Source organism: Epinephelus lanceolatus, chromosome 21 (assembly GCF_041903045.1).
Source record: "Epinephelus lanceolatus isolate andai-2023 chromosome 21, ASM4190304v1, whole genome shotgun sequence".
NCBI lineage: Eukaryota > Metazoa > Chordata > Actinopteri > Perciformes > Serranidae > Epinephelus > Epinephelus lanceolatus.
Window position 1 is genome coordinate 29,485,812 of NC_135754.1, and position 144,179 is coordinate 29,629,990.

The 144,179-nt window shown below is 40.8% G+C and overlaps 2 protein-coding genes across 3 annotated transcripts; both read right to left on the reverse strand.

Moving 5' to 3' along the window:
* Positions 1–1,222: 1,222 nt before the first annotated feature.
* ttyh2 (tweety family member 2) lies at positions 1,223–108,878 on the reverse strand. 2 transcript variants are annotated; one of them, XM_033611684.2, is made up of 15 exons: positions 108,424–108,874; positions 80,739–80,911; positions 61,626–61,737; positions 46,194–46,414; positions 38,313–38,408; positions 27,765–27,837; positions 20,093–20,162; positions 19,903–19,958; positions 13,582–13,674; positions 13,388–13,480; positions 12,797–12,939; positions 10,658–10,843; positions 10,492–10,570; positions 6,852–6,878; positions 1,223–2,471 (listed from the first exon to the last, which is right to left on the reverse strand). In XM_033611684.2, exons 1-15 carry the CDS (start codon positions 108,550–108,552, stop codon positions 2,391–2,393), a joined length of 1,632 nt encoding a protein of 543 aa, XP_033467575.1. In that variant the 5' UTR covers positions 108,553–108,874; the 3' UTR covers positions 1,223–2,390. The 2 variants fall into 2 exon arrangements, with proteins under 2 accessions (XP_033467575.1, XP_033467576.1); XM_033611685.2 differs by lacking the exon at positions 6,852–6,878 and having other exon boundaries at positions 108,424–108,878.
* Positions 108,879–110,552: 1,674 nt separating this feature from the next.
* On the reverse strand, positions 110,553–114,447 carry rpl38 (ribosomal protein L38). Its single transcript, XM_033610690.2, has 5 exons — positions 114,384–114,447; positions 114,151–114,177; positions 113,472–113,532; positions 112,208–112,330; positions 110,553–110,619 (listed from the first exon to the last, which is right to left on the reverse strand). The coding sequence occupies exons 2-5, from the start codon at positions 114,151–114,153 to the stop codon at positions 110,594–110,596; spliced, it is 213 nt and encodes a 70-aa protein (XP_033466581.1). The 5' UTR covers positions 114,154–114,177; positions 114,384–114,447; the 3' UTR covers positions 110,553–110,593.
* Positions 114,448–144,179: the final 29,732 nt, after the last annotated feature.

A 144,179-nucleotide genomic window follows, 5' to 3' on the forward strand; every position in this document is an offset into this window, starting at 1 on the left:
TTGCTTGATTGCTATCTTATGTAAACATTTTTATATAAAACCTTATAAACAAACGTGGAGGGAAAAAAATAAAAATAACTGTTTGTAAGCCTTTTTTATATTATTATTTTATTACAATGCAGCTAGAAGGTGACAGGAAAGGGGATGACGTGCAGCAAAGGGCCACAGACTGGACTGGCTGCTCCAAGATGTTTTAACTCATGCACATGCTGGTTACTTAGTTCAAACGGTTTATTTTTTGCCAAATTTCAAATGACACATAGAATAAAATGATTTTGATAAGATATCACTATTTTAAGCTCAGATTTAGGTTTGTTTTGATTTGTCTGATGGGAGACCTTTGTAAATTTGAAAATCCAACCATAATTTCTGTTTTTACACTTTTTGATGATAAATGATGTAATTTTGGTGATTTTTAAAGCAATTTTCCTTAAAAATCAGTGGTAACAGATAACATTCAAATTTGTATGCCCTTCCCCAAAGTTAAAAAAAAAAAAAAAAAAAAAAAAGCTCCTACCCAGTCCTTAAAAATTATTTGACAACATGGCACACTTGGGAAATGAGTACCTCGCCCAGTATGGTGGCGGGGCATTGGGCCGTGGGGCCCGGTCGGGCTCAGCCCCAATGAATAACATGTAGCTGCCACCCTGTGGGCCCACCACTTGCAGGGACTGGCATCAAGGCTGGGTGCATTGTGGGCCAGGGCTGGGACCTGGGCGTGCTGAACCCCTGGTGTCACAGATACAAATTAAAATCACATTATATAAAATATTCTGAGATTATACTTTATTTTTCTGAAATGAGCTATTTGGCATAATAAGTGCTTTTACTTTTTGGTACTTTAAGGTCATTTAAATGCAAGACTGTTACCTGTAACAGTATTTTTACACAGTGGTATTACTGCTTTTACTTTTATATACATTATCACTTTTTGCTGTATATTTATTAGAGTTCTTACCTTCTAAAGTGTGCCATATCAGCCTTAAATATTGTGATATACTGTGCACAGTCAACTCCAATGGCTTTTACTGCAGCAGCAGTTTCCATTGAGCAGCACTTTCTGCTAGACTATGCTGCCATCTGCTGGAGGAATAAGAAAATACTTTACTGTTCCTCCAGTTTTAAACAACTTTTTGGCCATTAGACATTCGGGGCACTTTGGTGTTGATCACAATGGTTTTCCCTGTTATGTACACCCATCAACAAAGAGCAGACACAAAGCTGTACTCAAAACTGATTTATTCAACTCACAATTAGACCCTGAATTTTAGGGGTCACACACAAAATTAAGCACCATTCTGAGTGCCTGTACAATGTAACATGCTCAAAGAAATGACATTTACCAAAAATAATTAATAAACAAAACTGCATGTATTAAATCCCTACAGAAAATCATTGTTAGTCAGTACAAGCATGTACTGTTTGGATGCTTTGAGTTGAAAATTATTACCTGAATATTCTCATTAATCATGGTTAGAGCAGCACAGCTTCCCAACAGAAAGGACAACTTTATTGTATTAGCTGGATTAGATATGCGTCGAGGACATGAATTATCGGCCCTTTAGGAAATACAAAAAAAAAATTCTATGTGACATCGCCACAAGAAACTAGAAAAAATATATAAAATTGGCACATTGTTTAAATCAAAATAAAACCACACCAGAATGAGACAACAGTCTGTTATTGTACAACTTATATACAGAAGCCGTGGTCTCAAGGTAGTCTCCAGGAGATTTAGAAACGTAAAGCTTCACTTGCAGGCATGTCTGTGTGTGAATGTAAATAAATTATACCTCAACAATACCTCCCGTGTGTGCTGCCAGTGCTGGGTTTGTGCTTCACAAATATCAAGCATGAAGCATAATACAAAAGAATACGTTTACATCAGCTGTCATGTTCACATTTTTCTCTTTGGAGACCTGAATGTGAGTTTTGGAGAGATCTCTTTCAACAGGAGAGTTTAAAATTGTCCTTTTATTGTTACTTTAAATGTGAGCACGTTGCTGTTTTACTGCAGTGAAAAATTAATTTCATCAAAGTTATGTTTAGTCGTGTTTTTCCTGAAGAACTCAGGGACATTAAGACAGCCAAATCTTCCCTCGATGCTTCACCAGTAGATGACGAACACAACATATTAAGAGCAGGTTAAGTTCCTCAGCACGTGTCAGAAATATTTAGCAAGTTCCCCCGAAAGAATACCTCAGGGCAGACAGGTGTGATTAATCATTTACGAGCACAGAGAACAGTACCGATATGGTTCAGCTGTCCTGAGTCCTGGACTAGTGAGATGGTACACACTGTCCTCTGTGGTGCTTGGAGTCGCCTCACAGTCTTTGTCTGTTGAGCGTGTTGGTGTGATGCCGTTTCCCTCCTCGGTCAGATAAAGAAGTCTATGCTTGGAAGTCGTTCCCAAAGTGTCTTATCTGTTCCTCGGTCATGGACAGATAGGTGGCCCGCATACTGGGGGAGTACTGTGGAGGAGAGGGTACACATAGAGACACACACACAGGATGTTACAAGCTGATTCTGGGAATTATAGGCAAGGCTTCACAGGTATGGACTGAGCCTAATCATCAGCTACAAATAAAGGAAATGTCATGGGGGATCAAAGGAGTAGTCCGCTGAAAATCCATCTCGTTGAGTATCAATTTCTCACCACATGTAGGATTGGAGGTGGCTCTGTAAAGGCTGAAGTTTAGCAGAGGAAGGCAGCTCAAGTTTCAATGGATTCCAGTCAGGATTCAGGAATCCACCCGCCATCTCTCCTACATACAGCCAAGACATATAGGGTGCGTTCCCAATCGCATCGGTACTGCAGCTGCCTGGGAAGAAGCTATACGTGAATCTGGTGGTTCTGGATTTGATGGACCTGTAACACCTACCAGAGGGTAACAGATTGAACAGGTGGTGGCCGGGATGTGTATTGGCCTTAATGATGTTATTGGCTCTTGAGACAGTGCGGCTGTTTGTTTGATTATTTTGTTCACTTAGACAATTGATATTCCTATTATGACTATTCGAATGGTCATCAGTTACTTGAATGCACTGTCATCCAATCAGCTGTCGTCTGTTTGCGGGTCAGTCAATGCGACGTAGCCTATCGTCCACTGTGCAGAGGATTGTGGGTCAGAATACCCAGAGAAGAATGCTGGCTTGCAAAATCAGACCAGATGTAGTAGAACATAATGGTATTTACTGCATTTGACAGACATACTTAATCCTTTTCTGGCATACATATATATATATAGTATGGTAGTATGGGTACTGGAACACTCAGATAGACTTCGTCTTGGTTTTGCATCTCTCTGAGGTCATTTTGTGTTTCTTTCTGGACATTTGATAGTTTGGAAGTGAAGGCCAAGGGTCAGGCTAGCTGTTTCCCCCTGTTTCTAGTCTTTATGCTAAGCTAAGCTAACAGTCTAGCTCTAGCCCTAGCTGTCTAGATCAGATTTCGGCTATTGGATTGGACGAAACCTCGAAAATGGGTTGTTCAAAAGAAGAAAAAAAAAAGGATTTTGAAATTGGTTTAGATCGTGAAATTCAGTTTTGGATTTGATCCGGATCAAACCTTTGATATGCGTTCTTCAAAACTTTTAGGAAAGGTTGGGATACCTTTGATCCAGAAAATAAGGATTATCCTGATTCCAGCAGATGGCTGGATTCAGGGTGGATGTCAGGAACAAAATGCAACAGAACTTTGGTCAAAATTGGTCAAATATAAACACAGTTAGTTCTATTTTCCATTTAAGTTGTTGAACTACAGTTGAGGTGGATAGACTATCTATTAAGCCTTTTGGTAAAATAAAGGATACTGTTTCCATAAATTAATCCTCAAGCAGCTGTAAATATCAATACAATTTGCTTAATTTTAACTTTATGTTATTTACAACAAAACAGTCAAAAGGAGTTTCTAACAATTGGATCTCCCATGCTGTTTTCTGTTTCTTCAAATGAAAACACTAAGATTGACCACATGTTGACAATTGCACCTGTCCTTTACATTAGCTAGTAGCCTACACTGTGATATGTAGTCCCATTTAGAGCGCTGGTTATCCAGATTTGGTAATCTTGACAATTCTAGACTTGGATCATTTGGATCCAAGTAACACTTTTTACACAGCTTTATGTTAATTTTCTCATTCAACGCTTAGCAAGGAAGCAAAAAAGTCTTCCCAAGATGTTGAACTATGTCTTTAACATTTCCTTTTATTAAGGATTCTACCATTCCCACCAGTTTTTATCACCTTACCTCCACAACCACCTGAACATATGCTCCCAATTCTCTCATCAGCAGTTTTTACGTCCCCTTTACACCCACTGCTACACCATGTTTTGTGTTGTGCCTTCATGATATAGTGTTCTAGCCTTTTTTTGCTTGTTCTCCTGTCTTTCTTTTTGCTTCTTTGCTGCCTTGGTTATGCCCCTATGGGCTTGTTTGCTTGTTCCGAATGGGTGCCTTCTGCTGTCCTTATTTTGTCTGTGAGTCTGGAATCTAAGCCCACACCTTGATTCTTATGAGATCAGTGGCAGAGAGGTGGATGGTGCTGCAGGAGTCGTTTGAGTGGTTTCTATGGGTGTTTTGATGCTCTGTGTCGCCTTTGGAATCTATTATAACTACTGTGAATCTCAGCTGACTACAGTTGCCATCTTCCACAAAGAAGCACAGCACAAACCTTTAAGAGCCACCTTCAAGCCTGCAGATGTCGAGTGTTGTGTTATGTTTAAAAGACAGATTTTCTGTGGAGTATTTCTTTAACTCATATCTACAAAACTGACTCAGGGCATAGATAACAAATCAATCTATTATTTATTAAATGTACAACTAGTAACAGTAATCAGTTACTTTGACATGAAAGGAACACATCACCCACAAAATGATCATTTGTATTTCAATTTTTTGACCCCATGTTACTTTGAATTTGTGAAGAAAACTTTGTTTTTCTCGCATGCCTCCACGGTGAACGAATAATCCAAAAACAAAGAAAATTCACGATGAATTGTATGAAAAGGGGACCACATTTAACATTAAAACTATATCAAAACAGCGCTTTGAACTCCTTGATACCAATAAACTTAAACTAGAAGTGGAAAAACGCCCCACGTCATCTCTTTTCTCGCATTGTCCAATCAGATGATTTAAGAGGCGGGCCTTCTGTGGTGGTCACAACAAGTTTACAGTTGGTAAACAATGGAGGAGAAACTGGTGGTAGTGGTTGCTGGATTCTCAGAGCCATACAGCCCGATGATAGACAGCAGGCTGTCAAACTGCCCCTGAGTCATCCTAAAATATGCCTGGAAACAGCCATCATGGAGGAGAAGCTCCTGGACCAACTGGTGGTACTCCCCATGATCCACCCTCTTTTTTAGGGTCTCATGTACCCACACAGATCTCTGTTTCACTGTGCCCAACAAACTATTTACTGACAGCCTCTCACCCTCAACCAGAGCTACAGCAAGTGCCCTCTGCCTCAACATTTTAGGAACCAGATACTAATTACTGTCAAATAAATAAAACAAATAAATGGTAGATTGATTGCACGGAAAGGTTAGAATAAGGAGGTGAGTCCTTGGTTGCCTGGCAACAATAAAAAGGCGCAGCAAACTTTTTTTCACTAGTTAAAAAAAAAAAAGCAGTGTGGTGCGCAATCGCGTTTTTGCACCTTGCAAAACCTTGCATGAAGTGCAACACACACCACCGCCAGCGCGGCGCTGTGGCCGTCAAGGGCCGCCCTCCAACACACACTGGCAGCGGCGCGCAGCGGCACCGTCAACATGTATTTCCCACCCCAGCCCGCTAGGTGGCTGTACCTACACTAGTTGCCAACGGTTGCCAACTGCTAGTAACAGAAGAAGAAGAGGAAAAACTTTGAGGCAACAACAACTTGAATTTCTTATCGAAGTCGTCTTATTAAAAATTTGAAACAACCGGAGTTGATTCTACGAGATGAGACGTACATAAAAGGCTTTTCTCGCAGCGCCGCCATGAGCGCCGGCTGCGCCGGAAATAGAGCAGTGGGCTGAAGCAGAGCAGCGTGGCGTGTCGGCCGGTGCCAGTGTGGGTTGGTTCATAGAATATAATGGAGGCGGGCGTTTTGACGCACGGCGTACGGCGGCGGTGTGTGTTGCACTTGGGACTGTTGCGCAAAGTGTTTTAAATCATAAGGATCTAGCAAAAATACATGTATTTGGGAAGTACTGAGCATACGACTGGATAAATGAGACTTAGATTATAATGCGTGAGTTGTGTGAGAGCTTGTAAAGAGATGTTTGATATAGTTTTGCAGTTGTTAAACGTGGCCCCCTTTCACTACAGTTCATCAAGAATTTTCTCCAGTTTTTGGATTCTTCGTTCACCGTGGAGGCATGTGAGAAAAACAAATTTTTCTTCACAAATTAAACGTATCATGGGGTGCATAATAGATATACAAATGATCATTTTATGAGTGGAGTACTCCTTTAAAAATAACTGACATTACTCTAAATCTGTCAGTACCCAGATAAAATAAATTCTATAGCAGTATACAGCGCCTGGTGCGTAACACCTTGTGGCAGTACAAGCTATAGAATTGAATGACTGGAGTAGAACTGCATGCACAGGGAGGCTAACTGTGAGGAAATCCAGGGACATAACGACAGTACCACCCTGTGAACACCAGGGGCAGACAAAGCCTCACTAACTAACAGACTGGCTGGAATGAGGACAACAGGTTGTCCGTTAAAAAGCCATGCCAAACAGGAAAACTGCACAGGTACCAAACAAAGTGAGGTGAAGTGAAGGAGAGGTAAAAGACAGAGATGCAACAGAGGGAAAGTGAGGGAGTGAACCCTGAGGAAGAGTTGAAAAGACTTACTCGGTTTCTATACTGCTGAGAGTATATCTCCAAAAGTCGATTAAAAAAAAAGAGGAAATATAGAAATGAAAGATACAAACAAACAAACAAACACATGACAAACGAACAAACAAAAAAATATATAAAAGAAGCTGTTAGCCGCAGACTACTGCATGATGCTGCACAGTTGAAGTCATGAGGGAGAATTTAATTATACATCACTTGCTGGCATTAATTAGGAAAGAAGTCATAAGGCAAAGCTCATCACATTTTTTGGTTAACTCATGTTGGAACTGTAGATGACTGACAGTAAAATCATTCTTCATCTTGAAACTCTACTAACTGTGGTAAAAAACAAGCATGAAAAGTAGAAAATATGTTGATCTTTGCTTCATCTTTTTGTGGAATCTAAACCTCTGAGCATAACAGCACAAAATATGCACTTTATCAAATATAAAATATGTTTTTTGTTTGTATTTTCTGATCTTACCATCACAACATTCTCTCTCTAAATAACACTTTAAAAAGCTTACAAAACACTGATACCTGCAGTGTGCATTTAGTCAACCCGGTCTCACTCCCAACTCATCAACCACAGACGCTTAGTCAGTGGCCCTCTGCGTCAGACACAGACACTCTTTAGCGGCATTATAAGACGCATTGGGCGGCGGCATTTTTTGACACTTCAAGCATCCGCTGTAGTATAAAAAGTGAGAAAGTTTGCATAGGGTGGGCGGGAGAGTCAACAAACTCCGGACTTTGACCCGGGATAACGTTGTAACACGAGTTATTTTAATAATAATGTAGTGCGCTGGTATGTACGATGTGTGTATGTGACATTACATTACGTTAATAAGAAATTGGGGTTTAGCGATACATTGATCTGGATCAGTATATCAGTTCAATGATAAACTATCTAATATCATTGATACAAAGTGAAAACATTGCTACATATCATCATCTTTAAGATATGCCTTTATTTTTAAATTCCCATGGCACGTCTATGCTATAATTTAAATGGTGCTAGCAGCCTAGTACTGAAAATGGTGACGAGGATATTTGCTGATGTCATCTCATATTGATCACAGGCAGGAAATTGTGGCAGACTTTGTGATACCAGCAAATATCTGTTTGATGTCGAAAGAATTGAGTTGAGTCGAATCGCATCGTATCGTATTAGTATCCTATCACATCGTATCATATTGTACTGTATTGTATCCTATCGCGTTGCATCACATCACATTGTATCATATTGTATCGCATCATATCATAGTATATCGTATCATATCATAACAAAACTTGGGATTTACACCCCTGGTAGGAAACATACTTATTTTTAGCAAAACCACGATGTTTCCTGCTGAACATAACGCTAACACTAACCTAACCATGTGATTTTTCTTGCCTAAACCTAAGGAGGTAGACCTCAAAACAAAGTTTTTTACCTGCGTTTTAAGTTTAAAAAACAGACTGCATGCATTTAACTAGGCTGACCAAATGTCCTCTTTTGCCCGGACATGTCCACATTTCACGTCCCGTCTGGGGCATCTGGGGGTCTTTTATAAACTGATGATAATGTCCGGTTTTCCGTGTGTTTGTGTGTGTGTGTTAGAGCGCGGCACGGGCCGCATATTTCTGCCGAACCCGAACCGAGCCCGACATTATTTAATGACCAAAGCACTGAGTTTGTGTCACACAGTTGTTAACGGTTACAGGCTATTTAACAGGCCGAGCGTGCTCAGTGGAGAGGGATACCTCTGTGTTTGAGACAGGAGCGGGAGGTGGGAGGTCCGACGCTTCCAGCGAGAGGAGATGGAGACATAAAACAAAATAAGATAAAATAGGAAAAACCTGTCTCCCTCTTTTATTTTATTTTCAACGTTTAATCAAGGCGGAGGCGGGCAGCTGGAGGTCCGAGACTTCCAGAGAGGGAAGAGGTAGAAACAAACAGCCAATGTGTGTCTGTGTGCGTTATGTTCAGGTGTTGTCACGTAAATAACAGTGCCCGAGCAATAAACAGGACAGACAATAGGATTTTATTTATTTTTACACTACATTTTTACTGAAAGCTGACCGAATCCAACCTGAGCCCGAATACAATTTATATAGCTATAACGGGTCGGGCTGGGTTTGGTCAAAAATGTAGCTCTACATTTTTGACCAAACCCGGCCCGACCCGTCGGGTACCGCCGGGCTTTGATCGCCACACTCTAGTGTGTGTATGTGTCCCCTATAGAGGCCTATCTGAATTTCTGTCTTTGAGAGATATTATTTTGTAATATAACTGAATTTTCTATCCATACATATAAATTTTAAATATATTAAAATGATAAGGCGTCTTTGAGTAAACTGCGAGTATCATTTAAGTAGTCGTGGCCGGCCAAGTGTCCTCTTTTTGGAAATCAAAATATGGTCACCCTAATTTAACAAGCAGAAACTGTACTTTTACTGTGAAAAGTTTTTCTTTAATCTGCGTTTTAAGTTTATTTTGAAAGACACAATGCGAGTAACGAGCGTAAGGGGGGCCCTTTTCATTCCTATGAAAGTTGCTTAGTGGCGCATGAAGCCAAAAATGTTCAACTGCTGTGCATAAAATTACCCAGATGATTGCCGCTGCTTCCGCATCATTGGGCCCATGGAGCAAGGGCACTAGAGACTTCTGGCGTAGTGCTCCACTTAATTAAATGGGGATAAAATGATTTAATGTTGCAGGTCTTCTAGACTTTCCAAATGTTATCAGACTGCATGGATCAAATCCTGATAGTGAAACAAGTCATTTTGTTTAGGTTGCAGACCTCAAAAAAATGTATCCATTGATTTACAGACATCGCTTTCACAATGTAAGTCTATGGGAGAAACTCCTTTTGCGACCAGTGGCATCGTGTGACGAACCTGAAAGTTGTAATTCCACTGTTTGGCCACTATAAAAATTGACTTCAGTGCCTTGCGCTGCTCTGAATTTGACATGCCATCCCTGACTGATGGAGGAGGAGTACTTAGAGCGCCATAGGGCCACTGACCAAGCGTCAGAGTGCTGGGAGTGAGAACGTGTTGCTTTAACTGCTGTATTTCTTCACACACTTGCGTAGCATGTTATTAAGAGGCTGCGCCCAATGAAAATTTAATCCAAAATGTTTCTATATTTATCTCCGTGATGTACAGTAACAGGAGACAAGTGGCCCAGCGGGGAGCAAATTTATTCAATGAGGAAGAAAACCTTCAGTGTCAACAGTGAGCCAGTTTGTGGTTTAAGACCCGGGTCACTCCCTCCTGGGAATTTGGCCTGAGAGAGGCTAAATGATGTTCACTTCATGATTAAATATTAACCACATTACTTCTCCTCGCCTTGCTTTGGTACTGTAAGCCTCAGTAAGTTATGGAGGGCAGAGGAAGGCACAGTGTACGATAAAAGAGTATCTCATTAAATACCTTTTAGGAAATCCTTAAAAAAGTTGATTAAATTAAGGAAAGTTTTTATATATGGATTAACATTTGAGTGACATTTAATGAAGGAAAAGAGCCTCTGAGTGAATCTATGAGTGAAATAATCAGCAGTTATTTATAATACAACAACTTCCTGTGCTTTAAAGGCTAAATCTGTCTGTTAGCTCAGAGGGAAGTGACATCATAGGAAGGACTTGGCCTCTGGGACCCAACGCACCGAGGGGGGTGGAGAGCCTCGTCCTATCAGAGGCACGTTCTCGTACCGCGGGTTTCCCCCGAACAGAGCTGTCTGGTTCCTGAGAAAGAATAAAAAAAGCGACTTATGAGGAATAGTGGAATTTAGAAATCACACTTTGCTCCACGTGTCACATCTGTTGACTCACATGTACTCGGATACGGGGGCGTTGGACAGAGCTGGGGCGGGCGGGTGTAGGCTGTTCTGGCTGCCCATGCTGCTGCTGTAGCTGCAGAAGCTGTGCATGTTGGTGAGGTTGGGGTTCTGGGAGGCTATCCTCCTCGCCCGCGGGTTGAACGGATCCTCTTCATCGATGTCATCATAATCTCGTTCCCTAGAGGACACAGGAAACATCAGAAGAGGAGCCAGATGAATAGCTCGGTCCAGAGGTTTCAAACTGTGAGGGAGACACGTGACGCAAAGACAGTGTGTGAGGTGAAAGAGACTGGTGCATGCCGGTGTTGTAAAAACAAGGGAGGTTAATTATTGTTGTTGGACCTGTTCATTTGACTGCTTATCAGTGTTGTCAGCAGCAGCAGCGGTGGCTGTGACACACGGCTCACCGAGACAATTAAGGTACTTCAGCTACTTCCTCTCTGAATCATAACTAAAATAACTCGAGTCAAATGAACCCACAGACATGATACAGATATTTTTGGATTCAGTGTGACTTATACTGTTACACAGTTGTCTCAGAATAACAAATGAACATCCGTGAATCCAGTTAGAAATCATCGAAAGCAGACACTGCTTATAACTCCAGAACTTAACTGAGAGTCATCACACAAGGCTAATTCTGCATACTTTTAATAATGCCAATTTGCCAAAATGTTAACAAAGACAGGCAAACACTGCAACCTGAAGCATAACTCAGTGAATCCTTGCCAACATTATACTTCCCGTTTAGTTGCCCTTGCCCCAATTTTCTCCTTTAACTAAAGATCCAGACTTTCAGCAGGTTTTTACCATGAGCCGAATTATCCATAGAGGGCTCTTCCTCTTCCAGAAAAACAAACTTGGTGATTTAAACTGGTAAAAACCCTGAATAAAGCAGTTTCACTTTAAAAATCAGTGTTTCTCCAATGCTGCTTGGCTCGTCACAGAAGGGCTGTTAGCCCAGCCTCTGCTAATGTGTGCTCACGTTTTTTCTCCGATAACTAAAGAGCCAGAGTTTAAAGAGGGTTTTACCAGGAGCCGAATTATCCACAGAGGTCTCTTCCTCTTCAAGAAAGTCAGATCTGGTGATTTAATCTGGTAAAAATCCTGTATAAAGCAGTTGCACTTTAAAAATCAGTGTTTCTCCAATGCTATTTGGCTTGTCGCAGAGGTTTTTACCACGAGCCGAATTATTCATAGAGGGCTCTTCCTCTTCCAGAAAAACAAACTTGGTGATTTAAACTGGTAAAAAACCCTGAATAAAGCAGTTTCACTTTAAAAATCAGTGTTTCTCCAATGCTGCTTGGCTTGTCACAGAAGGGCTGCTAGCTCAGCTTCTGCTAATGCGTGCTCACGTTTTTTCACCAATAGCTAAAGAGCCAGAGTTTAAAGAGGGTTTTACCAGGAGCCAAATTATCCACAGAGGTCTCTTCCTCTTCAAGAAAAACAGACCTGGTGATTTAATCTGGTAAAAATCCTGAATAAAGCAGTTGCACTTTAAAAATCAGTGTTTCTCCTATGCTGTTCGGCACAGCAGGTGCTCGAGCCAAGCTGCCGCTAACATTTGCTCAACTTTTTTCTCTGATACTTTAAAGTCCAGATGTCGGATGATTAAAATCTTCATCCAGTTAAAACATATCGTTGAAAACAACCAAAATCTAAAAAGCATATTGGAAAAATGTGGCTTAAACCTGGATAAAAAGTCAGCCTCTGGCAGCCAACCACAATTACAACCTCAATCAAGGACACAGAACATGTCCTTGATTAAAATTACAGATTTCTCCGGGTTTGAACATTGTCGGAAACATTTGGGATAATCAACTCAGCAAAGTATATAACATTGCTCGAGTTGTTTTTAGACATTTCAGTGTGGAAAAGTTACATGTTATATCTTGAAAGATAAACAGTGAGGGTTAAAATGAAAGGTGAGTTTAAAAGGACGCACGCTAAAATTATTAGCTACTTAAAGAAGGTATTTTGAAGTCCAACTATTAAATGTATATTTGTAGCAGAACATCTGGGACACATCTATATTGTTTGGCTCATACAGTGGGTATAACTGCATAAAGATGGCTGCAGGATGAGGAAATGAGGGCGCTCAGGCAGGCAGAGACGTAGAGAACGAACTGACCTGCAGGCAATTTGTCTCCATGCCCTGGGAATGGCACACAGCATGACAGTGAAGGCACAGGCTGCCAGGGTGGAGAAGAGGCAGAGGTAGAGTACACCCTCCACCCCATCGTAGCACACCCCCACCATTGCATCCAGGTAGTCCTGGAGAGATCAAAGACATCATATAACACAGACAAAAAAGGGGAAGATGCTTGTTGAGGCGGATTCTTACTGTCACATTTGAATTCAAAGCAGAGCAAGTGAAGCAAAGATGAAAAAGCACTTAGAGCGCTGGAGTGCGTCGTCTCCAGGAGGCACATACTTCATTCATGTTGTGCACATTCAGTGGGATGTTCGACATTATTTATGTACTGCAGTCATAAGCTACACCGTTCAGGTTTAACGGTGCAGGAGACTCGCACATACGTATGTAAGAAAACACAGTTTAGAAAAGTTCCTCTCATTAAATGTGAAAGTCTTTCAGTTGTGCCTTTCTCTGCTCTGTTCCCAGTTCCACTTTCAGTTTGATGCCGAAATCCTGTGTGGCCACTTACTCTCCTGTTGACCTAGTTGTGCTGCTGCGATGCCAATTAGGATGCAGTGAACGAACCTTGTTGAGCCCCCTGCAGTCCAGCAGGGCGGTCAGCTGGTGCAGACTGGCCTCCGAGGAGTTGAGCAAATGCTGGATACCCAGTAGGTCTCTCTGCGGAGAGGTCACCAGACAGTATCACTGGCAAATTCTTGAGCTGTGCTGTTGTACTACGGCATGAAAGTCATAGCTTTGTGTGTTTGTGTGTGCGATACCTCAGCAGTGGGGAACAGAGGCACGGCAAACTGCAGCAGACCCTGGATCTGGATCTGCATGGTGGTCAGGGACCTCTGGAAGATGGTCAGGGGCTGCAAACAAGAGAATGTGTTTGAATGCACGCAGAGTTAAGAGCATGCAAATGACGAGTAAACACTGGTCCTAATAGAAGTCTTGAGGGAAGCATCACAATGAAAGAGTCGGCAAACAGCAGAGAAACTAAAGGTTCTCAAGGCTGTTTAATGGAGCTATTGTCAAGTGACATAATGTGCTTGATTTTTCTAAAAGAATGTGCAGATGTCTCGTTCTTCCACAAAGTGAAAACACATGGATGAAAAAGCAACAGCGACTATAATGGATCTTATTTTTCTGTAATGTCATTTGTTAGTTTTTTCGAAAGGCAGAATTCAGCTAAATTAAAGTGAAATACCACCTAAATTTTGGAGTTTCAGTATGTCTTTTCCACAGCCTTGGAAAGTTCAGTCAATATGTGTGAGCCAGAAACGAGACAAGTAAGTCTCTCAACCTTGTGATGCCATTAGGTATCAAGTCTGGAGTTGCTCCATAGACTCACTTCAAACACGTTAGGTCAGTCTCTAAAGATGCGCTCTCTTCTGAAGATACAGACTGCAGTATCTTCAAGCAAGGCTACATGTGCCATCTTAACAAATGCTTGGAGGTAAAGAATCCTTCATGTACCCTGCATAGGCTACTGATTGGCTACATATGCACAATTTTGTGGCACTACAAATTATTAGTTTTCAAGATGGACATTCTCATATAGTCCACTGTAAGCTAATTCTTTATCAAGACAATAACTGATGACAATGAGAGGGTGTCAGCTTTGTGGATATTTAACACACTTGGCCAGTTAATTAGTAAAATAATGTTTTTTAGAATTGTTGTCTATTAAAGCCTTTTTGTAATTAAGGTGGTTTTGATATGCCCTGCATTTAGTTTAAAGATGTTTCGAAATGTTTTCAAAGACAGCTGGGCCTTTCTCATTTGTGAGTATGCATGGTCCGAGGCAGTTCTAAGTTTGTTCAGAGTACGAACAAAGTCAGGTAATAAAATACTGTTGAATCCCAGATTTGTGTGAGACAGGGGTGCAACTAACAATTGTTTTCATTTTCAGACTGATTAGTCGATTATTTTCACGATTATTCATTCAGCTGTAATATCTATAAAATGTCAAAAAAATTGTGAAAACTGCTCATCACAATTTTCCAGAAGTCAAAGTGACATCTTCAATTTGCTTTTTTTTTAACCAGCCAACAGTCCAAAACCCAAAGACTCTTCATTTACTATCATAAATGACAAAGAACAGCAATGAATTCTCACATTTAATAAGCTGGAACCAGCAAATGTTGAAATTTTTGCTCAAAAAATTACCTATTAATTAACCTATTAATTAATCTATTATCAAAATAGTTGGCGATTCATTCTATTCTAAATGTTCCTATGCACTGTTTAAGAACAGATTTATGTGCACACACTTTTTGTGAATGAGGCCGAGTGAATGGGAGACTGTTTTTTTGGACCCATTGAATATTTGTTTTTTGAGCTTTATACTATTGTTGTGTTCTCAGTCCGGAAACAGAAAATGTTCCCATAGACTCAGACCATTCATCTAGGTGCTCTCAGTGTCATCTAGAACATCTTTCACCATTCATTGTCTATGGAGCAGCTCCGGACTTTGTACTCAATGACATCACAAATTTTAGCTCTAGAACTCTAGTTTTTGGATTTAGGAGATAGTTGTTCATGTTTATGAATATTTTGGAGTGTCTTGGACCATTGGAACAACATGTATGAATTTTGAAAATGGGCATAGTTCCCCTTTAAGACTTAAATAATCCCATGATTTTATCGGTATTACCCTGAATTAGTTTTGTAGGGACATTCATGGTCCCCAGATGATGTATTCTAATGCCTTGGTGAACTTTCTCTGTAGCTAATTTGCTATTGTTAGCATGTTACCACACTATGAAATGTCCTTTACTTTTACATATAATCTATTTTCTAACACTATTCTTCCTCAACCGCCTCTTCTGGAGTTCCCTCAGCTCACCTATCCATCTTGCATCATATTTAACTAATACTAATTTTATTTTAGACCACAGGAATAACATGTATGAATTTTGAAAATGGACATAGTTTCCCTTTAAGACTTTGATAATCACATGATTTTACCTGTAGTGTTACCCTCGAGTCAAACTTTTCATGTGTTCCCTAGAATATCTCAACACTTACTGGCACAAAATTTTGTAGGGACATTCTTGTTCCCCAGATGATGTATCCTACTGACTTTGGTGAAGTTTTTCTGTAGCTACCTCATGGCATGCTAAACACACTATAGATTTGCAACAACCAGAAATGTCATTTAATTTTACATTTAAGCTATTTTCTTAAACTATTCTTCCCCAACCGCCTTTTCTGCTGTTCCCTCAGCTCACTTGCCCATCTTTTTATCCCATTTAACTAATAATAGTTTAATTTTAAGACCACAGGAGTAACATGTATGAATTTTAAAAAGGGTGTAGTTTTCTTTTTAATAGCAAACCCCCCACAAGTGGGCCAAAGAGAGCTTTGAATGCTCATTAGAAACCCAAAATTCTAATAAAAATGAACACATGTATAAAGGAACAAGATGAAAAACAAGGGCCGAAACAGGAGAGGAAAACCTTTAATTTGTTCTTAACTCAATTTTGACCAAATAAATTAATATATTAAGGCTTTGTAGGTCAGTGAACTGATTTAAACTGATATAATAATATCCAATTATTACATTACAGTCCTCTATAGCTGGAGTCATCATTGTGGTTTTATGTTCCCACCAAAAGGGGGCAAAGTAATCCTCCACACTCAGTACGATGTAAGTGGATAATCACAACCCACCTGAAAGACGGCACCTTCTGCCCAGTGCCTCTTTTTCAATTAACATTGGAGCATAACCATAAATGAATTAATCTGTCACATCTCTAAAGTAAAATTGTATCTTCACAGTCACCCAACCTAACGAGAGCAGCCTGGAAACCCCTGGCCTGTGGTACAATGTTAAACTGAAACAGGATATGGTCAATTACCTCGACCATCCATAAATTTAATTGCTTTCCTCTGATCTGACGTTTTTTCTCTCTGTGGATCTGCACGACTGTTGGCGGTCAAACTGCTCTCTGCAGCACAATCTCACAGCCTGATCAGATTTTTATTTCAGCTTGGGCGAGCTCGTTCTGGGCCAAATAAAGTAAAAATAGGAGGCAGAGAAAGTGGATGGAGGAGGACAGGAAGAAAAGGGAGAGGAGATGACGATGATAAGAATAAAAAAATAGCCGTGGAAAGAAGTAATGCCCCAGAGCGATGAAATACAAGGGCACGGAGGGTAGAAGTACAGGGCAGCGCTGCAGGTTGAGGCTGAGAATACATGAGAGAGCGAGGCAGAGAAGAGGGAGCTTGTATGTTTGCCAATCAGTGTGAATCCCTGTATCTGGCAGCTCGCTTGTGAACTTTGCACCTGTTGGTTATGTGTGTGGCAGAGAAACGAGTGCTGACTTTGTTTACCAGGCGGGGAGACGGCTGTCTGCCCTGTGCTGCTGCGCTCTTGTTATCCTCGGGGCATGTCTACGAGAGCCAGATAATAAGATCTGAGCTCCGCTGGGCCAGAGCTCGCAGAAATTGACTTTACCACTGACTGATATCAGCGGTGAATTCGTTGATGTGACCCGCAGTAGTAACCTCGCAGAACCTCAGAAGATAGGGAAGACGGAGAATCACCAAATTGCTTAATATATTCTGCAATTTCACAGCGTCTGTTTGGGAGTTTTGTAACAGTTTGGCTTGTTTGCTTGATAAATGCCAAAGACTGAAGTAATACAGGAGAAAGAGACGGAGGGAAAAATGATGGTGACAGCCTCGGAGATAGCGTCGGATGCTTTGTAATTTTGTAACGTACAGCCAGGCTTGTGAGGTGAAGTGAGGATGTAAATCAGACAGACAGGGCTGGATGGAGAGAAGGAGCTTGACAAATATGAGGCTTGAGGGGCAGAGCAATGAACTCCCTATCCAGCGCTGATTTCATGAATTACAAGTCAGAGGATGTTTGGACATTTAAGTTTCAAAACGTCTGGGTTACATAAAACCATCTTTTCAATATGTAGAGAGGATCTGCTCCACATTCAGATACAGTCATTTAAATGCAGTTTAAACAATGGGTGCCTGAACACACGGTTGTGGCCAGGATTTTGGATACCTCTTTAATTATTTGGATTTCTTATATTTTATTTAATCAGTTAACAATAATTTATATCCTTTTTTATTAATATTAATTCTGCGAATGTTCCATCTCAAAATAAAGGTTTAAATCAGTGGTTCCCAACTGGTGGGTTGTGGATCCATTCTGAATGGACTGCAAATAATAATAATAAATTTCTGTCAGCTAAATTGTCAGCTACTTAACAAAGACAGCAAACTAGCTCGACGACATGGCCAAACGCAAGTATGACGCTGAATGCATTAAACTGTGTGGACCTTGAACTAATGACTAAGGTGAAATCTGGACCCAGTGGCTGGACCAGTTGGGAACCACTGGTTTAAATGATGTTCCTTCTTCACATTGCCTGGACTAAAATTCTGGTGTAGAAATTCAGTCCTCTTCCAGTTGCCACCAGACGTTGATTTGACATATGTCAGACGGATGTTACATTTTGGTTGAAATAAAATTTGGGTTAACAATATCACATTGTGGATGTTAACATCATGCTGTTTTGCAGACATTAGGGTTTCTTCTCCATTCTTTCCCATACATTGATTTATTTGTGTCAGCCCGCCATAGTAACAACATCTGCCGCCCCGTATTGATTTTTTATTTTTGGAGCTGGACCGTTAATTAGAAGCACTGTGGGTGAATATCTCTACCATTAAGCTATTCATTAAACCACACTCTCGGAGTACAGAGTGTAGTCTGGCTACATATGGAGCAGCAGAACACCAAGGCGCAGTGTGAGGAAAATTTCACCGTCAATTGCATTGGGTCTGAAAGTTTGCTTTCACTCATTTCTGCAGCAGCTGCTCCTCTTATCCATTGATCTGATCTGATCAACTAAAAACCCCTCTCCATAGACTCTAATGCAGTTGTTTCAGATTTCCTTCATTTTCAGGCTGGTTTTGTGGATTTGGAGCTAAATGTTGTGCCTGGGGCACGTCGTGTATTAATGATACCCGTTACCTGGAGAGGTTGGAAAAAGATATACGTTTCTTCCCTGTTCCAAAACCAAAATCAAACCCTGAAAAGTGTAGGGTTAGCTAGCTAGCTACTGAAGATATAGCCTATTGAATGTATACACATGCTGCTTTTGCTTTGTAATGATTATAACAGTGAAACAAAGGCCGACCCTGCTGTACAGGAACCAGTGAAGGGAAGCAGGGAAACTTTGCTGATATTCAACCAGCTCTGTGTCATCACATGAACGTTGTTTGACTTACCAAGGAGATCCCTGCCTGTCCGGTGGCGGAGGTCTGGGTGCTGGCAGCAGCACAGGGGTGGTTCAATATCAGCAAAGTTTCCCTTTATATTCATTGTCTTGTGTGGCGATCAGCAGTGATGTGGTGGTTCACTTTTACACTGTGATCTGTAGCCTATAGTTCGGCTTTAGCTTCTAACTATCTTTGTCTTTTTAACCTGTTGTTGCTGCTGAGTCAGTTTGACATCCTGGATATATCCTTCAAACACAGACTGTAGACCCCTCTGTCTGCTTCTCTCTGGAATCACTCTTTCATTTCTCCAAAAATATTATAATATTCCTTCAGGGAGTGCAGTTAGTTACAGTGTGGGCTCCATGCTTACTCTGACAGCTTATCGAACCATCACAGGGTCCCTTCTCAATACACTACACAGTGTGTACATAAAGTACCACTAACAAATTTGTCCCATAGATCTCAAGAACTCACACTCGACAGTGCCCTTCATTCAGTGAAGCTGATCGTGTGAACGGTTGTCAAGAAAAAATCAAAGGACAGACAAACAGAGACTTGTTCTATTTTAGTTAGACTGAGTCTAAACATATTGCAGTCAGCTTATAAAACACCCACTGTGTGTTTGTTTGTAACTGTAGAATGTTAAAATACCGATGACCAGTAAAAATACCAATGACCTGCCCACAGTGTTAGCTACAGGCCCTGTTTATAGACCTTTACAAAGTGTTTTTCCATCTAAATTAAGCTGTTTAACCTGGACACGTGACGTCTAATAACCTGTAAATCAACAAACCAATGCTGGTATCAGTCAACATTCAGTAGGAGCAGCAAAGCTTCCTGTTTCCTACCTGCTGGAAGGGGTTGGACAGAGTCTGGTTGCAGTAAAGGTAGTAATGAACGATATCTGTGAAACACACAAAAAGGCAGAAGAAGCTGATTAAATAGTAAAACCATTATTTTTTTAACTAAAGCACAGTCATGGCCACAGCTCTACGCTCTTGTAATTACAACTCCATTAATGCAACACTGTTCACTCACCAGTGCCGATGATACCCTTTGTCTGGCTCATGAGATACTTGTCAGGGGACACGCAGAAATCACTCGTTCCCTGAGATAAAAACAGGAGACGTGTGAGAGCAGCGAACAGAAATCACCTGAAAGGAATGAGTGGTTCTTGAAATGAAGAGGTTAAAAACAGAAATTGATAAAGAAGCATTCAGTAGAAGGAAAGAATCGTTGTGTCAAATACTCCACCTGACATTAAAAGCTCATTAGCACTTTGAAAGCATTTTTGACATCATTCTTATCACTTTGTGACACACGAAAAAAAGAAAAAATACAAGCTGCATTTAAAATCCACTCCAACATGTCTAGACAGAAATACTTTTCAATTCTGTCACTCAGAACCACTTTCACTCCAGCGCACAGTGCTAACAAGAAACCTGCCTTGGCAAAATAACACAAGTGAGGAGCGGGGAGTCTCCTCCAAACTGCGCTGTCTGAATGTTAAATGTCCCCCGGGCTCAGGTCAAACACACTGCGCGTAGCTTAACCTTCTCAAGGGGGGGACGCTAATGAGCCCCGCACACAGACGAGTTACAGCGAGCTGAGTTCCTCGGTAAACCCGAGCTAGTTTTCTGCAATTCAGGAGCAAGTTTGTTAGAATTCCTGAAATGAAAACAGTGATTTTGTGAGAGTGCAGATGACCCGCTGTCTGTAATTAACAGCTCTGTGAAGGGGTGCGTTCATTATGCATTCATTTATTGTGTACTAAGGCAGTCATTTCACTGTAGCCTACAAACACACAGTTTAAAGATGCAGACACACAAAACAAAGCCAGTAAAGCACAAAATCATCTGACATGCACACCTGTGACGACAGACTGAAGCCACAAACGAAGATCCTTAGCAAGACAAACAAACACACTGATGCGCCACACTGGCGTGCAGTTTTCCTCTGGACGTGCTGGTTGTCTGACATCGTAACAATGCAGACACAAGACCTGCTCTCATTTTAAGTGGGACAAAGCAGACTGGCTGCACTGGCAAGTACATTTTCACAAGTTCAACCCTGAGCGAGGGTGGAGGAGGTCAGACAAAGTGTTGCAGTGATTTTCAGACACTTTCAGGCAGCAGCAGTGTGTTTGGGCGATGTGAGAGCCAGATCCATACCAGTGTGTTTTCATTTTAAAAGGGCGTTTTAAAGCAAAAAAATATCTCTGTAAACACAAGCTTACTTTTCGTACTCACACGCCTGAAAACGCACATCACTCGACCAATAATGTACACTGGCTTGGGCTTGCTGATGTGAACAGGAAGATTATCTGCTCTGTGGTTAGTGGCTTAGTTATGGAAAATATTATGGAGATGGTGACAACTAAGATGACAAATTTCTTTGCTTGGACCGCCAACGTGTACAATAAAGATGGATAACACGATAGCTCACCAAAAGTGAAGCCAAAACATCTCAGTCACCCCCTGGTGGCTGGCTGCAGTAAGGTCATAAACCCCGTCCCCTCCATGTTAGCAGATGGGACCAGTTCTTATCATGTTGATGTGTGTTCAAGTGCTCATTTTTCTGATAATGTTGGTTTTAATTAGTTATTTGATGCTATAAAATAGGGGGTTTGACATCATGATTGACAGCTGTGTGTGCCAGTTGATGTGCTCGCTGTCATTGGTGCAACTTGCAATGGTCGGATGGGTGTATGCACAGGAGTTTGACACTGCGGAGGTTGTTGCTGCTCAGATTCTGGCTTCAAATGACGTCACCAGCACAAGATGGCCGCAGCCATATCCGGGATATTTTGGTTTAATTTTTGTACAGTGGGAGGAAGTAGAGACGCCATCTTTGTATGCAGAGTGTAGGGCTGCCCCCTAATAGTCCACCAAACGTTAGTTGAACAGAAAGGTCATTAGTTGACACGATTTCATTGGTCGCTTAGTCGCAGGAAAAAACAAAAAGCGTGAAACTCTATAAGGCGCTGCGTCAAAACCTATATGACGGGACCATGAGGGAATTTAATTTGAAAGGACAGACACAGGAAGTGGCCACGCTCAGCAGTCAGACAGGAGTCAGGTTAATTTACATTATTCCACAGGCTAGTTAATAACATGTCGGGCAGGAAATCCAAAGTGTGGGATCATTTTGAGAAGCTGAAGGACGAACCCAAGGTGATATGTAAACTCATCTTCATTGGTCGACTACAAACATGACGTATCATCTGAAACATGGAAGTAGCTACATGCCCATTAGCCCACAGCGTCATTAACAGGCGGCTCGCTCAGTGTGTGACGTGCACTTGTAGATAAAATATAGGCCTATATTAATGAAGGTTCATTAGTATGGTTTTGTATTTCTCTGTAATGTAACACAGTGTTAACGATGTTACTGATACTATTCTTTCTCACACCTTCAACTCAAACCACCAAAATATATCATTTAATAATTACATTAATATTGTAAACATGCGGGCGACTAGTTGACGAATGGTCCTAAATGATGACTATTGGTTGACTAGGAAAATTCTCAGTTGGGGGCAGTCCAAAGCAAATACAGCAACAGTGGCACAGAGAGCATTATCTATCGCCAGAGGAAGGTATAGCAATGGGCAAGGAATGCCCACATGAGAGGCCTAGCTATAAAGTTTTGGCTTGACATGTTGTGATTGATAAGACCGAATTGGGAAGCAAAAATCGATGCCTACGTTTTCAAAACTCAGTTTTTGCCTGTCCAGACCAAAACACAACCCCACAGTTTTCAAACCAAACCACCACCAATTTAGGTGTACCAAAACGCCGGAGTAGTGCGGAAGCAAGGCGGAGACATTACATATTAGTAGGGTTGGGTACTGTTCACATTTGAACTGATTCCAGTAAAGGTGTAAGTACCTCGAATTCTGTAACTTTTTAACAAAAATGTAATTTGTCGCAACTCACAAACATATAGAATAAGTACGTGATTTAATAAATACAATCACAGGCATTTCTAAAACAAAACAGAAAAGAAAATAGAGCAGGTATTTTGGCTTTGCTGGGGAGCCGATGAAGCTCTGTGGCTGGCTTCCCGGCTTCGGGGCACCTCGCAGCACTTCTGCCTCCTTTTGCACCCATCGGCTATGTGGAGCTTTGTTGTCTGTGCCATGAAGCGCCCCAAAGCTGGGAAGCTGGCCACGGAGTTCTGCGGGTGGCTTCCCTGCCTTGGGTCACTCTGCGGTGCTTCCACCTCCTGTCTGAACCTGGCATTCTCATCCAGGTGTGCTTGTAGGTACGGAAATTTGGCACTGATTGATATAACGTGAATCAGAACTTGAGCATTATTCGATCAGTACAGTTTGAAAGTACACAGTCCGTTACCCATCCTTATAAGTGTGGATGTAGCTCAAGTAGTCACCACTGCTGGCATGTTCTCCTTGCTTACACACCGGTTCCCCTCAACAGTCCTAACCCATTAAAGCCAGATCATGTGGAGAGCTGCCCAAAGGTGTGAATGTCAATTTATTTCAGCCCTGCAGTGGACTGATGACCTGCCCAGTGTTTGCTACAGTCTGCAGCCCCTGAAAGCCCCCAGAAATGGATGAGTGGTGTCAACAGTCTGAGTTAAACCATACTGAAAGAAAAAACAGGAAATACAGAGAAGTCCCAAGAAATTTGAGCTTCAACTAAAGCTTCCACACTGATTCACTTTAGGTTTGTGTTTTCTTACACAGTACTAACAGTTAATCATTTAATCAATTACTCCATGAGCAGAAATTTGAAGCAATTAACTGCAATTTTGATAATGGATTAAGCGTTTACGTAATTTAACTAAGCAAATATTCTCATGTTTCAGCTTCTCAAATGTGAAGATTTGTCGCTTTTTACTGCTTTATATCATTTTAACTGAAATATCTTTGAGTTTTAGACTATTATTCAGACAAAAAACATCTATTTTGAAGTATTTTTATGGACTAAATGATTAATCAAATGACAGCCCTACAGAGTATGATGTAGGTAGATGGCTAAGAAATGTGTCATTGGTATTTAGAGCAGTGCAGACTATACTGAGTCACACACACACACACACACACACACACACACAGTGTCTGTCTAACCTTCATGCAAGCAAGTTAACACACACTCCACATATACAGGCCTGTACCACTCACGTTAACACACAGTTAAGAAGACACACGTACACAAACACACAAAATCATTCACACAGATGTGATGTCTGATGATGTATGAAGGAGCCACTGCAGATTGATCATGTAATTGCCTTGTTCACAGCTGGTTTTATCCCTGCCTGAGTCATTATGAGGCCTTTTTAAGCCGCTGTGTTTGCTCTCAGGCAGAGTTGACCATGCAGTCCGGTCAGGGTCAGTCTCGACCAAACACCACGTGACAGGTTACATAACGGGTTGATGTAAATGTCGTTATTTTGTTACAACACTGAGAGGACGACATGTAAGAACGATCTGTCATTTCTTTCATTCATCAAGTGGCCACAACACAACAAACTTTGGTTGAGAGTAAAAATATCTTAATGACAACAGGCCAGATTGCTATGAAATTTGGTTTGCATATTTATGGTCACTAGATGATAATGTCCCATGATTTTGATGACCCTGTGACCATTACTCAACACATCCTGATACCACAACCACAGAATAGGTCATTTACCAATGACTCCTAAAATGACAAATATGATCGTTGGAGAGTACCAGTGACAGGCACATATGCTAACGGTATCAGTTTTAAACACATGGTTGTCGTCATGAAATCTTCGCAGTTAACAAAAGTACGTAGTTGGTTTAAGTCAACAGAACTACTTGGTTAGGTTTTGGAAAAACATCTTGGTTTGGATTAAGATGATAATGTTATATAATTCAAGTGATGTACGTGATTTACCCTAAGTTACGTAAGTTAATGATGTTACAAATGTATTGTACATACTTAAAATAAGTCAGCGTTGACGTTTGGTTTTACACGGGACGTTAACAGCACTCTCTTGGGTGAAAGCCCTGTGTTTGTTTGACCTATCCAACCAACCCGACTTCCTCCCTACGCCAACCCTGCAAGCCCCTTTGAACAGCGCCAGGCTTTTAAGCCAATTTGACATTGTGGTCAAACCATGGAATTACAACTTCCCAATCCGTCATGTGCAGCCATGGGGCCCAAAACATTTTTACCACACACTTACATTTTTTAAAGCAGTGGATACGTTGTTTTTGAGCGTCACATATTCTATGAAATGACTCGTTTCACTATCAGGTTTTGATCCATTTGGTCTGATAACACTGCTAAGTTTACAAAAGCTGTACAATTAGATCAGTTTATTTCCATTTAAGTTAGCGGAGTGCTGAAAGTTAGCTGAAGTCTCAATTGCTCCTGTTCTACTTTTAATTTTACACCTGGAGAGTCGAATGTTTTTGGCTTCCTGTGCCACTGAGCAACATGGGGCCCTGCCTCCAACACTGTATCCAATTCTTTTTATACATACACAGGACTTTGTCGCTCTTTATACTACATCACCTGACTCCCTCATTTGCTCCCGTCATAATGACTACGGCCACAAAAGGTCGCCGCTCAACAATAAATGTAAATATGGGTCGAAATAAGCTGCTTGCCCTGATGACCTATATGGCCTTTTTTTGGTTGAGTGTGTGCTGCCATTATTTGGTCAAGCTAGGTACAAATTTGGTGGTGCAGTGGTTAGCATTGTCACCTCACAGCAAGAGGGCTCCTGGTTTGAGTGGCGAAGCCCTACTGTGCAGAGTTTGCAGGTTAATTGGTGACTCTAAATTGTCTGTAGGTGTGAATGTGAGTGTGAATGGTTGTCTGTCTCTATGTGTCAGCCCTGTGATAGTCTGGTGTCCAGGGTGTACCCCGCCTCTCGCCAAATGTCAGCTGGGATAGGCTCCAGCCCCCCACTCCATGACCCCTGAGAGGATAAGCAGTTACGGAAAATAAATGAATGAATAAGGTCCAAATTTCTCCTTGATGCTGCTCCAGTGTGTGTGTTTTTGCTAACTAGCAAAACATCCTGGTGTAGACTATTTACTGGAGTTTGCCAGCCCGTCGCTCATTCAAGCACAGTGATGACTTTCAATGTCCGATAGCACCACTCACACTTTCGTCATGTCTTGTCTTGTCAACAGAAATGAAACAGATTTTGTCTTGGTTTTTATTTTCATGATCCATTTTTAGCTTGTCATCTTCTCATTTTTGTCATGGAAAACAAATTGTGAAAATGAACCCTGCTTGGATCACTTGGGATTGATGGCTGCAGATATTCATCGTCTTTAAAGGATGGCTCATTATCTGACTTCTCCTGCACTGTTTTCTAGAGGCAACAATGCCCGCCTGTACACAAACAGTATGAAAATCTAATGGGGGGATTACCATGAAATTTATGCAGTGCTTTCATGCTTTTTAAAGGGCCACACTCCGCCCAAACTCTCACATTTTTACAGTAGGTAATTAATGGCTGAGCTGCCACAACATTTGCAGTGAATATTCATCTTCCCCAGAGAAAGAGCCCCCTCTGTATTTTGCAGCATATTAAACATTGCATGCATGCAGGATTTGGATTGTAAGCATTGGTTTCATAGCGCTGATATCACAAGGAATCCACCAGGATTTCAACCATTGATCAGGCACGTGTAGACCACAGAGAGTGGAGACTTGTAAAGCAGACATTATACTGGTAGATGAAAAGGGTAGATGAAACCAGAGACTAATTTGTTGTAACCGATCGCACCTCCTGCTGCGTTCTACCCCCTGCTCATTATCTCCAACTTAAATTCACACATGTTAACAATCCTCTACAGCCCCTGAGTCAAAACACGACATCCAACAACAAACCTGTGAAAAATAGCACACACGCCTGAGGCAGGTGAGTCAAACACCAGCGCTCATATCTGATATTCTCTCAAATGCATCTCTCTATTTCCACACATCACTATAATGCTTACCCTCAAGGTCATTCAAACATTTGTGTGGGGTGCTCTTTTGGGGACCATAATAGAGCAAAACACTGGAATTATTCACCTATTCAGCATGTTATGCTTTAAAAGCTGAAACTGAATTCCTGTTGTCATAATCCTTGACTTTAAATCAAGTTATTCAGGCTCGTATAATGAAGCTGACAATATTTGCGTTTGGGATTTTGCTCTTTTGTCGGTCTACTTTAGGCGATGTGCCGTTTGATGGCAGAGATCAAAAGCGTTTGAGGTGACAGACAAACCAAGATCAAAAGAATTTTGAGATTGGGCAGTGGGAACGCGCTTTTAGATGACACTGCGTGGCTGCAAGGGCTCTTTCTAACTCACACACATTTCAATAGAAGGCTAAAATATTAATTTAAGCAAGAAAGGCTAGAAAGACCCTTGATGAGTAGCTACACACTTAATACATGCAATATTTTGGATAAAAAAAAGTCTTGATGCAAATGCAACCAACTGCAGCTGCACCCTGTGTTAACATTTTGGTCTGTTTAAAATGAATCCATTTACACATGCAGGTTTATTATGCACATGTGCAGCAGTGCATAATGATCTCTCCTCTCTAACCCCCACACATTCAAAGACATTTTTCAAGTGCACTGTGCGTGTAGTTGAAGCAATTTATCACCACTGTCAGGGACGACAAGAATTGATTGCAGACCAGTTTACACTAGTTTATATTGGGAAAAGCCCGTCAGTCAGGGGTGAGGAGGCGAAGCAGCTCACCACAGCAGCGGCCAGGTCAGCTCCCAGGGAAGTCCAGCTCAGGACCAGTGTCAGCACTCCAAACACCATCATCCTGCAGGGACACAAAGCAACAAACATTCCCTCTTAAACTGGGTTTGTCATTTAAACCTACAGTCACTTAATTTTTTTTTTTTTTTGGTCACTTGGTAGCAACAGACACAATTTCTAAACACAACATGGACATATCATCAATTTCTAAGTTCATATGCCAAACCTGCTAGTAAAGAGATGCAAACTGACAGATGCGGAGGAACATTTTCGTTCATGTGAAGCTGTGTTTGTGTCCACTTAATTAATGTCAGTCCTATATTGACTCTCTTTTAGCTCTATTTTGCTGTAAACCAACATTTTAGCTGCTAAATGCTTTACTATATTCACGGGATAGGATCTAACTTTCTCTGAGAGGTAGCAAATAGTACTACTTTAACCACTAACCACATGCCTAAAAATTAATTGGGTATTTTTATTGCAACTACGAGGTCTATATGAATAATCTTGGTATCATAATAACGGTAACATTTGTGAGATTTGATGCAGAGGTGTAAACTTCAGTATAGATGTTACTGGGTCAGATCAAATGAAGAAATGAGACAGAATGAATGCAAGATTTTATCTCCACCTAACAAAATTTTATACATTTGAAGTGAATATCCACCTGGAATTATGCAGTTGCAGCCCACAACCTCCAACAAACCACATCACAACATGTGAACATTACCCATGCAGAGACAGATGCTAATAAAAGGAAGCAGAGCAAATTTAGAGAGGTTTTAGTAGAGGCTTCATTTTCAAGTTTGATTCATAAAAAAACTCTAATAAATGGCCGGATAACCCTAACAGTAATTTATGTACTATTTCAGTCGAATCAGATCTGGCTGTTCATCGTTAATTTTCTGTAACTGCTTATCCTGTTGGGGGTTGCAGTGCGGCTGAAGCCTATCCCAGCTGACATTAGGCGAGAGACAGGGTACACCCTAGACAGGTCACCAGACTATCACAGGGCTGACACATAGAGACAGACAACCATTCACACTCACATTCACACCTATGGACAATTTAGAGTCACCAGTTAACCTGCATGTCTTTGGACTGTGGGAGGAAGCTGGAGCACCTGGAGAAAACCCACACTGACACAGGGAGAACATGCAAACTCCATACAGAAGGGTTCCCCTAGGGTTTGAACCCCTCGACCTGGGTTTGAAGCAGGAACCCTCTTGCTGTGAGGGGACAATGCTAACCACTGCACCATTCATTCATTCCTTTTTTTTCATACAGAGTTTAAGAGCTTGAACATGGTTCAATAGGACGTTCAGGGTAACAGTGACATTTAACAAGCTAACTATGCTAGCGAGAACTAGGAAATGTGCAACAACATATTTGGCGGACACTAGATATCAAACAAAAGCCAGTGACTGTATCGTATTACTTTGCTGTGAGCTGTAAATTCACCACTTCTGAGCAGAGGGCAGAAGATAACATTATCTCAGAGCCTGACCGGGCAAAGCCTCTCTTCCTCCAGGCTGCTGCCTCGGTGTCGGCAGCTGCCTGTGCAAAAGCGTGAAAGTGAGGAGTACTCTCTCTGCAGTTAAATTTGGGGACCAAAACGCCCCCAGAAGTACACTGCACACTAACAGACAAAAAAAGAAAGAAGCAAACAAAATGACTGCTTGACTTGAAGGAAACTCAGTCGACTGAGGGGTCTGTGAGTGAGATTTTGAGGGAGCAACATTATAATTCTCTGTGGGTTTGTCACCACAAGCAACGTGATCCAATTTTAATATAAAAATGTGTATCATAGCCACTTTAAATCAGTCTTTTTATAAGACATGACAAAGAAAAAACATGCTGTGCGATGCAGGTCAGAATGTGTGATACATACAGATGATACATCCATGCACTTAAAAATAATGCACAAAAAAGAGCAATTTTGCAAAGTTCATATGGTTATCAGCATCCTACAGAGGGAGTACAGTGACGCAAATGGAGCTATTTTCATAACAGTCTATGTTATTGAAAGGAAACAGCGTGAGCCCCTAAGGACTGGGAGCAGTGATCTCACTGTCCTGTCATCAGCAGAAGAAGTCAAAGGTCATGTTTTTTTTTTTCCAGTGGGAGTTTATTCTGCAGCCTCAACATGCAGCTGCAGCGCCATGGCTTTATGTACCGAGGAACGAGCACATCCACTCCTCTGGCCTACATTCGATTATGACCCCCCTGGGTGGGTGCCTGTTCTCATGAGGACATAAAAATGTGGTTTAGTTTTACAGTGGGCTCCCTCCGTGATGATGTCAGAAAATGACCTCAGAGACAAGGTCTTGGGTGAGCGTTTCTGCATGCAGGGGAGCGCTGACGTGCCTGTCTGAGCGTATGCAACAGGAGAGAAGACGATCGATACCCATTAAAAAATGAACACTCATGGATCAGCTCTTGTTAGGTGGAATAATCCAATAACCTCCTGTTGATTTGACAACTGTGGCACTTTCCAGATATTCCCCTGACAGCGTGTCACCTGTGTTTATATATAATTTGGGTATGCATGTCAAGGTCCCATCTTTCTACACACTCCAGCTCACTGGCTAATCCAGTTCACAATGTGCTGAGCAGATACTGAACTCCCAACATTGAACTTACAAGCCACCACGTCTGTTCTCATTCTTCCTTTATCTTTTTTTCCATTTCTTTGCTCTCTATATTCCCTCACCCCTCTCCCCCCTATCTTTTCTCTGCCTTCTGCCTCCCCTCTTTATCAGTTTTTCATTCTTGTAGTCTGTCTCCCTCCTTCCATCTGATACAGAGCCCTCCTGAGCCCTGACACTTAACAAGGAAGTAGACGGGAAGGAGAGCAAGGCTTCACAGAGACTGTATCTTGATTTATAATCGAGGAAGCAGAACAGATGCAAAAGTTGCTCAACTGTCTTACTTTTTCAGTGTGGTTTACCGCAGTAACGTCTGTATGTGTCTGCATAGGTTACATATGTCTGTGGCCGTGGTTCCCAGCATAGCCATTATCTGTCAGGGGCTCTGGGATGGATCTGAGGGATCAAAAGATCTTCAAAAGGATAAGGGAAAAAGCAGAAAACAAAATCCTGTTTTTTAATTCATGTGTTTTTCTTGTGAAATATTGAATACTTTCACTTAGAGATGTCAGGTTCAGTTAATGTTGGTTTTGGTAGCCTGACACCCCTTAAATGAAATACAGAAAGCCTTCCCTTTAAGTCTGTTGACTCAGTGAGCTTTAGCAATGTCTTTCAAAGTGCTATCTTATTCAGAGGTGGTGAAATTTGAATGTTTCGTGTTGTAATTGTCTTGCCTTTTATGTTATTTTCTGTTGGTATTGCTGACAGACAGCTGGCTAGCCATGTTAACATGCAGAAACATAGTGCCACTGCCCACAGTCTGGTCCCCACTGGTTAGCTAACGTTAGCAGCCAAGGCTAAAGTTAGCTAACCAGTGGGGACCAGACTGTGGGCGACAATGTGCCGCAACCGGGGCGGCGGTACTGCAGAAGTATTGTGTCCATCCTCTGGTCTTCCCCCAGGTAGCCCTTTTTAGCCGCATATCCCGTAACCATTGTTAACTATGTTAGCACCACTAGCTATGCTAACAAAGCTAACAAGTTAACAATGCTAAAGGAGGTTTTACCGGTCAAAATTGAGCTGATGAAAGTTTAAAAAAGTTTGGTTTAAAATATGCAAAAGCATAACCAAGTTCATAATTTAATAAATACATAAACACATTATTTAGTTCATTAAGGTTAAAATGTAAATCTTGTGATTGAGTTGATGTATTATAATGATATAGTAAAATGTTTAGAAGAAGTTGAAGTTACTAAGGCATTGGTGCAGTGTTTACTCTGTATTTCTGTGGCCAAACTAATGAACTAAATAACGTTGAAATAACATTGTGTGCCGCTACAGCAGAATTTGTTGTGGGACAGTGAATAGCGCAGTGTTAAGAATGTTTCACTAGACTCGACTTTTGTTTTGTAAATGTCTGAGGCTGAAGCAGATGATCAGAAAGACGGTCGGAGAAACATTTGAACGTTTTCATGACAAGCAGCCAACGAGGTATTTTATTCCACTTTGTTTCTCATGTTCGTTCTGACCGCCATTTTGTTTTCTCTTCTGTCATGTCACATTTCACACACTGTATTGATGCATTCTCTGTTGTGTATATTTTTAAAAATAGTTTTCATGGCGTGACAAGAAGGAGATGCTTCAGAGAGAGAGAGAAATGCCTGAATAAACATCCGTTTAAAAGACCTGTGTCTCTGTTGTTGTGAAAAGAACTACAACTGTTTTGGCATTACTAGCTGTTATTGCCGAATAAGCTGCACTGCTTCCTCCCACCAGACCCCTGGTGGTGAGGTGTGCAGTAAACGGATGAGCAGCAAAATTAACCTATAGATGACATGCGTAACCGGTTTTTGGCCGTTAATCATTGACATCCCTACTTTCACCTCATCAGGCTTTCAAAAATCTCTCGAATAAGACAAACCAAGCAGGAAAAATCACTCTTCATCTGAACTGGTTTTAAAAGGTCATAAGCCAAAAGGTTGGGAACATTAGCCCCATGTGTCTGCCAAGCTGTGTCTATCTGACAGTTTGTTGTTGCAGGGTGTGTGATGCTAGACTGCATGAGCCTCTGTAAACTATTATGACACTGGGTGACTGGGCAAAAAGGAGAAGTGCCCTCTGACCGCTGCCTCAGTGTCAGCAGAAACGAAGCAAGACTGTATTCGGTTTTGTGCTCTGGTGAGCCAAGGGGATTCACTGAGCTCCACGGAGTAGCAGGAAATCGGGTGTAAACATGACACAAAGCACATCAAGTGAAAAAGTCACGGAGGCCAATGAGCAGGGCAGATGATGCACTCACCAAGGATGAGGTCAAGTCACTATAAATTAAATCAGTGTGGGAAGCAGCTCTTCCTCTTAACTGAAAAATACAGCTTTTTGCTGCTGTTGTATCGAGTCTATGCAGAAGATATGGATAGTGATGGCTCTTTACATCATTATACAAACCATCGTTATATGTGTCAATTAAACCTAAGTGATATAAAAGTGTTGTGACCCTCAAAGCAGAAACACTAGAGACGTACTGGAAATATGCTGCAAATGCCAATTAGTCATAATTCTCAGATCTTCTCTCATGTTTTAATTTCAGCTTCTGCCTTGTGATTGTAATCTCAGAGACTACTGGTGACTAACTGAGAACGCACCTCATTATATTGTGTTTATGTGTCCTGAGCAAATCATAACAACTTCCTTGCCGATTCTAACTTTGATGTGCAGAATTTCTTAACTATCAAGGTAACACTCTACATGCGGACTTCACTGAATTAATGAGTGTTTGGCTTCTGAGTTTGTTCGCCCTTTCTTAACAGCACAATTATTACTGGTGTGTGTGCTGACTATATATTAGAAGTAATTGCATTGCCTCCGTGTGATATCACTGTAGAGCTTTGTGCCACCTCTTCAAAGTTTGAAGAGCTGCATTTTTTATCAATCATTAATCTGCCTGCCTCTCATCTCTGTATTTTTTCCAAATACCCAACCTGCTGTGACCTGGATTTGACTGGACTGTGGCCCTCCTGCCTACTCAGTGAATATTAAAGAGCTGTGTCATCTCTATACATATGGATTTTGCACGTAGTATACTCCCCTGGAAGGTCATTTATTTTGTAATATATGCAGAACTATAAAGGTCCAAGTACATTTCCCTGTGGCACATCATAAATACATTTGTCTAGTTTGGACAGGCCAATTATGAACCAAGGGGCTGAATCCTTTATTGGCAGGATTAAAACTAGGGATGTCAGTTTTAGTTGATGCAGCTTTTGATAGCCTGACACCCATTAACCGGTGACTAGCAATTTCATTCTCATGACTTACCATTTCATTTTCAAGAAAAAAATATGCAAAATAGGATATTACTTTCAGCCCACGCTCCATTGACTCAGTGAGCTTTAGCGCTGCATTTCAAAGCACTATCCATTTAGAGGTGATAAAATTTCAATGTTTTGTGATGTATATGTCTTGCCTTTATTATATTTTTTGTTGGCGCTGACAGACAATCAGCTAGCCAAGTTAACATGCGGTAACACTGGGTGATTACCGTTGGTAATGCCTTCCTGGTGGCAGGACAGCGTTGCTGTAGAAACATGGTTTACACTCTCCAGTCTCCACCAAAGTGCGATGAATAAGTGCGTTCATTTTGAGCCATGAAACCCCTCTAGTATTGTTAGGCTGCTATGTTAGCATCACTAGCCTTGCTGACACTGCTGACATAGTTAACATTACCAGGGGACTAAGAATGTTGAAGAGGGACCGTTTCTACAGCAACACTGTCGGGATGACATTAGTAGTGGTAATAAAGTGCTCCTGGGATGATGGTTTTTTCTGTAGGCTGACGCTGAAGTTGGTGTCACCCCATTTCACTCAAGCCGATGGGATTTTTGCATTGGACTTTGGATTATTGCAGAAAATAAACTCAATAAATAAACAAAATAAATAAACTCATCCACATGGATTAACATCACTTTTATGAATTTTGAAGCCTAAATGCAATTGCCAGAAGTAAAAAGCTAACAAACTACTATAAACAAACTACACCACGGTTGACACCACAACAAGGCACCACACGAGTGGGGTATTTACTGATGATTTATATGTCGTAGAACATAACGTGACCGCCTCGTGTTAACCACAGACCTTTTTTCAAGCGTTAAACAAAAAAACCCTTTAAGAAAAGACACTGACTTCAAGACACGGAAACAGGGAGTGCTAAAATGCTAACTCATTTCCAGGTTTTAGGACTCATTCCTGGAGCACTCCTTAGCCGAATGAACAGCACCAGTAGCTAACTCTAACCAAACCCTGGTGGTGCGCATTTAACCCATTGATGGTTAACCACGTGTTTCTTCATATGAGAAAGACCTCTGAATAACCGAGTCAAACCTTTATTGTGTTTCTCTCAAACTCTATTTGCTGTTGCAGATGTATCTAAGAGTAATTTCTACAAGCAAAGGTTGCCTCGTGGGATTCTGTCTAGACTAGTCATCTTCTTGACTTTTATTCTAATCAGGTTATTTATCTGCTTTCAAACTAAAAGCAGCATTTTGCATAAATTACAATATTCTTATCAAGAAGGCAGATATTTGATCTGCAAGCTCTGCTGCACAGGTGGAAAACTAGTTGCTGAACTCAGCTTCGATGTCCTCAGGCTTACAGAGTTTTAGTCTATTGGTGCTTTGGGCATTTGAGGTTACCCAAACTTCTCTTGTAAAACTGTTTATTACTTTACACAGAGCTTCGATTACCGATTGCTTCCCCCAGGCACTAAATACTTTTTTTTCCTTCTCCTTTCTTATCAATGCTGCAATTTTGTATCATTGTAATTTCAGCGCATCCCACTCATTTGCTTTGTTTGGTTAAATGACAATTCTTCTCGGTGTACGTCCTTGCTCATGACAGCTCAAATTATTTCTGTCATCCAGGGAAATTAGCTTCCTCTCTCCATTATTTCCTTCTGCATGAGGGGCACACACAATCACGCAATCCATAGCACTAAGCTCGGAAATAGGCCCTGCTCTGTATTTACATGATGACATTTTAAGGTTCAGTTCACCCGATAGATGCCGTGTTGTGTACTCGGGTTTCCAGACGCTAGTTTCAGAGATTTCTGCCGCCACCCCACTATAATGGCGGGGGGGTGGAAGTTTGTTTGCGGTGCTCAAATTGAAAGATACAGCAGCAACATGCAGAAAAGAACAGACCAAAAGAAATCCAGATAAAAAGTGCTGACAGCGAGGTCTATGGATCGCTCTCCCTCTCTCACGGTGGGCGTATCTTCTTGTCTAAGCTGTTACTGTGTGTCATGCTAACACCGAGCAAGCCAGTTATAAGCACCAGGAAGAGTCTGCAGGCCCCCAGAGTGTAATCTGCTCCCACAAGCCTCCAACCACTTCCACTCTACTGGAAGAGAGCATGCCTTGGGAGGGCAGACACTCTTGACACTGACTCATCTTGTGAGTGCAAACGGGCTGAAGAGTGGAGTGGGGGTGGGCTTGTGGTTAGTAGGGCAAGTTTAGCGTGGCTCACACCCTGAACTGACTGATTGAGAGAGACAGAGTGACGCTCGGCTGGATGAATGGAGGCTCGGGTGGATTTCATGCCCCGTGAAAGCTCCTTTACAGCAGTTAGAAAAAAAAATCACATTCCAGTAGAGATGGATACACTTAAGCTATAGATACTGTGAGGAGATTAAGTGAAAGCAGAGGCACTGCAGTAAACTGTTTGTGCTGCACATATCATGGTCTATAATATAATCTGTCAGTGTAACATGTATTATGATGTGTGGGAGTGTTTTTATGCCTTAATTCTGTCAGCATCCTGTTTATATTGAAATTTCTTACAGTACTTTATCCCTCCTTTTTAAGACCCAAGAAACTTTTAAAAAATAAATAAATAAATAAAATTATACTGTATTATTTTTAACTACCTACAGCACATAATACACTTTAACATCAATGATAATAATAATAATAATAATAATAATAATAATAATAATAATAATAATAATAATAATACATGGTATTTTCTATATCATAAAATAATAAAACTAAAATAAATAAATAAATAAATAATAATAAAAACAAAAGTTAAAAAGTGTTGTTATTATTATTATTATTATTGATAATAATGAGAATAATAATATAAAATATAATATAAATAAAAATATTCTCATTATATATTATTATTATTAAAAATAAATATTATTATTTTATAATAAATAAATATTATAAATATGATATAATATAAAATAATATATTAACAATTAATATAATTGTTATTATTGTTGTTATTATTATTATTATTATAAATAATATTAATATGATATTACTGTTATTTTATTACATCACTAATAATATTATATAATACTGTATATAATAATAAAATAATAAAAGTCAAATTAATAAATAATAAAAACGATTAAAAAAATTAAAAATGCTGTTATTATTATTATTAAAATAATATTAACTATTATTATTGTTGTTTTTTAGATTAAATAATAATATTTAATAATATATATATATATATATATATATATATATATATATAATAAACAAAAAATGGTATTATTATTTATATTATTGATAATGATCAAAACAATAACATAAAACATAATATTATATAATAGATATTGTATTATAACTATTAGAATGCTTTATAGTATAATATAGTAATTATTATAATTGTTTTTATTATTATTGGAAGTAGTGGTTTTAATAATAATAAAACAAAAAGAAAAATATTATTAATAGAAAAAAAAATGATTTTTTTTAATAAAAAATACAAACAAAAGCAAATAACAATTATTAATAAAAACATTATTCTTTTGTTTGAGAGGTTAACATACGCTGCAGGTGCTTTTTATTTATTTATCTTGTTTTCTTGTCACTCATAAAAGGTAAAAAAAAAAAATCGATAAAATATTTATCTGGAAAAAAAAAGTCTAAAAATACAAAGTTAAATAATTGATGTGACATCCTGTACAAGGGTCCGGAGAAACCGAACGCTGCGTCTGTTATCGGCTGTAATTCATGTCTGAAGCCATTCAAAGCAGGTCAAGTGTTAAAATGGAATAACATTCATCAGGAAGTTATATTGCTGATAACATCAAATGGCTCCGCTCCCATCTCTCCGCAGCACTCAAATCCAATTTGTACAGCAAAGCTATTGACACGGCAACACTCCGAGCAAGTTCAACCCACCGCTGGCAACGCTGAAAGGCAAATGTTGAAATACAACAGGGCTCGCAGGGCAGTGTTTGTACAAGGACATGATCCAATACTCTGCTGCCTCGTTCACAGGCAATTTCCCATGAGAAGAGAAGCAGCGCCTGCCTCCAGCTCCCTCTGTCTACACCAACTCATACTAATTCATCTCGTTCTTTGTTAAAATATCTGCCGTTACTGTTCGGTACAAAAGATGAATATAAAGTACAGCATGGATTATTTTGCAGCCGTAAATGAAATGATTTTCATCAGGGTAACAAAGATGTGGATGAGAGGGTGTTTAACTGCAGCAGTGTTGGTAGAAACTGCAGTTTGAAGCTTTCAAACTCTTAGATGTAGTTTGTCTTTATACTTGCATAAGTATCTCAGAGGAACTGGAAGAAGTCTGGTGTTAGGGAAAACAATCGATAAGGAATATTGTAGTGTTTAGTTTGAAGGAGTGAGCATCATGTTGTAACATCTGGATAAATGGAGTCTGTAGCAGCTGCTGCAGCACAAATGTGACTTAAACTAAATAAATGTCTCCCGGTTAGTTGTGATTTACTCAGTCAGCTAATCTCCCAATCCACTCTTCCTCTCATCTATCCTGCTCGTGCCTCCTCACTCTCTGCCTTTAGGAAAAATCACACATAAAAAAGCATAGAGCAGATTGCCTCTTCTCTTTGTAAATAATAAAAAAAAAGCTGTTGTCTCTGTAAATAGCTCAGTTATACAAGGCCGATTAGACTCACGTGGTTAGCAGCCAGCGAGACTGCTTGGCCAGCCCCAGACAGGCCAGCAGGCAGATGATCAGGTCCAGGATGAGGAGCAGCAGGTAGGTGAGCCACCTGCAGAGACAGACAGAGACAGAAAATTAAACTGCTGCTGGTGAGAGTGTGTTTTGGCAAAGTGAGAGGAGTTCTGTTAAAGGGAAAATCCACTTGTAACCTGGGTCTTGCTGGTGTAGTTTCTTTACTTCATTCCTATTAGTAATAAAACAACTGTAGCCTGCTGTAGTCCAGTGGCTGTTTGCAGAACCTCTCCTCCAATCTGAGTTAAGCAATTTTAATTACACAGCAATTGATGTTATGGATTTCTCAACACGTTAGAGGTTGGAGGGGTCATTTTTATGAGAGTAGAACTCTCAGACGTTTGATCAGGATCCTCCTGGGCGCCTCCTGTTGGAGGTGTTCTTGGCACGTCCCACTGGTAGGAGGCCCCGGGGCAGACCCAGAACACACTGGAGGGATTACATATCTCATCTGGCCTGGGAACGCCTTGGATTCTGAGGAACAAGGCTGGAAGTATAATGCAAGGAGTCCAAAAATCGCGGAAATCGATAACAGCACTCTCGTGGGGGACTGAGTGCGAACAGTATGAGTTCAAGCACTCTCGTTTGTCCCATCTCCTCCTGCTCGGGTTCGATTCAGTCCATGGTCACTGCAAAGTTGTTCTGCTCCGTTGAAATCGTTTTCAGATGTAAAAAACTTTGTTCGGCTCCCGTCCTCGTTCAGAGTGTCAAAGTGTCCCCCAGCAATGCATAAGGAATCTGCACTTCTCTGAAATACATACCTTTTTCTCCATCCCTACATAGACATCCTTCACCAAATCCCCTCCTTTACTGCCCCTTAATGGATATCCTACATTGGATCATCAGAAAGCATAAAGCTAGTCAATATATTGGCCATAGTCAATGTGTGGAACATCAGGTTCTGTACCCCTACATTCACCTTTGGGGGTACCCCACCTATGAAGTCTAACACCTTACCTCTCCCTTTTTGTTGGTGTTCTCCATGGGAGAGGTAAGTGACATTGCTCTCATAGTCATTTCCATGTTTTAGTGCTGTTAAGCTGTTTATAAGTTCATTTTTCAGCCTAAACTTATTGTATAATATGCTAACATATTCCTGTGTCACTTAGGGGCTCGAGTTATATGGTCGTATTTGACGGAGGATTTTGTTTTTACCTCTTGCTGTCAGAGTTGTCGGGAATAAACAGAGATCGCCTCCAAAGGTATCCATGGTCTGGGCCTCTTCATATCAAGACATTGCAGACAACACTGCTTACATGGACATACATATTTCGTTGATTTAGAATTCAACGTTATAGCTGAAGCCTCAAAGCTTCAAACTACTCTGTATGGCCCTACAATTTACTCAGAATTTCAAGCATCATTATGGTAAACTGCATATGTGCCGTCCGTGCCACGAGAAAAATCCTAACCAACAGCAAAATAAACCCAAGTTGTAATAAACACGAATCTGAAGCCATTAAATCGCTGTGAAAATGACTTTTGGGAATCACAAGAGGAGAGTGTCCCACTTATTTTCACCTCAGCAGACACATGCTGTCATCTGAGGTGTGTGTGTGTGTGAGTGTGTTGATGCTTGAGGGTATAATCCTGTCCGGCATCGCCCTCCTCAGTGTACCCATCTGTTGTGTGAGCGGTGGTCAGTCTGTGACCGTATACACAGAGAGCCTCTCCAGATGGTTAATAATGGATGAACTCGAATCCATAAGGCTGAATGTTCTACGCTGTGAAGAAGACGAGAGGACAGGGACAGTGATGTCACCTTTTCGCTCTGATTTATCAACTTAAACATCTAATTAAAGTAACCTCATCTTCACTTGTTTCATCAGTGCAGCTCTGTTTTCCCATCATCACTCCTACATTCTCACTTTCAGTCTTCTTTCCTTTTTAATTATTTATTTTATTTCCCGCCCATCTGTGTCTCCATCACTCTACAGCATCCTTCCCACATCTCCCTCATCACTCACATTCTCCTCCATCTTTCCTTTTCTCCACTCTCTTTAATCTCCCTCCTCTCCGTCTCTTTCCCTTTTCAGCCCCCTTTTCTCTCCCTTGCCCTCCTCTCCCTCGCCACCACCTCCTTGCTTATTTCTTCCTCGTTTCATCTTTTCCCCCCCCTCTTGGCAGGGTACAGTGCGAGGAGCTGGGACGTCAACACGCGCACGGAGGCTCTCGGCTGACACTGCCACCGTGTTTGTCTGTGTCGTCTTAATCCAATTAGAGTCAAACTGAGTATGGAGACACGTAGGGATGTGAGGGTTACATATATGTGTGTCAGAGAAGAAGATGTCCTCAAGAAATTGAGTCCCAATTGCAAAGACGCAGCTCAGAATGCGCTAGCTTGAGTTTGACGGGTTGTTAATGATAATGGAAATGACATTTTTATTCAGCCTTCCTAACAGAGAGGTCAGAGGTCACGGGTATCTACCAATAGAGGGTTTTATGGGCCAGCTGACCCCGGGCCCACACTCACCAAGGGACCCTGTTAGGAAGCTCATAAAATCACACCCAACTTTCCTTTTTTTATTTGCCATGAATTAAATTTTACAGTTTTTTTAATTGATATGAAAAGAAAATGAATTAAAGGCAGGACATTTTAAAAGACAGATTTAATGTCATGCTCTGGGCCAAGCATCTGTCGTTTTCCTGCACTCCTCTAATTTAATGCCATTACGGTGTTCCTGCAGCTTTGTCTGTCCTTGAAGGGGCCACCTGACCTGCGTCTGGCTTTGCTGTTTTGTTGGACTTTGTCTTTTAAAATTAAAATTGAGTGAAGAGATTTTTCAAAAATGCCTCATTTTATCATATAGTTTCTGAATATATTTGATTTAGATCTGCGTCCCATTCATTTTTTATTATATATTTCATTTGTTTTCAGGTATAATTGGTTCCACTGTGCTACACGCCGCGGGGGCTAAGCTACTGCAAAACAGAAAGAAAATCAAAAGCTGGTGCAGGAGAACATATTAAAGGGAAAGTTCGCCCCAAATTAAAAATACAATTTCTTTTTCTTCTTACCTGTAGTGCTGTTTATCAGTCTAGGTTGTTTTGGTGTGAGTTGCCGAGTGTTGGAGATATCGGCCGTAGAGATGTCTGCTTTCTCTCCAATATAATGGAACTAGATGGCACTCAGCTTGTGGTGATCAAAGCGCCAAAAAAATACATTTGAAAACTCAACATCAATGTCTCTTTCCAGGAATCATGACCCGGTTACTCAAGATAATCCACAGACCTTGTTGTGAGCAGTTTCATGTAGGAACTATCGCTGCGCAGAAGGAAAGGTACATCTACTCATGGATAGTCTCACTCACTAGACCTTTCTCAAGGGCCCACTCTCACTTTGAGATTGGAAAAAAAACGCCCCAGCTGCTTGTATTTCTTTCAACCAATCACAATCGTTCTGGGTGGTGCCACAGCAACGGTGTGCTTGCAAAAATATTGCCGGGGGGAAACAGGTTTTGGTGTAACACGCCCACAAAAATATCGCCTACAGGACGCGAACCATGGCAGAAAAATGGCTACATCCCCGCAAGATCAAACACCGCAAAAGTTAGTAAAGGACGTGTTGAAAACGGTTGAAAACTGCTACACAGCCGGAGGTGGTAGGGCGGGACTTCAGCGGGTGGCTCGTTCCGCTCAATGAGAGGCTGATCTATGCAGCGAACTTCCGCCCACTCAGACTAACTCATGGATGAGAAGCTCATGCTTGTGACAGCGCGTGTTATAAACGTTAATAGCGTCTTCCTCGGCTTAGCTCTAACATTAGTGAGCTCTGTGGTGCTAGGTGAGCTAGCTTTAGATGCATGCTTGTCGTACCATGTGTCTTCTAATTTTCAGGTTTGCCAATATGAAACGGAGATGGATGGACATCATGACAGCAATGTCTCTTTCCGGAAATCACTACCTGGTTACTCAAGATAATCCACAGACCTTGTTGTGAGCAGTTTCATTTAGGAACTATTTTCTTTCCACCAAACTACACCTGCCAACCTTATCACCGCCCAGAAGGAAGCGTGCATCTACTCATGGCTCATGCAAAATGAAACTCATCCAGAGCTGAGACATTAATGTTCATTGACCCAGCTCCAACGTTTTTAGATGATGATATTTAGTTGGAGTTAAAGTTGTGTCGTTAAGTAACTCAAATCCAACGTCTCTCAAACATCTTACGCTAACGTCAACTAGAATAACAATATTCAATCATAAGGTATGAAGAACAAAATCCCAACATCTTGAAAATGCTATAATGTTAATGTCGACAGGACGTCTGTCTGTCCAATGTAAGAATCCAATGTATTTCTGATGTCATACAGATGTCTGGTGCCTGTTGGGTAGTTTGCTTGGCGATAACTGTGTAATTACGTATGAGATAAAATAATACATAAAGATGAATAAAATTGTATAAGGCGACATGGTTGTACAGTGGGGGAGCCCTTCTGTGTGGAGTTTGCATGTTCTCCCCATGTCAGTGTGGGTTTTCTCCGGGTGCTCCAGCTTCCTCCCACAGTCCAAAGACATGCAAGTTGACTGGTGACTCCTCTGCTCACCTTCAAAGGCCTCCACAACCTAGCTCCCACCTATCTCTTTGACCTTCTTCAGGAGTCCCCACCCCCCTTCCACTCCCTGCGCTCTTCCTCTGCTGGTCTCCTGACCATCCCCACCTCACGCCTCAGCACCATGGGTGCCAGGGCTTTTAGCTGCACTGCCCCCAGGCTCTGGAACTTCCTACCCCAATACATCAGACAGTCTGAGCGCATAACATCCCTCACATCCCATCTCTAAACCCACCTGTTCAAGCATTCTAACTGTTTTTATCACAGTGTGTGTGAGCCCAATGTGCATCTCTTGCTCTTTAAGAGGTATAGCAGTATGCCTCAGTTTAAGTGCCAAAACATCAAATGCACATTAACCCTTGGTATCAAATCTGGACGCACGAACTGCAAAAGAAAACACAAACTGTGTCAGAGAATCAAAAACCTGAATAGAGCGCACATTACTTAAAGTAAGTGAGCTCTGCACAGCTGGAGGGTTTCTAGCTAAAAACCAAAAAACTTACTGATGTTGTCAACGTCAGAAACTGAGAGAAAATTAGATTAAAGAGCGAAAAAGAATAGAAAGAATCTTTTTTATTTGGTTTGTGAGTAAAGTAACACAACAAACAGTACGAGCACGCTTCAAGAGGAAACTCAATATTCCAGGCAGGATGAGTGCACTGACGACAGACAGCCAGCTCTGACTCAACAACACTTTGATGAGTCAAACACACACACACACACACACACACACACACACACAACCACAACTATTTGTCGGGGCATGAGGCAGTGATAATGAGTCCATTAACAGCTTACAGTGTCTGGCTGTCTGCTCTCCGTTTGCCTGCTCTGTCAGTGTGGAGATATGTGGGGTATTGAATTATCGGCAGAGGAAAGGAGTCACATTGCAGATCAATACAAACACAGCAGCCTGCCTGTTCCTGCAGACTCCACAGAAATACGATGAAGCCTACACGAGGACGGAAAAACTGGCAACGGGCCCGTTTCTGCTCTGAGATGATAAGAGTGTGAGTTTAATGAGACAAGACCTGGATAATAGTTCTTAACTTACTGTGGCTGTTAAGACTGTTTCCATCATTAGCTTGTGTAAATGTTGATGCAATGATTGCTAATAATTTCATTGGACTCTTTTATTATTAAACACCCCACTGAGCCACAGCCTGGAACGGACTTTACATTCACATAACTGCATGATACATACATGCAACCACCTTATTTCATGCCATCCTCTAAATATCGTGTGATGTATTCGGGTCATAAAGTAAAGAACTACCCACACATGAATTATCTATCTAACTGCATGTTGAGCTGACAAATTGCTCAGTGATTGCAGCCATAATGGAGACATGATACGATGAGTGTATCTTGCATTTCTAAGAAGCAAATACATATTTTAATTTGTAGTGTTTATATGTGATCATACCAATGTGAAACCTGGTTAATCAGAATCTTCCCTCATGCTTCGACATCTTCTCCCAAGTAAACTAGTTTATAAAGATGCAACTTGTACCTAAGATAAAAATAACTATATTTATAAAACTCTTCTCTCCTGATTTGCATTTAGAAACGCATGAGGAAATTTTTGACTCCCACAAAATTGCGGGTGCACTGCCCTTGAAAATATTCATGGCAACTTATCAAATGGTAAACAAGTTTGGAGGAAAATCACCCTCCTGAATTTTGTCCTCTCGGCTCTGGTTGTGTTCCAATTTTTGTGGTTTTCTCTCCCAGTTTAACCTGAACATCTGTTGCATCACCAGCAGTGTGAATAAATAGAGCTCCTTCCTGGCCAGGGTGCACTGGACAAGCCAGACACACTGTGAAACTTTAATCAAAAGCAGAGCCCCACTTAAACGCTGAGTCCCTTTGACTTGTCCAGTTGTGGTTACAAGTTTAGACGAGTAAACGAAAGTCTCAGTTAGATGCCTGGTCTGGTTGCCATTGATGATTAAGGGCAAAGGCGTGGGTGTGGATGGTTTGGACGGTGCGGCCTGTATGGTGGGGGGCCCGGTGTGTTGGGCAGAGAGCAGGCCCTTGTGAATGATGCCACCTTGGATGTAAACCTGTGGTCAATGAACTCTGGAAAACTGTGCCATTTTCTATATAAGCCCTTGAAAAGGCAAAACCATCTCCATCATGGTTTACTTTTGTAACATAGTCAGTAGCAATCTAAAACAAAATTATAAGCTTATTCTGTATTAACTATAAATAAACTAAAAAAAAGTTGATGTTGTCCAGTGTCAAGTCTCAAGACTGGGTTGTTTGCTGCCTCAAATTATGTGTCCATGCCTCGATTACATTGTAAGTTATTCATATTCCTTCAGTCCGTAAGGGTCCTAATATACCAAGCTGATTGGCAACCATTGGTCAATGTCAGGTCGTGGGTGAGCGCCTGTCACCCTTGTTTTTGTGGTGTGTCCTGCACTGGTAGGCCCTTGACACTTTTTTTTCCGTCTGGTTTAGCACATTGAATTGACGTCAGAGACGGGTGGGAGATTGAATCAAACTTGTTATATTAGGTAAGATTATGTTTTGAGTCATTGAGCTCTTCAGCAGAAACGGTTTGTTTGAGCTACTGTTTGCTAGCGCACGGTAAATATTCTTTGTCCCTTCAACATCGTGTTATGTTGTTAAAGTGCTAACTGGCTAACTAGTGTTTTGAATCTGTCACTCTTCTGGTTTCCCCATGTTTAATGATGCATACAAACAAGGGCTGCCCACTAATAGTGGACCAAATGTTAGCCGACCATGAAAGTCATTTGTCGGCAAGATTTCATTGGTCGCTTAGTCGCAGAAAAACAAACAAACCTGAAACTCTGTTAGGAGCTGCGCCTTGTCAAAATAAATCAAAACCTATGTGACTGGACCATGTGGGAATTTAATTTGAAAGGACAGACACAGGAAGTGGCCACGCTCAGCAGTCAGACATGAGTCACGTTACAAACCAATCACAGCCGACAGATATCTTTCCCTTCTTCTGTAAATATTCAGTCTGATAAATATGGAAAAGTTGATCATGTCAGTGCAGGGCTACCCAGAGCAGTTTGGTGTGTCTGGGCCTTACGGTAGGCTACCTGTATTTTGATACAGGGCGGTCTCTCTCCCTCTCAGTGCAAGTAATATTTATACTGGTTTTAAAAAAATGGATAGTAAGTCCCGTCTTTGCTGAGCCAGAGTTTTGTGTGAAAGAAATTAAAAGCCAGTCCCATAAAGACATTGAATTTAGTGACCGAAGCACATTAAAGCCCAATTTTTGTGTTCCTCACCTGTAGTACTCGATGTTTGCCGTTTGATCAGCGATGGACGCCAGGTCCACTTTAGCCTCCTCCCAGTCAGGCAGGCCCAGCAGCTGTTTGATCACGTTGTCGGCCATCTGCTGCATGAACTGCAGCGTCTGCACATAGTCACCCCGCGTGGCGAAGATCTCGTCCAGCCTGGCGAGGTGCTGGTGCAGGCCGCTCTTCATGCTGCCCATGGTGCCGGTCACCTGGAGGGCAGAAGAGGAGAGGAGGGAGGGTGAGATGAATGGTACAACAGCACTGCTGCTGGGAGCGAAATATCAAGCACGGAAGCTAATTATCTGAACCATTCATGAGGCATTAAAATGTATGCGTTGATAAGTAACGGGCGCTTGATGATTGAGCACCATTCTGGAAACAGTAAAGCATGCGTTTTTTAAAAGCTGCAAGCAGAATAACACACCACTTCCAGGAGATAATAATGATTTTATATCCTCTACCTCTCTGCTAAAATAATAATGTACCAACAGACTTCTCTTCCCACTGTATCCTGCTCCTGTGTGGGTGCCTTTGGTCAACTTTTCTGCCTGCGAAAGTTTCCCAAAAATAAAATGGGCAAAGGTGAGGTGAGCCTAAACATGAGGCTGGTCTGTGCAGCGGAGAAGGGAGAAGGGACAGTGTGGGAGAGCTGAATATTGAGTGTGGGTCGGTGAAGAGGTCCGTTTTGAGTAAACAGTTCAGCTTGGAAAACAGCCAAAACCCAGAGCCCAGAGGTGAAATAGTAGGATGGAGATTTGTATTCCACGACTGCTGCTGTTTGTCAGACTTTCCAAATTGATACCGCAATAATAAAACGGATATATTGTTTACCTGTTTATGCCATGTAATCATATGGCAACTAATCCATTCCCCAAGGGGAAGTGCGGTCCTCTTAAGAACAAACAACACTAACACACACTGACTCATTTAGTTTTACGCATCAGATTTTTACCTGTTCAGCCAAAAACAGCGAGATCACATTATGTTTGTGGAGCGAACGTCTCCTGTACAGGCCCTAACCATTTCTTTGGGTTTAATTACTCTGTACTTTGCCTTGAAGGGAGAAGTTGTTTACAGGGAAATGGCATTCACAAAGACATCCTGCTATTTGATAATTAAAAAGGGTAATAAATGCTTCCATTCAGCTCTGGGTACTTGGCATTCACAGGAGGGAGAACTCATATTGTTGCTGTGTTTGTCAGGCACGGGATTTGCTGGAGCCGAGGCGAGGAGAGGTTGGGTGGAAGTAATTAGTTGGGTTTGCATTCAAGGTTGGACCCACACTAGATGGCTGCAAACAAGATGGAGACGAGACGAGTGAAGGCAAAGAGGCCAACAAGTGCTAAACACCTCTGGGAACTCCTTCAAGACTGTTGGAAAACCATTTCAGGTGACTACCTCTTGAAGCTCATGGAGAGAATGCCAAGAGTGTGCAAAGCAGTAATCAGAGCAAAGGGTGGCTATTTTGAAGAAACTAGAATATAAAACATGTTTTCAGTTATTTCACCTTTTTTTGTTAAGTACATAACTCCACATGTGTTCATTCATAGTTTTGATGCCTTCAGTGAGAATCTACAATGTAAATAGTCATGAAAATAAAGAAAACGCATTGAATGAGAAGGTGTGTCCAAACTTTTGGCCTGTACTGTACATATATATAACACAGATCCCGCCCATTTGTCACACTTATGGGTTTGACACCACTGCTCTAGATTAAAAGTTACAGGACCTCCGAAGTTGTGAACCTCAGGAAAAGTCAGGGGATCACCAAAGTAGGGCTGGGCGATATGGAGAAAATTGCGGCGATAGTGTAGGGTGACAATTGGTGCTTTCACAAAATATTTACTCAATGAGATTTTTGATAAATAAGTGGGTAGAACAGCTATCAGAAAAATACATCACTTTACTGTAATGGTAAATGGACTGCACTTGCATAGCGCCTTCCTCGTCTTCTGACCACTCAAAGTGCTTGTACACTACGTCACATTCACACACTGGCCGGGGCTACCATACAAAGTGCCACCAGCACCATTCACTCGCACTCACACTCGCACACCCATGGAGCAGCCATTGGGAGCAATATGGGGTTCAGTATCTTGCCCAAGGATACTTCAACATGCGTACTAGAGGAGCCAGGGATTGAGCCACCGAACTTCCAATTAGTGGACGACCCGCTCTACCTCTGAGCCACATCTGCCCTCATCAGCCTTTTTAGCTCATCACCGCCACTTTGCACCATGCTCATGCAATGCTTACCACTGATTTAAGGATGCTGGCATTGCGGAAGCATAGCGCCAACCCTCCAGTTCCCCTCTGGTTAACACTGTAGCTCTGTCAGCACTGTGGCTGTTGTCTAGCGCTGTTTATGGAGTCAGCACCATTAGCTGCTAGTTGCTGGCTTAGTTACGTCCATTTCCACCACGTTCAGACAAGTTATACGCTCTGAATTTTGTATCTTTAATGAGAGACTTCAAGTGTTGAATCCACAGACTGACATCTCCAGAGCCAGGATGTTAGAATGGCCTCCGTCCATTCTTTAGCTGTACCTGAGCTGTGAATTATTTGGAAGTTAAATCACACAAAGATCCTGCACTAAGTGGCTTTGGTATTTCAAATGACAATAAAAAAGAACCATCCTGGAGCAGCTGCTGAGATCAAATTCACAGGCCCGTGGTGCTCTGTAGTTTGTTATCTGATCACTCATTGATACTGCTTCCCCCTCTGACTGAGCAGATGAAATCGCAGATGAGGAATGGAGGCATGCCTCCTGTGTGAGAATCTTATCTAAAACGCCCAGGGAGACAGCCAATACAGCTAATCTCTCCTCCGTCTTGGTCTGATCCTCACCGTGTAAGTGATCCGCACCGATCAAGAAGATATGATTCCCAGTCTTCTTCTCAGTCTTTATCTCAGGCGGATGTTTTGAGGCCACGGAGAAGCGTTGTCTGCCTCGCATCTTTCAAAACAAACAATTTGCAGCAGAGTGTGTTTAGCGTGAAGCTATTTTACTGTTACGGCATATTCATCTCTACTCACCAGAGGGTGAACAACTATGAGGTGTAGATGTTAGGAAAATTAACTAAAAAGCTGATAGTGATTAATTAGATACATTCACTTTTTAAATTAAAATATAATGTCCCTGGAATTCAACTTTTAATTTAAAACTATTAATCATCAGTTAAATTTATTTAATCTTTAATCATTGCATCATTTAACAACTAATGTATTGCGATAAAAACGTCTTTCAATTTGAAAGAGATTTTATTTTAATTCCTTGGAGATCCAATCGCCACTTTTTCATTTAAGCAGCATTTGGTTTTAGATCAGAGAGCTGCCTCTACCTGTCAATCACACACCATGACATCAGTGAGATCTAGGCTCAGTTTTTCACCTGTGTTGCAAGTACAAGTGACCACAGAGTGGGAATTGCCATCTCTCACCATGCTGAAGTTTGAATACAACAAGAGACTAGGCAAAGGATACTGAGCCCAGAAGTCACTGATAGGCATGTTGTGTGATTGCCAGGTAGAGGCAGGTCTCTGATCTAAGTGCTTCTAAAGGTGGAGTTATTCTGTTACCAGTAGTATTGGAAATGCCTCTGATACTGCCTAGTTGGATCAGGCATGGGCAGATTATGAGACAATGGATCCCTGGGCCAAAAAAAAAGCCCCACCACCTCTCCTACATTAGAGCAATACACATAGACTTTGTAGTCGTCATGTTGGTGATTTTGTGTCTCTCTGTAGTTGTTTTGTGTCTCTGTTTGTTTTCCCAAGGTTTCTAGTTATTTTGTATCTCTTTGTAGTTATTTTGTATCTCTTTGTAGTTATTTTTTTGTCTCTTTGAGATCATTTTGTGTCTCTTTGTAGTTATTTTGTGTCTCTCTGTAGTTACTTTGTGTCTCTTTGTAGTTATTTTGTGTCTCTCTGTAGTTACTTTGTGTCTCTTTGAGATCATTTTGTGTTTCTTTGTAGTTACTTTGTGTCTCTTTGTAGTTATTTTGTGTCTCTCTGTAGTTACTTTGTGTCTCTTTGTAGTTATTTTGTGTCTCTCTGTAGTTATTTTGTGTCTCTCTGTAGTTGTTTTGCCCATTTTTTGTAGTTATTTTTTTTGTCTCTTTGATATCATTTTGTGTTTCTTTGTAGTTATTTTGCCCATTTTTGGATTTATTTTGTGTCTCTTTTAGGTCATTTTGTGTGTCATCGTCGTTTGGTGTCTCTGTAGTTGTTTTGCCCATTTTTGTGGTTATTTTGTGTCTCTGGTTATTTTGTGTCTCTTTGAGGTCATTTTGTGTCCCTCTGTAGTTGTTTTTTGCCAATTTATGTAGTTATTTTTTGTCTCTTTGAGGTCATTTTGTGTTCCTTTGTAGTTGTTTTGCCAGTTTTTGTAGTTATATTTTGTCTCTTTGAGGTCATTTTGTGTCTCTTTGTGTTTGTTTTGCTCATTTTTGTAGTTATTTTGTGTCTCTTTGAGATCATTTTGTGTTTCTTTGTAGTTACTTTGTGTCTCTTTGTAGTTATTTTGTCTCTCTGTAGTTACTTTGTGTCTCTCTGTAGTTATTTTGTGTCTCTCTGTAGTTGTTTTGCCCATTTTTTGTAGTTATTTTTTTTGTCTCTTTGATATCATTTTGTGTTTCTTTGTAGTTATTTTGCCCATTTTTGGATTTATTTTGTGTCTCTTTTAGGTCATTTTGTGTGTCATCGTCGTTTGGTGTCTCTGTAGTTGTTTTGCCCATTTTTGTGGTTATTTTGTGTCTCTGGTTATTTTGTGTCTCTCTGAGGTCATTTTGTGTCCCTCTGTAGTTGTTTTTTGCCAATTTATGTAGTTATTTTTTGTCTCTTTGAGGTCATTTTGTGTTCCTTTGTAGTTGTTTTGCCAGTTTTTGTAGTTATATTTTGTCTCTTCGAGGTCAGTTTATGTCTCTCTGTAGTTGTTTGCCAATTTTTGTAGTTATTTTGTGTCTCTTTGAGGTCATTTTGTGTTTCTCTATAGTTGTTTTGCTATTTTTGTAGTTATTTTTGTCTCTTTGAGGTCATTTTGTGTTCCTTTGTAGTTGTTTTGCCAAGTTTTGTAGTCATTTTTTGTCTCTTTGTAGTTATTTTATATGTCCTGGTGGTCTCTTTCTTGTAATTTTGAGTCTCCTGGTCAGTTCATGCATGTTAATTTCAGAAACTTTTTACATGTCAACACTAAGTGGGCCCTGAAACTTTAAGGGCCCCTGGGCCTGTGCCTGGTAGGCCAGTTCAGTAATTCATCCATGGGATCTGGCATTGGCGAGTATGCGAGTCTATGCACCAGTCAGATACCACTAACTTTAGTAATAAACTTCAGTTTCACACCCGCAGTTTTCCCAGGAATCAGTTTTTCTTCACTGCTCTAAAACAGCAGCCTAAACAGCAAGTTGCATTGTACAGCCACTGGCAACAAGTGTTTAAAAGCAGCAAAGAACTGAGTTCTGGTTAGTGTAACATTAACCATTAGCAAAATGTCAGCAATTTACACTGGCAACATTTTACACTGGAAAGTCCCATGAGTTAAAAGGCAACACGTACAGTATGCAGGCTTTAGTTTCGAGCAGTGGTACTAGTGCTGCCCATTTCATATGAACCTTATAAAGTATTTGAAGACGCATCACAGATGTGTTTGTTGATAGTTTACAAAGAGTTTAAGCTGAGCTATGCATTACAATAATGATAGCAACTTGGTAGCTGGTAACGAACAAAAGGCAAACTCCGGTGTCAGAATCGTTATCGTGAAGGAAACATATAGAACTGCAACACTCTGAAATAAAACGTCTTCCTAACTGAAACATCCACAGACAGAAGTTGTCATCCCAATATATCAACCTAAATGATTCAATAATACTTTATTTTAGAATTAAATACATTTAATTGACGAGTATTAGATTTATAATAACAATCACATTGCATTTAATTCCCATGAAATTATATTTTATTCAAAAAGTAAATGTATTTATTTGATCACTATTCATTTCTGTTAAGAACTCAGAAATCAGGACAAATGACATAAGTGTGACAAATGACAGTGGCCTCGGGCTGACAAACTGACAGAGCGCTGTCAAATATCAAATGTTGCTTGAGGAAAGATAAGAACATGTAGTTCATGGATGTTATATAAAGGATCTTGTTTTCATGCATTTATTTTGAAGACCCTGAGCCAGGGATGCTCATCTTGCTTCGCCTGGGGGACACTTTTGCAGTGATAGGAGACAGGGGGCAAGTTAATAAGCAAACATTTATAATATTTATCAGACACAATGAATAAACGAGGCGAATCCAGTCCCAGCAGCCCCACACAGGGCAGGTGTGGGCAGGGGGGGTTTCTCCAATTTGAGGACATTTGAGGGCTTTTTTTAATTTTGACAAGTAAGCTGTATTGATTTTTTGTGCACTTTGGCACGGTGGTGCAATGGTTAGCATTACTGCCTCACAGCAAGAGGGTTTCTGGTTCGAATCCTGTGGGGGAGCCCTTCTGTGCGGAGTTTGCATGTTCTCCCTGAGTCAGGAGCCTGGTCTCACTCTGAAATTGTCAAAATCTGGCACTTGGGCAGTGACTTACGGCGTCAGAAACCAATGAAAAAGGTGTCCTTTAACGCATGATACGCATCTGGTTGCCAACATAGTTTAATGGCGCCCAACGGCATCTGGGGGAAACACGGCGGGACAAGGATGACAGCTAAGGCAGCAAAAATCCAGCTGGAGTGGGTGGGACTGGTGGTGGTTCGGTCCAACAAACACGGACTTTCACCCAAGAGAGCAGTGTTCATGTCCTGAAAGGTTCTAAAGCCAAACCCTGTTCTTTTTTCCTTAACCTCTCTGTGTGTTTCTGTTGCCTTAACCTAATTGTGTTTTTGTTGTTAATGGGAAAAAAAAACAAAACATCAATTTGCGGTGTTGTACCGACATAGTACGTTTATTTTCAAAGAGACTGTATGTAAACATAAAATTTCCTGTGAAAGCAGAAGTGTATCTTGAAAGAAGAGAACTTGACACGGTATCCCACATGGAAAGTCCATGACCAAAACGTTGATATGTGACGAGGTCGGAGTGACAATGTGTTGGTGTCAGAGTGGATTTCCTCCAGGTACCCCAGTTTCCTCCCACAGTCCAAAGACATGCAGGTTAATTGGTGACTCTAAATTGTCCGTAGGTGTGAATGTGAGTGTGAATGGTTGTCTGTCTCTATGTGTCAGCCCTGTGATAGTCTGGTGACCTGTCCAGGGTGTACCCCGCCTCTCACCTAATGTCAGCTCGGATAGGCTCCAGCCCCCCATGACCCCCAGCAGGGTAAGGAGTTACTGAAAATGAATGAATGAATGGCAACTTTTACATTCAAAGTACAAAAATGGCATGTGAATCAATTTATGTCCATTGTGAATATAATAATGGTTGGCTGGCCACCTAGCACTCTGTCGAGGTTGAGTTTCACTGCCCTAAGCACTATGTGTGTTTGTTTTGGTTTGATCATTTTGGTTCACATCCTTCTCTTTGCCTCATTGACTTCACTATCAAATAATAAAATCTGATCTCTAATTATACAGAAAAACCTGGCATTTATGAATTCCACATTTCAGACTTTACACTTTAGCAAGAGGAGGATTGAAAACAGACTGTTGAATTATCTGTGTATCTGTGTGTGTGTCTTCCCTCAGCATTACAGCTCTGCCTCTCAGACTCGACTGTGTGTAAGTCCCACTTCCTTCACTAGAATTGGATCTGTATGTTTAAGCCTGCTGGGGCTGGTACACGGCCTCAGAGGAAGCGATGCTGCAGTCTCTGGGAGAGCACGAAACAGAGAAAGGCTGTAAGAGAACATTTTTAATTTAAAGACGCAAACCTCCCAGAGAGTCCATCTCTGATCTGAAAACAGAAAATTGCTCGCCAGAGTTTGTTTTGATGCTGTGTTTTAAAAATCACACACTGAAGATTAAATGCCAGATTAAGAGCGAGCAAGCATCCAAGAATCACTTCCACTATATTCCGCATCTCATAGTCGCCCTGTAAATGAGGGCAGATGAGCGTATATGTTTGAGGTTAAAATATAGGATTAAACCTTTTCTCTTTCTCTAACTGGATGTCTCTGTTTGATGGTGGAGAGGCTTTTCATCAATTAAAATTGAATGTGGGAGCTAGAGCGTGAAATGGAACATGGGTCTGAAGTGCCTCAGCAGCTCGGTCACCGCAAAGATAGACACCATCTTCACCGCTGGGTAACGAAACTCAGCAGAACATCTCTTTAAAAATATATTCTTTGCTATCTCCTTTCTTTTCCTCTCAGATACGCGATGACCACAGAGCTTTTTAGACGGCTGTCCTGCACTAAGAGCAGGTGTTAAATTAAGACCTTTGGATTTTTTTTTGATTGTTAACCAAAAGGAAGGAAGTGGGATTGTCACGCTAAGAATGGTTTGCTGTTAGCACTGTGATACACAACCTTATGAGAGCTGTTCCAGCAGCTCTATGACTGTGTGTAGTTTGGTTGTGAGCAGAGCGAGAGTTCACACAGAGGTGAAAATGGTTTGGCTGGAGAGATGACCTCTGGCCCAGCGTCAGTACTCTCCCTTCAGCTTAACAAGAGTGTGAGGAAGTCAGTAGAAGTGTCTGTCAGTCATTTCTCAACTTGATATTAAAACACACATCCGGATGTCAAAGAGGTCTTTACATATTTGCACCGTGACATGACAGCTGTTTAATGAGTACTTTGTGTTTCCTAAACCACTTTGTCTCTTCTCCTGGAATATGACACATTTCTTTCTCTTAAGAACCACCTAAGCTACAACGAATTAGGGCTGCATGCTTGTGGCTTATTAAACACAAAAAAGAATTGACTTTAGAAACATTTATTTAACTTTTTTTTTTTTTAACTTGTCTTTTTAACAGTGGATTTTCATGAACTTTAGCTCTATTTAACGATCTATAGCTCATGGTCTTAAGTGCATGATGCAGGTGCAGTAACAGTGTGTCCAACTCCACTTTTGCTCATTTTCAAATGGCACTTAATTGACCCTTTCAGGTGTCATATCAGGTTAGGGAAAAAGTATTTCCTGTTGTAGGGATGAATAACGCTATGTGTATTAAGGGTTATCATGTCCACCTCATCAGAAACTGGGGAGGTATTAAGAGATATTGGATTTCTCTGTAATGTTAACTTTTTAGCACATTAGCTAACATTTGCTTTGATAGCAAAACAACAACAACAACACACACCCTCTCTCTTAAGGAAGAGCTGGACAACAGCTCTGCTCTGATCTCTGCTACGTTCACATTTTACAGAATGTGATCAATATGTTCATCAATTATGATGTATAAATGTACCCACCAGCACCTCCCTGTGTGTGTAACTAGCAGAATGTACACGGGCTGTCAACCCACATTTAGGTGCATCTCACCATCTGAATAATGCAGGAAAATACTGCGCCATTCTGACTTTAGACCAGGTTTTTGTTGGTCAATGGCACAGCCGTTTCCTGCTGCCTCAAAATAGCCATACGTCAACAATGTACCTGACTGGGGTGTCGGTAGCATAGTGGATAGTGCCAGCGCCCCATGTACAGAGGCGATGCCTCGCTGCAGCGGTCACAGGTTCGACTCCGGCTTGTGACCCTTTGCTGCATGTCAACCTCTACTCTCTCTCTCTCTCACCCCATTTCAATCTGTCCTGTCCATTGAAGGCAAAAAAGCCCCCAAAAAAATGTTCTTTAAAAAAAAACAAAACAAAAAAAAAAACAATGCCTGACTACACCTCAATTTAAGACCTACACACCCATGGGTGCACAGCAGTGGCGGCTACTGGTCTTTCAAACCGGGGAAGCTCACTTTAAATTTACATCATAAAATCTGTCATATTGTAGCGAGGCAGTAACTTATAAAAGGAGCATTTAATTGAAGCCGTTTTTTCAACCACATTCATGCCATAGAGCCACAGCAAAACACACCTCAAAGATTTTCAGATGGGTTGTATAAACGGTGAAAATGAGCTGTATCGCTTATGGAAATAAGGAACTCTGGACGGCACTCTGTCAGAAGACTCCACTCGCAAATATCCACATAGGACTGAGCTCGAAATGTGAAGCGCTGTCAATCACAAAGGGGTTCAGCCTTTAGACAATTCCTCCAATCATCATGCATACACCGAGTGTCCTCTCCCATCTACCGCTCCATTAGGTCCCAGGGAAGCTGAGCCTCCCTGGAAGTGATGATTTTGTTGCATTTATCCAATGACCGTCTCGGCGCTGTCTCATAGGAATGCTTGGAGGCTCCGCGTCCACCATGCTGACACAAGAATGTATGACAGGGAGGTTGCGTTTGAAAACTGGTGATAAACAGCTGATGTTTGAACATCATAGTCATGATGTTAAATGCAACCTAGCGCACGTTTAATGCAATGTAAATTCTTATTTTAATGTAAATTCAATAGTGCATATTTGGCACACGTGAATGCACATTGTAGCGAGGCCCAAACACTTTGACCATGTACTTTAATTTGGTATTCTCTACAACGTATAGTACATGCGAGGGTGTGCGAGTGTGTTATTGGTGAACAATAATCGTTTTATCTCAATTATCTTGTTTTGATAATCACTGGAAGCCCAGATTGTAATTGGAAATAAAATTTGATTGATCACTCAGCCATACAACAAATTCTGATGCTGCTGCTCTCTGTGTTATTGCTGAAGTTACTGTTGTGGAGACGACGAGAGAAGTCAAATCCATACATGTATCCATTTTCCGTTACTTTAAATTTCATCACGGTTCGTGGTGGCAACAAGCTTTTCCCAGCTACATCACATAGCTCTTTCTTTCTTTATCAGATGTCTCAACTACCTTGACCGATTCCCTTCAATGCAAAGAAACAGTGGTCTTACTTTCAAGTGTAGTCCATGTGAATGAGCCCACATGACACTGAACTATAAATCAAAACCTGTGCTGTAGATAAGTACAGCTGGACTCCAGCTAACCCCATGCAGTGACCATAAATCCAGCTTTACTGCCTACTCTGCACTGATCTGTCCGTTGATCTCACACTCATCTCTCGTGAACAATATATTGAGATACCTTGACTCCTTTGAGGAGTGCCACTTCTCAGAAATCATTTTTCCTGGACAAAACCCAGGGTCAGAGTGTGAACATGCGTGTGCACAGACACACACAGCGGGGAGGCTCAGTGATTAGCGCTGTCGCTTCACAGCAGGAAGGTCTGAACTCCACCTGAGCCAACTGGGACCGTCTGTGTGGAGTTTTTGGTGCAGGTTTCCTCCCACAATAAAGTGAAGCAGGTTAAATATCAAGAGTGCTGGGAACATTTATCATAACATTCATTACGTTTCAACTCTCTCCAAAACACAAAAATCATTCCTTCACATTCTCAAATAAACTCTAATTATGAAAATGCTGTTGAAATAGGCATGTTTGTAATTATGTAGTGGGCCAACTTCCAAACCGTGTTTGAGCTCCGGCCAAATGCTAAGTGAGTGACCCAGACATCGACCCAGTCCGCTGGGTGACTGCTGGCTGCCAAACACTCTCACAACACCCATCTCCAAACAATAGAGTTATTATTAGTGTGGCTAAATACTTCAAATGTCACATCAGTCCCATTACAGCACAGATGAAGCATCCAGGTTGGCCACTTCCCAGATTCAACAGCCCTGTTGATGGGTTTTTGCATCTCTGTTTAAAAAGTAAATTGTTCCTCTGTTAGTATGCAAGTGTTTTGTTGCTAAGAGAGTTCCTGTGTGTGTGTGTGTGTGTGTTCATAAACACATCATATGCATATATTCCAGACCGTAACTAATCAAGGTCTCAACAGTAGCCGAGAAAAAAGCATCTAGTGATAATGAGTCTAACTTCCTTCCTCTCCTCGCTTATATACCGAGTCTTTAGAAGTGAACTCACTTCTAAACTCTCTCGGAGCTGGGCTAAAAGGCATTTGTGTGGGCCAAAGGGCAGTGAGGCCTTCATTGTCACTGATTTCAATACAGATTTCAATCCCGACTCTGCCAATCAGACAGGCCAGCATTGCTCCTTGTTCTTCCCCATCAAACGGCTTTGTCTCTCATGCTCATGGTTGATTAGGTGGGGGGAGACTGGGAACTGTGTGTGGCACACTGGGCTCTTTGTCTTACCCGAGAACGAGACTCCTTAACAGTCTATAGCTGCGTGCAATGAACTCACTCATCCACACACACACATGAGCACACTTGCGCGCCTAAGCTGCTAAAATAAAGGCCACCATGTCCAATTATATGTTTGCACGAGTTCACACATCCCAGAGGGACGCGCTGACAAGCTTTCAGATGAGCTATATGTTAATGATTTCTCCCCTCTTGCTAATATGACTTTGAGAAATGAACGTGGCTAAGTGCTTTACAAGAATAACAGGGGGCAATCAGAGAGCAATTCATGCAATCTAGACGTGACAAAGAGATGTATCTATGCCTCTGTGTTAAGGTGATACAGGCTTAACGTGGTCATATCGATTAAATGGAGTAAATCAAAAGGGCTAACATAGCGTCATGTGAGAGCTAATCCCAACTGACAATCTACAGCAGCTCCACTGATCTTCCAACATCACTAATCACAGAGTTCTTACATGTTCCCAGTTTAAATAATTTATTAAGCGCATCAATTGGAGCCAGACAGCAGCTCTCCATTAATATCTGAGATTGTTTTCCCTCATCCTCGGCAGAAGAAGTTCTAACATAGAGCTGTGCGCTCTCAGCAAAGTGTTTGTTACCGAGGCCACGTCGAGTCACCATGCTAAGTGGCTCACATACCACCACATTAATCTCCATTAACACAGATGGACACTTAATCCCTACTCTTCGACAGCAAGGCACCCGGGGTCTCTGCCCACGCTGACACCGTCACTGGACCACTGCTGCTCACACACCGCTGAGGCAACAACACACAGTTGATGTTTACCAACACCATATCGGAAAAAACACATTATTTATTCAAGGAAAGTCACAAGTGAAACTTTACAAGCCTCAAGTCAGTCTTTAAAAGTTTTAAATTAATCTGTACAAGTCTCAAATACAGTCTTGAGTTGGGTTGGGTACCATTTATATTTCAATCATTACTGACAGAGTTTGGTTTCAGTACCTGGAATTTGGTACTGGTACCCATTGGTATTTTTTTTGGTACTTAACAGTCTCTGTAATAACAAGAATTTAATTTCTGAACAAGCTGCTGGGGTGTAGTTGTAGACTGAAGCGCAGTTCTGCTCCTCTGCTCTTTTCTAATCACACAGCTAATCTTCTGTCTCTGTCTGTCTGCTTTTGTGTGTATGCGTGTCTGCTCATCTAGCAGGAATGCTAGGCTACAACTAAAATAATACAGGAAACAAAAGAGACCAGACGCTAAAACTACTGCATCAGATCGGTGCTGCAGTGATAGTTTTAGCTTGCTGGGAAGCCGAGAGCGGAGTGGCTGATGGAGCCGACCAAGTGGCATTGGTCACTTCCAGGCTTTGGGGTGCCTCCTTCGGGCGCTTTGCAGCACTTGCGCCTCTTGTCAAAACCCAGTGTTCTCACCCAGATGTGCTTGGTACTTGGTAGTACTGATGTAATTTGGTGGGTACCCTTAAAAGTACAGAGTACTGATATCCAACCCTGGCCAGTCTACACAACTCTTGAGAAATTTGCAATACAGTGACAGAATCTTGGTTTATATTCTATTAGTGCTGAGACAGAGAGAAGGCCGGGTCTCTCTTGATTCGCTTCTATTAAACCATGCTCAGTTGGTACTAAGGGGCCCAAAGTGTGCCAAGAAAATCTCCCCCACACCATTACACCACCACCAGCAGCCTGAACCATTGATACAAGGCAGGATGGATCCATGCTTTCATGTTGTTTACACCAAATTCTGACCCTACCATCTGAATGTGGCAGCAGAAATCCAGACTCATCAGACCAGGCAACGTTTTTCCAATCTTCTATTGTCCAGTTTTGGTGAGCCTGTGTGAACTGTAGCCTCAGTTTCCTGTTGTTAGCTGACAGGAGTGCCACCTGGTGTGGTCTTCTGCCGCTGTAGCCCATCTGCTTCAAGGTTGGACGTGTTGCTGGTTCAGAGATGGTCTTCTGCAGACCTTGGTTGGAACCAGTGGTTATTTGACTTCCTGTTGCCTTTCTATCATCTTGAACCAGTCTGGCCATTCTCCTCTGACCTCTGGCATCAACAAGGCATTTTGGCTCACTGGATATTTTCTCTTTGTGGGACCATCCTCTGTAAACCCTAGAGATGGTTGTGTGTGGAAATCTCAGTAAATACTCAGACCAGCCCGTCTGGCACCATCAATCATGCCACGTTCAAAGACACTTAAATCACCTTTCTTCCCCATTCTGATGCTCAGTTTGAACTTCAGCAGGTCGTCTTCAGCATGTCTACATGCCTAAATGCATTGAGATGCTGCCACGTGATTGGCTGATTAGCTATTTGTGTTAATGAGCAGTTGAACAGGTGTATCTAATAAAGTGTACTACCCACATTGTTATGATACAAAGGAGGTTGAAAATCGACAAAGTATTCGCTGAACTGGATTTTTGGAAGTAAATTCTAAGTTGACTCTAATTATCACTTTTGTGAAATTAGTCTGACTAAAGCCGAAGTCTCGAGTGTACCGCTCAGACGACGGCACAATACTGTGGATAGCCGAGCTAAATTGCCAAGTTCTTTCACTAATAGTGCTGACAGGTAATTAACTCTAATATTACTTAAAAAAAACAACTTTTAAAAAACATCGGTGAGGAAAAAAATCAACAGGGAGAAAACATCCAACTGTTTTGACTTCTTGACTGAAAGGAAAAAAACGCCTTGTCATTAGTGTGAAATTTGTGAAACAGCGAGCTACATTTGGGCGTCTGTGTGATGGGAACTGAGGCAGATAAAAATAGAAGAGTATCATGCACACATACTGTGCTAAAGAGAGCACAAGAAAGACACAGGGCGATGCTTTGTTTCTGCCGAGGCCACGGCGGCTGGGAGAAGGTGGAGCAGGGAGGGGGAGTGTGTGTGTCTGTGTGTGTGTGTGTGAGTTGTCTGCCTGGGAAGAGTTTTTGCGTGGAAAGGCTGTCAATTTGTGTGTTGCGGTAAAAAGCCATAAAAAGACTATAAAAACATTTAAAGGCATACTAAATTGAGTCCTCTGGGCTTTCCTCCTCCTGCGTGTGTGTTTGTGTGTGTGAACCAGCATTTCTGAAGCCTTCACTCAGAGCTGTTTGTTTCCAGCTCGACGACTCTCTCATCTATGAACTGTGTCTTATGAAATAGCGCAGGCTGAACTGAATGTTTTCGGTTTGCTTTTTAAAAGCACGATGCCGCTAACTTCATACATACATGATGAGGCACATGTGTTTATGTGGAGGAGACATTCATCATATGACACTAGTGTTTCACTTACCAGACTGTCCACGCCGCCCAGTGTGTGATTGGCATTGTACAGGGAGTAGGTCAACTGGTATACGCCGTCATTGGTCTCGCTGTTGCCATAGAAACCCACACCCACTGCGATGCTGCAGAGAGAAGAGGCAGGGAGGGACAGGTAAGCCTTTGATAAATGAATGAGAGGAGCAGAGAGCTACATCAGCGCTGCTCAGCTTGTGAATCCTGCGTGTCAGAGGTGATGTCCTTTTCAGTCACAGAAGTTCGTCCGTCATCATTAGGACCTTTGGTGAATTAAAAAGTTAATGCAACCTAAAAATGGACTCCTGGGATAGACATATACTTCCTACAAAGAGTGTGGCACAACAGCAAACAGCACCTACACAACATGTTATGAATATTTCATGCCCTCCTATTCGCCCTGGCATTTGGGCATTATCATAAAGCAGTATCATCAATTTCTCCATCAACCCTGACTTTGTGCATAAACAGGAAAGAATGCAAAGGTAATGAGGCACTTTGGGACGATCCCTGAAAGGAGATGGAAATGTTATTTTCTCTATTCAATAGTTAATTGTCAAGGTGAAGGCAGACATCCAGACAGAATGAATGACAGTGGATTGGAAAGTTGCTGTCTCTGTGTGTCTTTGGGGAGCATCTTGGAGACTTCACACACAATTAGAGTTGTGGGAGAAGTAAAATTAGATTCATTCAGAGTTCGCGCTTCTCCTGTAAAATGTTTCTCTGCTGCATCAGCACGTTCGACTCAAACACTGTCTCACCTCTTTTCCCTTTTGAACATAGCTTTAAGAAAAACAAAGAAAGTGAAACTGAAATCTCTGTGCGGAAAACCTGCTCTTCATGGACACAGTTATGCCAACCTTAGAACTGACTGGTTTACTACTAGAAGTGGGCAATAGATGGATATAATGATATCTGTGATCTGTGAGTAGATATCGTCTGAGTTTTGGATATCGTAATATCCTCCTGAGACACAAACTTTTGTTTGGTTTGCATTTTTAATTCCTCCTAGGTATTTGGGATCAGTAGGACCTGATAGTATGGAAAAATAAATATTGTCAATGATAATAAAGTCCCAATGTCCTCAAATGAGTACTTCCTCATTAACAGTGTCTCATCGTGTTACTGTTGCTAAAATTGGTCAAATTTGTTGCCATGTCAAACTACAAACATTATTATACATAAATAAACAAGTTTCAACCATAAAATGTGATCAGGTTTTGGACTTTGTCAACTTTTGTGTCCAGATGGGCTGCAGACTGACTTGGCAGAGATGACTGCCATCTTGTTTTTACATGGATCAGTGTATTGTGCTCTTACTACCACTAGATGGCACAAGAAGTGTCCACGAATGAGGACAACAGGTCTGAGTTAAGTAGAATAAAGTATAAGGGCAGGAAACCTAAAATGTGATGTCTTCGTATGAGGACACAGGGTCTCAGGAGGATATACTAAGTGTTGTTTTTCCTGCTTTAGAGACTGCATTACAGTAACGTGATGTAATTTTCTGAACTTACCAGACTGTTCAAGCTCTTCTGTTATTTGCGTTATTGATGGTTAGGCTATGTATCAATGATGTCATTGTGCAAATATTTTGTGAAAGCACCAACAGTCAACCTTACAATATTGTTGCAATATCAATATCCAGATATTTGGTAAAAAATATTGTGATATTTGATTTCCTTCGTATCACGGAGCCCAGCTGTGGTTGGGTACCATTCACATTTAAACTTTTTTTTTTCAACACTTACCTGTCTCTGTCATAACAAAAATGTAATTTCAGTTGAAAACAAACAATCCAAAGACGTGTTGCCTTGGCCAGCTTTGCATTACAAAGCCAGCATTGTCTGTGTCGTTTTGAAAACTGTAACCACAAATATGACTGCTTTTGGCTTGCCGCTACCCTTCATGTCTACGCCATAAGCGTATCAGACACCTTTTTTACTTGCATGTCTCATGCAACAGATACGTTCTTCTTTTAGGTCTACTCCACACATATGGGTGGTTCTGAAAACAAGGTTTTTCCGTCCTTCGTTCTTAATATAAATCCACACATGCACTGTTGTAAAAAAGAACTGTGTCTCAATGAGAACCAATGAACACAACTGAAGCGCTGTGAAGGACATGCCAATCCCACATGCAGCGATATAACCTTAACCCTAAAGTCATGTGAAGAAGAAGATGTTGGCCAATCAGAAGCCTGAAAAGAAGCTATTATCTGAAGGCTCCATGTGGTGACCTCCCTAGCTCATCCTGACACCTCTGTTCCTCAATATAGTGGAAGAGTAACATGTGGTATAGGCCTCCTTCTATACAGCTGTCTACACCAGCTCTGTGCAGGCTCATGTCACAGCTACGTCTCACAGCAGTAATCGCAACCTGAAGCTTTAATTTACTCTTCAAGTCTATTTTACGCAAAGTTGATGTCCAATAGAAAGGCACTGAAAAAAATATGCATTTTGCAACACAGGCAGAGCAGTGCTGTCTTTGGACAGAGCCGGAGAGCAGCACAGTCTTCTTTCACTTCTGCCCTGCAGCTGGGAAGCGAGAGACGGCGACTTCTTGGGTACTGAGGAGCTGCAGTGTTTATTCATGGACAAACTGTACCCTTGACTGTACATTTACTACCACTAGACAACTTCACTGCTAACTTTTCCCTCTGTTTCCATCTCCTATAGTTGTCTGCCTACCCACACATTGTGCTCCCAGGTACCGAAATTTGGCACCGATCAATTGAACATGAATCAATACTTGGCAGAACAGATGTAATTTAGTCCGTGCCTTTAGAAGTACCAAGTTGGGAACCCTACAGTATTTACTACAGGAGGCAAAATATATATGCTGTATCTATAGAGCACTGTAGCTGCAACAAACTCTTTGGATCTCTGTGTTCTTTTATGTAAACAACACTCTTTAAACCAGAAATTATACATTACAGAGTTTTGGAATGTGTGTGCGCATAAATTGAAACCGCTTCCTTTATATATTCAGTCATCCGAGGATTTCACTTGTTCGGCTGGAGCATCCGCACAAAACATAATAAGCAGCAACATAAACGCACACTCTTAAGTAGTCTCTGAGCTTCTTTTGTCCCCAAAGTGCTGTAGCATTGTTCGTTGTTGAGATTTGAAAGCAGCCGGTGTAAAATCACTCCCTACATAAGCCCAGCAAGTGAATTAGACGTAGATACATAATGTCTCACAACATAATCTGATGGCACTGGACAAGAATCTTTTGCAAAGACGATTATGTCAGAGAGGAATTTTACCCTTTTATGGAACTAAACATTAAGCTTCAAGGAAAACATGTCACTAAATGACAAAGCAAAGTTACTGTAATGAGTATGCTTTTGATTAGTCCATCACACAGTCACACATCACACTAAATTGATCATAAGATGAGATGTGGTCAGGATCTGTATGACTCAGGGGATGACATACCATAGCACCTCTGCTGACATATTTCCTGGGGGAACTCTTCATACACCGAGTCACCGGTTTATGAAATACACCTAGCTTTCAATAGCCCGGCAGTAAATCCCACTTTTATGAAATGTTGATTCAGCTGAATGTGGGTGACAAATTGAAGGAAAAACCCATGTGTCTTAGTAAGAGGTGTTTGGCCACCATGAGCCGCCAGAGCAGTTTGCTCCTTCAAAGACCCTGGCAGAGATTCTCCAAGTGTCTGACACTCTATTAGATGGATGAACACCATTATGCCTCATTTGGTGTTTTGATGAGAATGCTCCAAAATCTCCCCTATGGGATTAACTGGGTAGGAATCTGATGACTGTGTAGTACATGGCTGACATAATTTAGAAACCCTCATGCTTTATATGCAAAATATGCATTCGTTGCCTTCTCATTTATTCAGGTTTTTCCTTTAACAAATGGCCTGTCTGTGTGTGGTTATTTTGGAAGCTGTAGTTGTGTAGCTATAATGCATTATATTTAAGGTGTTGAATTACAATGGGTGTAGCTACCTCATACACTGACACCTCAGTTTTGAACTCACTACATTATCTGATAATCGATGCCAGTTGTATAAAGTAGAGAAGGAAGGGGTTAGCTGGGATCCGTTCCCTGGAGTCAAGCATGGCTATTTGACTTGATAATTAATTACAGATCAATATTTTATGACCACATCAATTCTACAAGGTTTTATGAGTGTGGTTGCCTTTTAACTTATCTAATAAACCATAAAATATCAATACAGATTTCCTTGATCTCTTAATTGTCACATCCACTTAAAGCTATCTCACAATTTATATCAACCATGTATCCATTTACTTTTAGCTATTTCAAGTTTTTATCTAGAACTTTAAGCTAACGATTTCAACTGTTTATCCATAATTTAAGATAACTTTAACTGTTTATGCATTACCGTAAGCTAGGCCAGCTATTTCAGTTGTTTATCTATTACTTTAGGTTGGTTATATCTTTCAGCTATTTATCCAGTTCATTTAGCTAACTATTTCAGCTGTTTATGTATTACTTAAAGCTAACTATTTCAGCTGTTTGTCAACTACTTTAAGCTAACTATTTCAGCTATTTGTCAACTACTTTAAGCTAGGTTAACCATTTCAACTGTTTATCTATTACTTAAAGCTAAAAACTGTTTATCCATTACTTTAAGCTAAGCTAACATTTTCAACTGTTTACCCATTACTTAAAGCTACGCTAACTATTATTCCATACAATAGGCTAACTATTTCCACTGTTTATCAATTACCTAAAGCTAGGCTAACTATCTCAGCTTTTTATCCATTACTCTAAACAATTTGTTTATCCATTACCTTAAGCTAAGCTAACATTTTCAACTGTTTACCCATTACTTAAAGCTACGCTAACTATTACATCTGTTTATCCATTACTTTAAGCTAGGCTAACTATCTCAGCTTTTTATCCATTACTCTACACACTTTAAACTGTTTATCCATTACCTTTGGCTAAGCTAACATTTTCAACTATTTATCCATTACTTTAAGCTACACTATTTCAACTGTTTATCAATTACCTAAAGCTAGGCTAACTATCTCAGCTTTTTATCCATTACTCTAAACAATTTAAACTGTTCATCCATTACCTTAGGCTAAGTTAACATTTTCAACTGTTTATCCATTACTTTAAGCTATGCTAACTATTAAAACTGTTTATCCATTACTTTAAGCCAGGCTAACTATTTCAGCTGTTTATCTATTTCTGTTAGCTATTAAAACTATTTATCCATTACATTAAGTTAAATATTTTCAACTGTTTATCAATTACCTTAAGCTAACTATTTGGACTTATCTATTACCAAAAACAGGCTAACTATTTCAGCTTTATCCACTGTTTACTAGTTACGTAATGCTAACTATTACAACTATTTATCAATTACCTTAAGCTAGGCTAACTATTACCACTGTTTGTCCATTACTTTAAGTTACGCTAACTATTTCAGCTGTTTATCCATTACTTTAAGCTATCTAAACGAATCCATTACATTAAGCTAATTATTTTAACTGTTAATCAGTTACCTTAAGCTAGACTGTTTATCCAATACTTTAGGCTAATTATTTCAGCTGTTTATCTATTACTTTAAGCTTTTCAAACTATTTATCAATTACATTAAGCTAACTATTTCAATTGTTTATCCATCACCATAAGCTAACTATTTTGACTTCTTATCTACTACCAAAGCTAGGCAAACTATTTCAGCTTTATCCATTGTTTACTAGTTACATAATGCTAACTACTTCATCTGTTTACCAGTATAGCTAACCTTTTCAACTGTGTATCTATTACGTTAAGCTAGACTAACTGGTGTGAGGACCCTATTGAAATTGCTATGGATTATCATTCGTCCTTCAAATCAATTGCATTTTTTAGGGGCTAAAGATGCTCAAAAACTTACTTTGCAAACACATCAGAACTGTAAAAAAAACTTGATGTATTATGGTTCTCATGCTTGGCTGCAACAAAATGGCTTGATTGCATCCCCTTCAAAATTTCAAAGAAACAGCCCTCACAGTACTTCTGACCTAGATGTACACAATTAAAAAAATAAAAAAGTCATTCATTTTGAATTTACTGTGCGATTTTTGGCCTTTTCTTTTCTTTTTTTTTTTTTTTACATTTCCAGGTGCTATACTTCAACAAACTTCTCCTAGAGATGTCACCAGATTGACTTCAAATTTGGTCAGTACAATTTTAAGACCTTGGCAATGGTAAATTGTGAAGCTTTTGAGTTTTGGTCAAATGGCGTGGCTGTGGCGAGGTGTCGAATTTCCATGTTTTGCCACAGAACAGGAAGTGGTGTAGGTCTTGACTGTACATGGCCAAATCTGCCCCAAATTTTATGTTTGACTAGAGTCCAGGGCTGAAGACATCTACATGCTTAGGTCTAGATATGCGCCACCGACCGGCAACAGAAAATGATATGTTTTGTACCTTGATGTACTCCGAGATCCACCTCAGCTGTGGTCACAAAAGCCTTAAGACCATGATGAGGCTTTATACTGTGAGTTTTTATTGAACAGAGTTGTCGTGGTGGCTCTGTCATTTTTGATTTGCTAATTAGTTTTAATTTGTGATTTCTATTCTACAATCTTTCCATGTATCTGCATGTAACTGCAGAAGTACCCTCTGGTTGCTATAAACCACCACTGCACTGTCCCATCTCAAAATGTGCTCCCGGTGAAGGCCAGAGGCAGGTCAGGTCAGTACCAAAGGGATGGGAAAACTAGAATCTAATTGAGACTTGAGAGCAGTCTCTTTAACCTTGCGGCTTCCCCTGACTCCTCCCTGATGCTCCGGATAAGTGTTAAGCAGAAAAGAGAGACTTTAAATCCACAGTCAACCATGCTTCCTGCAACGTTCCTCTGGAATCGCTCAAGTCTAACAGAGCTGTTGTAGCTGTGCAGCAGCGTGGTGGTTGATGTTGAGTGAGCGCAGGTGGAGCAAAACAATGGGGGCTATTTTCCTAATTAGTACAACAAGGACAGAGCCTCATTAACTGACCCCCTGCAGGTAAACCACCCACTCTGCAGGTTTTAACATAACCCTCAGGGAGAGGCAGGGAGAAATGGAAAGGGGGGTGGGGATACATTTAAGACAGAACAGACGTGAAAAAAAGCATCCGTTGGAGAAAGACAGGGAGTGACAGATACAGACAGACCAAAAGAGACAGACTGACAGCAGGCAGTGTATACTGAATATACATGTAGGCAGGGAGACAGACAGTTTACTACCACTGATACGACACAAAAGCAGGAAGCAAGACAATGGCACAAACAGAGCGAAACAGGAAGAAAGCAGAAAAAATAAAAGAAGATTTGCCTTTCTTAATGCGCCCACATTTAATAATAATCCACTGATGATGACGCATATGCTAGTGCATTTTATTTGTTGGAATTTTTATTGTTTCCCACCAAAGAACATCACAGACAAATAAAAATATACCACAGGAGTTTCTCTCCTTTCATCTCTGTGTGTCTAAATAGAGAAAATGTATTGGGTAAAAGTAGCCGCGAGAAACATGGACTTCTTTGAACTGTGCAAATATTTTAAGGGTAGAATCTAATTAATATAAGGAAGCTTGGAGCGCAGGGAGGCGTGTGTAAAGAGAGAGAACATTGCTCTTTTTCTAACCCTTCCACTTCTCTTAGTGCTGCTCCTTTAAATATCAGCGGTCTGACTCAAAGAGAAAGGATATCATAGATTGGAGTGGGCATGTACTGAGCAGAAGTCCAAACTGTCATGTTGATAAATGACAACGTGGATAAAAGACATTGAGGGGAATTCAGAAAAGGAACCAAAAGCTTCAGCTTGCAGCAGAAAGAAAAACCGCCCTTGGCCACTATTAATAGACTCAGACATGTTTGAATTTTCTAGATTTTACCCCTAAATGGCAGCAATGACTCTCCTGAGATGACAAATATAGACATTTTAGATTCAACTCTGCCCTCCTGAAGTCTCAGCAAAGGCCACCCAAAAAAAAATATGCAGTAGGCCTAGATTATAAAACACAAGTCGCTGCGTTTTAAAATTTTCATGCGCATATCTCCATTTTCAGAGCCAGAAAAACTTCCAAAATAGCCAATTTAAGGCCTGAGATGAAGTTATAAATTGTGAGTTACTAAAAATACATGACCCCAAAAAAGTGAATGAGGGCTTTAAAACCAAACCGCTGCTGTGCTTTTATTGGTGATACTGTAGGCACGCTATGAAAAGCTTCTTGTGTGCCAGCCAAAGTGTTTCTGTATGGGATCCAATGGAAGACACTCATATTGTGTAAACAGACAGCTCTCTTCCTTCCTCTCCTTCTCTTTCCCTTTCATTGTGTCCTCCATTCTCATTTCCGCGTTCCGATTGGCAACAGATACCTGCCACAGTAAACAAAAACAAATAAATATTTCAAGAGTCCTGGAAAGGAGAATAACTTGTGATGATCTATTTACATAAGCAGTGAAGACACTGCGATCAAGTCTGTGCAGTGTCTCTGCTGCCTTTTTAAATAAACATCTTTCGGAATAGATTTGAGAACGTTTTATACCTTTAATTGAAAGTAAATAAAATGTTCATGTATTTGCTGTGTTACATCTGACTATCATAAGGAAAAGTCCTCAAAATGTGTTATTAATGACCGTACACACGTCCTTTTTAACTATTTTAAAGTTGGGCTTAGACTTCAGGAGTTTTAAAATCCGAAGCAATTTTGGAATCAGGTTGCATCATGCACATAAGGAGAAAGTTCACAGATTTTCCTCTCTCTTATCTCAGACACGCACACACTACAAGATTTAAAACTACTGGTGCATCACACGCGACAGGATGTTATTAAGATTATTGTGCCAGAGGGAGCATGAATGCACCACCTCAGGTGACCTCAGGGGGAAGCAGATGTAAACAAAATGGAGACTGACGTGATGTGACAACTTGCTATAATGTAAATAATGCTCTGCACTGAGGAAAAACAAAAGCAGAGAGCTTAATGAGGCTGGATGAGAGAATGGTTGGGGAGATGGGTCCAACACAGTCTGTCTATTCTTCAACAAGAACTGAGATTTTATTGATTTATTAGCTGCTACATACTGATATAATCATCCATCATCCAGATTCTAACTCCTATATATCAAACAAATTGAAATTATCAAGGGTGCTCTCACACCTGCCCTGTTTGGTTCGGTTCAATCGAACTCAGGTTCATTTGCCCCCTAAGTGCGGTTGTGTGAACACAGCAATCACACTCAGGTGTGCACCAAAACAACCGGACTGAGACCTTCTTGAAGAGGTGGTCAAATGAACTCTGGTGCGGTTCGTTTGTGGTGAGAACGTGTTCCGACCTGGATCTGAACCAACTGCAGTCACATGACACATTGTTTGGGTTAAACATGAGCATGTTACAGTCCTGGAGGATTATTAATGTGCACCTCCTCCTGTACTGCCTTAATATGCACATTCAGCACATCCAATGCATCAAAACATTGTTTTCTAGTTGGAGCCGCGCCTCGTTTTCAAACTGTATGGTTTGACTAAAATGAACAATGACAGCAATATAGTCCACGATGAGCAGCGCTAAAATCAACCTGCGTAGTTGTCCCTCCATTGTGACATTAGAAAGTGTCACATTTATCTTGCAAGTGTACTCTTCTTCAACGTTTGCTTTACTTCCTGGATTTTTCCCACATGGAAATTCTGACCAATAAAGAGCAGCTTTCTCACACAAGGCATTTGATCTGGTCCGCTTGTAAATGCTGCCGTGAGAACACAAACCAACTCTAGGCAATTATACAACTTTGTAGCAAAAATAGTCCCTGATTCAAACCAAAGCAAGACAACTCTAGGTCTGGAAGAACCCTAAGACGGAATCTCCCATATTATCAGATAATCTTGGACCCAGGTTCCAGACTGGATTTCTCCTCTGATTGTCGGGACAACTCCTGCAGTCTGAGCCAGGGTTAAGTCACACAAACAGAGTTCTGTTACCAGCCGCGACAACGTCACAACGGCTGGTATTGTTTTCACCTTGGGAGTCTGTGTGTGTGTGTCGTCATGGCAAAATGTGGTCCTGGAGACAGCAGTTGTAGCAGAAACTACCACAGAAGCGAGTGTTTCCCAGGTGTCTTTATGTCTGTCTGCCTTTCTGTGGACAGATTTTACCACTATGATCACAACTGCATCACAACTGTGCAAGACCGAGTCACAAAACTTTACAGGTGTGTAGTTGAGATAAAAACGAAGGCCAAGTTTGAAGATGTGAGTGGGCTGAGCAAGTGTGCCAGAAGTAGGGAGTAGGAAGTAGGGAAGACGCCATTGGCCCTCCCACCTTATGCCATAGGCTCACATTTGTTTTAAGTTGGGATGTTGGCTGTATTGGCAACACAGTCTTACTCCGACCCGTCACATATCGATGTTGGTTGTTGACGTTCTGGAATGGCATGTCAGGTTCTGCCTGTTACATGCATTGTCTTCTTTCAAAATACACTTTTCACGGGAATTTTAATTTTATATACAGTCTCTCTAAATTAATGCATATGGTTAGGTTTAGGAAAAAAGAACAGAGTTTGGCTTTATAATCTTAGGGCACAAAAACACCGCTCCCCCAGGTGAAATTCGATGGTTGTTGGACCCATCCACCAGCCCTTACACCCTTCCTGTTGTGACTTTCGCCACCTTAACTTTCGTTCTTGTCCCGCTGCGTTTCCCCCTGACGCCACCGAATTTGTTAAACTAAAACATTGCGTATCATGCCGATGTTAAAGGACGGCTTTTTCGTCAGTGTCTGATGCCACAAGTCACTGCCCAAGCGCCGGATTTCGACGACTTCTGAGTGTGGTATTGCGGCTGATCCCATCACAATATGGTCTCTAGTTTTATTCTGCAAATTACAAATGTGGTGTTGGATATTGTGGGCCAGTTATGGATCGGTCACGGCCATTAACCCTTGTGTAATTCAAATTTTTGCTTTCCATATTTTGTATTTGTAGATTGGTGTATGTGTGCGAATGAATTATTTGGGTTTTTTTGTTTTTGCAAACATGCTTGCCTCAAATTGCCCCTTAAGGGACGAATGAAGTATTTTGAATTGAACCTCATTAAATTGAATGTTTATCCCACTGTGACCAACCACTGACAGTTAATGTTACGGATGATGGACATCTTGCACACTGTATTGGAGGAACTGAGGACACTATTAACCTGTTGTGCACATTCAGGACCTTCTAGATTATTGTTTCCTAAATTGTTATACTTGTAAACATGCATTTGAAGTAGTGAGGTTGGAAATTAGCTTCTTTGTTCACCTGCCATTGTGGCTTGTGGATTCCAAAACCTACCTTTGTTTTTTTGGCAGGTGAGTGCAGCAAATTCAGCAGCCACTTGCATATTTTATAAGCATTTGGCTGGTGGCTGGTGCTGTATTCCAGCTCTGGATAGAAGTAATATTTTAAACTGTAAAGTATCATGATTATATTCTAGTAAACAGGCTATTGGTACTTTTGTTACAGTCCAGATGTCCTCAGCGTGAGCAGCTACAGTAGGGTATAATTACACAGTTAATGTGCGACACCATGGGCAGGGCTGCAGCTGAGTGACATCTGCTCTGGTTTCACCAGTGTTAATTAGGATGGACATCACAGCGTATCAGCTCCAGCCACTGTCAAACATAATTAGAGTGGAGGACAGCAAGACTTTAAGCAGAGATAGAGGGAAGAGGGGAGGGCGGACAGGGAAGTAAAAGGAAGGAGGACTCCGGGAAGTGAGGAGTAAAGCGAGGTTGAAAAGAGGATCTAGATTGATGAGATTAAAATGAAGCCAGCCTCAGTGTTCCCGAGCGTGATTCAAAACCCACTGGGCATTCACTTCCTATATCCACTAGATGGACATAATCAAAGTTGGGCATCACTTGAAGGAGAGTTGATTTCCCACAGGATGTGTCTCGTACTTCATTCATCTCTCAATATTAAGTCTTACAACTTGTCAAGTTGGGCCACGCAAACTTTTTTTAAATCTACCCCAGACCAAAACATGTCAATCTAATGGGATTACGATTGAGCAAAAATATATGAAACACCAAATTTTGAGTTGCGTGATATATTTTAGGCGTTTTAACAGTATCTAACATGACAGAGGTTCCCACATGAAGCCCGAGCTGCTACATGGAAGTGAAGACCAGACAGATGGATATGATTTTCTTTAGAGGGTAGAATTCTTGCAGATTGGTTTAAAATCTAATCCACCGCCCAGACAAACAACTCATAAGGGCTTCAGACCGCATCCAACATCTTGAGCCAATCTGTCAAACCAAACTGCACCAAGACATGAATGCACTGTACGTGAATATCCTGCATGTCATTGCACAACAGTTCCCACAGCTCCCACAGTCCTTCGCTTCTTCGAGTTGCAGCTGTATTTTTTTTTTCTCTTCTAATTCTGATTTGGCAACATACATCTTTAATGTGAGGAAGGACTGCCACTTTTGAGTCGCTCTACGTTTTAAGAAACTGCACATGAATAATTAAATATCACATAATGAAGACTGGTTGACTGGGTGGGAACAGAAGCCATTTGCCACCGCTGAATAAATGTGTGTGACATCAAGCTAAGTGTTGTATGATTACTGCTTTAGTGCTGTTCTTCCAGCCCGTGATACAAAGGTAATTTGACATACAGGATGTTTGTCATCGTGCTTTTAGCGACCAGCGTTTAGCTTTGAATTAAGGAGGTTAAATATTTCAAATGTTTCCTTTTAAAACTCTGTTGGATAAGCTTTTATTTTTCTTTCTTTTTATCATTTACACTTTATTAAATAGTGTTCAGCAGACGTCGTCACTGACACAAATATATGATCATTGGTGTGACTGACCTACAGGCAGTACATTTACTCAAGTACTGTACTAAAGTACTTGATGCTTCTACTCCACTGGACTTCAGAGGGAAATATTGTAGTCTCATTAAATTTATCTGACAGCTTAAGTCACTAGATACTTTATAAATAAAGATTTAAGCATAAAGAACATAAAAAGAGTTTATAATAGGGGATGTTTTGTCATAAATTAAAGGGTTACTTCAGTATTTTTCAACTTGGACTTTTTTGGAATTGCTCCGGCTGCAACAAACTGTGGCAAAACAGGCTACGATGTAATGTTAATAAGCAACCATGTATCGTCAATTAATGTCCGCTTAAAGTGTTTGTTTTTGCCACTCACAGGCTCAGATTGTTATTTTAAGTGTCTGACTGCATTATGGAAAGGATCCCTACAGAGACAGACCTGTTTGTTAATGAAAAGATCCTTTTTGTTTAACCAGAAACAGCCCTGAAATCAGTTTCACCAAACAAACCAGACTCCATTTGAATAAACAGCAATTTTATCATCGTAAAACACACTTCTTTTAAAGTCGACAAAAACAAAGTAAGACTCCCAAAACAGTTTTGGTTCATCTTTCCGCTGTTCCAACAACCACTAACTCTGGTTTGGTTGAAATTAACTCTTAATTAACCCAGTTAGATCTGAAAACATTCTGGCTCTATACACGCTAAAATTACTGTTTATTTAAATGGAGTCTGGTGGGTTTGGTGATGGTGATTCTGGGGCTGTTTCTGCTTAAATAAAAAGGATCTTTTCTTTTACAAAAACTACAAGTCTCTTTCGGGACCCTCTCTATCTCTTTCGGGATCCTTACTAAAATGTTTTCAGACACTTAAAATAACAATCTAACAATCTGAAAATAACAATCTGAATCTTTTGGGGCTGTTTCTACTCCATTAACAAAAAGGTTTATCTCCATAGGGATCCTTTCCATAATGTTGTCAGACACTTAAAATAACAATCTGAGCTTGTCAGTGGCAAAAACAAACACTTTTCGTGGACATAAATTGATGGTGCATAAATGCCCCAAGTGGTTACACTGCAGCCTGTTTTGTGGCTGCCAGCTGCCGCGGTCTCGCTCAATACCGAACCAATTTCAAACATTAATGTTCCCATTAGTCACTTACACACAAACACATGAAATGGAGTCACAGTTAAAAAATACCTTAGATACCCTTTAAAATACCCAACAGTTACAAATATACAAATACAACTGAAATAATTTTTTGATTAATCAATTAGTTGATTGATTCTGCATTCTTGATGCAAAGACGCCAAATATTTCATGGTTCCAGCTTCTCAAATGTCAAGATTTTCCTTAATGTTTATGTTTTTTAAAATTATTTTTAACATTTGGACAAAACAAACTGTAATCATGACAGCATTTCTTACTATTTTAAGCATTTTTACAGACCAATTAATCAGCAGATTAATGCATAATGAAAAAAGTTGCAGTCCGATACAAAAGAGTTAAAAAAAAAAAAAAAAGCTCTATCTCAACCAAGTACTACAGTAAAATCCTGCTTTTACATTGATGTACATGTACAAATGACAATCATCTAATAACACCATACAGCCCAGCTGCCAGAAGAAAATGTTGGCATTATACACTTCTGCAACCACAGGTACGTTAACGTTACATTTGTGCTTTTCATCCCAGCATTTTCAAAATGACAAATTATATGAGCTGACTTTGTCGACAGAAGGTTGAGTAAATGGTAAATGGTGTGTCACCTGGGCAAGACGCCTGCCGAGCTGCAGACCACTGTTTGACACCAACCCATTGCTGTGTGTCCTGTGGAGTTTTAGGCACAAAAAGCATTTATTTTTTGCAGAGACAGAGAGAGTTGCTGCTTTTCCTGCCATGATCCCTATTAAGAAGTATTTCAGATACTGGGGACATTTTTCTGCATTGAGTTCTTTTATTATTTTTTTATTAATTACATTTTCCTTTTGACACTTGCATAGTTTTTACCGTGTAACAGAGAATTTCTACAGTGTGGTATTAGTACTTTTACTTAAATAGAGGAAATGAACACCTCCTCCAGCACTGCCTACAGGTGGAACTGAACACAAGCGTTTGCCTGCAGTGCTGAGCTTTCAGGATATCCATTTAACAATTAACCACCTCTGAAAAAAGATAGATGTACGATAATGCTCGAGGCTTAATTTAATATCACCCATCAGTTGTTAAACATGACTGTCACATGGCTGAGATAGGTATCCACTCCTCTGGCTACAAATTCAATTAGCTACATTGAGGGGAGCGCTCATCTCATTTACTGGCTTAATAGGTTCTATAAGGTGATGTAAGTGCTGTAAGAGTGTGTTACATCAGTCCGTGTGTTGTGGTAAGTTTATAAAAGTCACTTATAGCGGTTAATGTTTGTCAGCAGCATTAATTTTCGCTCCGAGTTGTCTGCGCACCAGCTAAAGGCTACGATACTGATATCATTCATCTTTATCATGGCTAAACATAATGTCATTTCACATCAGGAAAGTTTTCGGTTCACCATAGACTTGATGAGATCCAGCAGCCTCCAGCCAAAACAAATCACATCTCACTGCAGCGCTCCCCCACTGCTAAATCTGAGGGGAGACACTGGGTCAGATATCATCTCAAAAATAAGGAAACATCCCTCCTCTAAAATAGTCTCATTTGAATTATTTAAGCGGTTTATTAAACAATTTCCATTTCCTCATACATAAGACATGATAATTAAGCTTAAAATGCATTATTTTTTTTTCCTCCCCCCCGTCTCATGATGGTGACACCAGATCTGTGCTAATGGGACTAATGAAAAATGTAATTTTACTCACCATTAGTAACCTGTGACCTGTTTTCCATTATTGGAGCTGCATTACCCAGCCAACGATGTGAGCAGGAGGTTTTTATAGAAGCAAAAATAAATAGGCTATGCTTGATAAACTTTACAGTCCGCTGGTTCAGGCGAGCATTAAGCTGGAGGGAAATGTTATTTACAAGTATTGTAAGAGTTTAAAAAACCCATTATTATTTCTGAGCTGTACTTATTTTCAAGACCTGTGTAATATTCCTATCAAGACTGAGGAAGTCTGTGGTGGAGTGTAGTGACCTGTATGTGTTATTTGTTCATATGAAATGTATATATTCCCTATAATATTTGAAACATTCCTATAACTCTTGGTCTTGTTCCGTCTTCTTTATATGTTAGCCTGTATCTAAAAGCTGGGGTGGGCAGAAATTTGGAAAAGGAAAAAAAGAAACAGCAGGATTTGAAAATACACCCGCCTACAGCTCTCCCCTCTCTGTCCTAAGCCCCTCCCACCAGACGACCACGGGAATATGCACACGCTTCATACAGTCACCCAGTGTTCCCCCATACACTGATTTGTTTAATCTTATTTCTTTTAAGAGCTCTCTCTCTCTCTATCTCTCTCTCTCTCTGTCTCTGTTTATCAGACCACCAATGAGAAAAGAATTAGCTAGCTAGCTCCCCACGGTCTCTGCACCTCGCTCCCCGCTGCTGAAGACTACTTCACTCAGAGGAGAGCAGGCAGCAGCTCAGGAGACACACCTTCCATTGGCAGCTGTAACGGTTTGAATTTGGCCAGCGCAAACCCTCCAGCACTGGGAGTCACAGCGGGTTGCTGGCTAGCGGTAGTGTCAGGTCTACGAACTAAATTAAGGACCAATTAGGACAACACTGACTAAAAACAATATCAGCTCACATCAAGATGCCAAGGGACAATTTGACCCAAATGTTTATTGTGACATGTAACATGACTTTTTTGGTCCGGTAAAAAAGTTAAATGTTGTTCTGCAAATTTAGATTTTCCTCTTCTTTTTTAACTTTTTCTTGAGTGGACACATGGTTAACCGTGAATATATCATAAGAGCCTGGTCTCACTCCGAAGTCGTCGAAATCTAGCACTTCGGCGGTGACTTGTGGCATCAGATACTGACAAAAAAAGCTGTCCTTTAATCTCGGCATGATAAGCAGTCAGTCACCAGTCAGCTTAACGGTGCTCTGCGGTGTGTTTCTTGAAAGAAGACAATGCATGTAACAGGCAGAACTTGACACGGCGTCCCAGAACGTCAACAACCAACGCACCCAGGGTACCTTTCACATCGTATGTGGACGCGGAAAGTCCATGACCAAATGTCGATATGTGACGAGGTCGGAGTGAGAATGTGTTGATCATACAGTATCTGTTTGGTTTAGAAAAAGAACTACGGAACACTTGACATTCGTTGGCAAGTTTTCTTGGCGATTTTGTGTTTTGTCTTTTTGTCGAACATCAATAGTGATGGCTTGTCTTAGATCTCCCTAGCTAAACTAGCTATGGATTACAGATTGAAAAAAAGTCTTGGAAGAAAATAGAAAATTTAACAGTCCGTGGACATATCTGTTTGCTTTTACCAACAACACTGCAAAGTTAAAGTACCAAACAATCATAAATAGCCGCCTTGTGGTAAAACATATTAATAAATGCACTTTTAGATCTATTAATAATGTCAATGGGCGAATTTTGACTGACTGGTATCTTCATTATAAGGCTCAAATATGTTCTGCAGCTCCTGGCAGATTATTTGACAGCTTTTCTGGCCAGATAGTAAAGGTTGCTGACCTTTGTAACAGCAGCAACAGAAAGTTTGCTGATCCAGCGGGGAATCAAGGCTGCCTGGTTCCCTGGAGCTGGGGTTTGCCCTGGCTGGATTCAGGTTGCTGCGGCCAATGACGGGGGGTCAGTCTCCAGAGCTGTTGCCTGCTTTCCTCCCAGTGAGGTGGTCGTTAGCAGTGGGAGGTGAGGCTGGTGACACACTGTGATTCGAGGCTCTAGGTAACATTAGCTACACAAATGTGAACTTGAAGCTGCAGCTTTTGCCTTCAGTTCACTGAAGGACAAACTATTAACAACATTTTCTCTCCATCTCTGAAATGCTTCACAGAAAGTGACTTGTTTTATTTGGTTTATGTCAGACTCTCTTTTAGACTTTTTTGATGAAGCCGCTTCCTTTTCTGGGTTGCTTTGCAGTGTAGGCAGTTGTTGCTAATGCTGGAATATCAGCTTTCTCTGCAGGATTCTCCTCCTCAGGCTTTCACCATCTGAAAAGACGTGTATCTGCATCTGTAGAACAGCCAATAGGAACGCCCTCTCTCTGAAATGACCTGTGATTGACCACTTCTCCCGTCACGGGCTAGATTTTCTAATCCCAGAAAACAGAGCCAAGAGGAGGTGCAGATGACTAGATTTCTCTCAGTCCACTTTAAGTACAATATGCTTAAAATTAATTATGGGATTTTTGCCCAATGATCCCTTTAAGTAGCTTCCACTGCTGTAGGCTGCTCAACAGACAGACTGTTGCATTTGTCTCATATAATGTGTACTGTACAGCAGCCTCCCCTTGTAGATGTCATGTTTTTGCATTTTATTTTGCTGACTCAGTTACGCAACCTATCTAGAGGTTCAAGGCACCAAGGTGAAGAGATTTCAGTCGGAAAATCACACTTGCACATCATCAGCAGAATATTCATAATACACCCACATCAGAATGGCTTCTCCCACAATATCCCCTCAAACCAGAGGCCGCAGCTTCCCATGAGGAGCTGTTTTTAAAAACATATGTCCAGACTTATGTTCAAAGAAAAACACTGCTTGTAAAAATATCAAAAAAACTTCTACTCTTTTGTGTATTTTATGTCTGGTTTTTAAGACACAAATTGTACAAAAATGTGGAGAGAGTAAGAGGTTATCAGAGAGACTTTATCCACATCAACCATGTCAGTGTCTCACTGGGGTAAAAGAGACATAGCAGAGACAGATCAAAGACTGATCTCATCAAAAGGAAGGAAATAAAGACGGCTGCCTATGCTACTGTGAACCCAAACCACAAGTATGTGCAGAGCTGCAAATAGAAGCTTAGGGTATTTCAAAAGAGAGGTGTCCTGAAAGGCGCGTAGACAAGAAAGAGAGATGCTGAACACCTCGAGAATACAAATGGGTAAACAGAGACAGGCAGACAAACAGACACACAGCACGGACAAATATACAGAGAACTAATAGGTTATGGATCTCGTGTGGGAATACAGAATGTGCAGAAACAGACTGAGAGTCTTTGCAGTGAAAACATCACGCCATTTACAGCTCCCCCGTCAGGAATACTGAGTGACCAATAAAGAAAATGGGAAAACACAGAGCGGCAGACATCAACAGAGAGTGTGTGTGCGTGCACTCTAATCAGCAGTTAGTCTCAACAACTTGTCTTGATCCTCTCACCATGTGATGAGGCCGGCGGCGACGGCGGACCAGGTGACGCAGCAGGAGTTGGGCTTCTTGCTCTCCTCCTCTTCATCTTTGTGGCAGCAGCACAAACAGCTCAGATAGATGGCCAGACACAGGAGGTTGAGGCCGAGCCCCGCAGCTGCCACACAGCCCAGGAATATGAGAGACTACAGAGAGAGAGGAGGGGAGATGACACGATTTAAAGTTTCTCTACGGACACTGAAAAATATCGTAAAAACTCAATTATGTTTATCAAAATTACACATTTAGAAGTTTTGTTTCATGATAAATAACTTTGATGTGACTCTAAACCTTTGCCTCATTTAGTATGCACAAATCTATGAATGAATCTATGCATATGCCCAAAAAGTTTTCTAGCTTCCGGGTTGGCGCCCCACTGAATATGCAGCGTCATGTTCCTCCCACTGGCCCCGCCCACCCCTAGAGTTCCCACACGGCTCATAAACTTTACATTGTGATGATGTCACAGATTTTTTAATTGCTTTTCTCGGTCCACAAAAGTTTCACAAATATAAAACCACCATGGCTCAAAAATTCACAACAGAAGGATTAATAATTGATTAATTACAATGTCAGTCAATGGGGAAGGTGTTTTTTGAGCTGCAGGGGATTTTGTCACTGCAATTCCATTAGTGGCCACTAGGAAAATTTGCTGCAAGGCTGAGCATCTTTCCTGGGGCCCTGGTGCCTGCTCATAAAACACAAACCTCTGCCTGTAAATGGTACGAGCTAACATGAGCCTTCAGCTTGACTGCGTTATCAAACAGCTAATAATGTGTTGTTAATGTTATATAAACTTTGTTCCCAATCACGAGCCCCAGCAAATTAACATGAAAGTAAAACTTTGCTAGCAAAATACTGATGTGTAGCTACCCCTGTATCTCCTCTGATAACCTGCAAGTTGATGGGATTGGGTCCTTAGGTTTGTGACGTTACAAACCCCAGAAGTCAGAATCCATGTTTCTGATAGTTACTGGTAAACTGCAGTTCCAAGGGGGAAATGCTAAGCCATGACTCTGACTGCTTAATTTGATCATGTTGTGTAGCATATATAAAAACAGTATGTTAACAAGGTTAAAGCTTGATTTTGTTGAACACGTGCTTCCCAGCATCAAACATCAAGAAATTCCTAGCTTTATATAACTTAAGCTTTTGGGAAATATAGGTTCACTCCCCTATGAAAGGCAATGTAATTATGTTGATGTATAATGCACGTTATGTGGCACATTTAATTACAAGTAAATTCAATGTGCTTTACGTTAAAATTAGATCAGATTATACTGAATCGTCATTCCACACAGTACAAATGCTGAGACAACTAAATGCAGTTTAACATCTAACCAGAAGTGCAAACAGGAAAGTACAGAGTGATGTCCATACATATAGTGGAAATCCCAAAACCCAATACCTATGGATCTGTCAACAATAAAAGCTCTGAGGGAAACTGACAATATCCAGGCAAGGTTTGTCATTCTGGCTAATCTCTATAAACCTTATATGAATGCAGACATTAGACTGAAGCCAGTGGGTTCCACCTCTCCACACTGTAGGCTGTAAAAAATAATGGACGTAGACACCATAACGTCCCCCATTGATTTGTGGACTCAAGTTTTGAAGGCTTGAGTTACGCATTTTGGCTGTCGCCATCTTGGATTTTTTGAGCCAAAAGTGACTAGATTTGGATGAGAGGGTGGAGCTGTGGAGGAGGAAGGGGTGGAACTGACCACTCAGCTGAGGTGACGCATCACAGATCACAATATGCAAAACTTCAAGCATTAATAAATCAGAAATGGTTGAGCCATTTAAATATTCACCCCCCGTACAGTTGTCATGATTGGTGAAATTAGCTCTGGTGACAATTTTTTTTTTTTTTTTTTTTTTTTTGTACCAGGCTGTAAACATGTTTACCGCTGCTGTAAAGTTGGGGATTTTAACATGGGGGTCTATGGGGATTGACTCGCTCCTGGAGCCAGCCTCAAGTGGCCAGTAGAGGAACTGCAGTTTTTGGCACTTTCACGTGGCTTTATGTTTCAGCCCCGGAGACTGCCAATTGGACTGTTTCCCTTCCTCTCAAACATACAGTAAGTGGTTAATACAACTCAGACTACAATAGACAACAAACAGAATGCTTCTGATACCAAAATCTTGTCCATTGTCTTCAGATTCTGCATACATTTGCAGATACCTGTTTACAGAGATAAGTTTAGGGGTAATAAATAGAATAAACAGTAGGTGATGGTTTAGAATCCCTTAAGATATGCGCAGCAGTTGCCTGAGGTAAACTGAATCAAGCGCAGAATACACTACATTGTCAAAAGGATATGGACACCTGAACAACACACCCATATGTATTCTCAGTCTAAAACCATAGGTGTGAATATGATGCTATGACAGTCTCCGCCCTTCTGGTTCCAGATGTTTGTACCTGCTGCAGGGATTTGGTCCCATTCAGCCACTAGAGCATTACTGAGGTCCGACACTGGTGTGGGATGATCAGGTCTGGCTTATGATCGATGTTCCAGTTTGCAGATACCTCCTCATGGCAACAACACTCCTAGATGGCAGTGCCCCCCCAAGCAGGACAATGTGCCATGCCACACCACAAAAACTGCTCAGGAATGACCCGAGGAACGTGACGAAGAGCTCAAGACATCGACCTGGCCTCCAAAGTCCCCAGTTCCCCATACGACTGAGCACCTGTGGGATGGGCAAATACCCCAGACGCACTCCCATCCACGGTGGGGTCTCGACGGATTGGACATAGCTCTGACATGTCAAAGTATGCACACAGGAAGTCTGGGGATTCCCCGTGGTGTCTGGCACCAGGCTCTTCATGGCAGATCCTTTGAGTCCTGTGGGTTGCAAGATGATGTACCAGCATGTCCCAAGGATGCTCGATTGGGTTTGGATCTGGTGAGTTTGGAGGCCAGGTCGATGCCTTGAGCTCTTTGTCATGTTCCCTGGATTATTCCTGAGCAATCATCACTTACGAAATACTCGAAGTGTGTGGTGTTGTATTTACCTGCAGAGACTCTGCCCTCTGTCTGTATTTTCTTATTTCCTTCTTATTTTCTGTATTCAGGATGTTTATGGACGTGTACTCAAGAGACACAGTGCAGACAGAAACACAAATATAGTGAGGTAAAATTCCACATAGGAGTGAATCTGAAGTTCACTGGCGAGTGTCTTACAGTTACCGACAATCCTGCTTAGTATACATGTTCAAAAATATCCTCATGAGAAAGTACGATAAAAGTATTGTCACCAAAATGTACTGAGGTATCAAAAGTAAAATTTAAAACTTTGAGTTTGTCAGACAAACAGACGTGGTAAAAGCCGATCTCTCTGCTGAATGTCTCTGTTATCACAGCATCATAATGTCAGGATGTCCAAACAAAATATTTCAAACTCACGTCAACAGTCACTAGTGCCGAAATCTGACACACAAAAAAACTCTAATAACCTAAAACCTGCTGCATTCTGGGAGCTTGTTATCCTCAGTGTCTCCAGCTAGAGAGCAGACACCTCCTCATACATCTCTGCATCTCCTTCTCTCACTCTCATTCCTCCTTTAGCCTCCCAATCCCACCTTTTGCAAGAGATGGAGTGTCGTGACAAAAATAGCAACAAGACTGTCCTAACAGCCTCAAATGAATTCTGCATCCATCTGTGAGCAGATGGGTTTATTCAAGCTTTTTTTTCCCTCCCCTTACTCTTCCTTTTTTTAGTTTGTCTGAAATCTTTCTGGTGCCGAGCCATCTGTTCTCCTGCTGTGATGTTGTGTGTCCTGCAAGTCAAGTAGTGGGATTAAAATCCAGAAATGGAAGAATCGGCAGGATTATGTCAGCGATTGCTATAAAAGAGGCAGGTAAATCGCAAATTGAATAATCCTCCAGAAGCCTTGAAACAGCTGTTTATGTCTTCTGACACGGTCCCGCTGCTGTTGGCTTTAATTATTATAAAGCAAATATACAAGTGCAAGGTATTTACAGGTATAGTTATTACGTGTTCACTCATTTCGCACTTTAACTCTTCCTTTTTATCCTTTGCTCCCTCCCCCCTGAAAACAATCTATCCTTGCTCCTCTCCCCGGCTCCATCTGTTGAGGTGCTGTGCCTCATCTTGTCCCATTTCACGGCTACATGCCTTTCATGTAGATGGCCGCACATCTGCTGACAAAGAGGGAGAAAAAAGGAGAATGCAGGAGCAGTGTCAAAGGAAAGGATGGGGCAATCTCCAGTCAGCGACCCCTTCAACTTTCCCATATTCTCCTGTGCCCCATAAAATAGGTGTGGAGATTAGTGGGAGATTTAGCGCGGCAGTTTAAGAGACGGGACTGTAAATGTGTTAATGGCTGTGCTCAGACAGATGGATGGCAGCGTGCACTAAGGTGAGACAAAGAGACGCTCCCGTGTCTCATCCGAGGGTTTGGAGTGATGAGGGTGGCGTAAACTGGGTGTAATTGAGGTGAACACGGTAAATGAGATGGAGATGTGGGGGCGCAGGTGGGTGATATGAACGTGTGTTAAGGGGGATGGGTGGGAGACGGCCTCAGATTGTTCGACAGAGGAGAAAAGAAGGGGGGAAACTCCCGCTGAAGGCGCAAACAGTGGGCCACCCAGTCGCTCTGATCGTCATGGTAACATGCAGGTTAGTTGGTGCCCTTGCGACAGGGAGGGAGGGACGAGTGAAAGGGCGAATTATCACAGCCTATTTGAATTAAGCAGCATGTGACGGGCCTGCTTAAATTGCCGTGCCTCTGTCTTGTGATTCCTCTGCAGCCAGGCAATGCAGAGAAAGGAGGGAATGTGGCAGAAAGAAGGGGGAGAACCAGTGAGGAAAACTGTTGAGGGACCTGGCTGGGGCTCCTCAGGGCTCCCACGGACCATCAAAGGAAAAAACTTTGCCTTATATTATCTTTTACTAAGTTTCATGGAGTTTAAGCCTCTAAACCTTTTGTATAATCTAAAAGTTGCATGGGACCTTAGGTAGGGTTTATACTTCTGTGATGAATCAACAGTATACCTGATGAGCACCTTCCCAGAAACGCAACTATACGCCACAAAGACCTCTTGTTTATTTCTATAAGATGAAACCATTTCCCTCAGTGGAAACAACGCTTTTATTTAATTTCAAGAAACAATAAATTGTGAAGACAATAAAGCCCCCTGAAAATGGTATTTTGAGAACAGTATATGATTTATCCTGGCTTCATATGAGTAGAGGAAAAGTCCACCAGCCGCTAGGCTATTTCATACAGTGGGACAGGTCATGGGCTTAGCATGTGGGGAAACATATCGAGTACAAGATTGTTCTGACAGTGATTATTTACCTCTGTTAAATGTTGCTGTTGTTCACAGCTGTTGCTCTTCATATGAGTAAAGGAAAACACAGCTAGCTGCTAGGCTAATTTATACAAAGTAAAATGTCATAGACTTATGCTACTAATGTTAACATGTTGTATATGTGGATGTCTAATATAGACCCTTTTACTGTTAGTAAACACTATGGTGTTTTTTAGTGGACGGGGCTTAGCTGGAGGCAAAACAATTCTCCACAGACATTAGCTAGCGCTAGCTAGCAAGTTCTGTTGGCTTGTTTCAGACAACAGAGGAAGATGATTCAGAAATACTCATTCTGAGTGTCGCAGCGCACTCTGGCACAAACTGCACCAACAGCGTTCTCGTTCTAGTGTAGAGCGTCAGACTGAATATATGAACGCACCATGTCAGGTGCGTCCAGTCCTTTCGTCTTATCGCATTTAACTAGCTGTCTTTGTTTTTGTTGATGGGCAGTGGCGGCTGGTATGTGTTCAAATTTAAGTTTTGAGCCATGACTCCTTCTATTCTGGCTCCCAATGACACAAGACAGATAGGGAGCCTACAGCCCTGTGGTGGAGAATTGTGCTCTGCCTCCAGCTAATGAAATTATGTCACTGTGACATCGTCGGCCCTGAAAGGGTATAGCAGAGAACCGACTGATCCTAAGTCCCATCCCTGTACCAGTCTCTATTGCTAGGTTAGACAAACATGTCAAAAAGAAACATGGTGATGCCAGTTCCACTTAGCCCAGTGCTGCAGTGTTTATTAGATAGTCTCATCAGGCAATATAGGTTCAAGAAGGCACCAGCAAGGCCTACTGTGTGTGATGGAAGGATACACAATCTTAACTGTTATGAACAAGACAAAACAAAGCAAACTGAGGCTTCTGATCTCAATGACAAAGGGAGAAGTAGAGACTGAGTATGAATATCACTCAACACTGTTCAGTATGTGTCCTCTTTTCCCTTCTGGGGATCAGGAAAGTACTTTTATGTATTTACTACTGAACACGGACCACTTTGCTGACCTTAGTCTCTCTTCACTGTAGGAAGTTACATTAGTTGCTTCAGGGCAGCACTTAGCACCTATAAAGATAATGTATGTAACCGGTGGACTCCAGTGTTGTCTCCATTGTGTTGATATGAAGAGGCCCAGACAGTGAATATCTTTGGAGGTGATGCCTGTTTATTCCTTACAGCTCTCCAACGGAGCACAACAGCAAAAACGGGCATGTTACATTAAATGAAGTGCGATAAAACACAGAAAACATACCTGACAACAAGAGGTGAAAACAAAATCCTCTGTCAAATACAACAATATAAACCCAAGCCCCTACACAAATTAAGTGACACAGGATTATGTTAGCATGAAATTATCTGAGCTTAACAGTGCTAAAACACAGAACTACGAGATTCTGATTCTGAAAATTGAGTCATTTCACAGGGTCAGAAATATGTATCCAGATTAACAAGGTCACTTTCTCAATTTAAATCTATGGGGAAAAGTCTTCTTGGGCCCCATAGCATCATATGATGGACCTGAACGTTGTAATTCCACATTTAGCCACTATGTAAAATTGGCTTCAAAGCTTTCTGTGGGGCTTGGTTGAATCAATCAAACTTTATTGCACTTTACAGAAACTCAACAACCCTGCACTGCCAACTAGTGTTTTGGAGGTGTAATTGCAGAGCGACACAGACATAACACCGTACAATGCTCACAACAGTGTAGGCCACTTGCTTAGGCTACATGTAGCCTCTGAGTGGTGCCCACCCCTGACTATAAATCCGCCGAAGGAGCTCACAAATATTTTCTTCTTGGAGAAACATTTATTCCAAGGTAGCTTTTAAAGCAGCCGGGGCCAGAACAACATTCTCCACTTTCTTTCTGCCCATCACTTTCTCTCTCTGTCTCCTGTTCTTTCTTCTCAGTAGTACGGCGCAAAAATAATGGCTCCTGAATTATGTAGCATCCATTCAGCGGAAAGTCGCACACAGAGACGGCAACCTGCACAAAGACACACACTCGCAGCACAACCCCATCCTGGAACCATCACTTCCCAAGTGCTCCAAACCTCCATTAAGTTTAAAAACACCATTTATCTTTTACTGAGCGGAGTGTGCACACATTCGCTCTTTGGTAAAAATCAAATTGGCAGCTCTGACCACTTAACTGCTACCTAAATTAGGTCTGAGTAGTTTCCCATAAAAGCAGACTCAATATGTTAACACCCTTCTCTTTACTTACTCATTCCTAACTCAAGAGGCCCACTCCACTGTCTTCTCTGTTTTGTTTCCTCTCAATTGTCCCTGCAGACAGGGGGTGGGGTGAGCACGCGGCTGGAGGCAATGACACGAGGAAAGAAAGGAAGGAAGATCTAGCTGAGCGGAAAGGCAATCCCCGAGATGTGGAGGGAGTAGACGATGATAAAAAAAGAGAAACAGGAAAAGAGGGTGACAGTGACGGAGGGAATATTGTCAGTAATAAAAACAGTGAGAGCAGTGTGAGTGAGAAGGAGTGAAGATACAGGAAGGAGACAAAGAACGCCTAAATGACAAAGTGTGTGTTTGCACATGCCTTTGTCTGTAATGGGAAGACAAAGACACAGCTTCCTCATCCACACGGCTACCTCAGACACACTCTTCATCACTAAGTGCACGGCCCAGTTTCTCTCCTATTACAAGTCCGCTGTAGATGGCTTCCCGCCCGGGGCTGGAGCGTTACATAACGCTACGATTTTCTCTTTTCCCCCCAACATGGTGAGCAAACCTACACATCTCATTGTTGAATGTACAAAAATAAACACACAAGAAAAATCCGCCATACGTTCTGCCCGAAAGGATGACTAATGGGCTAATTTAAGGGAAGACACATAGGTGAACTCAGCAAAGTTAAAACAGGGGGAACTTTTTAGGCCATCTGTTACTCACAAATACAAAGCTGCCAGAAGTACGTCCAGTGTGATCCAATTAGAGGTATGGCTAATTATTTTTTTAATAACTGAGTAATCTATTGTTTTCTCAATAAACCCAAGATTTGTTTTAGCTAGAAAATGTGAAAAGTAATGAAAAATCCTGATCCAAATGTGCTCGGTGTGAAGGGATAACCAGTGACTAAAGCCTGAATTAATCATCTATAATTGTCAATTATGCTTCTGTCTGTCAAGATATTGATTAATCTACCAATCAATTTACCACTTAATCCAATACAAAAGCCCTGCAATAAATCTAACTTTACTGCAGTCTGTAAATCCATATTTGAAGGGTAACTTTTATTAACCTGGATCTGGCTACTTTCCAATGTTTTCGGTCATAGTGACTATTGCAGGCAAGATTTACAAATGTGGTCCTATATTGAGCGAGAGCGCTGCAGCCAGCAGTGGCAAAACAGGCTGCAATATAACATTAATGGGCAATTGTGTACTGTCAAAGTACGTCCACTAAAAGTGCTTCTTTTGTCACTGACAGGCTCAGATAGTTTTTTTTTAGTGTCTGACAACATTATTGAAAGGATCCCTACAGAGATAGACCTTTACGTTAAAGAGTAAGATCCTTTTTGTTTAACTAGAAACAGCCCCAAAATTGCTTTCGCCAAACCCACCAGACTCCATTTAAATAAAGAGTAATTTTATTATCATAAAACACACTTTCAAGGGCAATAGAAACAAAATAAAACACATAAAAACTATCCTGGTTCATCTTCCTGCTATTGCAACAAGCATCAACTTTGGTTTTGGTTCGAATAAACCCTTAATTCACAGATTTAGAGGTGAAAACATGCTGGCTCTATACATGCTTAAATCACTGTTTATTTAAATAGAGTCTGGTGAGTTTGGTGATGGTGATTTAAAGCTGTTTCTGGTTAAAGAAAACTCTTCTTCCAGATCTTACTCTTTCACAAAAAGGTCTATCTCGGTGGGGATAGGGCTGTCAGACACTGAGAAAAATAATCTGAAAACATATATGAAACAGGCTGCAATTTAACCACACAGAGAAATATTGATTTTTACATAAAGACCATAAAAAGAGTTTATTAAATGTGATGTTTTGTTATAAATTAAAGGGTAACTTCAGTTTTTACTTTCCCTAGTTAGTACCCTAGTTTCTCAAGTTTTCGAGTCTAAGTGACCAGTGGGAACAACTATTTTGGAAATTGGTCAGGCTGCAGCCGACAGCGGTAAAACAGGCTTCAATGTAACACAAATGGGCAATTGTGTATCGTAAATTTACGTCCACTAAAAGTGTTTGTTTTTGCCACTGACAGACTCAGATTGTTATTATAAATGTCTGATAACATTACATAAAAGGATCCCAACAGAGATAGACCTTTTTGTTAAAGAGCGAGCCCTTTTTTTAAACCAGAAACAGCCCCAACCCACTATTAAAAATGGAGTCTGGTGGGTTGGCAAAAATGGTTTTGGGACTGTTTGTGGTGAAATCAAAAAGATCTCACTCTTGAACAAATAGGTCTATCTTTGTAGGGTCCTTTCCATAATGTTGTCAGACACTCTGAGCCTGTCAGTGGTATGGCAAGCACTTCTAGTGAATGAACAATGAAGGTGAACATGTCCTGAGTGATTACATTGCAGCCTGTTTGAACACTCAATGCTGGGCCAATTTCAAAAACTCCATTCGTCACTTAAACACAAAAACATGGGAAAACATGGTCCAGGTTGAAAAATACCAAAGTTACCTTTTAAAGCTTCACAGTCTCGCAACATTTCTTTAGAAGGACTCTGAGATTTCTTGCAGAAACTGTTCCCAAAGGTTCAATGTCCATGTTTAAATGAATGACATGTTTCACCCAGAAACTCTGGCCTGAATAGAAACCTCTTGATGGGCACTCCACTGTTAATCAGGTGATTTATTGGAGCAGAATGAAAAGAGACAGAAAACAGAGGAGTATGTGCTGTATGTCGACACAGATGCCAAGTAACAACAGTCTTCAATGGTATATAGTCCGTGCCTTATGCTTGGTGCCCATTAAAAATCAATTTTTAATATACGAGTAGTAGCCATAATTAATATATAGAGATGGAAAGCACCTCCATCTGTTGCCGTGCATCTGCTGAGCAGGACTGAGGCATGTACCAGTGGAATTCCACAAGCCTGGAGTGGTGCTAAATGCACTCTAAGTGATATGAAGTGTCTTCCGCAGGCATGGCTGCTCCACAGCAGGTGGCAGACAGCTGTGCGTAGGTGGAGGAGGTCTCCAGGCACAGTGTGCACCGATGTGCAATTTGTGTGTGTGGCCTGGATGGACAGTGACATTCCTCCAACATGATCGGGGTTAAACGGGTGTCAGGTCAGTTAGAGAGGGAAGAAGATATGGACAAAGAGGGAAATTCCACCTTAAGAGTCAAAGCTCAGTGAGAAGCAGGAGAGTTTTCTTGCTGTTGGAAATTAGTAGAGATGGATTTAGTCTTTTACTACCAAGCATTTAAATTTTGGTAAAAGTACGAATATCTTAGCATCAAAATGCTATTTTCCGAAGCCCTTCTACAAATGTTTTCCAACATGACCTGACGTAGGTTTCTGCGTCAGGTCATGGCCCACCCAATGTTGGCCCACCCAATGTGCATATCTGTGACTGAGCCAAGACATCTTCGAGGTTTGCGTGTTGATGACAGTTCTGAAAGTCACACAATAACAAACTAACAAACTGATAGAGGCAGTGGTTCTGCAAGGTAAAGCTGCTGTTTGTCAAAGCAGTCTGGTGGTTTTGATGACAGTGATATAACTGGTTCAGTTCCCTGTTGGAAAGGGCTGTCTGACAGCAAGGTAGAGCGGGGAAGATATTACACTAAGTATCTCAAAACAACCCCTCCTCAAAAAATCTTCTCTAACCCTTTCAACTATTGTTATTATCAGTGATTGCCAATGACGTAGGTTACAGCGTAGGTTGTTTCTTGCAATGACGTAGGTTACAGCATTTCATTGATACTGTTGCTGTTTCCATTTGAAAAACCTGGAAAAGAACGCAGATGTGCTCAGCCTTTAAATTTTAGCACTTGTACTTCTCTACTTTTTCTTAAAGTGTATTCGGTAATGTATTCGGTGTCACTGACAGCAATATTCACCTACATTAGGTGAACTATTACTTAATACAATCTTGTGTAATATAATTCTTCAGTATCATGTTCACTTGTCAATCTAGTGCAATTTTGTTTTCTCAGTCATGTGCAAGACAACTTCTTATTGTTACATCATATTCTATATAACACTGATTATCAGGAGCAATCTTTTTTTCCCACCATTTTAGTTAATTTTTTAGTACTTATATTTCTTTTATTGTTACTCTATTAGTTGCTGTTTTTTGCTCCTGCTCATTGAAAACACTTCTATCTTGTATATTTGTATATTTTTCCAGATATTTAATAGTCTATTGTTCTAAAACAGAGCCCAGTGAGTGACCCTGACCCTGGGAACCCACTGGTTGGTTGTTACTGGTTGTGAATCATTTAAGTTGTGGTTACTGTACTTAGTGTTACTGTAATTTGAAAAATTCTTGAGCACAAGAATTTCCTTCAGGATAAATTAAGTTCTACTGAATTGAATTCCAGTGATGTAGTATTGTATTATCATAAAAGTGGGAGACTCACAAAGGACAAGTTTTAAGAATTATGATATAAGTTAGTTACAAGTATGAGTAGCGCTTCAGTGACACTGGATCCTTCAATTCCTATAATGCAAGCTGAAGATGAGATAACTCTGATAGCATGACTCCCTGAGATGACCTACCCACTGGGGAGCTCCTCTGAGAACTACATACCTTCATACTGTTTGCAATCGTACCGCTTATAGGAACACCGAAGTGACATACTGTAAGCTGGCCAGCGCTTGGTATACAACGCCACGTCTAACAGGCTTTTAAAATGGCGGTTGCCGAAGCTGCATTGGCAATATTCGTTGCCTGATATCAGAGAGCATTGTCAACTCATTAAAGTCATACAATTTTTTCACCAATTATGCTCTGGTTCTTGAACTGCTTCTGTTCAGGATTGTTGGATTCTTGGTGCGATCTAGCAAAAAGCCTGCATTCCCACTAGTTTTGAGCAGGACCACTGTAATCACAGATGTATTGATTACCTGCAAGGTTTTGTTCCGTTATTTTAATCATGGACCAACTATTGATGATAAGAAGACGATATCTTACTTGACTTGTCCATTGTTGCCTTCTCCATCCTCTTTGTCCAACACATTCTCACTCCGACCTCGTCACATATTGACGTTTTCTTCATGGACTTTTCACGTTGTTAACGTTCTGGGACACCGGGTCAAATTCTCGTCTTTCATGGTACACTTCGGTTTTCACAGGAAATTTACCATTTTTTCGAAATAAATGCACTACGTTGGTACAACACTGTGAATTAGCGTTTTTTTCCTTGAACAACTAATGCACATGGTTGGGTTTAAGCAATAAAAGCATGTGGTTAGGTTTAGGAAAAAATAACAGGGTTTGGCTTTAGAATCATACAAGACACGAACACTGTGAAAGTCGATGTTTGTTGGACCCATCCACCACCACTCCCGCCCCACTCACACTTTCGCTACCTTAACTTTCGTCCTTGTCATGCCATATTTCCCCCTGATGCCCCCGGGCGCCATTAAGCTATAATGGCAACCAGCCACGTATCATGCTGACGTTAAAGGAATTGCTCCTTTGTTCAACCTGTAGAATATGATAGCCCACTCATTTCATCAATGGTTCAGACCTTAGGTCAAGGAAAACCTGCTATTTTTTGGTTCCAGCTGAGAAACAACTTTCCATGTTCCAAACCAATTTTTTTGGGTGGAAATGCTCAGAACGGTACATAATAAGGCACGTGAACAACAATGCAACCTGTTTCATGTTGGTGGAAAAACAGTACCCGTGGAGCAGGCAGATTCGAAAGATTTAGGACCCAGGCATCTGTGTTCAACCAGTCAATGTACACCTGCATCATTCATGGTACAAACTCTGAAATAGAAACTAAAAAAAAGTCCTTCTAAGAACTAAGATAATTTCTTGTTCTTGTGGTGCCAACACAACCAAAAGGGGGATTCTCATAAGAATAGGTTCCTCCAGTTTGAAAATGCCTGTTGTAAAACTGATTGCAGCACTTGTCACAATGAGTAAACTAATCTTTGTGTTAGGAACTCGTCGAGTGTCCCCTTTAAAGAGCAAAAACTGATTACTTTTAGAAATATAAAGCAGGCGCAAATTATTCCTCTGACATTTCCTTCTTTGATACATTTAACATGCTGCACAGTATAATAACATCACCTTATTGAGTGAATTTGTTCCAGGGTTTAATGATGGCTGCCTAGTGCCTTGAGAAATGGCATCACCATGAAGAAATGCCCCCCTCCTCAAAGATCAATGAAGCAGTCCGACTCACTGTCTTCCTCCATGCTGCTGCCTGTCGCACTCTGACACCCGGGTGAACGCCCCAGGGACCGGGGCTCTTTCCGGCAGAGTGCACTCGGCTAGGCCTGCCCATGTTCACAGCTGGGACGCCATTAAGTCCCAGCAAAGCGACCCATGGGTTATGGATGAGAGGAGGAGGAAAAGGGAGGAAGAAGGGGCTGCCTTGCTACACTGCTACACTGCTACACTGCGCTGCTTTGTTGCCCTCAAAATTTTGCCATAGCAAACAAAGGGTCTCGGGAGCTTTGTGAGGTGTGCTCATTTTTCTAAGATTTCTTTGTAGCTTCAGCAAGAGGAATGTTCAGCTTATTCCTGTTGTTCTGTTTAACCTTCATGAATCTCTTTCTAGTTACTGTTTGCGTGGAGGCCATGCTTACCGGGACACCTTTGGAGTGCAGTGAAGCGTGTTATCTTCCTTTTTTCCTTGACACCCTCCGTGAACCCGAAGCCAAAACCTTTCCCTCAGGGAAGTCAGGGGTCGTAATTACGATGCTACACCCCGCACAACAAAGGAAACCCAACCCCCCTAGCTTCCATGGACTCGTATTGTTGTTTCTGCTGGAGGGGGGAATGTGGCTGCATGAATCCACTTGTCCCAGTTCAGCTCTGCATCATCAAACTAAAATCATGACACAAGAAAATACACTGGAACACCAACAACCATAAACCCCCCGCATCATGGGTAGTCATTCAGTGCTGTCATATCCTCTTTTTATTTAGTTAGATCAGCATGAGGGATGGACATACTTCCTTATTAGTACAGACCTCGGCTATACCATCCAGCCAATCATGTGATGCTAATCACTGGCTTCAAGCACTACATAGACAGATTGGGGTTAATGACCTTCTGGAGAGCCAGAGGGGACACTCTGGATGCATCTTTCTATGTATGCATGACACAAACTAGGACTGCGTACAAAAAAAAAAGACATTATGACTGCTATAGAGGCCCAGCTGAGGTGAATCACGGTTTTAAGGTTACATAGTCATTCACACGGACAGGATAAGGCTGAGGCGAGACAAAGAGCATGTAAAGCAAGAAAGACAGATTTAAGATTGATTTTCCTGAGGAGGAGGCGATAGGAGTTGGTCATTTTCCAATGCAATCAGAGTGGTTGTGATAACTGAGCAGATAATGGATTTTCAGCCCTTGGTATGCATCGTTTTCCATCTTCCATCACACAAACTAAACACAGCAAACACAACAGCTCGTGCATTCAGACGTAAAATCAGCTGTAATCAGTAAAATTGTAACGGCATTGTGTGAAGACAGGCTGCTGCAAAGACAACCAAATACTTGAAAACATAAAATTACTAAAAACTGACAACTGCACTTTAGAGAAATAAATGCTGCAGTACAATCAGAGTGGGCTGTTCTCATGCATTGTTCGGATGTATACCGATGAACAGTAATGCACTAGAATTTGTATATAACCCACGTAATCATGAGCCTGTAATTCATGTATAACCCACGTAATTGGGGAGGCTGCAATTTCGTGACCAATGCGTTAACGGGAGTAGAGAAAGAAGGAGTATAAAGAGTAAAAGACCACGTAAGAAGGCAGGTTAGGGTGATGGATGGATCAAACAAACACAGGAATTCCCCCCAGGAGTGTTTAGGAACGTGTGAGACTAAGTGAACTTTGGGTTATTTTAAGGTACATTATCACCATGTTTCTCTTCCTAAACTAAACCTAGGTAACTTTACTTGTCTAAGCTACTTAACTTTACATTAAGTACGTAATGTAACAACGCTCAACCCTGTTTCTTTTCCTAAACGTCACCTATGTAATTTTACTTGTCCAACTGACATTATTTTATGCTAAGTGCACCACATAATGACGTCCAACCGTGTTTCTTCTCCCCAAACCTAACCTACGTGACTTCACTTGCCTAAGGCTAACATACATAACTTTACTTCCCTGACCTACATAACTTTATGTAACATGACATTGCCCAACCATGTTTCTTTTCCTAAATCTAACCTACATAAATTTATTTGGCTAACCTATGTAACTTAACATTTAGGTTGTAACGTAATGACGCCTAAGAATGTTCTTTTCCTAGTCCAAACCTATGTACCTTTACTTACCTAAAGCTAACCTATTTAACTTTACTGGCCTAACCTACGTAACTTTACAGTAATGTGATGTAGCCAAACCATATATCTTTTCCTAAAGCTAACCTATGTAACTTTACGTTAAGAATGTAGCTTTACAGAAAGTACATAACGTGATGATGCCAACAGTGTTCCTTTTCCTAAACCAATGTAACTTTATTGGCCTAATGCTAAACCTATGTAACTTTACTTGGCTAACCTTGTAACTTAACGTTAAATATATAACATGATGTTGCCCAACCCTGTTTCTTTTCATAAACATAACCTACGTAACTTGCCGCCTATGAATGTTTCTTTTCCTATACCAAACCAACGCACCTTTAGTTGCCTAAACCTAACCTATGTAACTTTACGTTAAGTGCGTAACATGATGTAGCCAAACCATGTTTCTTTTCCCAAAGATAATCTACATAGCTTTACTTGCCTAGACCTACATAACTTTACATTAAGGACGTAACATGATCAGTTTCTAAACCAAATTAAGTTCGTAATGTGGTGATGCCCAACTGTTTCTCTTCCTAAACCTAACCTATGTAACTTTATATTAAGTAACTAAGTTTATGATAAGTACGTAACATGGTAACACCACTCATGGGGTGCTAATTCATTAGATATTATACAAACTAGGGCTGTCAGCGAATATTCTAAATTCGAATTTAAATTCGAATTTGAAAAAAAAAATGGACCTTCGAATGTGAAAATTGATATTCGATTGTGGAGAAAAAAAAAAAAACACCACCGCAGCTGTCCTCTTTGCGAGTGGGAGGTGGGAGCGGCCACGGAGCTGCACGGCGCGGCCGGTGTGGATGACACAATCAGTTAACATGGGCGCTGAAAGGAAACTGGCTTCGCTTCTTGGCACTTCGAGGCTATTTGCAGCGCTTCCGCGGGCGGTGTGGCCTGACGGGTCAGAGAGGGGGGGCGAGCGAGAGGTCCGCGGTCGTTTATAACGTAATGTTATAGATAATTGTTTTATGTGTTTTAATGTGTAGGTATGTAAATGTTTTCAAAGACGTTTATGGTGAAATAAAAATACTTACAAGTAGTTATGTTTCCTTGTATTAATACATACAGAAGTATATTTCCTTGTATTAGTTTGCCCTCTTGTGGACATAATGCGAAAAAAAAAAATTTGAATGGTTCGAACCTATGAGTTATTTTTAGAACGAATATTCGAACATCATTTTTGAGCAATTTTGACAGCCCTAATACAAACCATTGTATGTGGATAAGCTGCAGAAAGTAACTGCACCACTTGAAGGACAATATCTTTTTCTAAATATTGGAAAATATATATTTTATTGTTCTGACTTTTCCTTGTATTTTGCTGTCTTCTCATGACATGATATAAATTGTCTCAGACTTCCAAACATGAGGGGCTCTGACACAATGGCATATCCATTTAGATCAGTGAAGGTCTAACGTCAATGAATGAAAATGGAGAAGGTGAAGGAAATGCTGATGAAGACAGAAAAAGAAAGACAGAGGGAAAACAAAGACAACAGGAGACAGAGAAAGGTCTGGAGGAGAAGGAGACTGTTTGCATGCACCCGGGTGGAACATTGTTTCCTGGGAATCTCTGTAAGAAAAGCCAACGAAGCAGAAAGATCAAGTGTGTGAAGAGTGTGTGTTTGCTCCTGTAATTGAATAGCATAGTCTGTGGCTTGTTCATTTATCCCATATCATTCTGGGCTGCCGTAATAGCAAGATAAAAGCTTTCAATAGAAACTTGTCTGAGCTGGACATTAAAGTGATCAGTGGTGAGACGAGGAAAGCGCATGTTTTTTTTTGTCAAGGACAAATGGTGCTGCTATTAAGCAGAGTCTTTGTTCCCATGTGCTGGGGGACAGTCAAATGTTCTTTAATCATCCGCAATTATGTTCAGGAAGTGTGAAATCTACCAAAATGTCCATGTTAGTTAAGGTAATAAAAGTGATTTATTTTTGCATTAAAGTCAGCAATTACAGAGTATCTAATGCTGTCAGTTCTTGGTGACCTGAAGGTGGAACAAGCACAAGGACAAACAAGATAAATCACTACTTTAAGAGACAAAAGCTTTTTTTCATTCTGTCTAATGTTCAGGACATAATGCACTCTCCACTCCAGAAGCTCTTTGACAATACAGACTGTTCTAGCAGTGAGAGTACAGAACATGACACACTTTCTTCAGCAACGGTGTAACAACATGTTATAGGCCTACTATTTTCTGTGCCTCACTGAGCATGCATTGCGTGTACATTCACTATCTTAACAACAGTTACTGTGTCAGCCACAGATAATGAAAAAATGGGGGCAAGATATCACCTCCACATAGTCAGTTATCATGAGAACAAAAATTGTCTCTCAAAAAACCTCATTAGTATACGTTACGTTCCTCTGATACTTTGGCAACTACACTATGTAAAGGTCTTGTCAGACTAATAACATAAGTAGACATTTTCACCGAGATTAAAAAGTTTATAGATGGATTTACAACTCCAACTTGAACATGAAAAGAATAAAAAAGTGAGTACCACTTTTCTAGATGTCTAATTAGTATCCTATAAAGCTGGAACCAGGAGATGGTTAGCTTAGCTTAGCATACAGACTGGAAACAGGGGGAATCAGCTAGCTAGGCCTTGTCTGAAGATGACAAAATCTACCTAATTAGGGCTGCCCCTGACTAAGAATTTTCCTAATCGACCAATAGTCGACATTTAGGGCCATTAGTCGACTAGTCGCCAGCATGTTTACGATATTAATTTGATTATTAAATGATATATTTTGTTGGTTTGAGTTGAAGGTGTGAGAAAGAATAGTATCAGTAACATTGTTAACACTGTGCTACATTACAGAGAAATACAAAACCGTACTAATGAACCTTCATTAATATAGGCCTATATTTTATCTACATGTGCACGTCACACACTGAGCGAGCCGCCTGTTAATGACGCTGTGGGCTAATGGGCATGTAGCTACTTCCATGTTTCAGATGATACGTCATGTTTGTAGTCGACCAATGAAGATGAGTTTACATATCACCTTGGGTTCGTTCTTCACCTTCTCAAAATGATCCCACACTTTGGATTTCCTGCCTGACATGTTATTAACTAGTCTGTGGAATAACCACAGGTACCAGCCCTGGAAATTAGGGGCCGTACACATGCTGCGTCTTTAACCGCCTAGAAAACGCAGGGTCGGATGTGCCTTTTTTGTGCCAGCTTTCAAGAGCAGGTTATGTCTGAGGTTGCTAGGCAACCATAACAAGCATAATATAGCCTATTTTCCTGAAATCCTGAGTGCAGAGCTGATCTTCTTCCAGGCGCTGTTTATAAGTGTGTAGGCCTATCATCCGTAGGACAGATGCAAAGCTCTGGGTAGCCCTGCACTAACATGATCAACTTTTCCGTATTTATCAGACTGAATATTTACAGAAGAAGGGAAAGATATCTGTGGGCTGTGATTGGTTTGTAACGTGACTTTTGACTGCTGAGCGTGGCCACTTCCTATGTCTGTCCTTTCAAATTAAATTCACACATGGTCCAGTCATATAGGTTTTGATTTATTTTGACAAGGTGCAGCTCCATACTGAGATTCACATTTGTTTTGGGTTTTTTTTTTGCAACCGAGCGACCAATGAAATCTTGCCCCTAAAATCGCCACTCATATCGCAAACCCATATCCGTCAAAATAATCACAATATGATTAGTTCTGAGTCATGCATTACTTGATTATCTCACAGAGCAACAGCCTGTCTTAATTGGCCCTGATGACAGTAGTACCACTGTTTGCTGACTCAGAGGCCAAATGACTGATACTCACAACATAAACATACCAGCAAACAGAGGCCCAAACGTTCAGTCAAATGCACAATTTTCCCACACATGTTTTCTCAGCAGTATGTCACTCAATAACAGCATTTACAATTACCATAAATTCACCAATGAAACTGCTGTGACCTGGGCTGCTCGGACAGCATCCGAGAATGAGGACCAGCAGTCCACATGATGGACACAGACAGTATTTGGCACAAACTTGTTTGGGTCCCAGAGCAGGAAATGGGAAGGGAAGTCAGATGGACAGGGACCTGCTGACCTACACATGATGTCTGGCTCGATACACACACTACTCACACACATAGACGCATACACAAATAGGAAAACTAGGCCCCTGTCCTATTTTTAGGTAAGCTTTTTCATTTTTTTGCCCTCTTTCCATCCTCCAGGCCTCGGGACAGAGAGATGAGGAGCAGAGAAATTCATTTCACACATCAGACACACCTGGCCGAGGAGGACCGAGAGAATGCTGAGGATATCGGGAGATTATCTCAAGAGTGTGTGCATTCCCACAGCATTCATCAACAATGCTGGGGTGTCACCAAGAAGTCAGTAAAAGGCCTCTGCATGCTGAAAACAAAGTGTTTATCGTTAGTATAACTGAGCGCAACATGATGCATTCCTTCGAGGACAGACTGTCCTGAGTTCTTGGAGAGAGATCAGGAGGCAGTGTGATGCAGCCAGTAGGCAGCGAGTGTAACCGATACAAACACTTTTGCCTGTAGCAGCAGTCTGATAACAAGTTGTATGACCTACTGTAGTTCATTTCCAGTACACAGAACCCTTAACTCAGCGGTCTGATGCAGGTCTGGATGAGATTTTCCAAAATATGTGACTAAAACATAAAGAAGAATAGCTTGCTTATGGTCAGAGGACAGAAATTAGAGAAAACCTGTGGTCAGGTGATTCAGACATTCCATCACTGACAATACCAGCGTCCAACAGAGGGTGAGAAACCTACTACCACACACACACACTCACACTCATGCAGACAAAGAACAGTGAAAGATCACGACCCCTTACATTCCATCACATTCGATGGCCCAAAGCCAACAGAGGATTGCCCACACTACAACTAGCCAATTACAGTCCCTCGGAAAAAGACACACGGCCCGGGTTAAAGGCACGGCTGATCTGCTCAATACTCTCCACAGCAGCGGCCAGCTAAACATCGATTCAGCAATTTCTTTACAAAAGAGTGGACTCAACATTACACAGTTCGATTATAAAGCTTATTTTTTGTTACTTTAGATTGATTTCATTACTTTGAAACACAGTTGCAGTGCTCTTGTTTATCCCAGTGCAGAAACAAAGTGGATGTTCGTTAAAGGGGACATATGATGCTTTTCCTTACTTTCTGTTATATATTTAATGTTACAATGTCGTATGTTCATGTTAAACTTGGCCAAAGTTTCAAATAATGAGGTAAATATATGTAAAAGTAATCCCTGTGAGGCTTCAGATCGTTCTGAGCACCCTGTTTTCACCAGTTTTTCTATTTCAGAGACCGCAAGTGTTTACATTGCGTACACTGCTACATGTAGCTACATGCTAACATCAGGGAAACATGTCATCTTGGTTGCTGATGATGTTAATTCCTCCAGGCTTCAGATCACATTCCTGCTGGAACATGTCTGGTTCATGGACGTCGGAACTATTTTCTGAGAGGGGGCAGGGTTTTTGTTGGGAGGGGCGTGGGAAACATGCACACTTATCAATGATTAAGGATTTGATTTGAAGTTATTTTATAATAACATGCAGTTATAAGAGAACTAGAATGGATGAACACGGCATCTTTATTGTTAAGAAAATGAAACTTTGATAACTAAATCAAGCCATTTAAGGAACATAACAGCATTATTTGTAACCTTGAATGAAAAAAAGAAAAATCTGCGCTCCTGACTCAGGGCTTTCATGCATTTCCAAAAGTGGACCTTCTCTCAGTTGACCTACTGATGAAGATTTTAAGCAGGGTCGAGACATCGCTTTCATCCAAATGTGTTAGTCTCTCCTGTGTCATGGTGTTGCGCAGCCAGGTTTTCAGCCTGCGCAAGGCTGAGAAAGAGCGCTCGGATGCCGCAACAGATATGGGCAGGGCCAGACAGAGCTTAATGAGCTTCTCCACCTCCGACAGCATGGAGCGGGTTTGGGCCTGCAAGGTTTGCAGGATGGACACAACATCCTGGATGGTGCTAACTTCTCGTCCCCTACACACATCCCTCAGTATGTCCAGCTCAAGGCTTAGCCTCTCTCGTGGAAAGGGGGTCAGTTCCAGGGAACCCACATCCACTCGTTTCCCCTGAGCCGCCTCAAGAACTGCCTGCTCTCGCCCAGCAGCTACGCGGAGTCCCTCCTGATCAAAACGCCGCTCCAGATGCAGCCTGACTACATACAGTAGCCAGATGCCAAGGCTACTGTATGTAGTCAGGCAGGCTGCATATCACATCAAAAGCATAGATCTAGACATTAATGATATGAAAGAGATAAATGTCAGTCAGACAAATTGAGTTTAAATTCAGATTCTTTATTTTTTTAAAGTGTAATGCAGTGGGTAGGGAGGCTGATGGGGGGGGGGGGGGGGGGGGCGTCTGTGGACGTCTATGGTCTGGTTGTGAAGATTTCAGTTTAGAAGCATTGATCATGATTTTTTTCACAATAGAAAGTTCCTCTTTATTCCATTACAGTCATTCACCAGCCTGTGAGTACACTGCTACATGTAGCTACATGCTATCATCAGGGAAACATGTAATCTTTGTTGCTGATGTTTTAAATTTACACCTAGATTTCGGATCATATTCCAACTGGAACACGTCCATTTGTGAAGATTTTGGTTTAGCAGCTTTTGTTGGTATTTTTTTTTATGGTAGAAAGTGCTGCAATATGCTATTACAGTAATTCCTCTAGCTGCAGGTATACTAGGCCTACTACATGTAGCTACGTGCTAACGTGAGGTAAACATGTAATCTTGGTTGCCAACGTTATTAATTTCCCCCTTCTTTTGTATCATATGAGCAACAGGAACATGGCCAGTTGTGAAGATTTTTTTCTACATTCATTCCATGGCTGCAAGCACACTGCTACATGTAGCCTAACATTAGGGGAAACATGTCATCTTGGTTGCCGATGTTGTTCATTTCTGCTCCGATTTCGAATCACATTTCTGCTGGAACATGTCCAGTTTTGAAGATTTTGGTTTAGCAGCTTTTGTTTGTAATTTTTCACAGTAGGAGGTGCTACTGTACTACCTTGTGTTTTTTCCCCTGGCTGTGAGTATACTGCTTAATGTAGCTACATGCTAACATCAGGTAATCATGTAATTTTGGTTGCAGATGTTGTAAATTTGTCCCTTATTTCATGTTCTCCCTGAATATGTCCAGTTGTTAAAATTTTGTCCTAGAAGCTTTTATTCATGATTTTTCACAATAGAAAGTTCCTCTATACTCCATTACAGTCATTCCCTGGCTGCAAGTACACTGCTACGTGTAGCTACATGCTAACTTTAGGGAAACATGTAATCTTGGTTGCCAATCATATTCCTGCTAGAACATGTCCAGTTTTGAACATTTTGGTTAAGCAGCTTTTAAAGTGCCAATATATGCTGTTACAGTCATTCCCCTGACTGCAGGTATACTACTACATGTAGCTACATGCTAACCTAAGCAAAACCAGTAATCATGGTCGCTCATATTATTTTTCCTTGATTTCAGATCCTGTTCCTGTTGCATGTCTGGTTGTGAAGAATTTGGTTTAGAAACCCCAAAGACAAGTATGAACCTGCATAACAGCATAATAGGTCCTCTTTAATACCACCATGTGTTGCATTGCAGTGTTAAGAAACAAAACAACGTAAGCAAATTCCCTTAAACACAGGCTTTTTAAATGTTTTTACTGCTTTATAAATGATTATACTGATATGTGCCATGTCTCTAGTACCTTTATCACCAGCGCTCAATAATTCAAGTATACTGTAATTCACACCTTAATGACTATGCAAGTACATCCAGGGTCGATACATCACTTGTTCTCCCAGTTCCTCATCCCTTGACTGCATATGCAGCATGTCATCACTGGTGATCACAATTAAGTTTGACAGCCCACATAGGACAGGAAATGTAATGGCCTAAATAGCATTGCATCAGCTTGAAATTGTGTCATTAGCTTTGGTGCTGTGCAGAAAATTGTTTTACAAAGTGGGAGCATGAAGGGCTTGACCTATATCTGTTTAAAAAAACAGACCAAAGAGAGCAAGAGCACGGCTGTGCCAGAGAGGGAGACACAGAGATACTAAAGTAATAGAGAACAAGTGAGGCTGATGGTTGCGATTATGGGGGTTTCCCACCTCTGACTTGAGAGCCGGTCTATGTGCTGCTCTCCTGCTGAGACTCACCACCCTCTCCTCCCACACCCCGTGGCCCTGACTGTTATTCTGCAGCGCTATGGAGAATTGAAACTGGCAGCAGGAGGAGAAAAAAAATCTCCCTCACTTTGCTTCTCTCCGTCTCTTACCTGATACCAGTGCGACAAAAATCCAATTTAGCTGTGCTGCTATCTGATATCTGGTAGAGCAGAAATACATCAAACTACTAGCCTACTGTTGGTGAAGAGATAGCAGCTGAAAGCAAAAGGAAGCATCACAACTAACGCTTAACCCAATGTTTAGTGGCTTACGATACTATTGGGCCACAGACACAAAGTGATTGAAGAAAAAATCCCATAGAAAGAGACTGTCCTTTTTTTTGCCTTGTTGGTGGCGTCCCAGATATGAGCTCAAAGGACAGTATTTGTTGAACTCACATTCGCCAGGTGGCAGGAAACATGACTCAGAATGAAAAACATTGCTCTTCTGTATCTGGAGGTGTAAATGGGCGACTGTTTGTTTACAAGTTAGCTCTATCAACTTAAAGGGAAATTCTATATTCCTGTGTTTTTATGTCTTAGTGACTAATGGGAACAACAATTTTTGAAACTGGTCCAGTATTAAGGGACAGGGCTTCAGCGGCTAAACAGGCTGCAATGTAATCACTTGAGGAAATTCTGCATCGTCTGCTAAAAGTGCTTATTTTTTGCCACTGACAGGTTCAGATTATTATTCTAAGTGTCTGACAACATTATGGCAAGGATCCCTGCTAAGATAGACCTTTTTTGTTAAAAAGAAAACTTTTTGCTTAACCATAAACAGCTCAAAAATCAATATTGCTAAACCCACCAGACTCCCTTTAAATAAACAGCAATTTAGTCATCACAAGACAGACTTCATTCAAAGTCTACAGACACAAACTAAAGTCACAAAAGCCATCTTGGATCATCTTTCCGCTGTTCTAACAATCACTAACTGTGGTTTGGTTGAAATTGGTTTTGGGGCTGTTTCTGGGGAAACAAAAAGGATCTCAATCTTTAACAAAAGGTCTATCTCTGTAGATCGTTTTTGTTTAACCAGAAACAGTCCAAAAATCGCTTTCAGCAAACCCACCAGACTCCATTCAAATAAACAGTCATTTTAGCGTGTATAGAGCCAGTATGTTTTCAGATCTGAGTTAATTAAGGGTTAATTTCAACCAAACCAGAGCTGGTGATTGTTGGAACAGCGGAAAGACAAACCAAAACTGTTTTGAGAGTTTTCTTTTGTTTCTGTTGACTTTGAAAGAATTGTGTTTTCTTTGTAGATATCTGCTTTTTGCAGATGATGTGGTTCTGTTGGCTTCATTACACCTGAACCTCCAGCAGACACTGGGGTGGTTTGAAGCCAAGTGTGAAGCGGTAGGGATGAGAGTAAGCACCTCCAAACCTGAGGCCATGGTCCTCTGCTGGAAACTGGTGGATTGCCTCCTTCAGGTTGGGAGGGAGTTACTGCCTAAAGTTATGGAGTTCAAGTATCTCAGGGTCTTGTTCATGAGTGAGGGCAGAATGGAGCGTGAGATGGATCGGTGTGTTTGGTGCGGCTTGTGTAGTGCGCTGGACCGTCGTGGTGAAGAGAGATCATGGATACAAGCGACCGAAATGAGTTTCTTCCGTGGGGTGTCTGGGCTCAGCCTTAGAGATAGGGTAAGGAGCTCGGACATTCGGAGGGAGCTCGGAGTAGAGCCGCTGCTCCTTCGCATCTAAAGGGGTCAGTTGAGGTGGTTTGGGCATCTGATCAGGATGCCTCCTGGGCGCCTCCTGCTGGAGGTGTTTTGGGCACGTCTAACTAGTAGGAGGCCCCGGGACAGACCCAGAACACGCTGGGGGGATTACATATCTCATCTGGCCTGGGAACGCCTTGGGGTCCTCAAGGAGGAGCTGGAAAGCGTTGCTAGGGAGAGGGACGTCTAGGGTGCTTTGCTTGGCCTGCTGTCCCTGCGACCTAGCCCCGGATAAGCGGATGAAAATGGATGGATATTTGTAACTTAATTACAACTAGTCAACTTTGACAATTGACTTATATTACGACTTAATTACAGATATCCGTGATCCATTTCTGATGTATTTTGCCATAGTTGGGGTCTATTCTGCAATGATGATCCACTCACTGTACATTATCCCTTATGTAGCAAACTTATGCTAGGTTTTGCCGTGTAACTAACTTTACTAAATCAGCTTTGATACTGTGACATTACATTTTATCATCATTCTATCATACTCACTATAGTGGCTGTCATTCAGCAAAAGTTACAAAGGTTTAATTTAATGATGTCTTTCATTAATTGTTTTGTCTTTCAGCTAATTACAGTGGTTGCTGCTTGCTTGCTCCACCTCAGCTCCTCTCTGCTGCCCATAGTTTTCTATTGTCTTTGTGATACAATTGCATGGTATCCTCTCTGTCCTCCGGGCATTATTAGTCCGAACTGAACTGATGTCTGCGAGTTTATCCTTGTATTTGACTGACAACACATTTGTAGCGCCAAGAGCGAAGGCTTCATTTCAACATTGGATGGAGGCACATTTGAGCATCTGGTGAATTTCTCTGCATCGAATTTCAGCATTTTCAGCCTGAATTTATTCTGTAAATGTCTTCAATTTTGTCAAAACCAAAGTCCTCTCCTACTGTTGGGGTTTTGAGATGGACAAAGGCACATGTACTAAATCTAAATATTGAGAGGGATGTGTCCCCACCCCCCTTTGAAATTACCTCCCTGTCTTTATGAGGCCCTCTCTCGGACTCCTTTAGACCCTGCATGTCCCCTGACCTCCCCCCTGAAAACCCACTGTGCCAGGACGCTGCAGCAGCAAACTTAAATGTCATCTTCTCTCAGCACGGTGTACCTACGTGCACTGACAGGAGCTAAGCTGTAACCCTGCAAAATTAAACAGTGAAACAATAAATCATTCATAGGTACTTGACATGTGTTCACAAGCAGGTCATTAGTCATCCAACAGTTGATCCCAACCCACTTCAGAAGTGTGCGAAACGGTCCTGTCACCGCCTATGGAGTTACAACGGGAACCACTTTAACTCCCATGGGTGAAGCACATCTATGCCAGCATTCACACGCTCCTGTGTGTTCCTGATCCTCTCTCTGTCTCTCCAACAGACACAAAGACTTGTTTGTACAACTTAAAAATAAATGAAAAATGGTACCAAGGGGAGTATTTACAGGATGTGTGTTATGATGGAAAGGTGAATTAGTAATATAATGGCATTTTTGCAAAGAGGAAATGACAATACCTAAAATAAATAGCACCAAGCATGTCTGACTTTGTCCACTGATCAATGGGACTGGATATAACTCCTGATAAATGAGGCAGCCACTTAAGCTGATGACATTCAGAGGGACATTATGGGCCACTTCTGTCATCAATAGTGCAAAATGTAACTGTGAAGGCAGCAGGAAGCATAATGAGGACTGATTTTAATGACACCCCAGGAGTGGAAGGAGCCATAAATTAAAGGATTATTATAGACAGAGACACAATATGTTACAGCACCGTTATAAATCACTACTGGGGACCAAACACAGGAATATTGTGCCCCTGTTTTACTTGTGCCCCTAAAGCCCCATGTCCCATCTCCCACTGACCTGCTGGTAGTTCTCTTCCTCGGGCTGGAAGCTGTTGTCAATGGGCTGAAACCTCAGGTTGATATGAGGAAAATTGTGAAGCCAGTAAGTCCACCAGGGCGCAATGTAATCCACCCGAGCCGAAGACATCCCTGCCCCCGAGAGGAGAAAAAAAAAAGTTGGGCTGCAGCCTGAAATTAGCCTCCCTTTACTCAACCGGGCTCCGGAGATCTTAATCCCGTCTCCTTTCACAACAAAGACAGTGATAAACGCATGCTCGTGTGTGGAAACACACTCTGAGCCACACGTGAGAGGAGCCGTGGACAGAAGAAGAAGAAGAAGTCCTGCAGAGACAGCAGTGTTGCTGCAAAGTCAGATCCCACAGAGCTTTTCTTTATTTACACACAAGAAGGAATAATCACACTGCGCCCATGTCCCCGTGTCTGCGAGGACCCTCGGCTCCTTTCCGACCGACAGCTGCTCCAAACCCACACAACACAGTCACCGGCGGGGGCGCGCACCGAGTCAGGACACGGGGAGGGACAGGAGCGCGCACAGACGCCCCTTTAGGGAGTTTAAGAATATCCCCCGCTTACATATCTGATATAAAACTGGTTTAAAACACACACATTCAATGCGTAGTGACATAATTTCCATCTTGATATAATATTTAATTGTTTTTTAATTGTTTCATTAGTCTCTCTGCGGTATCAGCTGCTGCACTGACACCTAGTGGTCAACTGAGGCAATTACAAACACCTTAACCTACAGTAGAGGTGCAACCTGTCCTAATGGGGGACGTCCGAGTCCAACACCACTAACTTCAAAGCCAAGACAGCTCCTGGAAACACTGTAATTAAGATATATACTTTGTCATGATTTAATTTGTTAATAGCCCACCTGTTTGAGACTAAATTTTGCTCGAATTTTACCCGATGATGCTCCATTTTTGTCCAGGAAAATATTTTTTTGACCATGCTTTAAGTCACCTTTTCTTGTCTTTAGATGCCCCGTCTATAACTGTTAGTCAAATCAAACCAGAGTGCTGCATGTCTGCTCGATTTCATCCCAGTAACTGATCAGGTCATCTATTCCTAATCCCTGTTCTTACTGGTTTTATTTTAAGTATTCAAACAGGATTGTGCACATGATTGATGCAGCACCTGCGTGAGAACTTTAAGCTTGTTGTGTTGTACTTCCTCCACAATATACTACACCACCAGGCTCAGGGACAGCCTCACCCCACAGGCCATGAGACTGTTGAACTCTTGAGCTCATCACTTTAATATATCGTCACTTTATTTACTTTTACTGTTTTGCAAACGATCTACATCCCTGAGTATACATTAGTTATTCATCATTACACATATACATGTACTACACTCCAGTTTATTCATTGGTTACCACAGATTTATATTTTAACTTGAACTCTTTTTACACTCTCAATTTGTACTTTATGCATTATCTACGGTAGCCTTAACTCAAACCTGTATTTACATTGCTGACAACTGCTTCTCTGTATTTACTGCGCATGTGACAATGCCTTGATACAGGATTCACCTGCTGCTGCTTATTAAGCCTTTATCCTACATTAAGCACCTTAGTACATGTAAGGATTAACAGTGGTAGGCCAAACTAGTTCAGCATGATCTAATTAATTGGCTGGACAAAATAGTAACTGTACATTTACTTACAAGATAATTAGCTTTTTTTAAGACAGGAATATTTTATCCTTTTCCGAACGTCTACTACTTCCACCACTATCATAATGGATGTGTGGTTATTAGGTGGAGATGTTAATTATGGCACCAAAAAGGTTAAGTTTAAATGTAAAGGGCTAAAACCACCAACAAAAAATTAGTAAGATGTATCCAAGTTTAATTACACATCTTAGAGATTAGTTCTAATGTTTTTGGATTAGTTCTAATGTTTTTGGATTAGAGGGTGATATCTTTCACACTTTTTGGTGTGATTATAGCTCAAATCTGACATCTTATAGAAATGTAAAATCATGTTAAGACCTGTCATATTGTAACAACCTGGCTCCACACTAAACCCTGAAACATCCTGATGTAATTCAGTTTTTCAAATCCATTATGTTCACATCATTGTGTGACAATACAGTGAACACAAAACCACAGACAATGAACTGTTTTCCAATTTTTATTACAATTATCTGTACATCACGGATTTACTTCAGCTCCTTCACAGCCAGACCTGTGGAGACAAAGACGACAGGTTAGAGAAGCAGCAGAGACAGAGGAGGCACTTGTTATCTGCACCTGACACTCTAACTTTAGGTGTCATCTCTTTGATTTATGAAATGCGTCATGAGTACCCACTAATGAGAATCCCTTGTTAAAAAAGGAGAGAATTACCACAAACATTAGCTTTCACTGAACATCTGACAAACCCAACAAACTGGCTTCAGTCGTGTCGTTACTGTTGCAGGTTGTCGGATATACTTAAGTGAATCTAAATCTGTAGACAAGGAGGCTTACAATTTATTGTACAATTATTTTTGTCAAACCAACTCCACATTCAACCTAATCAATGCAGTCGCAGTCTTGTTATATATTCAAAACTTGGCGCATCTCCAAAGACGACAGATGTGACTGATTTATTTAAATGTTTGCTGAACTAGAACTTCATCAGAATAAGAATTTGAGTAACATTTGCTTCTTAAACTACAGTAAACATCAGTGTTAATGTAGTTAAAGCCTGCACACTCTTCTCACTCTCTTCATTGTTTAACTGTGATAATGTGTAAGCAGCCACCTACAGCATACAGATGGGAAAACGTCCGTCACAGGCTCATTCAGATTAACAGGATGAAAAACAGACAACTATTTAAATGCAAAAATCCATGAATCAGATAATCAATGAATATGAAACAGGACAACTGTAACTTTGAGTCAGTGCAAACATCGCCACTAGATGAGTCATATCAGGCTGCACACCGATTAACTTTTGTCTCCTTTGTTTACCGCGCGCTTCCATCGCCCTGAAGTCATTTTGAAATGGTGAAACTGCTCCTCTTTGTCAATGCACTTTATTGTTTGGCATACGTTGCGATGCTATGACACTACTCTCCTTACCATTAAGTCATTTTTACAGTTTGACTGCTGCTCATTCAGCCCCAAGACGTTCTGTTCTTCATTTTATAAACCGCTTTGGCAGCAGTGTCTGCAATTCTGCTTTAAATTGCACTGTTTGTCATTTTCCATGAGGACCTAATACCATCTCCCCCCTGTGGACTCGTCCTGTTTAAAACACCACATAACACAGCCCAGTTTTTATTGTAAACAACTTCAGTTTATACATTTGTTTCTACGCAAGATGCACCGCTTATGTTCCCGAGGCCCAATAAACAGGCTGGATCCATTTTCTCTATTGCTAAACATCTGCAATGCATCTTTATGAATGCTCTGAAAACTGCCTTGTTTACATCAGTTTGACTTATTTTATTATTAGCATATTGCTTTCTGTTGCGGTGCACTGCTACCACTGCAGTCAAACATGTATCACACCGTCCCTGTGCTTGTGGCATACATTCCTGTGCATATACTAGAAAAACATGATGATATCAGATCCACTCAAAGTAACATGCTCAAAGCCACTCATGGTTCAAAACCCCACATGGTACCTTTAATCAGACCCAAGAAAGATGTAAACTGATGTAAATGTTCAGGGTCAAGCGTACATGATTGAATTCCTTCATAATGTTGCAAACTAGAACTTTCCAGTCAGCTTGAGAAGCGAACACAGACTGAGACACTGCCCAGTTCCTGTTGGCGGTACTGACCTGGGGGCAGGGACTGCTTGAGCTTCTCAGCCTTTTCCTTGTCTGTGATGACCAGGGTGTACAGGTACCTGCTGCAGCGCACCTTGAACTTAACATTGTCCTTGTTCTTCTTGATCTTTACGGCTGAAGGAAGACAGACAAGCCAGGTCAGATTTCGCTCATCAACCGAAACATCTACTTGTATTCAAATCACAATTAAAACGTCACTAGGACCGAAACTCATTTGTACGCTTTCCAAAACAGGCTGCAGCAATGCTTAATTTATGTGTCCATAATTTCCTAAGAAGTTGCTGGGACACACTTGTTAAACTACCTCCAAGAAAACTATATTTAAACCCCCCAAAAATGACTAATTGTTCATTTACTGTTGGAAACTTTATATCCTAACTTGTGTGCCTGCCTGTAGACAGATTTCACAGTTTGCATATTCAGCATTAACCGAACATGAAATGTACTGTAAGAAATACAGACCACAACCACATACTTAAAAACTCAGATGTGGGCGCTGATGAATTGTAAATTATAGGTTGTTATAGCCAGAACAATGCAAGCACTTTGAACAGACTTTGTTTCCAGTGATGGATTTTTGTCTGTTCGATCTAAAGGAAAGCGCATCCCATTTACTTCTGCTTTCTGGAATAGAGCATGCCAAGATTTGACAACTTTAATTATAATCTGTGAAGGCTGGTGCATTGTGAAGGAATTCTGAGAATTTCTTTTGACTTTTCTGTAAAATTTAAAAGGCACCAGCTGTTTGTTTGATGTCTCCTGAAAACCTGTTTAAGGAGGGCGGTGTGGAAGATGTTTTTAAACAGTTTCTAAGCTGCAATTTAAATTGATTTCCAGTTTTAATGCTTGTGAAGACTTGAGTCAGTGTAATATTAATTTGTTTTCGTTGTAAAATCTTGGAAAAAAAAAAAGAACAAAAAGGCCTACTGAAAATGAGAGCACTGACTTACAACTCAAGGTTACATTTGCAAATACTTGGAATAAGTCTGATATGATTTAACACTGGTTCTAGTTGCATAGTTTTTACTGAGAATCTCGAAATACTTAAAGCCCATAAAATGAAGATTTGTCCTCTGTTTACATGAATTAAGTTGCGTGTTCTTGTTAAATACATTGTAGTGGCAAAAATAAATTGGAAGTTGTTACCTGCACGTCCACTACACTATTGACAAAATGCTTCGACTTTAATTTAAGGCATCACTATCATTCACATTAACGTGCACAGGCAGGTGAGACAGGTAAGAGTTGCACTTACACTTGGCATCCTTCCTCCTGGCTGTCAGCAGGAAATCTTTGATTTCTTCAATCTTGCGAGGCTACAAATAAAGAACAGAACTGACAGTTTTTAATCAGACAACACCAACACTCACAAATTGATGATGAATAGTATGATGATGTTAGGGGACCGGTGGAACTGGAGTTTCTACTGGAAATCGAAAACCAGCACTTGGTCCATCATTATTCTTGCAAGAGATTAAAACCATCACGAGCACATCAGCCTGAGATGTTTGCATTTCTTGCTGAAGGCTAAAACGTCTCCATTCAAGGTAACCCGGGTGTAGCTGACGTTAGCTACCAGTAGCTAACACAAGACAAGTAAAGCATGCATCACGTCAGAACACCTACACCTATCAGAGATTAACTGATAATTTGGGAGTCTCTAGAACTTAAAACCACCTCATGTTAAGGTAATTCAGTAGTGACATGGGCTCGTGGACATGTCATTCCATGCGACAGGCTGTAGCCGGTTGGCCCAAGCTAGCAGCGACATGCTAATGCTAACCACAACATGCTAGCCACTTTTAACCTATCTGACGCTTAATATATCACCACAAACACACATTTCTCGTTGTGAAATACCCACACACAGGATTCAACATTACCAGCTATGCCTACTGGTCTATAGAAGTGTTTAAACGGTAAAAGGTCCTTACCATGCTGCCGTGTCAGCGGACTGAGCGCTGCGGAAGAGCAGAGAAAGATGGAGTCAGTTTATCGGTTATTACAACGGTTAGAAAAGTGTTTCAAAGCAAATAATTATATCGTCACGTAGCAAATGAAGTGATTAAATATACTTTAGCAGAACTAGGGGTGTTGTTGTTCGTGTTAAAGAGGATGGATGATGATAGAAATTGTGATTTTGATTATGTGTGAATGTAGAACTCACTCAGTCTGCCAGAGAGGGGATGAAAAGGGGCGGGACTTCCGGTTAAGAATGGTTTTATACCGCGCTACGGCGACCAGAGAGGGTCAATATTAATAAATGAAAAGCGTTTTACCAGGTCGTGGTTGTATTTTTAATGCCTTTATACAGTATTTTGCTCTAAAGCGTTACATCTGAACATTTGTTTATATTAATATGTTCACGTAAAGTGTTATCTCTCTTTTTATTAACGGAAGCTGTGTTTGGATTTTATACAGATAAAAGTATGGTAAAAAAAAAGGAGACATGAAAACTGATGAACCTGTTTTGCTCAATAATTATATTTTGTAGTATTGTCTTTTCAGATAAAAGCTGTCAAAGTCTCAGCCCAGAGAAGTCATTTAGTCTGCTATATTAAGACAATCACCACATTTGAAACAAGCTTTCCCTGTGACAAATAAAAAACACAAAGGGACATTTAAATGTTTTGTAGCCTGTTTATATAATTATTCTGACTGCTCTGGTCTCCTCATCTATGTTGTATTGTGCACAGTTCCATCTCACCGTGCTGCTTGTCAATTACTTGTTGCCTCTGGTATTTCACAATCATACTGTGCATTTTTTCTGTAATAATAGACGTTCAGGAGATTTTTTTCATGAGCCAAATTATCCATAGAGGTCTCTTCCTCTCCAAAACAAATGGACCTGGTGAGTAAAGCCACTAAAAACACTGGATAAAGCAGTTTTACATTTTTTAAAAAAAATTAACATTTTTCTGACACTCTTGTCACAGAAGGACTTCTAACTATGGTGGCTGACATGAAGGTACGAATGGTCCTATCTAGAGCCAGTTTTTTATGTAGGAGCCACTTAAGCACATATTCATATTTGGTCAAAATGTTTGTGTCAATACGACCTATCATATAGGCTCTGATATTATTTAAGTTTGCACAACAGTTTCTGTATGTTTTGAATAGTGTATAGTAGTAGACTATGCTAAGGTTATGTTCTTTTTTAACTTTATTTCTGTGTTAGAATACAGGCCCAAGTTACTTACGACAGGTATGGTGCTGTAAGTCACATAGTGCACATGACTAAAAAGGAGGCTGTGGATAATGTGGTGCGTAAAGATGACATGAAGTGTGTGCTGGCTTGGGTCGTAATATGTTTTTGACCATGATATGCACGGTTAAAGTGTATAATAAAGGGTAATATAGTGAGAATATATAGAAATTGGACATTGACTTGGTAGTGGACTGTGCAAGATGTCATTTTGGAGGGACTTATTCTTTATTCTTAATAAACCTTGTTCAATTTTGTCCCTGCCTCGTGTGAGTACTGTGGATCTTCACAAAAGGAACAGGAACACAAGTCAAAACTTTACAGACTGAGCTGCCCGAGAACCTTGCTTTGTTGAAACAGGCTTGTCCGTCTGGGCCTCGTAGAAATATAGCTGTGTAACATGGCAATCTCCGTAGACGAGGACCTGCTCCCTATGTTGATATAAACATCTTATTCTTAGGCAACAAAAACACAGTGATTCTTATTCTCAGCTGATTACACACTAAAGAAAACATACTTATCATATTCTATTCCATCTCTGCCGATATATCCCCCTAAGTCCTACGCACTTAACCTTTAACTAGACACACATCACAACACACATCATACAGAACATAATGCCTGTAAAGCACACTGTTATGTATGAAGGCCATTCCTTACCCTCTGTATGGAGCCTTTGTGCCATACAAGGCTGCAATTCGTTGCATTGTTTTTCTTAGAGCTCCTCCAGTAAAGTAGCAACAGGTCATAGACTATTTCTTATTCCTCTCCTTCAGTGAACAGTCAACTTAACCTGCTGGTGGTAACAGCTGCTGGGAGAACAGTTTGACACTGTATGCAGTGATGGATGCACTAATGATCCATTTCTTGTCCTATGCTGAAGTATTTTAATATTAATGTTGACCAGTGTGTATTTTCCTTTATCTTTTATTTGATTGTGAAAGGAATTAAGCTGACCCTACCAGCCTGATACACTACCTGCTCTAAAGTACTAAGGCGAACACTGTTTCCTTTCCTGCAGACCTGCTACACCCCCTGGTGGTGTTTTGAAACATTGCTCTGATTGGTGATGCATGCTGCCCCCATACCAAAGCAGAATTAAGTCCTTTCCCTGAGTCAAGTTAAGTCAAATGTAGCTCCAAATCACATGAGGCTTTTACACTTTCTACGGCATATAACACTCTATCCTGAGGCACTCAAATTGAAGAAGGAAAAACTTCTGCATGCATGTGAACAGTAGACACAGTACTGAGGTTACGAATCCAGAGTACCGTGACAAAACCAAAACCTCTGGACATTTATGAATAACCATGAAAAGGCAGTGAAATGCTTCTTTTTCCATAATCATTAATTTCACTGTTTAAGTCCATTTCCTTACACCAGTAGTTCCCAGCTCTGTTTGCCCTATGACTCTTAAAATGAAGCATTAGCTGAGGGCAATTCAGCCAGTGATTTTCAGATTTTAATTTAAGTATTTAACAAGAAAAAGCAACAATCATAGAAATGTCAGGAAACTTTTTTTGTGTGTGTAGTGGATGTTTGGCCATCATTCCTATCCTATTCACCACCTTGTGATTTGTTGAATATGTCTGACTCCTACAAGGGGGTCCTGCCCGACCAAACTGGGAACCATTCTTCGACATGGTGGTGTTAATGTTGGTTCAAAGCCTTCTCAACTCTGCCAGGAACAGCATTCTGGTGGAAAGAGATTGTTTTTTTTCTTTCTTTTTTTTGCCAGAAACATTTATATTTAATATGTAGACAGTAAAAAAACAAAACAAAACAAAACAACAAACCCCCCAAAACAAACAAACAAAATCTTTAAAAGTGTCCAAAAATTACAGTGTGTAATTTCTGTAAATTATTAACTATAAAGTCCCAGAAAAAAGACCCATCTGCCAGCAACAAAAAAAAAAAGTAATTTAGAAATGAATATATAGGTAATTCTGGATTCATGCAAAAATTAGTAACCTCCTAACTAACTAAAAAAAACCCAAATAAATGTTTTTTTTAACAGTCTTTTTTTTTCTTTTTTTAAGTTTTTAAACATTAAACGTGAACAGTAACATTTCATCAAAGAAAATAAATAAATAAAATGAAATTAAATAAATAAATAAATAAATAAGTAATTTAAATAATAATGATAACAATAAAAGTAGGCTACATAGATAGATAGATATAAAAATGCAACAGATGCAAAAATAAATAAATACATATTTTTTTGGACAATCTTTTTTATTGAATTTTTAAACATTAAACGTGAACAATAACATTTCAACAAAGAAATTAAGTATAAAACCCCCAACCCCACGCTGCAATGTCAAGTGCTCGGTGTGGGAAAACAGTACTGCGCATGCGCAACGCCAGGTGCGGCTGATTGCCTCGTTCTATGTCGTCATTGGCTGACCGTTGGAAAAACGAGTTTCTTTTACTGAAGAGTTTAACCACGGTCACCATGAACTATGTGTCTTATCTTCTGCACTATGGACATGAAAGTCTGTCTGTTGAAGAAACACCTGGGATTAAACACCTGGATGTCTACCTGCCGCGGGTCATCGTTAAAAACTGCTGGTAAAAAAAAGTTAATGTTGAGTGAGTCGTCGGGACAAAATGGCGGACCGCTAGTTTGTCAGGGAAGCCGTTATTTTGCTTCCCGTTATTTGAAGGGGATGATATCTGTTAAAGAAAGACTTTAAGGAGCTCAGACATCTTTATGAGAGGATTACAAAACATGGAGGCAGAAGAAGGACGTGAAAACAAAATGGATAGCTCCTTAAGGAGGACAGGTAGGTGCCCACTGGGATTATCGCCTGTGTTAAACTGTGTGGGAAAATAGTTCTAACTGTAAAATGGTGTAATTTGCTGTTTTTCACGCAAAGCAGTAACGTTAGTCAGCCCACTTTATTCCAGAAAATAATTCCACAGAGTAACGCATTATATAAAGTACACCAAGTAATATTCAGTAAAAGAGGGGAGATAAACCATTGAGTTCAAACGTTCAAGATAAGATAGCTAATGCTATGCTAACTGGAAAATGTCGGCTAATCATGTGTATCCAGCAAAATGAAAAACATGGCTTACCTTTATATGTGATGGTATACTACATAACCTAAACTACATTTGGTTTTTTGAGTCTTATTCCCTGAGTGGTGTTTTGTGTTAATTCAGCAGTTAGTTATTTTTAACTTTTTATTTAGTGTTCAATTGTTTTGTCCAGTTAACAGAACATTCCCTGACATAGGACCTCTTAACAGAATTTATCAAAAAACAAAAAACAACAAGAGGTAAATAATATACTTAAGTATATGATAATGAGAATAAATGTATAATATTTATATTATATAATATTTACCCCAGAGCAGATCCAGTAACAGAGGAGCACAACCATGCCATTGAGTGATATTCCATTATAGTACAATCTTTTACAACAACCCATTCTATTCGATTAGATCCCCAAATATCGTGTAACCCTAGTCCAACTTTGTGTATACGTGTCCATTTTCAGTTGCAGACTTGCTGTCATTCGTTAAACCATTTTGAGTCCCTGCTTCCACTGGTTTATTGTTGGTGGGTTTGCGTCTTTCCAGTTCATCGTTATCATTTCCTTGGCTATCAGTAGTAGTATCCTCAGTATACACCTCTTATCTGTGTTATATCTATCTTTAAACTCCTAACAGAAAGAGAAAAGCATTAAATGCACTCAGAAAAAGACAGGACATTGTCATAAAACCTGCTGACAAGGGATCAACAATAGTCATTTTGGATAGAACACAATACCTCGTGGAAGCCCATAGGCAATTAAATAATCCTTTTCATTATAAATCACTCTCATGCTCTCTACAACTGGAAACCCAGGTCATGATTCGCAATATCTTGGAGGATTTATACAGGAAGAAATATATCTCTTCCAAGCAAAGATTTTATTTGTTTGGGGAAGACCCTCCACGTCCAAGGAAAGGACCCGAGCACCTGGACAGTCCCACAGGAGATCCCCTCAGGTCGACCGATTGTGTCAGACTGTGGGAGTGAATCATGTAGAGTAGCTGAATATATTGATTATTTTTTGAATCCCTTGTCACAAAGACATGATAGTTACATCAAAGATGCTTATGACATTGTTAATAAGATCAAATCAATCCAAACTACACCGGGAGCAATGCTCTTCTCGGTTGATATAGACGCCTTATATACAAACATAGATACACAGCTGGGTTTGACAGCAATCAGACAGACCTTTGAAAAATATCCTGATCGAAACAGACCAGATGAGGCCCTTCTCCAGCTTTTATAAATAAGTTTGACAAGAAATGATTTTGAGTTTGACTCCAGATTGTACCTGCAGGTACATGGGACAGCCATGGGGAAGAAGTTCGCCCCAGCCTACGCTAATTTATACATGGCAGACTGGGAGCGAACCGTCTTCCCCAAGTGCCCCAAGTTACCAATGTTTTATTGCAGGTATCTGGATGATATTTTTGGAGTGTGGACTCATACAGAGGCCGATTTTAAACAATTTATTAGCGCCCTGAACGGTCACCATGATTCAATTCATGTCAAGTATAATTTACAGAGTGAAAAAATTGAATTTTTGGACACACAGGTCTTCATCATTAAGGAAACTGCAGAAAAGTGGACACTGGGAACCAGGGTATATTTTAAACTAACAGATACACACGCCTTGTTACATAAAAAAAGTTTCCATCTTAAACATACCTTCAAGGGGATCATTAAATCCCAATTGCGTTCTATTAAAGTGGAAGTACAACATAGTTTTTGTGAAGGACAGGTAATAAACAGAAAGTAAAACAAAATAACAAACAAAATAACAAAATAAAAACAAAATAAAAACCTGGTCCCTCTGGTATTGACCTTTTCTACTTCCTCACTGAAACTTAATTTGGTAGCAAAAACCCACTTTAAAGACCTACAGGGTGCTCTTCGACCTCTGTCGGAATTCAAAATCATTTCGGCCTTTAAATGCAACAGTAATTTAAAAGATTTTTTGGTTCATGCATCATTGGAAAATAAAAAACAACCACCTGAACATGCTCACTTTAAACCGACCAAATATGTTAAGAATAAGTACACAGACTTGAGTGCCCCAGTCTGGCAACAATTCCAGCTGGCATCATCAAACCTCGTTTACTTAATTGAATGCAGAATGTGTGAAAAGCTGTATATTGGACAGACGAAAAACACATTGCTGCAACGCTTAAAACAACATGTGTACCATATTGGTCGAGAAATTAAAACTACTGAACTTTATGTTCATTTTCTTGCACATGGCGTGGAAAATGTATTAATTGCAGGCCTCGAGTCGGGGACCGGTTGGTCAACAGCACAGAGATTGGCAGTGGAGAGACGTTGGATAGCAAAACTAAAAACTCTTGCACCCAACGGTCTCAATGAAGTTGATTAAAACATATTTTATCAGCTATCTCTGAACTGGAGACATATATGTTTTTGAAGGTCCTTTTTTGATTTGGCCCAGTCTACCATCGATGGTATTCTGGGCCGGAGTCTTTCATAACTCTTGGCTGGTGGACTGTGTTAAAAATTAAAAATAAAAATGAAGGGGTGTTGAGGCCCTGTGTGTGCCTGTGCTTTCTGTACATTGACAGGACAGCAGAAAACTTGTTTGACAAAACATCATCAATCCCCTATCCTAACAGAAATATCAGCAGTTCTTTTTGACACTTAAAGGGACAGTGTAAGGTTTGGTGAGATTTAGTGGCATCTAGGGTCAACCAGCTGGAACCTCTCCAATTACAATTCCCTACGTGTTCATTGTTGAGGAGGTTTTTTACCACGAGATGAATTATCTGCATAGTTTTCTTCCTCTCCAAAACAAACCTGCAAACAGACCTGATGATTAAAACTGGTAAAACACTGACTAAAGCAGTTTCAGTGTTTCTTCTATGCTGTCTGGCACGTTGCAGATGGGCCGCTAGCCTCGCATCTGCTTGTGTCTGCTAACCTTTTTTCTCTGATAATTTAATGTGTGCTCATTTTGTTCTGATCCCAGCATTCGGGAGTCTTTTACCATGAGTTGCATTGTCCACAGAGGTTTCCTCCTCTACAAAACAAACAGATCTGGTGATTTAAACCAGTAAAACACTGAATAAAGCAGTTTCACATTACGATCAGTGTTTTTTCAGCACAGTTTGGCATGTCAGAGACATGAATGGCCCTATCTAGAGCCAGTGTTTGGTTTGTCTGTTCTGGGCTACTGTAGAAACATGGCTGTGCAACATGGCAATCTCTATAGATGAGGACCTGCTTCATATGTGAATATTAACAGAACATTTTAAGCTAAAGAAAAGACAGCGATTCATATTTTCAGGTGATTATTTGTTAATGAAAATATACCTTCATATTTCCTCCATGGGGTGGGTGGGCTCAGCCCTAGGAGCTTGGACATCTGGAGGGAGCTCGGAGTAGAGCCCCTGCTCCTTCATGCTGAAAGGGGTCAGTTGAGGTGGTTCTGGCATCTGATCAGGATGCCTACTGGGTTAGAAGTGTTCTGGGCACGTCCCACTGGTGGGAGGCCCTGGAATAGATCCAGGACATGCTGGAGGGATTATACAGACCCTTTCCAAAAAATTAGAATATCATGGAAAAGTTGTTTCATTTCCATAATTCCATTCAAAAAGTTAAACTTTCATAGATTATAGATTCAGGGCCCACAATTTAAACGATTTCAAGTATTTATTTGTTTATTTTTACATAATTTGGGCTTCTAGCTCATAAAACCCATGAAAACAGGAATTCAAAAAATTAGAATACTGTGAAGAAATCACCATTTACTTCTCAGTTTTTGCAGAAAAAAAAGAAAGAAATTAGGATCACATCAAATCAATCAAAATATGGTACTTTCAAAACGATATGTCAATCTTCAGTACTTGGTTGGGAATCTCTTTGCCTTAATCACTGCCTCGATGCGCCGTGGCATTGAGGCAGTCAGCCTGTGGCATTGCCTGGGAGTTATGGAAGCCCAGATTTCCTTGATGCTTGCTGTCAGCCCTTCTTTGTTTTTGGGTCTGGTGTCCCTCATTTTCCTCTTGATAATACCCCATAGATTCTCAATGGGGTTTAGGTCTGGCGAGTTGGCTGGCCAGTTAAGCACTGTGATCCAGGTCCTGCTGGAAGATGAAATCTGCATCTCCATACAGATCCTCAGCAGAAGGAATCATGAAGTCCTCTAAAACATTCTGCTAGACTGTTGCGGTGACCTTGGATTTAAGAAAGCAGAGTTTTCCAACACCTGCACCGGACATTGCACCCCAAATCATGACTGACTGTGGATATTTCACACTGGACCTCAAGCAGCTTGGGTTCTGTTCCTCACCCGTCTTCCTCCAAACCCTTGGACCTTGATTCCCGAATGAAAGGCACACTTTACTTTCATTGGAAGAGAGGACCTTGGACCACTGGCCAACAGTCCAGTCCTTCTTCTCCTTGGCCCACGCTTCCTAAGTTGGCTCAGGCTCAGAAGTGGCTTGACCCGAGGAACCCGACAGTTGTAGCCCATCTCCTGGATGCGTCTGAATGTGGTGGTTTTTGAAGCTGTGACTCCCGCCTCATTCCACTCTTTCTGGATCTCTGCCAGATTCTTGAATCTTCTCTGTTTGATAATCCGCTGAAGCCCACGGTCATCTCTTTTGCTGGTGCATCTTCTCCTGCCACATTTTGCCCTTCCACTAGACTTTCCGATGATATGCTTGGACACAGCACTCTGAACAGCCAACCTCCTTAGCTATGAACTTTTGTGGCTTACCCATCCTATGGAGGGTATCAATGATGGTCTTCTGGCCAGTTGTCAAGTCTGCAGTCTTCCCCATATTGAACCGAACTGAGACAATTGAACCAAACTGAAGCAATTTAATGACACCTGGGGAAACCTGTGCAGGTGCTTTGAGTTTAGTAGATGATTAGTGTGTGACACTCAGTTTAAAACATTCATGCCCTGCAAAATTTGGGCTGATTTCTTCACAGTATTCTAATTTTTTGAATTCCTGTTTTCGTGGGTTTTATGAGCTGGAAGCCCAAATTATGTAAATATTTGAAATCGTTTAAATTGTGGGCCCTGAATCTATAATCTATGAAAGTTTAACTTTTTGAATGGAATTATGGAAATGAAACAACTTTTCCATGATATTCTAATTTTTTGGAAAGGGTCTGTATATCTCATCCAGCCAGGTAACACCTTGGGGTTCCACAGGAGGAGCTGGAAAGCGTTGCTGGGGAGAGGGACGTCTGGGCTGCTTTGCTTGGACTGCTGTCCCTGCGACCCAGCCCCAATAAGCGGATGAAAATGGATGAAAACATATTAAATTGTATTTCTGCCAATATATCCTCCTAAATCCTACTGAATGAACTTTGAAAATAAACAGCCAGAGGATGGCACTCTTACCCTTCCAAAATGGCCGGCCTGCTGTTGATGACTACACATTTGCAATCTCAATAGCTCCGCTTGTATGGACAATAAAACTTCTTCTGTATTGATGCCTCTAAAAACTGGATCTTGCCAGAAAAATACATGAATTTAGCAAGAAGGGTAGAGGTGAGAGTAAACTTCATGTTGTATTAAAATGCTTTAAGGATGATATTCACACAGCAGCTTCAGGTGTCAGTGCTTCAGGTTTATCCACCAACCCAAGGTCAGACTGCCTCGGGTGACGCAACATTCCTGCATATAAAGAAAGACGATAAAGCGGCCAAATTAAGCTGTATTCAATCCATTTATTAAATTAAGTGTCCTCTGATTGTTGTAGTTTATGTGCTAGTTCAAATTAAGTTATGAATGTGCAGAATCTCTGTGCAGTGTCTGTTTTACTCCTATTCTGTCTCCCCCTCTTCTTAAAGTGAAGTAACTGTGGATACAGTGAGGCTGTAAGCCCAGAGGCCCAATTTGTTTCCTGCAAGACTGCTGTGTTATGAATTTTAGTTGTACATTTCCTGGCAGGTATTTCTTTGGTTCCAGACTAACTGTAAATTATGTGTTGCTCAAAAAGCTAAAAGATTTGCCTGAGACACCTCTGAGACTTCACACATTACAGCCCCAACCTGCTGACTTATGGGTTCAATTATCTTTTGCAGTCAAAACAGATAAATCCAAGGTGCCAGAATAATAAGCCTTTAAGTATATAAATGGTTCACACAGAAGAAATTCCCATCTATTATCCCCACAACTTGACAAAAATAATTCGATATGTATCTGCAACAGAAAAGCACAGTTAAGGACACCGCTGCTCTTTGTGAAACAGATTTATACTCGATAGGTGTCAGTTTCCTTGACTTCTCTGTACCTTAAGGTTACACTTTGCCTTGTAATTTAATGCACATTTACTTTGTTTGAGAAATGGCTGCAGCTCAGGAAATGGCAATATACTCACTACGCTATTGAATACAGATTCAGTATAAATGTTTCTCCTGGAACCGAGTTCATTAATGAGCTCCATCAGCTGAAGACTGATTTAGTATTCAAGTTTCAAATACAGCGGACTATCTTTGTCAATAATTTACACGGGGAGCTCTGTGCGAGCCGAGCATATTTTGGTCGTTAAAGTTTGATTGACACCTTAGTCCACTTCTACGGAGATCCACCTTGACACAGCATTAATTCATAAAGACAGGAAACACCAGATCAGTCGTTTTTAATTAACCTACTATCTACCTCCACAGGCCATCTTCCCCCAGATACTCAATCAGTGCTTGTACTATTGGACACGTTTCGCTCAGGATTTTAAATTTTCAGCAGTCTCTTGTCAATCAAGGTAGAAGATGGAGAGTGGTTTGGTTCAGTAATGGTTCAGAATTTTAGGAGAGGACCTCGGCGCCCTAGCAGTCGCCCGCAACACAAGCACAGACGAAAAAACCCCACTGCAGAATGTATGTTTTTATGTCGTCATTCATGTAATTTCGTGGACTTGTTTGCCATCTCGAACAATTTTCCTCATCATGAACACTTCAGCTCAGCTTTGTACTCCTTGCTGCAGAGTAGATTATACGCTATTTTTCCAACACCGCTCCTTGGCATAGCTGAGGGAGTGTGACGGTAACTCGTAGCTTAAAGGGATAGTGCACCCAGAAATGAAAATTCAGCCATTATCTACTCACCCATATGCTGATGGAGGCCCTGGTGAAGTTTTGGAGTCCTCACATCCCTTGCGGAGATTGGCGGGGGGGGAGCGGCTAGCACACCTAATGGCAGACAGCGCCCCAGACTAACGTCCAAGAACACAAAATTGAATCCACGAAGTATCTCCATACTGCTCATCCATAGTGATCCAAGTGTGCTGCAGCCCCGACATAAAAAGTTGTTTCGAAAAACGTTATATGAACTCTGTTTTTAGCCTCACTGTAGCCTGTAGCTCGGACTGCTTCTCTGTGCTTATTTCATACATTAAATATAAAATCAGCATTGTGAAGGTTTAGTTGTTTAACCTTGTTTCGTTGATATTGATTTGACTTTCCTTGTTGTTTGGGGTCCCACAGATGCCACTGCTATGTAGAGCTGCGATGATTGATCAATTAATGATTAGTCGTCAAATATTACGAACTTGACAATTGATTAACTGTTCAGAGAATTTTTTTTGAATGGAAAAAGTCAGAATTCTCTGAATCCAGCTTCTTAAATGTGAATATTTTTTGGTTTCTTTACTCCACTGTGACAATAAACTGATTGTGTGTGGGTTGTGGGCAGAACAAGACATTTGAGGAAGTCATCCTAGGATTTGGGAAACACTGATCAGTATTTTTCACCATTTTCGAACATTTTATAGATCAAACAACTAACTGATTAATTAAGAAAATAATCAACAGATTAATCAACAATGAAAATAATCGTTAGTTGCAATCTAATGATATATGTAATGTGACTTTGTTAAAACCCAGTGTTTAGTTAAGTATTTAAGTTTAATTTAATGTTTTATATTTCATGTGGACTTTACATGAACAATTATATATTCCTTTTGTTTGCCAAAAAGTCATTTACAGGCAAAGAATGGCAATCTCATGTTGGTAGGTTACTTTTGTTTGGGGTGAATCAGAGGTCACAAAGAAAAAAAAAAACTGTTATAAAACTCCAATAATAGATATTTTTATTGGAGTTTTATTGGTAAATCTGTAATATAGAGTGGTTGTGCTGTGTAGAGGTACTTAATTATATATTTTTTTGTAACTATATTTAACCATGTTAGTTAGTTCATTGGTTAGTGGTAATTTATTTTGGTCCTTGTTAACAATTTTTAAAAGGAATTCACATAATAAAAAATAAATAACATCAAGGCATTAAATTATAGGAAAAAAGCTGGGGTCTCTGAGTGTCAGTCTGTTAAATGGAGGTCTAAAACATGACATTTGTTTAAAATTATGTACATGAGAAATCCTTATGAGATTGGAAAATGTCATGTCATATCAAGCTGATAAAACAGTGTTCAGCATGTTTTCTGGGCTGTTGAACAGGACTCTGACAGAACATTAATTAATATGAGTATAGTGACTATATTTTCCCGTACAAGTATGATGCAAGTGTTAAATTTTATTAATTCATGTGTATGAGTGAGTGTGTGCTTTTCTGGTATTTGTCCTAGATTTATTATATCCCCTGTTGTTAGGCTATTTATTGTCCTTTATTGAATGTCTGCATCTGTGAGGGGTGGATGTATTACAGTAACAGTGCATGGGGAGGATGAGCTCAGCCTCATAGATTACAACAAATGACCATGCTCGGTTTAACTAAAGCTCTTCTGCACCGGGATGATCTTTATTCCATTTGCTCACACAGCAACAAACATGATCCTCTGTGCCAAGCTGTTTGTACAAACCCAGCATGAGTCTAAATATGACTGCAGTTCAGGCTTCCTGGCAGTAGAGGGCAGTGAGTAATTGCTCATGTGAGGTTGAGGTGTGTTTCATTTTCACTGTCTTACAATGGGAGACGCTGTGTATCAAGGAATGGACTCCACTAGTCACCAGTTCTCTGTATACTCTCTGTAAAGGAAGTGATTGCAGAGCTGAATTTGTTGCATGACTAAAACAAACACATTTGAATGTATAAGATGAGTAGAGCTCAGTAGACCCTGTACAATCAGGTTTACGCCCCAGAATCTTCTATAACATGACATTTTTGGGCAAAAACACCCAAAGACTCTACTTATCAATACATCTGAGCTTTGTTTCAGCTCCAAGACATATTTTTATCCCGTGAATCTTGATCGATATGGACTTTATCTCTGCCTCTTATAATTTGTACTTACAAATGACTGTCTCCCCTGCACAAGATGGATTCAATTAGCCTGCCTAGGGCAACTCTTAATTTATTTACTCCACATTGTTCGTTTGTGGTTTCATTGTGCATTGAAAACTCATTTTTAGTCCATATATTCGGAAAAACCTGGTATCAAAATAGTACCCCAAACCCCTACAAGTTAGCAATAAAAATATGTACCTTTAGGATGAGGGATGTTTGTACTTTGTAACTGGCTTATTAAAAAGGCAAAGTGTGGTTACAGGAAAGAATCAATCTTAGCTCAGAGATTAGTTTTTACTGTAACAGACACGTAAATTGTGGCTGATGGAATTTCAGGAGCTTCACCATGGACACTGGCTGCCTGCGAGGCTGTGGGCGACAGCAGAAGCAGCTCCACCTGAGAGCTAATGAGAAATGCAGCGGCAGGTATCTGTTTTTAATCACGATTTGATCTACGGATGAAAAGCGACAAAAGATTACCTGAAATAGTTTATTGAACCGTCAGTATTGGATTTACTTCGGTCATGAAGTCGGTAGAAGGGTTTAAATGCGTGTCTAGCATGAATGCACTGTCGGATGGAGCAGAGGTGGTAGGGTGCATTTTATTTGACGTTAAGGATTAAGTGTATCCAAAAAGTTTTTTCCGCTGCAGGAAACCACCTCCAGTGATAATGTGGGATGAAATACAAAGGCTTAAAAGTTAATGTGAAATTAAAATGAATGGCTGTGTCATTGAAGTTATGTTCAAGTGCGCCCGTCATTAGAAATGCAGGAGGAGAGTACTTCAAAATCCTCTCTACCACGCTGCTTCCCTAATCTCCCTGATTATTGATCAGATTGATTTGTCAAGTATTGATCCCTTTTCCGGCAGCCTTATCAGAGGTAAACTTAAAGTACATCTGCAGATGAGGGGAGATTATTAGAGAGTCTGAGGGTTTACCCTGACAGAATCTCAATGTGAATGTGCTCAGACTTGTCAGAGTGGCCACAAACTGTTGAGAAAGTTTACTGTGAAGTTCTTAATTATAATTTCCATAGACCAGCGTGTGGCTTTTGTCACGACTCGCTGCAGTTTAGGCCTATTCATAGAGGAAAATGGAGAAAAAATAGAAAGTAAGAAGAGCTTGCTGTACAGGTCAGAGTTGACCAGCAGTTATGAGTATTTTGCAGGTATGAATGCCGTATTGAGAGCTGATACAGAAGAGGCCACAGAGGTTACAGTCAAGTCATAAAGATAGCTCTGAGCTCCTTGAGAAGTTGCAGCAGATCTTTCGCAAGAGGAAAACACTTATGTTTCAACTGAAAGACAACCTGTTGGAGAGGAATACATAGATCAACTGTTCCATCCAGTCCATGCAGTGATCAAACCCACTTGTTACCCCTCAGGCCATTTCCAGTTTTCCCATTGTGCATGGCCTGAGGGCTGACCAGTTGCACCTTGAATTATACAGAGAGACTTCGTGGTGTGTGTGGATGAATGTTATATTGAAGGTGGACAGAAGAATAAACATAGGAAATGACAGTGGAATCAAGGTTGAAGAGACCATTCATACGTGGTGTATGGTGACACTCAAGTCAGTATAAGAAGAGTTTTTACATGACCTTTCTAAGTATTCCAATAACGTAAACTTTTGTCAGTAGAAAAATACAAATGTGCGTCACTTTCAAACTTTCTCAGTGGTTCAGGGTTGGATCAGCACTGCATTTGCTGTCTGTGAAAGTGTTTTTTTTCGATACTACCAAGTCCATAATTCTCAAATTCTGCACGTACTGTAGTGGCTTTAATGTGTTAAAGGAATACTTCAACATGCAAATTACCATCTGTATATCAATTACTCACCCTGTGTTACGCTGAATTTGTGAAGAAAACTCCGGTGAACAAAGAATCCAATTCAATTTACAAACTTGAGGAGAGTAATCCAAGTCTTATTTATCCAGTCGTATGCTTAGTACTTCCCAAACACATGCAGTTTAACTAAAGCCTTATATTTGAAACTAAACAAAGTGAAACTTATCCATGCTCTCTTCAAAGCCAGAGCGGAGTTGTTTGTGTTATTGTATGACTTTGATGAATCAGAACTAACCCTTTAAAACACCAGAGTCACAAAATAACTGATCGTGGCAGCGGTAGACCAGCAGCTCGCATGTTCAGGGAGGTAAAATTACTGCTTTTGTCAGTTAAATCTAACTTTGAAAAGAGCATCGATAAGTTTCACTCTCAGTTTAGTTTTGAAACACCAAAGCCCAGTTCAGACCGAAGATTCGCGACGAGACGAGTTGAAACAGGCAACTACTTGTAATGTGCCGTTCTGCAACATTCTAAAAACATGCCGGTTCACACCAATGCAACTAGATGAGACTGTGTATCATCTCTATGCAACAACTCTCTGTACTTCTGTTGTAATTTGCAGCTTTTCAGGTTTATTTTGTGGCTGAATATAATTTGTAGCTTCTTAAAATATGAATGAGGATAGCGATAGTGAGATACTGGCTACAGTTGCATTTGTAGTAGTCGTGGCTTAAGTCAAGCTCAGACCGGCCAGTTCACACCGCTGCAACTTGTCTATGCAACGTTCTAAAACGGTTTCATTGTTGTGAATCATTGGTCTGAACTGGGCTAAAGGTTTAAGCAAAAAAGAATGTGTTTGGGAAGTACTGAGCATACGACAAAATAAATAAGACTTGGATTAGCCTATACTGCATGATTTGTAAAAGAGTTTTTGGATTCTTCGTTCACATACGAGGAAGAAAAACCTTTTCTTTACGTATTCAATGCAACAGTAACAGATACGATAAATGGCCATTTGGGGGTAAATTAATCCTTTACTACTGCCCTTGTGTACATTCATCCATATGCTGATCATGTGATCATTATCATTTTAAGCCAAAGTATTCCTTCAGATATGATTATACACAGGGCAAAGTGGAAGGGACAAGCTTACACATGTGGGTGAAAATGTGATTTGGCCATTACTGGGAACAATGCTCTGTTGGTTCTGGTGTAGATGGTTTGAACACAAAAAATTGGGGGTTTAAAAAATACAGTATTTCAGAGCTGGGGGTAAACAAGTCAGAAAGCAGCTGGAGACCTTTAAACTTGGACACAGAATCTGAGAACTAAGTTTTTCTCTATTCTATTGAAGAAAAGAAAAAACAGAATGAAAGAATAGTTTTACACATAATGAATTAATAAAAATACCAGAGGAATAACAAGAGGACTCAAGCTGTTACCCTCTGATATTTTTCTTCATCAAAAATCAAACGCGTTCAAGCTGTTTTTTACAGATAGATGAATGTGGACACCAAATAGAGTTAAAAGTATTGTGGCTGTTTATGACCATATCTGAATGTGTGTAAACAGTGTATGAATACATTCAAATGTGTGACTGTGAGAAAATGTTTTCATCAAATTAAGTCAAATGTTTGAATGTGTAGATTTTAAGTTTTGAATCCACAAGAAGATCCAGAGCTGTACGTGACATTTTGGGAACACATGAAAAGATCCGCACCAATGTTTTCCAGTGTCTGAGTGCATTAAGAATTGCCCATAGATAAAGGGTCTTTTGGCTGTCTACGGACTTTAACTAATTCTTTAACAGTCAAAGTATGCACGCAGCCATCCAGCATTTATCACAACTGTTGCATTTAAAGAATGATTAGATAGTGATAAGTCACTGTGTCCCTGGGTCTGGGTGCGGCTCGGACCAGGCGCAGAAGAAGAGGGATAGGATGTGAACTTTTAAACTTTAAACTTACTATTTGGTGACCTCTTCCTTTTGATTTGAATCTTGTGATATTTCTCACTGACAGACTATTCCACATTGGGGTGAGATCTGTACTGGGCTTGTATGGAAGTTCCCCTAGCAACATGATGATGACATTTCAGTGTGTCTCTTGCACATGGTAACGCTTCGCTCACGCAGTCTTCTTCTGACTCAGTTCTGACTGTGCAGCACAGTCTAGTACATCATAAACAGGTTCTCTCTGACTGTCCTCTGGACCGTGCCTCAGACCTGCCCAGCTGCCATTTGGTGTCTGTACAACCATCAATTTCCACTTGCTCCACTCCAGCCAGTGCATGCATGCACACACACACACACACACACACACACCTGCCAGCCTGCAGTGCCAGGATGTCTATCGTCCCTCATGCCCTCAGTCAGATTGCCCTTGCCTGCACCACTCTGCACCCACAGTGTCAGTCTTGGCTGACAGCAGGCCTGCATTAGCCAGCTAACATTTCCTAGCCTCTGTTTGCTCAGCACGGGCAGAGCTGTTGGCTGTACGCTGCGCTGATACTCACCTCTTAGCATCAGAGCAGCTTACAAATGCAGTCACTAAGATGACAAATTTATTGGTTTGTGAACTGGCGTTTCCGCCAAAGCTTCTGCTTGGTTACACGTGTGGAAATAAGCCTGATTTATAGTTGTACGTCGTTATGGGGTTACTGTGTAGTCTTAGACCCTACACATGTAGCCGCCAAAGCTACAGCTGCTCCTGAGATACTACATGGGGACCGCAAGGTCTATAATTGGCTGTTTGTGTTTTACCCATCGCGTTCCTGATGCCTCTAGTCTCTCTGGCTGATAGTCTCTAATGAGACAAGGGAAAATAACTTATGTAATGTGGATGTTACTTCAGTTCTGTATGTAGCTGGGCCATATAATTAAAGCCCAGCCTGACCATGTACAAAATGTTGGTTTAATGTGGCACCGGTGCTGTCATTGGGTGCAGTCTGATGCTCAGATAAATCCAAAGCTATGCTGTTGGTGTCTTGAGAGGATTCCTTTAGCGTTAAAGGGACAGTTCACCCTAAAATCACAAATACTTTTTTTTTCTTCTCTTACCTGTAGTGCAGTTTATCATTCGTTTATCACTTGGGTTAGCTGCGGGCTGGGCCTCACGTGTTTCCATTACAGCACTGTCCCCTGCTCTCACCTGCTCCTCTCTCATCTGACTGGGCTGTGATGGAGCTGCCACCTCTGATTCTTTAAGCATATCCCTCTGGACAATGAATTGCGGTTAAAGCTAGCAAGCTACTTAGCTATCTAACCATAGTCAGCTAGTTAGCTGTAGTGTTTGCTGATCACTCCTGCTGACGATGGTCAGCAGGAAAAGTCAGACATGAGGCGTAGGTGGCTTAGTGGTAGAACAGGCGCCCCATGTACAAGGCTGTTGCCGCAGCGGCCTGGGTTCGACTCCAGCCTGTGGCCCTTTGCTCCATGTCACTCCCTCTCTCTCTCCCTCCCCTTCACACTTGTCTGTCCTGTCAAATAAAGGCTAAAAATGCCCAAGAAAAAAAAAGAAAAGTAGGACATATCGCCACTGCTTTCAAATATTTTATACACATTAGCTATACCCAGTCAGACGCTCGTGCTTGTAACAGCGCAAGATGTGAACATTTATGGCGTCCTCCTCGGCTGACCTGTAGTGTTAGCTAGCTCAGTGGTGCGAGATGAGCTAGCAGTAGAGGCACGCTTCCTTCTGTGCAGTGATACAGTTGGCGGGTGTTGTTTGGTAGAGAGAATATAGTTCCTTCATGAAACTGTAACCAGGTCATGACTCCTGGAAAGAGACATTGCTGTTGAGCTTTTCAAATGTACTTTTTTGGCGCTTTGAGCACCTCAAGCTGAGTGCCATCTAGTTCCATTATATTGAAGAGAAGGCAGACATCTCCACAGCCAATATCTCCAACACTCGGCAACTCACACCAAAACAATCTAGACTGATAAATAGCGCTACAGGTAAGAAGTTGGGGGACTTTCAGTTTAAAGAAGCAGGAGGGCCCACAGTATCCATAGTCAAGCTCCAGAGCTTTGTGTCAAAACATTTAAAATCTCAAGCTGAGATAACCCTGGTGACATCATCATGGTTATTTTCAAGACTTTAGAAAGCTTCCCTTAGAGCCACAGAAGACACTATACAGCTGTTTTCACAGGCTGATCAGTACCTATTTGTGACACATAAACTGATCTCAACGTGTAAAATCAATGGAGCGGCCCTCGAACAAAATCTGCTTTCATCATCATTTAGACCTAATCTATCATGTTATTTTCAAAGCAATTCAAACAAGTACTTGTGAAGTGCAAATGTGTTGGAAATAGATAGTAGCTGAGAGGGTTGCTATGGCTACTGTATACAAATGACCCTCTGCAGCATATAGTGTTTATGTGGTGAGTCAAACAAAGCGGCACACTCCTCCCTCTCGATTGTTTGTGTGCGTTTTGTACTTGATACTAGTGTGGTCACAACATTGATTCCATTAGGTTAATCAGTGCATTCCATATCTACATAATGCCTATATCTCACTCTCTCTTCTCATTACCATTGGATCATTACTTCCTCTAATACCATGTACCTTCCAGCTGCTCTTTGTCAGCGGTAATTAGGTGATGATCTGTAGCAAAAGATATTAAGATGAATTCTAAGGGCAATTGGTGGTATCATAGAATGAGAAGTCCTTCCTCCAATGCCCTGATTAAGCTATAAAATGGCTGTGGGGCATTTTGGGAAGATGGGACAGAGAATCTATTTTCAAATGCCAAAAACAGTTCACCAGCACTTGCCATTTTGTGCATAGAGAATATTGCTGCTGCAGTCTATTGCTTTATGGAGGTATATTGAAATCTCTCACTTTCCACCTACTCCCCTCGCGTCGTTGAATATTTATCCAATCTCTCCTCCGCCATACCGTTATAGTTAGATGAGATATTTATGATCTCCAAAACAAAATGGATGTATTTATCCGTTCTGTAATTCCACATTCACTGACTGCCAGTGGAGGCATGTAAACACATTTCTTTCTTGGGTGAAAAGTCAGACAATTTTAAAGTGTCCTTGCTTAAAGGTGAGAAATGCACCAGTCGCTCTGACACCATTTCGGAATTTTACATTAACATATTTTCAGCTTTTGTAATCACAGATAGCCTTAATACCAGATATTAAGTAAGACTGTAGAGAAAGAGTGTCACCTTGACAGGCAAAGGCCATGTCTTTAAAGGGTGATAACTACATTCTTTTTTCCATTACTGACCCAGTCTTGATCTCCAAGCATTGAGCTATTTTCTCCATGGCAACACAGATGAGGATCGACCCGTAGACATTCCTGTACACCCACATGTGTTAATAGTGCCAAGTGGGTGTGATGGAGAGAATTTAAGTTCATTGCCAATAGAAAGAAAAAAAAAATATATCTATATATATGTGTGTTGTGTGTGTGTGTGCATATAGGCCATCATCATATCTCCTGAGTATAGGGTCAAGCAAAAACTTTAATAATGGGTTCTAAATAATTTAATAATTTACGTTAATTTGTGCTTTATGCATTGCATTCCTTAGGGTATGTCTATTGGTTCTTAGAAGAGGGCTGGGGTGTGACCTCAAACACACACACGCATATATATATATATATATATATATACACACACACACACACACACATACATATATATATATATATATATATATATATATATATATATATATATATATATATATATATATATATATATATATATACACACACATATACACATACATACATATATAGTGACTGGAGGAGTGAGAGATATCACCACAACAAACAGCTAATTTCTTCAGCAAAATGCTGTGTGTGCTCTTCAGCAGAACAGGCTATGGGTGCATGACAACAACCCGTCACTGGTCCCAAAATCAACAACATTATAGTCTTACACTACAGCTGGGCCGGTGTCAAAATTTTTAAACTTCTGGTAAACTGAATTTTACCAGGTGACTCACTTAACTCAACGTCCTGTCCTGAGTGGGATGTAACACTGTGTCCCAACAGAAAGCTAGCCTCTCAGTGTAGCACTGCTTAACATTGAACCTCTCTGTCTGTCCTCACTGAATCCATTAGATATGGACTAGGGCTGTGCGATTGCCTCTAAATTTCATTTAATATTGTGGATTCTCATTGCTCTAGATTGCCAATACACGATTAAATCACCAAAGGGGGGGGGTGTTACGTCCTTGGCACGTGTCTTAGGTCGATCACTACCATTCAGCATGGCAGCCAACACTGACACCGCTGTGGCTTTGGTGGTATAGAAAAACGCCACATCTCCAGTTTGGGAGTTTTTTGGGTTTATCCCAGATGCCAGAGGTGAGCCGGAGACGTGTTGCTCCTCCTAACTTCAAGTCGCTGTAATTAACTTTTAACCTGCAAAGGCGGCAGTGCCACAACATTGTAGGAATTTATGAAAGCCCTTGTGAACATTTCAGTAGTTACACACTAAAACAGTATTTATTTGCAATTACTCTATTGAACGACCCCGAAGCATGAGCAAACGGGCAGTGTCACTTCGGATCGAAGAGATGCGCCCTGTCACTGTCAGCGCAGGGCTGACAGGGCACCCTCCACTGAGAAGAGAGAGAAAGGAGAGGAGAGGAGATGGATTGTAGGTCTGGTTGTAGACGGGGCTTCTCTGACAGTCATGTATTTCCCCAAAAAACATCTCTTAATGCACGGTAGAGCATTTTTTTTACATTTTTTTTCCAAAATCGCCTTGATATCCAGCAAATCGCCTGGCAACACTCCAGTCGTCAATATACGATTTGATCGCTGATCGTCCCAGGCCTAATATGCACTTCTGTTACGTCATGAAAACAAATCAAACAAAAGCATATAGTGATATTTACTGGACATTACATACAGTATAGCTGTCAGCAGGTAGCCTAGCTTGTTATTAGCGATGGTCATTTAGCTCACTAGAAATTTTCAGCTCCCTGGTGATTTCGCTTCAGCCAGCTGCCACTGTATTAAGGTTTGTGTGGTGAATTAAGAAGGTAGCATGTAGAAAATTCCTCATTTGAACTTCATAACTCAGCCACTCTTTGTCCATTGTGGCACTTTCAAAGCTAATGACAGGAATAAATAGAAACACGGCATCTGATGAAAGTGGCTACACATCCAAAATGTTTTCATATTGGTACAGTTTTAATTTCCTTGAGAGACTAACTCTGCCATGTCTCATCGTCACCTGAAAACACACGAACTTTGGTAAACAAACAGCATGCACCTCTATCTTTCCTTACCATCTCAACTGACATTTGATCTCCTCCATGTTGCTGGTGCTTGGCTCAGCAGTACGCTGCACACGCCTGTCAGACACTAGTGCAGAGCTCGAGCTCGTGCTACCATGCTGAAAAATTTAGTAGCACACAACATTTTTTAGTAGCACAATGAAAATTCAGCAATTTTCATAAAGGGGACATTTTCAAACAAATAAAGTACTTTATTTAGCCTAACCCTAACCCTGTAGAATTTAATTTTTAATGTTACGACTGGCTCTTTGCCATTACAAAAAATGGAAACACACACAATGCAAATGTGTGTAAGAATATTTATTAAATGTAAATATAAGTATACAGCAAATGATATGAGTTCATAAATTAAAAAAAAACAAACAAAAAACCTTCGTAAGTCCATTTAAACGCCAAGAATGTCCGTTGTCCAGCAGTCTATATAATCTGGTCACCTGGCCCGCTTGGAGTTAAGCCATCGTTCTACAGCTGCACTTGGATCATAACTCTCCAGCGGAGGCCCCTCCAGGCTGGTCCGCATCAGGTCTTCACACCGACAGGCTGTTTCTGGTCGAATTCCTTTCGCAATTCTGGGCCGAAAACCCCCTCTCACCACATTGGGCTGCAGAGATGGGCAGCACCAACATGATCCTAACTAATTCCAGTATGTTCTAAGGGGAGAATGATTTTCATTTTTAACCCTCACCTCTCAATTTTCAAAAACAATATACATACAAAAAACAGGAATGTGTTTAAGTAGGGCTGACCACTTTTACTCACTTTGTAGTCTCGGCACCAATGCCTCTTTCTTCCTCCTCCCCCTCAGACACTCTCTGACTGGGATCTCTCTACCTCGCTTACCCCGACCTCTTCATGGATTCGGTCCGGGTGTTCTTCGTCGCTCTCGTCTTCATTTAAGTCTCTCCCATTATCTCCCTCATCCTCCTCTAAGTGACTGTCTAAACCGGTGTTCTGAAAATAAACCGTAAGTGGCTTCATTTTAACGGTATTCTTTCTCCGCTCCATTTCGTCTTCAGCTCGTTTGGCACCCTGGTTTTCACAATGTGCGTGTGTGTGGTCACGTGTCTGTTTTCAAAGGGCTGCATTAGTTGGATGAGAAGCGCTGTGTTTCAGATCTGATTACGTAGCCTACATAGATTGACTGTGCCTGTGTTACATTAAACAACAAAACAGTGCATATACAAACATTTTTGTAGCACTCAGACTGGTGCTACTGAATGTAATTTTGTGCTTGCACAGGAAATTATCCACTCGCAAAACACTCCCACTGTCGAGCCCTGCACTAGTGGCGCCATTTGTCCTTTTATTAACATATAACATAATATTATATTAATTACTTTGTTATATTGCTAACAAGTAATGCAGTATGAGCTGGATTTGAGCACTTTAACACTATCAGCATTATCTATGCTACTTTTTAATTTGCCTGAATTTGTCACAGCTTTAAGCTCGTACACGGGACTGGACTGGCAAACAGGATGTTGACCGACACGTACACAACGTGCATTAGCAACATGTACATATAGCCTAATGACTGTTTGTCAAATTAAACCGTAACTTAGCACACACAACAATGGCAGCAGCGGCCAGAATAATATCTGTAAGTAGACACATTGTCCGCAATTAGATTTGAAAAAATTATCCTGTGATGATTGAAAGTTAAACGTTGAAATCAAAATTCTGGCATTATTGAAAAGCCTTGGTTTTTTTTTACAATTGTCTTGTGAGCAGGAGCACTGAATTTAAAGGCAACATAGAATAAAATGATTTGGATATTTTAAAATTGGATTTGGTTATGTTTCCTGAAAAAGTGCGTGTCACACATGCTCAAGAATTGTCTGAATATGATATATGATGTAATTTTGGCAATTTTTAAGGAAAGCATGCCGTTCTAACCCACTGGCGGGTTTGGGTTCAGAGGGTATTTAAAATGAATACAGAACACAACCTTTTTAAGTTGTGTGTCCCTCCCCTCAGCCAAAATAAAAAACACAAGTCCCTCCTTAGTGCTTAAAAAATTATTTGACATGCCTCCCCCGTTTTGCACCACTTCCTCCCCTCCTATAAATAACAAGCAGTCCCTTACTGTCTCCTGATCTGTGGAAACATTATTGTTGAATCACTTATAGTATGCATTAGAGGAGACAGGGAAGTTTATTCTAATAGTCACCAAAAGAATATCCTTGGGAATCATGTCAGCAGTATATCATCTGGTTTCTTTTTCAGTCACAGCCCACAGAATCCCAATCATGATTCATCCTGTTTTTTGTTTTTTTTGTTGAATAGCAGGGCATCACAGCTGTCTCAATTCTCTGATGTCTACTTTTGTAAAAGAGCTGGAGTTCACAAATATGGATTGTGAAGCTACAGATCACGGGAAGTAAGAAGCCTTTTGGAATATGCTGTGCATATTTTAAAATTCAGTGGGACTCCCCTTAAAGTGCAAGACAGCGATAACTCTAACTTATCACGGAGAGGAGTAGTAATGTAAGAGAATAGCAACTCTGGCAGGAGAGATCAAAGAGAATAATTTTACAAAGAAATATTATGGGTCTCTGTGGGGAAATTGGGTAATTCTACCAACATATTTAAGGGGACTCAGTAGAGGAAAAAGCTGTTTAAAAATGTGCATAGATGTGATAAATTAGAATACCATTACCATAAACAATTAAATGAGAATATTCCAATTATTGAGTTATGTAAACAGTTTCATTTCATGGTAAGAGTCACTTTACTCTAACATAAAATAATTTTTGTCTAACTCCAAGTGCTGTTGATCCAGACTGTTTTTAGTCAGAGGTGCTTTTGTTAAGAAACTGACCATTTTTACCCACGAAATGTACAGTCAAATTTGGCTGTAAAAGGCAGTGCACTTTGAGGGAGCTCTCAAAGAATCTCTGGGGCAACAAGGATTCTGTTGTGAACTAAAGTGCCACTGACACAGCAGTGCAGGTTAGTTATATGTGCTTCTCCAGAGAATAAACACATAACACTATTTCTTTCTTTTTTTAATTAACAACCTGCACTCAGTGCTCGTACAGAAAAATACAGGAACACACCAACACATTTGTAATTGATTTTTTAGTAATTAACATTATTATTAATGCTCTAAATATTTCTTCTATCTCCTAGGTCATTTCATATGTCGTTGTTATTGCCTGATATTATTTATTTTTTTCTCTAATGTTTCTTAAAGGAACACTTACCTTTATGGAATTTTTATGCTTTTCTTTGTTTAGGTTAAAATGCTATTAATAAGCTGATGGCACACTAAAATGTAAGTGAATTCCACCAGAGACTAAAAACTCATAATTATACCATTCTCATGTGGTTCTAAGAAAACTCCGACCAATCATTGCATTCGGACCAAATGCAATGATTGGCCGAGCGTCCTGTCTGTCTTCCCCACGTGGAGGCCTCCGACTGACGTAACCGCTCGTGCAACCATTTTTGGGCGAGAGCATTTAGCTGTGGAGGAGCGAGGGGTGGATCTGATTAAGAACCAAAGGACACCATCAATTTAGCAGCAGACTTTTGTAATATCAGTAATATAAAGTAGAAGTGAAATAAATAACATTGGGCATTTATTTTATATGACTGAGTGTCACAACTAAATTTGTTGTATTCCTATGCAATGCCAACAAAGGCTTAGATTATAGATTGTGGATATAAAAAGCATGCAGTACATCAGGAACACATTCTCAGCCCAGATGACTGACATAAAAACATAATTCAAGCTATATCGCTGAGTTTTATTTTATAACAGGCAATTTTCTAATGTTGGTTGAGAGTGCAGTCAGAAAGGGGAAAGACAGGGATATCATGTACTGACGTTGAGTTATAACAGACATGTCATTCTAGGTGTCATTCTTTTCCGCAAATTCTGATTTAATACTCAACTCTTTTGGTTTTATCATGTATTATGTCAGTCCAAGCATGTGAATGTAGTGTATGCATGTATAGAGTAGGATGTGCACAAAAACATGAGACAAATCACATCTTGTATTGACTGAGTAAGGGGACAGTGCGTTTTATTTTTCAACACAGGACGATCCAGTATTAATGTTAAACAGCACGGGTGGCAACTTGTTCCTCTCTGTATGTAGGTGATGGAAACTGTGCCACTGTTTATAGAAACAATCCATTTTTTTCGGGGTGCATGTTCAATACTGAAGCCACAGATTTAGCTTAGTGCGATTGTTAGTAACGTTATAGATTTGGGCAGCGCAACAGGTACCAGAGCTCTGCAGGAACATTTTAGAACATGCTAATTTAATGCTAGTTAATTATTTTTTTAAAAACAAAGCAGTATTTGTTAGCCACTGGGACTAACTGCAGACACTCAATGGGACCAATTAGTTTACTACTACTTAACGTCATTTGTTTGCCCTGTATACTCAATTTCTTGTACTATTTTTCCCTTGTGTTGCTTAATGTATAGCTCGGGTACATTCAAAACTGTGTAGTGTATAATTAACGACGAATATATCGTTTTTAACATGGTATCGATAACAGTATCAATACTCTTGACAACCTTACAATGCATATCTCATTCGTGAGTGCTGTCACTCTCTTTCGCAAATATCTAAGTACAGCATGAGAAGTGTATTCAGGTAGTGACACAATAATATGAACACCTGCAGAGTCTAATGTAATAAATAAGGTCTGAAGTAAATACTACCTTTGTGAGGCTCACAGTGCTCATTTTCTGTCGAGAACACGCCAGAGAGGTGTTGACTGAGCCGTATGGTAATTTATGAGACTCTGTTTTCTGGTGGCATTCTATTAGATTGCATTATATTGTACAGGTGTTTGTGTCGTCGTGTCCATCCCGTGTACATTATGAAATGATATGCAGGTATGAAGGCACAGCCTGCGAGGTATTATTATTAGTGTCAAAATGTGATTTTAGGCTTGATAATGTAGCGTTCATCTTTCCCCAGCTAAGACTGTGTCGTTTAATTCAGAACTCTCCTCAGATATTTCAGTCTGCAGTTGTGTGTGTGTGTGTGTGTGTGTGTGCGTGCGTCTGTGTGAGTGACTGAGTCATCAGCAGTCATATGTTAAACATAAATGCGCACAACAAGGCCACCTTTGCTTACACCTCCTGTTCGACATTACTATGCAGACAAGTGAAGGGGCTGAGCTTTGCTTGGTTCCTGCTGGAGGATGATGCTGGAAGATGCATCACATTTGTGTTTGCCATTCACCCACACCTCTCCTCTCTTTGTGGAACTCACTATACAGAGCCACTGTGACAAGTGCATGACTCCCACATGAATTATGGATCATCCCAAGGGGCAAACACTGGGCCAAAAAGCTGTTAGGCCCCGCGGCCCTCTATGTGTGACATCCCTCACTCCATACAAATTCACTTCCAGTCAAAACTGACAATGGGTTGTCCTTCATGATCCAAAGTTAAGGTCGCAGTCTTCATAGTATGTTAGCATTCAGGCCAAATGGTGCATAAAATTGGGAGGCTCTGAGTTTGATCAGTTTTTGACGTGCACGCTCAGTTCAAACAGCACCAAAACATCAACATGCAGACTTCTTTTGAAGGAAGAAGTTAGAAAAAAACCCTTTGTTTTTTTCTACAGGGATCTAGACTGCAACCAAAAATGTGTAAGTCTGTGAGTTAAGACTTCACGTGATTGCAATGTGAGTGCGTTATGCAAACTGGAATCTCTACCAACAGTCACAAACAGAGTGACAGCTGTCTAAGACAAAGCCGTCTAACCAGGAAATTAACTTTTTAAATGTGAACATCTACCAGCCTCTGACAGATAAATGTACAAATTCCACTCAGTAGTAAATCATTTTGTGTCTGAAGTCTACCAGCCATTTTCATATGTTACCAGCATATGGCTTGTGGCTGGTACTAATTTCCCACTCTGGTCTGATAACGGGCAGTGGCAGGTCCGTGTCATAAACGTCAGGTGTTTGAGATGGTTGTATCGTCACTGTGCTGAGTTTTATGACCTATGATCATCTGGTGACATTATGTGGCTTCCAGGCGTCTCCTCACTCTCTCTTTGCAGTTCTCATACAACTGGTTACATCCAGTAACTACCATTACCACTTTTATAGTACTTTTCTATGAAAAATGACTCAAACCAATTAGTCGACTACTAAAATAGTCACCGATTATTTTAATAGTCCATTAGTCATCGATTAGTTGACTTAACCTACTTCAGAGAGGTGACTGCAGATAGAGAGAGGCAGCAGCATCAGCGCTTAAGTCATGGATTTTTCCATGAATTTATTTGATTAACTATTAGGCAAAAAAAAGATTTGAATAGTAATAACAAAAGCAAATGGTGTGACCAACTAGGAAAGTTGATAACACCAGTTCTACCAGTAGAAAGGTTAGTCTAGAGTTGTGTCTTACCAACTGGAAGAAGTCTCATTTGACTTAATTTTCTCTCACATTGTCTGTACTTTTTGGTGTTTTTTCATTATCTTCACATTAGTCAGTCTGAGCTTCTTAAAATTGGATTGACAGTCATCACTTTCAGCTCCTGGGCTTTGCTAATATTGCACTGCTACTGTATTCATGTTTCTAAGGAGCACTTTAAATTCCCTTGATGCTGCCTTTAGCTGATGCCTAAGCAGTCTCTTTTTATTTTCTGAGAATGTAATAAAGGATACCATTGAAGCTGGGAAAATGTTTTCAGCGCGCTCATATGACACCGTGGATCGCGGCTTCTGGCCCTTTCCCAAACCATTACGCTATCACTTTAATGGTTGTGAGGAATTGGCAAATACTGAGAGCAAAATGTGACTCTCTTTCAGCTGCCCCCTCATACACGATGCCAAGCCTCTGCAAGCTGCGCTTTTAGATATACAAGTTTTACACTAACAAGAGTTGACACCTAAACTGGTGGCATTTTCATGCTTTTGCGTTTACTCCATTATATTCACAATGACATGAGTGAATGAGCATAGTATTTGTTTGTAAAAGGAGGAAATGATAGATTAGGAAAGCAGGACGAGGCAGGGGAAGCCTCTGAGCTGTAGCAGTAGGATTAATTCCCTTATTAGTTACTCTCGCAGTGATGCTACACCATGAAAGTCTAATACCATCTTTTTATGGATTTGACTCAATTTAGATTACCTCCCCCTACATTCAGCAAAGGGATCACAGTGTCTCCTTCTGTTTCTCCTTTCCTTTTTTTTTAATTCCAGTGGCTTCTCGTCGCTTTGTCAGAGATGATGTAGGAGAAGCGGCAAATAAATTGGAGATTGGCAAAGGAAGACGCTATTAAGAATGAGCCATCCTCTCCCCAAACAGAAACACACACCAACCAACAGAAAAACAATAACACACTGTGCTTGGAAGGATCATTAAGGCAAAGTGAAAAGTTTCCCTACAAGTAAAAGAGAGCGGGTTTTTGCAGTGGATATAGTGATTTTCAAGGTGATTAAAAAGCCATTAGTGGTAC

Coding starts and splice junctions, on each gene's coding strand:
- ttyh2 (XM_033611684.2), bottom strand. CDS start 108,552: ATGTCTTCGGCTCGGGTGGATTACATTGCGCCCTGGTGGACTTACTGG. Junction 61,738..80,738: donor GCCGCCGGCCTCATCACATG/GTGAGAGGATCA, acceptor TTCTCTCTGCAG/CATCGCAGTGGGTGTGGGTT. Junction 10,571..10,657: donor GCCCCCGTATCCGAGTACAT/GTGAGTCAACAG, acceptor ATTCTTTCTCAG/GAACCAGACAGCTCTGTTCG.
- rpl38 (XM_033610690.2), bottom strand. Junction 112,331..113,471: donor CAGGAGGAAGGATGCCAAGT/GTAAGTGCAACT, acceptor GTCTTCCTTCAG/CCGTAAAGATCAAGAAGAAC. Junction 110,620..112,207: donor CAAGCAGTCCCTGCCCCCAG/GTCAGTACCGCC, acceptor TTGTCTCCACAG/GTCTGGCTGTGAAGGAGCTG.